The following is a 144179-nucleotide window of genomic DNA, read 5'->3' as shown; positions in this document are numbered from 1 at the left end:
CCTCCCACGCAAGACATGCATGCTGCGTGGAACTAAGATACCGACCCCTGCTCTCTACGGATACAGAGAGGGCGTTTGATGTGCCCACGGGCCCCGAGTACACAAGGCCTCTGCCTCCCACGTAAGACCTGCATGCTGCGTGGAACTAAGAGACCGACCCCTGCTCTATGATCACAGAGAGGGCGTTTGACATGCCCACGGGCCCCGAGCCCACGAGGCCTGGGCCTCCCACGCAAGACCTGCATGCTGCGTGGAACTAAGAGACCGACCCCTGCTCTCTATGGATACAGAGAGGGCGTTTGACGTGCCCAAGGGCCTGAGCACACGAGGCCTGGGCCTCCCACGCAAAACCTGCATGCTGCGTGGAACTAAGAGACCGACCCCTGCTCTCTATGGATACAGAGAGGGCGTTTGACGTGCCCACGGGCCCCGAGCACGCGAGGCCTGGGCCTCCCACGGAAGACCTGCATGCTGCGTGGAACTAAGAGACCGACCCCTGCTCTATGGATACAGAGAGGGCGTTTGACGTGTCCACGGGCCCTGAGCACACGAGGCCTGGGCCTCCCACGCAAGACCTGCATGCTGCGTGGAACTAAGAGACCGACCCCTGCTCTATGGATACAGAGAGGGCGTTTGACGTGCCCACGGGCCCGAGCACACGAGGCCTGGGCCTCCCATGCAAGACCTGCATGCTGCGTGGAACTAAGAGACCGACCCCTGCTCTCTATGGATACAGAGAGGGCATTTGACATGCCCACGGGCCCGAGCACACGAGGCCTGGGCCTCCCACGCAAGACCTGCATGCTCCGTGGAACTAAGAGACTGACCCCTGCTCTCTATGGACACAGAGAGGGCGTTTGACGTGCCCACGGGCCCCGAGCACACGAGGCCTGGGCCTCCCACGGAAGACCTGCATGCTGCGTGGAACTAAGAGACCGACCCCTGCTCTATGGATACAGAGAGGGCGTTTGATGTCTCCACGGGCCCGAGCACACGAGGCCTGGGCCTCCCACGCAAGACCTGCATGCTGCGTGGAACTAAGAGACCGACCCCTGCTCTCTATGGACACAGAGAGGGCGTTTGACGTGCCCACGGGCCCCGAGCACACGAGGCCTGGGCCTCCCATGGAAGACCTGCATGCTGCGTGGAACTAAGAGACCGACCCCTGCTCTATGGATACAGAGAGGGCGTTTGACGTGCCCACGGGCCCCGAGCACACGAGGCCTGGGCCTCCCATGGGAGACCTGCATGCTGCGTGGAACTAAGAGACCGACCCCTGCTCTCTATGGACACAGAGAGGGCGTTTGACGTGCCCACGGGCCCCGAGCACACGAGGCCTGGGCCTCCCACGGAAGACCTGCATGCTGCGTGGAACTAAGAGACCGACCCCTGCTCTCTATGGACACAGAGAGGGAGTTTGACGTGCCCACGGGGCCCGAGCACACGAGGCCTGGGCCTCCCATGGAAGACATGCATGCTGCGTGGAACTAAGAGACCGACCCCTGCTCTATGGATACAGAGAGGGCGTTTGACGTGTCCACGGGCCCCGAGCACACGAGGCCTGGGCCTCCCACGGAAGACCTGCATGCTGCGTGGAACTAAGAGACCGACCCCTGCTCTCCATGGATACAGAGAGTGCGTTTGACGTGCCCACGGGCCCCGAGCACACGAGGCCTGGGCCTCCCATGCAAGACCTGCATGCTGCGTGGAACTAAGAGACCGACCCCTGCTCTATGGATACAGAGAGGGCATTTGACGTGCCCACGGGCCCGAGCACACGAGGCCTGGGACTCCCATGCAAGACCTGCATGCTGCGTGGAACTAAGAGACCGACCCCTGCTCTATGGATACAGAGAGGGCGTTTGACGTGTCCACGGGCCCCGAGCACACGAGGCCTGGGCCTCCCACGGAAGACCTGCATGCTGCGTGAAACTAAGAGACCGACCCCTGCTCTCCATGGATACAGAGAGTGCGTTTGACGTGCCCACGGGCCCCGAGCACACGAGGCCTGGGCCTCCCATGCAAGACCTGCATGCTGCGTGGAACTAAGAGACCGACCCCTGCTCTCTATGGACACAGAGAGGGCGTTTGACGTGTCCACGGGCCCCGAGCACTGGGCCTCCCACGCAAGACCTGCATGCTGCGTGGAACTAAGAGACCGACCCCTGCTCTCCATGGATACAGAGAGGGCGTTTCACGTGCCCACGGGCCCCGAGTACACGAGGCCTGGGGCTCCCACGCAAGACCTGCATGCTGCGTGGAACTAAGAGACCGACCCCTGCTCTCCATGGACACAGAGAGGGCGTTTGACGTTTCCACGGGCCCCGAGCACACGAGGCCTGGGCCTCCCATGCAAGACCTGCATGCTGCGTGGAACTAAGAGACCGACCCCTGCTCTCCATGGACACAGAGAGGGCGTTTGACGTGCCCACGGGCCCGAGCACACGAGGCCTGGGCCTCCCACGCAAGACCTGCATGCTGCGTGGAACTAAGAGACCGACCCCTGCTCTCCATGGACACAGAGAGGGCGTTTGACGTTTCCACGGGCCCCGAGCACACGAGGCCTGGGCCTCCCATGCAAGACCTGCATGCTGCGTGGAACTAAGAGACCGACCCCTGCTCTCTGGATACAGAGAGGGCGTTTGACGTGCCCACGGGCCCGAGCACACGAGGCCTGGGCCTCCCATGGAAGTCCTGCATGCTGCGTGGAACTAAGAGACCGACCCCTGCTCTCCATGGACACAGAGAGGGCGTTTGACGTGTCCACGGACCCCGAGCACACGAGGCCTGGGCCTCCCACGCAAGACCTGCATGCTGCGTGGAACTAAGAGACCGACCCCTGCTCTCCATGGACACAGAGAGGGCATTTGACGTGTCCACGGACCCCGAGCACACGAGGCCTGGGCCTCCCACGCAGGACCTGCATGCTGCGTGGAACTAAGAGACCGACCCCTGCTCTCTATGGACACAGAGAGGGAGTTTGACGTGCCCACGGGGCCCGAGCACACGAGGCCTGGGCCTCCCATGGAAGACCTGCATGCTGCATGGAACTAAGAGACCGACCCCTGCTCTCCATGGATACAGAGAGGGCGTTTCACGTGCCCACGGGCCCCGAGCACACGAGGCCTGGGCCTCCCATGGAAGTCCTGCATGCTGCGTGGAACTAAGAGACCGACCCCTGCTCTCCATGGACACAGAGAGGGCGTTTGACGTGTCCACGGACCCCGAGCACACGAGGCCTGGGCCTCCCACGCAAGACCTGCATGCTGCGTGGAACTAAGAGACCGACCCCTGCTCTATGGATACAGAGAGGGCGTTTGACGTGTCCACGGACCCCGAGCACACGAGGCCTGGGCCTCCCATGCAAGACCTGCATGCTGCGTGGAACTAAGAGACCGACCCCTGCTCTCCATGGACACAGAGAGGGCGTTTGACGTGCCCACGGGCCCGAGCACACGAGGCCTGGGCCTCCCACGCAAGACCTGCATGCTGCGTGGAACTAAGAGACCGACCCCTGCTCTATGGATACAGAGAGGGCGTTTGACGTGCCCACGGGCCCGAGCACACGAGGCCTGGGCCTCCCACGCAAGACCTGCATGCTGCTTGGTGACTCCCACCCCACAGTACACGTTAGAAGCAATAGAATACCATCGCCCTCCGTTGATGCGAGCCGAGGCACGAGGCGGGGTCGCCAGCTCTCATCTCTGCGTGTTGCCCTGTGTATGGAACCCCTGCCTGCAAGCATCCGTAGAATCCGCTCACAACTGAGATAAAGAGGCCGCCACAAACACCCGTCGGTCCTCTGCCGACCATGTCTGGGTCCCAGTGTCCAACTGACGCAGCCCCGGCCCAGCATTGCTGAAGGGGGTGGACATGTTCGGGTGAGTCTCGGCTCTGACGTGAGCATCCAGAAATCACAGATCCTGGTACTCCATATATCACGAGACGCCAGTGATTCTCGGCGGAGGCTCCGAACATTGGGGCACCCCTCCTGCGCATCACCTAAGACTGCATTAGCGCCACTGCTGACAGGACAGTTTCGCAGCACTGTGTCGCTTCATTAACCCTTGGCTCGCAAAAGCTCGAAAACCTGCCCAGTGGGGGGTCTGTCCTGGCTGGGTGGGATTGCACAGATGACGCATCCTGCTAAGGTTCTATGAGAGATGCAGGGTGCACCCCTGTAGCTACACCCACACCCCCCCAGCGTGATCGATAAACCATAGACACTATAGGAGGGTGTGCTTGGGGGGTTAAAAAGCCTTGAACAGCAAAGAAACACGGTTCCCTTTCATTGGCCGAGGTGGAATGGGGGTACCGCAGCTCGTGAACTATTGTCTCTCTGCACAATGTCCTCCCCTTGTGGGATGGGATGTGTCGGTCTTCAGACCACCACTGGTGTCTCCTGTACCAGCACATGCCGGACCCCCACATCAGGAGGCTGTAAGACACGCGGTATCCGACCCCACACAGGAGCGCATCCTCACACAAACCCTCATTTTACAAAGGGTTTCCGTGTCAGCAGACTCGGTCGGACTAATAAAATGACTCCGTTAACCATTTAGTGGAACTACGACTATACTTGGCTACTTTTCAGGCATATCAAAAATAATAAATTAACCTATATATTGGAAATGATTCCTGATCAAGAACATGCATGTCATTTAGCCACTGTATTTGGCGTTGTAGAAACAGCGCATGGGCCGGTGTCCTGGTACCAGATAGGACCGCCATCAAGTGATTCCCATTTCCCATTTTACAATCAGCGTGAGCTAGAGGAGTCGACTCTGACCTCTTGCCGACAGATTTAAGCCCAAAGTTGGACTTCGAATTTAAGACTAGGAAATCCCAACCTCCCGAGACATGTACGCTCAGGGGCTGCGAGGAGCCATCATCGCCGTATTAAGGTTTTTAATTCGTCATATGTGTATTCAAAAACCGTTTCTCTTTTGTGTTAAATATTATGCTTCCTTGCTGTCAGACTCCATAAAAATACTTTTTTGTCTTGCTAAAGATGGCAACATCAGAGTCCATCGAAACGCGTCGACGCGTCATCGAACAGTGCACAACCAGTCAAGTGGCTGAGACTGGGTATCCTATAAAACTGGATGATGCCGGGTATGAGCCTTTACATTTCATTTTAATGATGTGTACGCTACTTATGACGTAGGGTTGCTTGTCTTGTGATATGTTCTCTCTTACCTTATATCACTGTGATGTTTTTTATTGTGTTGTTTGAATCATTTGCTGGATTGGAATATTATCACGTATCTTGATTTTTATGAGTCTTTGCATTCTTTGCCTATTGTTTCTATATGAATAAATGTACTTGTCATGTTTTCACACTTTTGATGCTGGCAGGATTGTCTATCGGATACATATGGTCTCGCTTCTAATGGCTGTTCCTAATATGAGTGACTGACAAAGAGCGGACCAGGTTGACATAAGTGCTGTTTTTTCTCCAAATGATCTCCCTTGGCTGCACGAAGCACAGACCATGGGGAGTTTGTTCGCCGCCACTGACCAGAGCCACACTAGACGGGGGACAGTCCCCCCGAGGGGTCTGATGTCCATAGCATCCCCTCCGGCGGCTGTCATTTGCAACCAGGGGGCCCTCCAGGCCCGGAGGGGACACCCTAGATGGAGTGGAGACCCCACACTGACAGGGGCTTCTACAGGGCTCAGGGGCTCCGATCTTCCGAACTGATACAACTGCATTATAACCACCCCGAGAGAGAGGAGGCGCTATTTACAGCCCCGGCACCGGGTGGCACGCCCCTCCATTAAACTTTGGCATAACTGACTGCTCACAGTATGGGTTTTTATAAAACAAGATGATAAACGCATGCACGCGACATCTATACATTCCTTAGAACAGCAGCCCTTCCCGGGGGGGGGGTGCTCAGCACAAAGGAGGCGGAGGAGGAACTGAGAGCGCCTTGAAGACTGGGCTAGCAAGCTCTATAGAACCCGCACCCCCGCAGCAAGCAGCGCCGGCAAAGAGGCGCTGATACAATAACGGCCGCACTGCGCCCATTCCAGGAACCGTACCATATTTGTGCATCTGCATTACTAGAAAAACAGCCAACAATCGTCGTATGTGGTGGTAATTGTTGGCCGCAGTTTTATTACATAATTACACTTGTACAACTCCCCCCTGACACCCCTTGGAGGCCGGGGTCATAAATCATTGTCACGCATTATTACAGATGTGATGTCACGCATTGTCAGGTGGACATCATAAATCATGGGGCCATAAATCATTATGCATCATAAATCATTCTGCCACAATTGGCCCTTACTTTGTTGTCATGAATCACTCTGCCTGATCCCCATAAATCAGCTGCACTACATCATGGGTCGTAAATCATTGGTCATAAATCATTCTGTCACAAGCCATCATAATTTCGTTGTCATAAATCATTTTGCCTGCACATCATAAACCATGGGTCATAAATCATGGGTCATAAATCACCGTTAGGCCATAAATCATTCTGTCACAATCTGTCCTCATTCCGCTGTCATAAATCATTCTGCATGAGCATCATAAATCTTCAGCCATAAATCATCGGCTGGCCATAAATCACTGGTTTGTCTTTTTGCTCATTTGCAACTCCTAGGGTTGTAAATCACCCTGACAGCTCATAGATTGTTCTTTGTTGTTTACCACGCCCCTTTGCGTGTGGGGGTAGCCTTTTCCCTGGAGTTAGGCCCCCAACTCGCTACCTTGTTAGTCTCTTTTGTGCCCCACCTTCTGGCGGGGGCTGGGCTGCGAGCGCCGTCTCCGTTTGCTACCCGATTTCGTCAGGCGCACTCACCCTGCCGTGCGGCATCCCAAAGTGAGTGGCCCTCCTTCTACACACCGCCCTGTTGGTGTGCTCCCATACAATACCAATACACTTGTTGTTTCCGCCACGCCACCAGGGAGGCTTACGTCTTCCTGCGGCTCCCCCCACATCTGGTCAGCTCCGACGGCAATCTTCCCACAAATGCAATGATGCGCTCTGCTCCGTCTTTGCCGTTAGTGCCCTGGCACGCCTGCATCTTACTTTGATGTCTGACACTACTGTCTCCCCCCGCAATGGGTCATACCTCTCGTGGCTGACGTCGGGTAGGCTCTGATGGCAATCTTCAATCCACACGCCATGGTGCTCTGCTCCTTCCTCGCCTTTTCCCATTTTTGGGGCGGGACGCTTGCGTCCTGTTCGGAGTCTTACAGCGCTGTCTCCTCTCACCATGGGCCAATCATGAAACAAAATTGGGAGACAGTCAGCTACAGTTTGTGGTGGCATGATACAGTCTACATTGCTCACATCCCATCCTCTACTTCACCCCTGCTCCTGGCAGGCTCTTCCGGTAAGCACCTCTACACCATGACCTCTACCTCTCCCAGGCTCCGCTACTACGGTTTCCGGTAACTACTGGATGGGTCGGTTTACGGTACTCTGGATGGGTCGGGGGGGGGGGCCTCCGTGAAATCTCAGAGAGGAGTTTTGTAATCTTTTACTCAGCTGACTTCTGCTGTACCGCAGAAATGTGGAGCACCAATACCAATATGAATGACAATTCGGTAATTCCGTGCACTACCCCTTAATTTCGCACTTGACTGTCTTCATTACTATCCAGCCAATAGGATTGGATCAAATGTGAAGAGCATGTATAATCTTGCTCATGTCCACACAACCATCCGGTAATTCATTGTTGTGTGGTTTTTGCAGCAGGCCTGCTAAACCAAGGCGCTGCGTGCCGTGACTCAAACAAACTGATCTTATTCCCTGGGGGTGAAATCACTAGTTGACATCCCACTTTCTTGTTTTTTTTTTTTTTTTGAACCATGTTATTAACAGCAGGTTGCTTTTTGTCAAGCTCAACTGGTTTACCGCTAAACCTTTCCTTATTCCTACATTTTTTTTTTTCATTTTTTTTGCCTTAAACTTATTATGCGCGCCCAATGAAGTGCAATGTTTTCAAAACATTATCCATTGCACATATTTGAAGTGCATTTGCTTCTTTAATTTACCGGATTCCACTCCACAACACAACTGTGTATTATGTTGTGCTATTTTCGCGTCGGACCTTTTCTTCACATCCAGTCCACTGAACTGTGGGAGGATGAAAATACCAAGTAGGCCCTGCCAGGGGGGCGCAGGGAACATAACCTTCGTATCGCTATGGGTTCCTCAATGCGGTACAATGGGCGACCTTTGCGCAACGTGCCAGGCCACCCTGGGCACTACTTAGCTTGCAGATTGCCCTACCCAAGGCGGCAATCGATAGATCGTGCTCCTCGAACCTAAGACGTGCTAATGCCGCTTATCCAAGGGAAGTCATTTTTTGATAAAAATAAAGCCTGCTTTTTCAACCCCCATCCACTACAAGCCCATTTTCAGAGCGCTTACGGGGGCACCAGTTGCGTTGAAGGCAGACACATTCATTTTATTTATTTATTTATTTATTTTTTTTTTTTGACAAAGTAATTTAATTGAATTTCCACCATAAATACATGGCGATCCTAAAAAAGCTAGGAATGGTATATCAAGTCGCTGCTGGGATTTGAACCCCTGACCATTAAGCGTGTCGCCCAGGTCTTAGGAGCAGGCGTTTAACCAAATCAAGCTAACTGTCCCGGTCCTCCCAATTCAATTAAATAACGCAAACGATATAATAAATCTTTCCCCGCTAGAACATTTGGACCTATACGCCCTTCCTCCATTATTGTGGCCTTTACCTCGATACTTCCACGGGCACGAAACGCAGTTCACCGGAGCACCCAAATACCTTCCACCAGGGCATGTCCGTTTCGTTTTTTTTTTTTTTTTTATCATCACAGGTCACACGGACCTGTTATCTCGACTCCGATTTGGGTTTATGGGCTTTATCCTGGAAAGGCTGTCGAGCCGCCACGCGCCCTCTTTCTCCTTGGTTCTTCCTTCGAAGACAGGATGTGCATCCGGCGCTGGGACTTGAACCTGGGTCCCCCGTTTCAAAGCAGAAACTTGCGCGGGTGTTTTTTAGCTTGCCACTTTGTGCTTGTTTTCATTTTAAATGTAGAGAGTTAAACTTGGTCGCTACTCACAGATGGCTCTATTACTTATGACACATTCGGAACATGTATCGGGCCGGAGCATAATATTTATTATTATTATTATTTTTTTTTTTAAATTGTACTGGTATCAGATGTGTTGGTTGCCCCCCCGACCCTACTCCCGCCGGGATGCGCTGCACCTACCCCCTTCAGCAACCTTGGTTACGGGCCCGCCATGCCTGCGTCCCGGCGCCCGGAATACACTTGATGGGGGGGGGGGGGTGTTGAAGTGAAGGCACAGGCCTGATCACCGAGCAACACGACAGTTGTGCTCAGCTAATTGCAGTAGCAACCATCCGAGCGCACTCATTCACCGCTATACACTAGACTCTGGGCGCATATCTAGCGCTTTGGAGGGCACGCCCTTAGCCACAAAGCGGCTCAAGCCGCCAGTGAAAAACCGGAGATAGAAACTCTTCGCGTTTTTTTTTTTTTTTTTTTGGGCTATTTGTCTAGCGTGACTCGACCGGACGGTGTCGGCGAGCGTTACATAGCACCGTATTTACATTACACATTCCGGCACATTTACATTCCACATTCCGGCACGGGTAGAGTAAGTGATTTGCCGAGGATCGCCAGGTGAGGACGCGACCTCGGGGCTCGAATTCTGCCATCTTAGCAGCGGCAGCGCCGCTGACGGGTCGCACCCTCTCCTCGCTTTCATTCCCCTCCAGTCCTGCTCCTGCTATGCAGTCGGGATGCGCCTACGCGCACGTCTTTGGCACTCATCCCTGCCAGCGGTGGGTAAGGGGCGCTAACGACAGTCCACCACATATTGGTGCTGTCTACGTTTGAGATAAGCACAACAACAGAGTTTACTAAGTAACTATACTTGATAGGATATTCTGGGCAGAGCTATGGAATCCATCACTATTAGAGAGCTTTCCATAAACGCCACTTAAACTATCTGGCAGGCCTTGCTTAACCCATTCATTTTCAGTTGTTGCAGCAAATCTAGCGAATCGCCCAGACTCGGATGTTGAGTGGACGTGGAGCCTCGAACCCTGCTCCTCAGCACCAAAGGCGGCAGCTCTCGTGGTTACGCCATATGGTGTCCCACGCGTAGTTATGTTTGTACTGTCATTGGCAGCACTGGCCGGGGCAATCGATGGTACAGGCCGTAGTGTCCTCCCGGAAAGGGCCCAGACACTTATATTTCTTCTCAAAATTACGCACTGCCTGATGCACGAACAGTAAACACGTGTCAGGCAGACGCAGTGCGAGATAGCGCAAATGCTTCCACATAACAGCCCTCCGCTCGCTGAGCCACCATCCTATAGTAACGCCACATTTGCCTACACTTGCATAGCTCGCACATCGCCATTGCGCCATAGAAAAAAGGCAGGGCAGGACAACTTATTACAACATTGCCATGGTGACCGGCAGAGACGCCGCCACTCCTCGCTCCTCGAGCCCTTACCCTGCCATCGCTTCCGGCGCTGCAAGCCTCGTCATACTGCCTGGGGAGCTGGGGGTTGTGTCCGCGTGTCTCGGCTTCGGTCCATTCCCTCCCGCCCTTCTGTGCCCCGGCAGGGGTGGGGACACTTCGGGCACGTCGTCCTCCGACACCTGGCACCTCCTGTTCTCTCCTGCTGGTTTGGATCCTTCATCGCCTGGGTCATGATGGTGGATACCGCAGCTGCTCCGAGTCGAAATCTTCCATTCGAAAGTCGTTGGCGCCGCTCCCCCAGCTCCCGTGATATGCAAGTGGGCTGCCACAGGGGGGAGCGTCGTCTTATATCTCCCCTTCCTATTGTTCTTGGAAGGGAGAGGGCGGGGGCCTCAGGGCATTCTGCCCTGCGGCGCTTCCCGCTGGTGAGAACCAGTTCCTGTTCCTTATCGGGCTCTGGCGGCCATTATGGCGCCGGCCCTCGAGCCCCCTGCGGGGGCGGCCTCTGCAACACCATCTATATCGGTATCACACCCCGGCCATAGAGAGAGGTGGCGGAGGAGGAACTGAGAGCGCCTTGAAGACTGGGCTAGCAAGCTCTATAGAACCCGCACCCCCGCAGCAAGCAGCGCCGGCAAAGAGGCGCTGATACAACACCCTCTATATCGGTATCACACCCCGGCCATAGAGAGAGGTGGCGGAGGACAGGCACACGGACCCATTTGCTGTGGTGCCGCCCCAAACCACACGAGTACTGGCGAGAGATGGGAGTCAGAGTAAATGTAATGTTGGCCTCGGAGATCCTTCAATCCTCAGCAGATATTCTCTCAGTCCTGCTTAATAAACAAACGCATCTCCTGCGGCCCAGAGGGGGCACAGAGATGTCACTGCCTCCGTGCACCCCCAAATGGGCTAATAGGTCTTTATGGAGGGAGGAAATGGTCCCAGAACACCCTGCATGGCTCAGCAGATTGTCAGAACTTCTGGGTATGGAGACACCCTCGGGCCCTTCAGAGACACAATCCGAAAAGATATGGGGCCGGATCACTTTTTTGTCTCAGGGATTCTGGGAGACCCCTTGCCAAGGTACCCAAGGGGGCTCCGTCTTACGGACTCTCCCTACCCGGCAGATGGGCTGGATCGTACATACACGTGGCGTGACCTTGGCAGTACCACTCGCGCCACACTGAGCGTCACCGCACGTGCCAACGTTTTAGAAGAGGAAAGTGGGAGATTTAAAAAAACATAACTGGGGGACTTTATTCCTCCCTCTGACTTCTGTGGAGGACTGAGTCAGGTTTGTCATGTGTGGGACTTGCAAGAGTGCTGCGGCAAGATTGCATTTCAGAAATGCACATACACGTTTGTTGTCCCTGTCAGGAGCATGGAGAAAGCGCTATAGCAGGCAGTGAGAGTGACACAAGTTGTGTCCTGGCCTGGAGGGGCAGCCTGTCAGCTGAAGCCGCAGAGTACTGCAAGCGGGACTCTCCCGCAGGAACCGGGAGGCGGGAGACTAGCCTTGCAAGCGGTACTCTCCCGCAGGAACCGGGAGGGGAGAGACTAGCCTTGCAAGCGGGACTCTCCCGCAGGAACCGGGGAGGAGGGAGACTAGCCTTGCAAGCGGAACTCTCCCACCTGAACCGGGAGGGGGGAGACTAGCCTTACAAGCGGAACTCTCCCGCCGGAACCGGGAGGCGGGAGACTAGCCTTGCAAGCGGTACTCTCCCACCTGAACCGGGAGTTGGGAGACTAGCCTTACAAGCGGAACTCTCCCGCCTGAACCGGGAGTTGGGAGACTAGCCTTGCAAGCGGTACTCTCCCGCCTGAACCGGGAGTTGGGAGACTAGCCTTGCAAGCGGGACTCTCCCGCAGGAACCGGTAGGCGGGAGACTAGCCTTGCAAGCGGTACTCTCCCGCAGGAACCGGGAGGGGAGAGACTAGCCTTGTAAGCGGGACTCTCCCGCAGGAACCGGGGAGGCGGGAGACTAGCCTTGCAAGCGGGACTCTCCCGCCGGAACCGGGAGGCGGGAGACTAGCCTTACAAATGGAACTCTCCCACCTGAACTGGGAGGGGGGAGACTAGCCTTACAAGCGGAACTCTCCCGCCGGAACCGGGAGGTGGGAGACTAGCCTTGCAAGCGGTACTCTCCCGCCTGAACCGGGAGTTGGGAGACTAGCCTTACAAGCGGAACTCTCCCGCCTGAACCGGGAGGGGGGAGACTAGCCTTGCAAGCGGTACTCTCCCGCCTGAACCGGGAGTTGTGAGACTAGCCTTGCAAGCGGTACTCTCCCGCCTGAACCTGGAGGGGGGAGACTAGCCTTACAAGCGGAACTCTCCCGCAGGAACCGGGAGGGGGGAGACTAGCCTTGCAAGCGGTACTCTCCCGCCTGAACCGGGAGGCGGGAGACTACCCTTACAAGCGGAACTCTCCCGCCTGAACCGGGAGGCGGGAGACTAGCCTTGCAAGCGGTACTCTCCCGCCTGAACCGGGAGGCGGGAGACTTGCCTTACAAGCGGAACTCTCCCGTCTGAACCGGGAGGGGGGAAGACTAGCCTTGCAAGCGGGACTCTCCCGCAGGAACCGGGAGGCGGGAGACTAGCCTTACAAGCGGTACACTCCCGCCTGAACCGGGAGAGGGGAGACTAGCCTTGCAAGCGGCACTCTCCCGCCGGAATCGGGAGGGTTGGCATGGATGCTTCACTCCATCTGAGTGTGCAATATCTCAAAATCTGTATTGGGTATTGGGTATCGGGGAAGATAGGATGGCATTTAAAAGGGGCAGATTTACAAGCCCCTTGCACCACTTTTGCGTCACTTTTAGTATGGAAAGCTGGTGACCTCAAATAAATACATTTCTGGCGCACACCCACACAAAGAGAGCCCCCACAGAAAGAGAGGACCCACTCAAAGAGAGCACCCACTCAAAGAGAGAACCCACTGGAAGAGAGCCCCCACAGAAAGAGAGCACCCACTGGAAGAGAGCACCCACTGAAAGAGAGCACCCACAGAAAGAGAGCACCCATAGAAAGAGAGTACCCACACAAAGAGAGCACCCACACAAAGAGAGCAGCCACACAAAGAGAGCACCCACAGAAAGAGAGCAGCCACTGGAAGAGAGCACCCACTGAAAGAGAACACCCACTGGAAGAGAGCCCCCACAGAAAGAGAGCACCCACTGGAAGAGCGCACCCACTGGAAGAGAGCACCCACAGAAAGAGAGGACCCACTCAAAGAGAGCACCCACTGGAAGAGAGCACCCACTGGAAGAGCGCACCCACTGGAAGAGAGCACCCACAAAAAGAGAGCGCCCACAGAAAGAGAGGACCCACTCAAAGAGAGCACCCACTGAAAGAGCACCCACTGGAAGAGAGCCCCCACAGAAAGAGAGCACCCACTGGAAGAGAGCACCGACTGAAAGAGAGCACACACAGAAAGAGAGCACCCATAGAAAGAGAGTACCCACACAAAGAGAGCACCAACACAAAGAGAGCAGCCACACAAAGAGAGCACCCACAGAAAGAGAGCAGCCACTGGAAGAGAGCACCCACTGAAAGAGAGCACCCACTGGAAGAGAGCCCCCACAGAAAGAGAGCACCCACTGGAAGAGCGCACCCACTGGAAGAGAGCACCCATAGAAAGAGAGGACCCACTCAAAGAGAGCACCCACTGGAAGAGAGCACCCACTGGAAGAGCGCACCCACTGGAAGAGAGCACCCACAGAAAGAGAGCGCCCACAGAAAGAGAGGACCCACTCAAAGAGAGCACCCACTGAAAGAGCACCCACTGAAAGAGAGCCCCCACAGAAAGAGAGCACCCACTGGAAGAGCGCACCGACTGGAAGAGAGCACCCACAGAAAGAGAGGACCCACTGGAAGAGAGCACCCACAGAAAGAGAGGTCCCATAGAAAGAGAGCAGCCACTGGAAGAGAGCACCCACTGCAAGAGAGCACCCACAGAAAGAGAGCACCCACTGACAGAGAGCACCCACAGAAAGAGAGCACCCACAGAAAGAGAGCAGCCACTGGAAGAGAGCAGCCACTGGAAGAGAGCACCCACAGAAAGAGAGCACCCACAGAAAGAGAACACCCACAGAAAGAGAGCACCCATAGAAAGAGAGCACCCACAGAAAGAGAGCACCCACAGGAAGAGAGCACCCACAGAAAGAGAGCAGCCACTGGAAGAGAGCACCCACAGGAAGAGAGCACCCACAGAAAGAGAGCAGCCACTGGAAGAGAACACCCACAGAAAGAGAACACCCACTGGAAGAGAACAACCACAGAAAGAGAGCACCCACAAAAAGAGAGCACCCACAGAAAGAGAGCACCCACAGAAAGAGAGCACCCACAGAAAGAGAGCAGCCACAGAAAGAGAACACCCACAGAAAGAGAGCACCCACTGAAAGAGAACCCCCATAGAAAGAGAGCACCCACACGCAGAGAGCCCCCACAGAAAGAGAGGACCCACAGAAAGAGAGCACCCACTGGAAGAGAGCCCCCACAGAAAGAGAGGACCCACAGAAAGAGAGCAGCCACAGAAAGAGAGCAGCCACAGAAAGAGAACACCCACAGAAAGAGAGCACCCACAGAAAGAGAGCAGCCACAGAAAGAGAGCAGCCACTGGAAGAGAGCCCCCACAGAAAGAGAGGACCCACAGAAAGATAGCACCCACAGAAAGAGAGCAGCCACAGAAAGAGAGCAGCCACTGAAAGAGAGCACCCACTGAAAGAGAGCAGCCACAGAAAGAGAGCACCCACTGAAAGAGAGCAGCCACAGAAAGAGAGCCCCCACAGAAAGAGAGGACCCACAGAAAGAGAGCACCCACTGGAAGAGAGCCCCCACAGAAAGAGAGGACCCACAGAAAGAGAGCACCCACTGAAAGAGAGCAGCCACTGGAGCGACAAAGGTCACAATATTACGCCTGCAAACAGCAAACCAGTCCAGCTTTAATAAATGAAGTGACATTTTTAATCACTACAACTTTTGAAATTTCGAATGTTATGTGTTCTTGTTTTGTGAATTAAAGCCCATATGTCATATATCTGTATTTTTTGGATGTACACTCGTTTCTGTGTTTTTGTGCATTGTTTTGAGGTTCAAATCATAGAAATGAGTGAGGTGGGGTCCCCACGTCCCAGTAGTGATACGCTGAGGGTCCACAGAAGACCACAGGGTGTGACCCGCAGAGTGAAGCATTAGAGATCTCTTTAAATGTATATTCAGGGAAAGGTGAAAGTGGCGAAGGCACACCTGAACTGCACTTCATTTGTTCATGCCTCCTTTCAACTGTGAAAACCCATGCTGGGTGCTTTGGAGTTTCTGAAGCCCCGTGACCTTACAGGCAGTGTTCACCCCCAGGTGGCGGGTGTGGCGCCTTCTTTGGGGCGGACCTGGAGCCCTCTGCCTTGTACTTCCAGGCATATCCAACAACGTTATTCCAACCCCGTGTACCAACCTGGGGTGTGTGGGTGCAGCAAGCCGCAGGCACCAGAAATCAAACCACACCATCTGCCCTGCCACGCTTCCCAGGTTCATGCCAGATGTGCTGCTCCACTCCAGGTTTTATCTTCGAACCGCTTTAGGCCTTCCTAAGTTTCACTCTACTTCTAAAGCACTGAGGCTCTTTACTGGCTGCCTGTGAGAAAGAGGGCTCTGCTCAAGGCCCTATGTATGGCCTACAGGGCTCTTCATAGTCCAGGTCCGGCAGCCCTCATCCACAACTTCCAATGGTACAGCCCTACTCGAGCTCTACGGCCGGCATCCTTAATAAACATCCCTACCCCCAAATTCAACAAGCATTGGAATAGCCAATAGGTCTCGCCTTTGGGACCTTATAAGTGTTTAGCCATGCAACAGTTGCATAACTAAATACTTATAAGGTCCCAAAAGCGAGACCTATTGGCTATGCCAAGCGGCCGCGAAAGTGAAAGTAATCGCAGTAAAGCACGGCGCGCGCGCGCGCGCACATGCACTGTAGCTCTAGGCTGGCCTGGTAGCACTTTTTGGAGCCCTCTCAATAAGTCTCGCCAGATGAGCGCTTGCGCTGGGTCAGGCGAGACCTAAAAACTGGACTGGAGCAGCACATCACGCATGGATCTGGGAAACCTGCCAGCTACCACCATTCAGTAACATTCTGGCACCTCCCAGGATCCAGGGGTCGCCAGGGGCCTTCTGTGAGTGCTCGGGCCCCAAGCAAACTGCCCACCTTCGTTTCCTGGCCTGTGTTTAGGGGCTTGGAGCACATTACCAAACTGAGGCCTTTGTGGAAGGAGGGCAGGGGACTACATACTCCCTTAATTACCTCTGGCAGCTCTTACATCTTCTTCTTCAAGAGGCAGAGGTGAAGTGGGGAGATGTATAAAGGAAGAGAGTGAGTTTAACTAGAGAGTGAAGTGCAGATAGATGGGAGAAAAAAACAAAGTACTGATAAAGAAAAGAGAGGTAGGAAAAGAGAGCTTGTCAGAAAGGAGTAAGATAGTGAGGGAATAGAGGTAGAGGTAACAGAGTTCAAAAGAGAAGGAAGGGGAGGTAGAGAGGCGAGGTGGTGTTCATATGTGAAGTAAATTGAGAGGTTAGGTGGTGTCGAGACAGGGGGAGAATGGGAAGAGGGGTAGAGACCGATGAAATAATGAGAGAAAAGTGAAGTACAAAAGTTAAGACATGAGAGGGAGGTGAGGTAGAAAAACAGTTGAGAGAGAGTGATGTGAAACATAGAGAGACGGTGAGTGAGATAGAGAGACGGATTAAAGAGAGATGTAAGTTTGAGAGAGGAGAAGTCAAAGTAGTGGAGATAACAAGAGGTGGGGAGAGGGGGATGAAAAACGTTCTTTTAAAAGCACTTACCTGTGACGGCCGGCCAGCGCCTCTCCTCCACCCTCTTCTTCCTGTCTCTGATCCCCCAGCAGGATGCAGGAAGCAGCAGGAAGCACGTGGCTCCCAGCCTCCAGATAGCCAATCACTACGCTGCAATGTAGCGATTGCTCGTGGATCGGTGCTCAGCCAGGGAATGGGGCCTTGGGCACTGTCTCCACGCAGGCTGTAATGCAGCCTGCATGCTGAAGATGTGAAGAGCGCATGAACGTTTGGCCGGCCAAAGAGTACAGGCCAAACCGTCATGTGAACACAGGAGTGGGCAAACCACTCCTCCCCTGCTCCTCTGACGTCGGAGCAGCCCCGCCCCAAAAGCGAAGCTGCAGCAGAAGGAAACATAAAATGATAACAACCCGAGTTATCATCATTTCATGTTTCCTTTACTTCACTGCTGCGAAGCGAGGGCTAAGACTGGGCCGGATGGGAAAGCTGAGAAGACAAATTAAAAATGAATATGTTTGGATGGACACTTTACCGGGGCCCCTGGAAGGTTAGGCCCCTGGACCATTGGCCACTTTACCCATAACTTACAATGCCTGAAGCAAAACCAAGGGGGATGATGGACGGAGTGTTGAACAATGCAAGCACTCACCCCCAGTCAACTGATCTCGGTTTAATCCATCATCATTCTTTAGCTCACTCCACCACCCCAGTTCAGACATGTTTCCATGAGGCACAGGGTCAGACTGATTTGCATATGGCCATGTCTGAACTGGGGCGGTGGAGTGAGCTAAAGAATGATGATTGATTAAACCCAGATCAGTTGACTGGGGGTGAATGCTTCATTTGCTCAAACGCTCTGTCCATCATCCCCTCTGGTATCGGTTTGTTCGCCCTAAGCTGGCAGGGTATGCCCAGACGTGGGTCCCTTGCTCACTTTGCCACTGGATTCAAGATAGCCTGGCTGATGAGGGTTATGAACCCGAATCCGGTCCCAGGATGCTTGTTTCCGGTCCAGGGAAGACATGGCTTGGCAGTTAGGGCTGGACTGTTCCCATGAGGCACAGGGTCAGACTGATTTGCATATGGCCATGTCTGAACTGGGGTGGTGGAGTGAGCTAAAGAATGATGATGGATTAAACCCAGATCAGTTGACTGGGGGTGAATGTTTAATTTGCTCAAACGCTCCGTCCATCATCCCCTTTGGTATCGCTTCACAATGCCTGATGGTAACTCTCGCGGTGTCCCTCAGGATTGCAGACGAGCAATGAGCATCTCAAGTGCACAATTCACAGAAGGTGCAACGTCTTTTGTGAAACCAAGAATTGCAATGAAAGTGAGTGTTCGTACCACTTAAAGAGTCACTGCAACCAACAGTGTCAGTGACAGTGCTTAATTTGTAAAACAAATCACTGCCAGGGCCCTCATCAGGAGGACACTACAGCTTGCCCCACCCGTTGCCGCTGCCAGCGCTCCCAATGACAGTGCCAACACAACAACTAACCATTGCACGCTTACAAGTGTAACAATTCATAGTACTCCAGGCCTCCAAAGCTTTAAGAAAGGCTTGGAGGCAGGTATTAGTCAATATAAATGTATATTGAATTAATAAACAACTGTTGTTGTGCTCATACCTAAATTAGGCAGACAGCGCTACCATGTGGCAGACTGCCATAAGCGCTGGAGCTGGCAATTAAGTGCCGGTGCCGAGCACTGGAAACCACCGTATTAAATTAAGCACTGGGAAGTGAAGATGGGAACTGAGGATTTGACCAGTTTGGCGCATGTGCATTTCATTGTAGTAGCTTTTCAGCTTTCCTCTTTAAAGTTGGCTCATGTCAGGTTCCGGCACAAGCACAGGTCTCCGAAGGGGTGGTGGTCTTAGAATAATTATGTCAAAATATCCTCTAATGTAAATATTGTGTCTTAAATGTCTACAAAACAATCAAACATTGTCTTAATTCAAGAAAATCGACTTTCAATGGATCAACATTTTAGTAATCATTTAGAACTAAAAATTTGTGTGAGGCAATAGTTTTGTAGACGATATTCTGACATACATCCCACAGAAGCACACAATGTAGAATATAGCACCTTACATCACATGCGTTTACAACGCATGCAATTACAACAAGGTCGTTACAACGACCACGTTGTTACATCACAGTACATTCCAATGCAAGTCGTTACATTGACTTGCTGTAGGGGGCGCGCTGGACTTAGGAATAGTATCATTTACTATTCCAACTCCAGAAAATTATTCAAGAGAAGGTGTTATCTACAGAAATTGTTCTACATTGCTATGAGCATTGAGCACTCTGAAATGTGCTTGAGGGAAATGAACACCAGTGCAAAGTCGAACGAAGTCCAGTTGGCCACTAAAGGCATAAACGAAATGTAAAATCTGAAACTGAAAACCTAAGAATGCTAATTTTCATAGTGTCAATGCGAGTGACAATGATAATCTTGTGTGTGTTCGATGTGGTAGTAAGTCTCATCTGGGAAATGCAACATTTTGTAATGCTCTCAATTCGGTTTGCTTTAAATGTGGGAAAAAAGGTCACTTTGCAAAGTTGTGCACAGCCTCAACCAGTCAAAAAGCTTGACCTGTTCCAATTGTCAAAGCACTTGACGAAGGTATGCTAGATGACAATGACAATGTTGTATTGATGTTGTCTTCAGAGTGGTGTGAGGAGAACTGTGTGTTTGAACTAGCCACCATTGACAAGGTTATAAAAAAAAGAAATCCGCCTATTTGTATTATATCGCTCAATGAAAAGGATGTCTTGGTCATGGCAGATTTGGGTTTCTCATTCACACTAATAAATGAAGATGAGTTACAACATCTTCCGGAAGTACAGTTACAAGACTCCAGCATAAAAGTTTTTGCATATAGTGGGAAACAAATAGAAGTAGTTGGAAAAATGGATCCTATGTTTCGATTTGATAATTGTATCATCACTACTCAGGTTTATGTTGTAAAGAATGGGTTGAATTTACTGGGGAATTATGACCAAGGGGAACTTGAAATACATTTAGATCCCAATCATCCCGAGATACTAGTGCCCAAGTGTACATTTTTGAAGTCTACTAATGGAATGGTCTACCATGTAAGTGATCAGGGGTGAGTGGATGTATTTCTGCATGTGCTCAGGGATGAAATGAAGAAATTCAGAGTTTTTCAACATTGTACATTGTTGAAACACAATGCTCAACTTAAAGTGCACAAGGTCCACAAGGTTCCACTAAGTTTAAGGAAGGAATTGAAATCAGAACTGGAGAAATTATTTAGTTTTGGAATCATTAAATCTATCAAGGGATCAGAGTGGCTTTCCCCAGTAGTTCCAGCGCGCAAGTCAGATAAGACCATTCAACTGTGTGTTGACTTGCGCGACCTAAACTCAAACAGTTGGGTTGATTGCCAGACTCTCCCTAATATCAATGAAATGTTGGAGACTGTAAAAGGGGCACAAGTGTCTACTTCTCTAGACATGTTAGCTGCCTATTGTCAAATTGAATTATGTTAGGATTCTAGGCATCTGACCTAATTTGTGACGCCTGCGGGGGCTTTCCGTTATGTCTGTATGCCATTCGGCTTAGCATCAGCTGCCTCTGTATTCCAGAGGTTGATGAAGAATTAATATAAGGCATGGGAGGAGTATTATACTTCCAAGGTGACATCCTGATTTATGGGAGAAATGATCACGGACACAATGTGAGACTAAGAAAGGTGCTAGAGGTTATGGGTAACAGTGGTTCTTACACTAAAGAAAAAACAAATGTAAGTTTATTTGCCAAGGGGTGGATAATTTGGGCACTTTTATCTCGGAGAAAGGTATTGAACTAAAGGTCAAAATTGTGGAAGCCATAAGAAATGCTCCTTCACGCAATAACAAAGACCAGCTAAGGTATTTTCTTGGTCTCAGACAGTACTATGGCAATTTTTTTTTTTAAATACTGCAGGTAAAACCATGTTTCCAAAATTTACTGAAAAAAATGTAAAGTATGTGTGGGACACTGAATGTGAAGAAGTTTTTGAATTTGTTAAAACAGAAATTGTGGCTGCCAAACCACTAGAATCTTTCTATACTGGGGATGTAAGTATCATCAATACTGACGCTAGTAATCTAAGCTTAGGAGCAGTCTTAATATAAAGGAAAAGTAATGGCAGCGAGGAAATCGTGGCTTTTGCTTCCAGGGCTTTAAGGGGTTCAGAAGTCACGTACTCTATCATTGAAAAAGGTGCACTTGACTTGTGGTGGGGTACCCATTACTTCAGGAATTTTGTGTGGGGAAATAGGTTCATTCTCAGAACTGATCATAAACCTTTAGTAGATCTATTCAGCACCACAAGTGGTGGGAGAGCCACTCCCCAGATAGCAAAGTGGCAATACAGACTTCAGGAATATCAGTACACTCGTTATGTTGCAGGAAAGAACAATTTTGTGTTAGACTGTTTGTCGAGATTTCCTATAAATTAGGAATATTCTGTTGAATGTTGGTTGATTACCTTGAAATGGTGTGTGCTATGCACCCAGTGGATGCTGTCATGAATAGGGCGCTGTCTGAAGTGGAATGGAAGCGAGTGTTGACGAGGATGGTGACATTCAAACAGTCATGGAGCACTTGCATCAAGGATGGCCAGTTCCAAGTTTTTGCAGGAGAACCTTATTCCATATAAATATATAGACTGGCCTTCGAAGTAAAGTTCTAAACTAAATTCACAAGTGTTATGTTGGAATACGTACAATGAAGCGCAGACTTCGTGAAGACTTCTGGTGGCCTGGTGTGCACAAAGAAGTGGTATATTTTGTCAGGAATTGCTGTCAGTGTGCTCTCAGTGATAAGACACAGGTTACTAGTCTGAGCCACATTACTCCTGTGCCTGTAGATAAGGTGCCTTGGCATCAGGTAGCTTTTGACATTTCTGGACCATTTGGGGTTTTAGGGAGTACTCCCAAATGTGCACTGGTCTTAATAGACTAGTTTTCCAAGTGGACTGGGATTACATTTTTGGAAAACATTAGTTCACATATTGTTAGTGAATTTCTGCAAGAGGTGTTTCTCAGTGAAGGATACCCTGAAGTGATGGCCACCGACAATGGTGCTCATTTGATGGCTAAGGAGATGAAGAATTTGTATCATCTGTGGAGATTAAGCACGATAGAACCTCCCTGTATCACCCTCGGCGCAATGGATTAGTTGAAAGAGTGAACCGTGTCCTGAAAGATCAGTTACAATTGGCGCTGATCAATGAATTGGAGTGGAAATCTGTTCAGAAATCTGCTGTGGGCCATGAGGATCCCCCCCACATAAGCAGAGGAATGTCACCTTTCACATTGAGGGGAAAGTGTCGGGTTTAAAGCTAATTAGAGATTGGATGGGCAGGCAATGCTTCGACTCAAATAAAACTTAATGTGTGGTTGGCATTTGGGAAGCTGTTCAGAGGAAGTATAGCATAGTGAATGATAAGCACCGGACACGTTCTGTCAGGGTGGGTGATTGGGTCAGAGTTAAGAAACCTGGCCATGTACATAATGGTTTGTTGTGTTTTTCTGCCCCGGTTCAAGTCAAGCATGTCAAACACCATGTGATGGTGTTGGATAATGGTAAAGTGTGGAATAAATTGAGTGTGTCAGTTGTGCCGGAATCCGTGTCTGAGTTTGTCTGTGGATGGGTTCTGCATGTGGAAAGTTCTATACAGGTGGGAAGTCCAATATTAAAATGAAAACTTTTCAGTGTCCTCAAGGGGGCAAGACGAAACCTGCGAAGTTCAAGGATTTTGTAATGTAAATTTGTACACAAGTGTTTCCACCTGCATGAGAAGTGCAATTGCACTGTTGCGGTACATGGTAAATGTGGGTCTTATTGTAACGCGTTGAAAGTTTTCACTGTATTTCTTCATTTAATTTTCCTTCCTCAGTTATATTTTACTGTTCAATTGTTTTATGTTACTTACAACAATACAATGTATTGCATTGTATAAGGAAGGGGGAGTGTTGGGTGAGCCTGGTTCTGATGGGGGCACATGGAGTTTTGGAACATTGGGGTGGAATCTTGGGGAAGGATTACAGGGGTCTGAGGGACGGTAGTGGCTGCCTGACTTAGAGGCTAGTGTTTGTGTATCATTGAACCACCTACCTGGCCTCGTCCTTCCAGTCCCACACAGCCAATTTAAAAACATTGAAGCTACGTGAGTTCACAAAAACCTCTGAGTCCATCAGCTTCTGTCTGTGTTTGAGTCGACACAAGCACAAGACAAAGCCTTCCTCCAATAGTAGGGCCGAAGGCACAGTGTCAGGGCCCATCAGATGTGCAGATGGGCCATGGACTTGTCACTTGGGTACACTTGCATGTCCTAGAGTCTATTTTGAGGGTTTGATGGGATGCCATGATCCAGCCCTAAAATGTCTTAGGTAATAGATGTGAAACGCTTTGCTTCATTTGACCATTTGGACCCCCCGTCCACCACATGGCAAGAAGCAGCGCGTGATCAGATGCTCCAGTGTCACCAACATTTATTCCTGAACTAGATCACATTTGTGATTTAGGCCATGAATACACATGTACTTCATTCATGTTCACAATATTTTCATGTGTATTAATATGGAATAAACCCAATCACCATAGGCCATTTCTGGCCTGCCTGTTCATCATGAAGATTTAAAGTCATTAAAAATGTGTTGAACACACAGCAATAAACTCAAACCTACTTTAGACATGAAGGCAGTAAGCTATTAATCCAGCTCCTCTTCCCTCCGCCTACGCAAGGCCTCACTGGCAGGGTTTGGCCTTCTCTCACTCTGGCTTCATATGTCTTTTCTTGGGTCACACTTCAGCACAGAGGTCCTTCTGAGAGTGAAGGCTTGCACACTCTTCCCTGCTGCATGAACAGCCTGATGGCAGTCTTAGCCGCCTTTAGGTTCCCTGCTGTAGGCACCACCTGGAGGGGTCCTTTGGATACATTGGCAAGGTACTGCCCTGATTTAAGGTCTGCATAGGAAAGAGCAGGACGTGTGCAGCCAGTCGAGAGATGGACCAAGGTCTGACTGACAGCAGGAGCTCAGTGAGCTATTGCTCTCACCTATGACTCAGCCTGGTCTGCTTCATACAGTGATGTCACAGTCAAACATTCACCCCCAGTACAGAGATCTCAGTCTATATCCATAGTTTTTTTGCTCAGGACGCCACCCCAGTTTGGACCCAGGAATATGCAAATCACTCTTGAACCTGTTCCCCATGGGAGCAGTCCAGCCTGAACTGTGAAGCCAGGTCCTCCCTGGACCGGAAACAAGCATCCTGGGACAGTTTTTGCGGTATCACCCCTCATCAGCCAGGATAGCTTGATTCCAGTGGCATGGAGAGCACGGGACCCTTGTCTGGGCATACCCATCCCACTCTGGGTGACAAATACAAAAACAACAATTGATGGACAGAATGCAGAACAATGTCACACATTCAACCCCAGTTCAGAGATCTGGTCCTAACTGTGTGTTGCTATTGTCTGAAACATGAGAGGGAAGCTGCGTGTGAGGGTAGCAAATCCATATGAAATGTTGCTCAGATCAAAACCCTGCTGTCCAACATCTGCGCTGCTCATCCTTTGTCTCCAGAACCATGCGCTGCCATCATCACCCTCAGCCGGCAATGGTGGCTGTCCCTTCAAGTTCAGCCTGGCTATCCACTGGTTCTGCTGCATGCGGTGGTGGGGGGATCGATACTTCCCGTGCCAGTTGTAGGAATATTAATGATGCTGGGCCACAGGGGTCAACAGACGAGGCGATATTACTCAGTCACTCAGGAGTCGCCGAGCAATATCGTTATGTACTCTGAAGCAGAAGGGTCGTTTCCCGTGAGCACAGAGAATAAAACAAGCATCGTGTTCACAATATGTATGACTCTGGAACTGAGGGGCATATGCACAAGGAGATTGGGCCACCAGAACATCACTTTTTTTGATGTTCCGGTGGCGCAATGCCCTGAACCATATTTACAAAGCTCCGTTAAGCCTCTTTGAATGGCTGAACGCCGCTTGGTAAATATGCTGCCCTTTCATGCTATGCCTGTTGCTGTGGGCGTTCCACCGCAGCGCCCATAGCTTTTTGATGCTGCCCCAGATTTACAAGGATGTGTAACTCTGAGGCAGCGCCAAAAACGAACGCCATGCAAAAGCATGTTAGATTGGTGCAATAAGGAGAAACACTTTTATGTCTGCTCGTTTTTGCTTTTTCCATGTGTGCTGCATTCTGCTCTCCTCCCCCAAAGGTCAGGGAATCCGCTCTGCGTTTGGGATCTGACAGGAGCCTGTGAAATGGCCTCTGAAGTTCAGATGCAGTGCTATGCAAACGTGGTCGGTATTTGCATCGCTGCAGCTACTGACGTTAAATAGCTGTTACGACCTCACTCTCCTGTGTTATTTTAGTCTAGTTTACTTATTAGCACGCCACGTGTACAAGGTTCAGCGCCAGACATGCACACAGCTGAAAACTGTTAACATACTAAACATGCTTTGCAAAGTCAAACGTCTGTTTGTTGTTGTTTGTAAGGTACCATGCTGCTGTGTGGTGTGCTTGAATGTAGAAACAGACATACACAGAAGGAAATCTATAGCCATGTACACAATCCCCGAGGCACGTGTGTGCACATGTGCACATACAAGCAGAACTCACAAACACACACGCGGAATCTTTCGTGGTCACAGTATCGTGATCAGAACGTCAAGGACTGAAATGTCAACAAGTGAGCATGAATAGATCATATATATGTCTTCAAGGTGCCTATAGGAATGGGTGGGCAGCAGGTAATAGTCATTTTGAATGTATGTTGAATTAATATTTAACCTTTGTTGTGGTCATCTCTAAATGAGTCAGACAGTGCTCCCCTGTGGCTGACTGTCACATGCGCCAGTGTTGACAATCAAGGGGCAGATTTACAAGCCCCTTGCGCCACTTTTGCGTCACTTTTAACATGGGAAAAGTGACGCAAAAGTGGCGCAAGGGGCTTGTAAATCTGCCCCCAAGTGTCACAAGCCCCTTGCGCCACTTTTGCGTCACTTTTAACATGGGAAAAGTGACGCAAAAGTGGCGCAAGGGGCTTCTAAATCAGCCCCCAAGTGTCGGTGCTGAGCACCGGAAACCACCGGCTCAAATTAAGCACTGGCATATGCAAAAGAATTGTCTCAGCCACTGCCAGTTCTAACCACGTCAACTAAATCATTACTATTGTTCTATTTTATGGTAACTTTGACAACATGCAGAAGGAGTGCGCGCTATGAAATGAAATAATGTAAATATAATATACATTGAGGGATAAAATATGGTACCCTCCTGAAAACAAAGTATTTTTTATCTTCTGCAGAACGAAAAATACAGTTGTTCTTTGAATGGGATGTAAAAAAAAACGAATATATCACAAATAAGCACACAGGTTTGCATCATAAACGACTTCACAAATGTAATAATGTATTTAGTTACACAAGTACTCTCTTTCCACGGGTAATATGAAAAGTATTGAACAAGCATATGAAGAACCTTTTAGTACACACCAATGAATATAAAATGATGTCCATCTGAGAAAGACAAGGTCTTTTAGCTGGTCAGAAATATTAACTAATAAACACTCTGATTGGTGTCATGTGACTGCCCTTTACCCCACTGCCACACTCACACAATTCCTGACCGTGGTGCACCATGACTGGGGCAATAAAGTAAATCACCCCCCCCAACTGGTTAGACGGGCCACCATTTGGGTGCATTAAGCTCATAACCCCAATGGCCCCGGTGCCACTGCACCTGCTGCTGTTGACAGTTAAGCATCGATTACTGAACACATAAACCTACCACAAAGAACTCACTTTAATTTGACCGCAAGCCCGTTGAGGCGTGTCTTGCAGAGAGTTCAAACTGTTGTACATTTTGCATAGGATGAAGATTATACTGTAGTCAATATTATCTCCAGTACAGAGACGCAGAGAGGTCTACAGCTGTTGTTGTGTCGTGCCTGTGACGTAACAGGCACGCACCGTGATAGGTGATCGCGACATAGAATAAATAGGGTACGCACGTACGTACGCCAGGTGGGCGACGGATGGCGATCCCATCACATATAAGCTCTGTGTCCTGTGGCCATTATCGTCCTGGTGTATAAAGGTTAGCCCCCCCCCCCCCTGTGTCGGAGCCCCCTCGCTACGCGGGCACTCACCCGACACAACAGCTAGGATGCATTTTGCATAAGCTGTGGCCTAGATAGCCCTTAGACCGCCTGGCGCGGTCCCTGCGTTGTGCGTCCCATGGCGGCCGCACTGAGGGGGGGGGGGGGGGGGGGGGGAGGGGGCGTTATTCGTAGACGCCGCGAGGTACCTGACGCGGTTGTGTGTGGCATGTGTCTTAATACTGTCCAGAGGGGCCGCAATTGTCTCACTCAACACAAAAGTCACCACTTCTTGACAGAGGCGTAGCAAGGTCAGGTAGTAGCCGGTTTTGTCACCCCTCAGTGACATTTTGTCACCCCCCTCAGTGATGACACCTGGGGTGGCCTGCACCCACCGCACCCCCTTCCTACGCCACTGTGCATAAGATGAGCTAGACCGAATGAAACCTACCGCAGACACACACATACTTTGGTGGTATGTACACGCTGTCACTTGAAGAGGGTGCGTGAGCGGTTGGCCGAGACGTTGGCATGGGTTGGCTAAGTTTATTGTTGTTGACAGCGGCAATCCAGGCTAAAAGGGAATGGGTAGGCAGGCGCACGCCTGGATGAGGCAGGGAGTTTAAGGTTCATTAACAAGTTAACTTAATTAGAGGTTAATATTTACATTAGTATTCTGCGGCAGGTTGAAGGTCTCAAGAGAGGACGTTTAGCCCAGGAGGAGGTAGAGCCTTGCAGGTTTAGGTTTGTGGGGGGACGGAGGGACATTTCAGGGGTGGCGGGTAGTTTAACGTAGGTAACTCATTTGTATAGTGAGGTTTAGTTTTATAAGGTTGAAAGGTTCAGGGTCTATTATTTGTGATGTGCACCTGTTTCAATAAAGTGGCCTTTTCACACAAACTCATTGTCGGTGGCCTGGGCTGCCCCTCCTATGACCCAATTTAGGGTTTGACGCCTGTCACTAGATTTTCCTGCCTGGGACTGCATGAAAAACGCGGCAGCCCAGAGCCGGGAAACGCCTCAGCTGCCCTCAAGGCCCGGATATTGACCTTTCATTTTTCAATAACCAGTGCCTGCTTGTTTATTTTTGCTTATTTTTTAAACAAAATTTTTTTCCAGGCTGACCAAGCAGGCGCAACAAGTATGGCGCTGGTACCGCAAACTCTTCAGACTTCAGAGCTATTGCTTTTGCAGCGGTCGCTCTGAAGGCTTGGAGATCCCTCATGGGCAGCTGCGGATCTCTTAGTATGGCAGGCAGCCCTCCACAAGGGGAGCACAGGTGTTAGTCTTTGCGGACTTGGCATGCGGATCTTTAAGTGCAGCAGGCAGCAATGTACCAGGCAAGTACAGGCATTAGTCTCAGTGGGCCTGGCAGACAGGTGCAGATCTCTAAGTGCGGCAGGCATTGCTTTGCCAGGCAAGTACAGGCATTAGTCTCAGTGGGCCTGGCAGACAGGTGTGGATCTCTAAGTGCGGCAGGCATTGCTTTGCCAGGCGAGCACAGGCATTAGTCTCAGTGGACCTCCCAGGCAGGTGCAGATCTCTAAGTATTGCAGGCATTGCTTTGCCAGGCGAGCACAGGCATTAGTCTCAGTGGGCCTGGCAGGCAGGTGTGGATCTCTAAGTATGGCAGGCATTGCTTCGCCAGGCGAGTGTTAGAAAGGGTAGACGGACCGGGAGGGTCGGCCGGGGTCAGGAGGAGAGGTCTCCGGGGAGAGCCGTCTCCAGCGATCGTACAGACAAGTAACTTCCCCCCCCCCACAGACAGATACCACACACGGATAAGGTTCAGTGTTCTTTATAAGCACTTCTTAAGGTACGGTTGAATGGTACAAGGAGGTCTGGACTCAGGGGTCCCCTCGATTCAAGTCTCTCAATGCAGGGTAAGGGGGAGCGGGACAGTCTGTTTACCAGTCAGGTAGTTCGGATGAGATGATGACTAGCTCACAATCCTCGAGCTTGGTGGTTTAGTTGGTACGGGCCGCGGCAGCGCCAGCAGGTCCCGGAAAGATGGTCGGTACACGGTCCGCGGCAGCGCCAGCAGGTCCCGGAAAGATGGTCGATGTACGGTCCGCGGCAGCGCCAGCAGGTCCCGGTGACGATGGTCGTTACAACGGGCCGCGGCAGCGCCAGCAGGTCCCAACGAGGATGGATGTTGCAGAAGGCCGCGGCAGCGCCAGCAGGCAGGACGATGGTTCACAAGAGCGGGCTACGGCAGCGCCAGTAGTCCGTCAAGGCTGAGTTCTCTCGGTGTCTCTCGACTCCAGGATACAACTGCCTTCCTGCTCCGGAGTTGCCCCAGTTATAGGGCAGGCGCCCTTTGATGTCCGGACCCTCGCACTTGGAGGTCGGAGGGCCCGGGATGAAGGTGTCCAGACACCCAGCAGGGGGTGGAGCCAGCGCCTGGGGGAGCTGGGGGCGATCGGCACCTGGCGGGGGAAGAGCTCTTGACACTTCGTCCTCCCATTGACCTGCCAAGTGGTCCGCTCACCTCCTGGGTGGATGGTGGTGCCGGGATGTCGGGGCCGGCCAGGCCCGGGGTTAGGGTTGGGGCGAGGCCACGCGGCCTCGTGGTGCAGGGCCCAAGATGGCGGCTTGAACCGGCCGGGGGAGCCGGTGGGGCTGGGCCCCGTGATGAGTAGAGGTCCGAGGGCAGAAGATCCGTCGGGAGACGGGGTACAGGTGCTTTTCGTGGGTTATGCCTGGTGGGCCGGAGCTCGGGCCCTGTCGTGCGGGGAGGGAGCAAGCCCTTCGTGTGGCCTGTCCAACATGCGTCCCCCCCAGCTGAAGGCGGGGAGAGTCACCCATCTCCTTGGGGACTCTCTTCGTCGAGGCGGAAAAAGCGGGACAGGCCATCCGCGTTGGCGTGGTCTTGGCCTGGTCGGTGCTCCACAGTGAAGTCCATTCCCTGCAGGGAAATGGACCAGCGCAAGAGTTTTGGGTTCTCCCCCCGCATCTGCATCAGCCACTGCAGGGGTCGATGGTCGGTTTGTACCCGGAAGTGGGTACCGAAGAGATAGGGCTGGAGCTTTTTGAGGGCCCACACCACTGCGAAGGCCTCCCTCTCGATGGTGCTCCAGCGCTGTTCTCGGGCCAGGAGACGTCGACTGATGAAGGCCACCGGCTGGTCATGACCTTCGGGGTTTAACTGAGAAAGGACGGCTCCGATGCCGTGGTCGGAGGCGTCGGTCTGTACCACGAATTCCCGACTGTAATCGGGGGCCTGGAGCACAGGGGCGGTGCACAGGGCGGCCTTCAGCTTCTCGAAGGCCGCTTGACAATCGGGGGTCCAGTTAATCCGCTTCGGTTGGTTCTTGGACGTGAGACCCGTGAGGGGCCCCACGATGCTGCCGTAGTCCTTCACGAACCGCCGGTAGTAGCCGGTGAGCCCCAAGAAGGCTCGGACCTCGGTCTGGGTGACGGGGGGCTGCCAGGACTGGATGGCAGCAATCTTAAGTTGTAGCGGGGCCACCAGCCCGCTTCCCACTTGGTGCCCAAGGTAGGTCACAGACCCTTGGCCAATTTGGCACTTGCCGGCCTTAATTGTGAGGCCGGCCCGCTGGAGGGCCTGTAGGACCTCTTGGAGGTGACGGAGGTGGTCGGGCCAGTGGCGGCTGTATACAGCGATATCGTCCAGGTAGGCAGCGCTGAACTCTTCGAGCCCCGCCAAGACCTGGTTCACGAGGCGTTGAAACGTGGCGGGGGCATTCTTCATGCCGAAGGGCATGACCTTGAATTGGTAGTGGCCATCGGGGGTAGAGAAGGCTGACCGTTCCTGAGCCCTGGGTGTGAGGCCGATCTGCCAGTAGCCCGCTGTTAGGTCGAAGATACTGAGGTAGCGGGCGGCCCCCAGCCGGTCGATCAGCTCGTCTGCTCGGGGGATCGGATGAGCGTCGGTCCGGGTGACAGCGTTCAAGCCCCGGTAGTCGACGCAGAATCTCAGTTCAGGTGCGGTGCCGGGGGCAGCGGCTTTGGGAACCAATACAACCGGACTGGCCCAGGGACTGTCCGAGGGCTCGATGACCCCGATTGTGAGCATCTTGGCCACTTCCTCCTGTATGCAGGCCCGTACCCGATCTGGTACGCGGTAGGCCCGGTGTCGGACAGGGGGACTGTCCCCGGTGTCCACGTCGTGCAAACACCAAGGGGTGACCCCGGGGGTGAGGGAGAACAGGGTAGCGAACTGCAGCAGGAGGTTCCGGCAGCCCTGGCGTTGCTCCGAAGTGAGGGCGTCAGAGAGCCGGACCCCGTCCACGGAGCCGTCATTCTCCTGAGTCTTCAGAAGATCCGGGAGGGGTTCGGAGTCTTCCTCTGCCCCACTGTCCGTAGCCATCAGGAGGCTGAGTTCTGAGCGCACAAAGTGTGGTTTCAGTCGGTTGGTGTGGAGGACCCGAAGGGGGTTCCGGGAGGTCCCCAGGTCGATGAGGTAAGTGACGGGGCTTTTGCGCTCGACCACTTTGAAGGGCCCCGTCCACTTATCTTGCAAGGCACATGGTTCGGTGGGGGACATCACCCATACTTGTTGTCCAGGCTCGAACTCAACGGAGGAGGCATTGTGATCATACCACCTCTTCATGTCCTCCTGGCTGGCCTCGAGGTTCGCCTTGGCCATCTCTCTGAAGCGCCGGGTCTGATTGCGTAGGGCCAGGAGGTATTTGAAGACGTCTGGAGGGGTCTTTAGGGGGGCCATCTCCCAACCTTCTTTTACTAGGCTGAGGGGCCCTCGCACAGGGTGCCCGTACAGGAGTTCGAAAGGGCTAAAACCGAGGGACTTCTGGGGAACTTCTCGGTAGGCGAAGAGGAGGCACGGGAGTAGTACATCCCACTGGCGACGGAGGGGCTCTTCCAATCCCCCAATCATCAATCAATCAATCAATCAGTGACATTTATAGAGCGCACTACATACCCGTAGGGTCTCAAGGCGCTGGGGGTGGGGGGGTGCCGCTACTGCTCGAACAGCCATGTCTTCAGCTTCTTCCTGAAGGAGAGGTGGTCTTGGGTCAGGCGCAGGTCGGTCGGGAGGCAGTTCCAGGTCTTGGCGGCCAGGTAGGAGAAGGACCTTCCTCCTGTAGTCGCTCTTCGGATGCGGGGGACGGCGGCGAGGGCGAGGTTGGCTGATCGGAGGTGGCGTTTGGGAGCGTAGAAGTTGACTCGGCTGTTGAGGTAGCTCGGGCCTTGGTCGTGTAGGGCTTTGTGTGCGTGGGTGAGGAGGCGGAAGGTGATTCTTTTGTTGACGGGGAGCCAGTGAAGGTCTCTCAGATGTCCGGACATGTGGCTGGTTCGTGGGATGTCGAGGATGAGTCTGGCTGAGGCGTTCTGGATCCGCTGGAGTCTCTTCTGGAGCTTGGCGGTGGTACCGGCGTAGAGGGCGTTGCCGTAGTCCAGTCGGCTGGTGACGAGGGCCTGGGTGACGGTCCTCCTGGTCTCGGTGGGGATCCACCAGAAGATCTTCCGTAGCATGCGTAGGATGTTGAAGCACGCCGAGGAGACGGCGTTGACTTGCCTGGTCATGGAGAGGGAGGAGTCCAGGATGAAGCCCAGGTTGCGTGCATGGTCTGTCGGTTTGAGTGCGGTGCCCAGGGCGGGAGGCCACCAGGAGTCGTCCCAGGCGGAGGGTGAGGAGCCCAGGATGAGGACCTCCGTCTTGTCCGAGTTCAGCTTCAGGCGGCTGGTCGTCATCCACTCGGCTATGTCCTTCATCCCTTCGTGTAGGTTGGCTCTGGCGGCGGCGGGGTCGTTGGTCAGGGAGAGGATCAGCTGGGTGTCGTCGGCGTAGGAGATTATGTTGAGGTTGTGTTGCCGTGCGATGGCCGCGAGGGGGCTCATGTAGACGTTGAAGAGGGTGGGGCTCAGCGAGGATCCTTGAGGGACGCCGCAGATGACATCGGTGGCCTCTGACTTGTACGGTGGTAGACGGACTCTCTGTGTTCTTCCGTCGAGGAAGGAGATGATCCAATCCAGCGCCTTGTCCTGGATTCCGACGTTGCTGAGGCGCTGTACTAGGGTGCGGTGGCAGACAGTGTCGAATGCTGCGGAGAGGTCTAGGAGGATGAGGGCCGCTGTTTATCCGTTGTCCATCAGGGCTCGAATGTCATCGGTGGCGGCGATGAGGGCGGTCTCGGTGCTGTGATTGGCTCGGAAGCCGGACTGTGAGGGGTCGAGGGATCCATTCGTTTCGAGGAAGGCGGCCATCTGCTTGTTGACGGTCTTCTCGATGACTTTGGCTGGAAACGGGAGGAGCGAGATGGGGCGGTAGTTCTTGAGTTCGGTGGGGTCCGCTGTGGGTTTCTTGAGTAGCGCGCTGAGTTCGGCGTGCTTCCAGCTCTCAGGGAAGGTGGCGGTGTCGAAGGATGTGTTGATGATGTCTCGCAGGTGGGGTGCGATGACAGCGTCAGCCTTGTTGAAGACGTGATGAGGGCAGGGGTCGGTCGGTGATCCGGAGTGGATGGAGTTCATCGTGCGGATGGTGTCTTCGGTGCTGATCGGAGTCCAGGCTTGGAGGGTGGTGGTGAGGGGTGGTTGTTCGGTCTTGGTGTGTGTTGGTTGGTTGCTGAAGCTGTTGTGTATGTCCGCGATCTTGTTGTGGAAGTATGAGGCGAGGGAGTTGCAGAGGTCTTGCGATGGGGTGATGTCGTTGTTTTCTGCGCTGGGGTTGGAGAGCTCTTTCACGATGTTGAAGAGTTCCTTGCAGTTGTGTGCGTTGTTGTCCAGCCGGTCCTTGAAAGCAGTTTTCTTGGCGGCGCGGATCAGCTGGTGGTGTTTCCGGGTGGCCAGCTTGAAGGTGTTCCTGTTGTCTGGTGTGGGATCCCTTCTCCAGACTTTCTTGAGGGCTCGGCAGTTCTTCTTGGAGCTCTTGAGTTCGTCGGTGAACCACGGGGCTTTCTTGCTGCCGGGTCTGCTGGGCGGGGTCCTCAGCGGGGAAAGTTCGTCCGCGCAGTTGCTGATCCACTGTGTGAGGTTGTTGGCGGCCTGGCTGGGGTTCGCTGAGCTGGCAGGGGGGTGCTGGCTCAGGGAGGTGGCGAGCTGGTCTGCTGTGATCTTGTTCCAGCTTCTGCGGGCGGCCTGTTGTTGGTGGTGGTGGGTCGTCGTTCTCTTGAAGGTGAAGTGGACGCAGCTGTGGTCCGTCCATTGAAGCTCTGTGGCGTGGCTGAAGACGATGTCTTTGCAGGATGAGAAGACGGCGTCGAGTGTGTGTCCGGCGAGGTGGGTGGGGGTGGATACCAGCTGCTTGAGTCCAAGATTGGCGAGGTTGTCGAGCAGGGTGCTGGTGTTGCGGTCGTTGTTGTTCTCCATGTGGAAGTTGAGGTCCCCCAGGAGGATGTAGTCAGCGGAGGGGAGGGCATGCGGGCTGACCAAGTCGGCGATGTCCTCGCTGAATTGTGTGCGTGGTCCCGGGGGTCGGTAGATCAGGGTGCCTCTGAGGGTGGTGTTTGGGTCGGTGTGGATCTGGAAGTGCAGGTGTTCGGCGGTGGTCAGGGAGTTGTCGGTGCTGGTCGTGAGACGGATGGTGTTCCTGTGGATGATGGCGATGCCTCCTCCCATCTGGTTGGCGTTGCGGTCCCTCCGGATGATCTTGTAGCCCTCCGGGATGGCGATGGCGATGTCGGGAGCTGAAGAGGCGTTCATCCAGGTCTCCGTGAGGAAGGCAACGTCAGGGGCTGTGGCGTCTAGGAGGTTCCAGAGTTCCACGGCGTGTCTGTGGACGGAGCGGGTGTTGAGCAGGATGCACTTGAGGTGGGTGCTGCTGGTGTTTGGCTTGGCGGCTGCTGGTGCGGGGCAGGTCCGGATGCAGGAGAACTTGCAGGCGTGGCAGCTGAAAGGTCCGTGGGTGAGTCGTGGTGTGGCTTGGTGGCAGTCTGGGAGTCGGCCGGTGTTGAGTGCGATGAGGGTGGCGGCGGAGTACGTCAGGCGGGTAGGTCGGGGTCTTCGTGGGCCAGGGGTCCTGGCGCTGGTCGCGATCCGGTCGCGGACGGGCGCAGACGGGCTTACCTTTGGCGCGCCTTCGGCGCACAATCGGCGCGCCCGCTGCGCGTGACCGCTGCGCGTTCGCACGGTCGCCATATAAGGCGAGGTGGGCGGGGCAGCTGGCAGGCGGGAGCGGGGAGGGATACAGAAGGAAAAAGGGGCGGGGCTAAGCGGCGGTGGCGGGAAGCGGGGAGGGTGAGCGGGGCTCGGCGAGGTAGGCGGGCAGACAGGGAGGAGACAGCGAAACACGGGCACAGTTACCAGAAAATTATAACAAAAACACGGGCACGGTTACAATGAAAAGAAAAAACACAAAGTCACACAGTCAAGGGAATACAATTAGCACCAAAACGATCAGCCGGCAGGCAGGCACGGACCGCGCCTCTCGGAGGAGGGGGCGTGGTCAGCGGCAGCGCGACAGGCAGCGAGGCAGCTAGGCAGGGCAGAGGAGCACACGCAGCAGCTGGTGGCCGTGCGGCGTGGGGGTGTCCCACAAGTGGGTCACACTCACCTGCGTCGCACGGTCGCCATATAAGGCCAAGTGCGCGGGTGGGCGGGGCAGCTGGGAGGCGGGAGCGGGGAGGGATACAGAAGGAAAAAGGGGCGGGGCTAAGCGGCGGTGGCGGGAAGCGGGGAGGGTGAGCGGGGCTCGGCGAGGTAGGCGGGCAGACAGGGAGGAGACAGCGAAACACGGGCACAGTTACCAGAAAATTATAACAAAAACACGGGCACGGTTACAATGAAAAGAAAAAACACAAAGTCACACAGTCAAGGGAATACAATTAGCACCAAAACGATCAGCCGGCAGGCAGGCACGGACCGCGCCTCTCGGAGGAGGGGGCGTGGTCAGCGGCAGCGCGACAGGCAGCGAGGCAGCTAGGCAGGGCAGAGGAGCACACGCAGCAGCTGGTGGCCGTGCGGCGCGGGGGTGTCCCACAAGTGGGTCACACTCACCTGGGTCGCACGGTCGCCATATAAGGCCAAGTGCGCGGGTGGGCGGGGCAGCTGGGAGGCGGGAGCGGGGAGGGATACAGAAGGAAAAAGGGGCGGGGCTAAGCGGCGGTGGCGGGAAGCAGGGAGGGTGAGCGGGGCTCGGCGAGGTAGGCGGGCAGACAGGGAGGAGACAGCGAAACACGGGCACAGTTACCAGAAAATTATAACAAAAACACGGGCACGGTTACAATGAAAAGAAAAAACACAAAGTCACACAGTCAAGGGAATACAATTAGCACCAAAACGATCAGCCGGCAGGCAGGCACGGACCGCGCCTCTCTGAGGAGGGGGCGTGGTCAGCGGCAGCGCGACAGGCAGCGAGGCAGCTAGGCAGGGCAGAGGAGCACATGCAGCAGCTGGTGGCCGTGCGGCGCGGGGGTGTCCCACAAGTGGGTCACACTCACCTGCGTCGCACGGTCGCCATATAAGGCCAAGTGCGCGGGTGGGCGGGGCAGCTGGGAGGCGGGAGCGGGGAGGGATACAGAAGGAAAAAGGGGCGGGGCTAAGCGGCGGTGGCGGGAAGCGGGGAGGGTGAGCGGGGCTCGGCGAGGTAGGCGGGCAGACAGGGAGGAGACAGCGAAACACGGGCACAGTTACCAGAAAATTATAACAAAAACACGGGCACGGTTACAATGAAAAGAAAAAACACAAAGTCACACAGTCAAGGGAATACAATTAGCACCAAAACGATCAGCCGGCAGGCAGGCACGGACCGCGCCTCTCGGAGGAGGGGGCGTGGTCAGCGGCAGCGCGACAGGCAGCGAGGCAGCTAGGCAGGGCAGAGGAGCACACGCAGCAGCTGGTGGCCGTGCGGCGCGGGGGTGTCCCACAAGTGGGTCACCTCATCCCCTTGAGAGTGCGGTTAAAACGCTCCACTAGTCCGTTCCCTTGGGGGTGATAGGGGGTCGTGAATCTGTAGGTGACCCCGCATTGTTGCCAGAGGGACTTCATGTATTTGGATATAAAGTTCGTGCCTCGGTCGCTGACGACTTCTCGGGGGAAGCCTACCCGGGAGAAGATCCCCATTAGGGCCCGGCCAACCACCGGAGCTGTCACGGTCCGTAGGGGCACCGCCTCGGGGTAGCGGGTGGCATGGTCCACCAGTACTAAGATGAACCTGTGTCCTTGTGCCGTGCAGGGGTCCAGAGGCCCCACAATGTCTATCCCCACCCTCTCGAACGGGGTGGTGACCACAGGGAAGGGTTGCAGAGGGGCTTTCAGCTTCCGACCACTCTTCCCGCTGGCTTGGCATGTGGGGCAAGATCGGCAGTGGTTCAGGACGTCGTTCCTCATTTTTGGCCAGAAAAAGTGGGTCACTAGGCGGCTGTACGTTTTGTCCTGGCCCAGGTGTCCAGCCAGGGGGACATCGTGGGCCAGGTTGAGCAGAAAAGTCTCTGAAGCGGAGAGGTACCACCAGTACTCGACCGGCCCCCAGCTCGGCGATTCTTTGCTCGCTGTATAGCAGGTCATTATCCCAGTAGACCCAGTGAGTTCCGGTGGAGTCCCCTGCGTTCTGGGCGCTGGCTTGTTGGCGGAGTCCCTCGAGGGAGGGACAGGTCTTTTGTTCCTGGCGGAACTGTTCTTGGGTGGGCCCCCCGTCTTGACGCCACTGAGCCAGGTCAGGAAGGTCCTGGGGTTGCGCGTCCCCTTCGGTCGTCGGGTCTGGGAGGCTGGCCTCGTCGTTGTCTTCTACTGGGGCGACCGGGGGCGGAGGTGCTGGCCATTCCGGTTCTTCTGATCGGGGGACGGCACGGGCGGCCATGGACCGGGTGGTTATGCAGGCCCAGTCCGGGAGGCCCAGCATCCCCAGGTGCTCTCTTCTCTCAACGGTGGCCCACGGGGAACTCTCGAGGTCATTCCCCAGGAGGCAGTCCACGGGGGCATCGTCCCGGACCGTCACCTTCAACAGGCCGGAGACCCCTCCCCATTCGAATGGGACGCAGGCCATTTGACACATACTCTCAGAGTTGTCTGCCGAGCGGACGGGGCAGAGAATGTTCGGCAGGATCTGCTCGGGCTTCACCAGGTGACAGCGGACGGCCGTCACACTGGCGCCTGTGTCACGCAAGGCCTCGGCTCGCTGTCCATTAATGGTCACCCACTGACCGTATTTCCTGGTGTTAGCGGGTAGGGGAGCCCGTGGGACCATGTCTCTTCCCCCTAAGCACGCCAGGACCATGGCGGCTGGTTCCCACTCTTGCTGGGCCGGCTCATACTCTTCCGGTTCCTCCGATAATCGCTCTTCCCCCAGGGCGGCGGCAGCTACCTGGCGGGGCTTGGGTGTTTGGTTCTGCGGGCAGCTCGGGTCATTGGTGTAGTGGCCGACTCGCTGGCATCGGTGGCACGTGACGTTGGCTCGGAACCCAGGACGCCACGGGGGGTTGCCCCGGCCGGCCGGAGGCGGGGTGCTGGCCACGGGTGTTGCTGGCAAGGCGTCTCTCCCTCGCCCCTGGCCCCCTCCTCCTCCCCGAGGACGGTGCTGGCCTTGGTTGCTTCTGTTCTGTTCGTGTGGCCCCCTCCGGCCCACTCGGGTGCTTTCCCATCGGTCAGCTTCGGCGGCGAGCTGCCGGGGGTCAGTCAGCTTACTGTCGAGGAGGTGCTGCCTGAGCTCGACGAAACAGTTGTTCGACAGGTGCTCCCATACCATAAGGTTAAAGAGTTGTTCGTAGGTGGTGACATGGCTCCCCTTGATCCAACCCTCGAAGGCACGGCTGAAATAGTTCACGTATTCTACCCAAGTTGTACCTGGGATCCGGGTGCAATCTCTGAACCTCTGGCGGTACATCTCGGGTGTGAGGCCGTAGCGGGTGAGGAGGGCAGCCTTCATGTGGTCGTAGGACGACATTTGGTGATCTGGGAGCTGCAGTAGGGCATCGCGACCCTCGTTGACAAACCTCCCCCAAAGTCCGGCTCCCCAATCACTCCGGTCGATCCGGTGGGACGTCATGGCGATCTCGTAGGCTTTAAACCACTGTTGTATGTCGTCTTCTCGGACATACTCGCGGACAACATCCTTGGGGATGTGGACTTTTTTCTCGATTGGCCCCGGGGTGTGTGGTCGCTCAGGCACCCCCAGTTCTTTATTCTGTTTCCGAAGTTCTATCTCCGCTAGTTGGCGCTCGTGCTCGAGCGTTATTTTTTTCTCCTCCAGCTCTCTCTGTCTCTGCTTCTCTTCTCGTTCTTCTCGGAGCCGCATATGCTCGAGGTTGAGTTTCTGTTCAGCTAACTTGAGTTCCCCATCCATCTTGAGTCGTGCCATTTCCAACTCGTGCAATCTGGTTCTTTCTCTTTCTCGGATCTCCTCCTGCGAGAGGCCCGTTCCCCGCTCCTCGGGAGCCGTGGCGTTCCCCTCTGGTGTGATGCTGCTTTGGTCGGAGGGTCCGGCGACCCCAGTTTCTGTCCACGACTCTAGGGCGTGCTTTAGATCATCCTTGGTACTCAGGCCGGTGGTAGCAATGCCAAGTTCTATGCAGAATTGTCTCAGTTCGCGGTGGTTGTATTCTTCTAACTTATCCATTTGGAATTTCTCGGTGGAGCTGCTATCTTTGGCTGACATCGTGTTTTTGTCGTGGGGTGAGCTACTCTCTGTACGATTACGCGTTGATTCGGATCGCGCCGCTGGCCACCAATGTTAGAAAGGGTAGACGGACCGGGAGGGTCGGCCGGGGTCAGGAGGAGAGGTCTCCGGGGAGAGCCGTCTCCAGCGATCGTACAGACAAGTAACTTCCCCCCCCCCACAGACAGATACCACACACGGATAAGGTTCAGTGTTCTTTATAAGCACTTCTTAAGGTACGGTTGAATGGTACAAGGAGGTCTGGACTCAGGGGTCCCCTCGATTCAAGTCTCTCAATGCAGGGTAAGGGGGAGCGGGACAGTCTGTTTACCAGTCAGGTAGTTCGGATGAGATGATGACTAGCTCACAATCCTCGAGCTTGGTGGTTTAGTTGGTACGGGCCGCGGCAGCGCCAGCAGGTCCCGGAAAGATGGTCGGTACACGGTCCGCGGCAGCGCCAGCAGGTCCCGGAAAGATGGTCGATGTACGGTCCGCGGCAGCGCCAGCAGGTCCCGGTGACGATGGTCGTTACAACGGGCCGCGGCAGCGCCAGCAGGTCCCGACGAGGATGGATGTTGCAGAAGGCCGCGGCAGCGCCAGCAGGCAGGACGATGGTTCACAAGAGCGGGCTACGGCAGCGCCAGTAGTCCGTCAAGGCTGAGTTCTCTCGGTGTCTCTCGACTCCAGGATACAACTGCCTTCCTGCTCCGGAGTTGCCCCAGTTATAGGGCAGGCGCCCTTTGATGTCCGGACCCTCGCACTTGGAGGTCGGAGGGCCCGGGATGAAGGTGTCCAGACACCCAGCAGGGGGTGGAGCCAGCGCCTGGGGGAGCTGGGGGCGATCGGCACCTGGCGGGGGAAGAGCTCTTGACACTTCGTCCTCCCATTGACCTGCCAAGTGGTCCGCTCACCTCCTGGGTGGATGGTGGTGCCGGGATGTCGGGGCCGGCCAGGCCCGGGGTTAGGGTCGGGGCGAGGCCACGCGGCCTCGTGGTGCAGGGCCCAAGATGGCGGCTTGAACCGGCCGGGGGAGCCGGTGGGGCTGGGCCCCGTGATGAGTAGAGGTCCGAGGGCAGAAGATCCGTCGGGAGACGGGGTACAGGTGCTTTTCGTGGGTTATGCCTGGTGGGCCGGAGCTCGGGCCCTGTCGTGCGGGGAGGGAGCAAGCCCTTCGTGTGGCCTGTCCAACAGCGAGCACAGGCATTAGTCTCAGTGGGCCTGGCAGGCAAGTGTGGATCTCTAAGTGCGGCAGGCATTGCTTTGCCAGGCGAGCACAGGCATTAGTCTCTGTGGACCTGGCAGGCAGGTGCAGATCTCTGGATGCGGCAGGCATTGCTTTGCCAGGCAAGTACAGGCATTAGTCTCTGTGGACCTGGCAGGCAGGTGTGGATCTCTAAGTGCGGCAGGCATTGCTTTGCCAGGCGAGCACAGGCATTGGTCTGTGGACCTCCCAGGCGGGTGCGGATCTCTAAGTGCGGCAGGCATTGCTTTCCAGGCGAGCACAGGCATTAGTCTCTGTGGACCTCCCAGGCAGGTGCGGATCTCTAAGTGCGGCAGGCATTGCTTTCCAGGCGAGCACAGGCATTAGTCTCTGTGGACCTCCCAGGCAGGTGCAGATCTCTAGGTGCGGCAGGCATTGCTTTGCCAGGCGAGCACAGGCTTTAGTCTCAGTGGGCCTGGCAGGCAGGTGCAGATCTCTAAGTGCGGCAGGCATTGCTTTCCAGGCGAGCACAGGCTTTAGTCTCAGTGGGCCTGGCAGGCAGGTGTGGATCTCTAAGTGCGGCAGGCATTGCTTCGCCAGGCGAGCACAGGCATTAGTCTCAGTGGGCCTGGCAGGCAGGTGCAGATCTCTAAGTGCGGCAGGCAGCACTCCACCAGGCGAGCACAGGCTTTAGTCTCAGTGGGCCTGGCAGGCAGGTGCGGATCTCTAAGTGCGGCAGGCATTGCTTCGCTAGGCAAGTACAGGCATTAGTCTCTGTGGACCTCCCAGGCAGGTGCGGATCTCTAAGTGCGGCAGGCATTGCTTTCCAGGCGAGCACAGGCATTAGTCTCTGTGGACCTCCCAGGCAGGTGCGGATCTCTAAGTGCGGCAGGCAGCACTCCACCAGCCGAGCACAGGCTTTAGTCTCAGTGGGCCTGGCAGGCAGGTGTGGATCTCTAAGTGCGGCAGGCATTGCTTTGCCAGGCGAGCACAGGCTTTAGTCTCTGTGGACCTCCCAGGCAGGTGTAGATCTCGAAGTGCGGCAGACATTGCTTTGCCAGGCAAGTACAGGCATTAGTCTCAGTGGGCCTGGCAGGCAGGTACAGATCTCTAAGTGCGGCAGGCATTGCTTTGCCAGGCGAGCACAGGCTTTAGTCTCTGTGGACCTGGCAGGCAGGTGCAGATCTCTAAGTGCGGCAGGCATTGCTTTGCCAGGCGAGCACAGGCATTAGTCTCAGTGGGCCTGGCAGGCAGGTGTGGATCTCTAAGTATGGCAGGCATTGCTTCGCCAGGCGAGCACAGGCATTAGTCTCAGTGGGCCTGGCAGGCAGGTGTGGATCTCTAAGTGCGGCAGGCATTGCTTTGCCAGGAGAGCACAGGCTTTAGTCTCAGTGGGCCTGGCAGGCAGGTGTGGATCTCTAAGTGCGGCAGGCATTGCTTTCCAGGCGAGCACAGGCTTTAGTCTCAGTGGGCCTGGCAGGCAGGTGCGGATCTCTAAGTGCGGCAGGCATTGCTTTGCCAGGCGCGCACAGGCTTTAGTCTCAGTGGGCCTCCCAGGCAGGTGTGGATCTCTAAGTATGGCAGGCATTGCTTTCCAGGCGAGCACAGGCATTAATCTCTGTGGACCTCCCAGGCAGGTGCAGATCTCTAAGTGCGGCAGGCATTGCTTTGCCAGGCGAGCACAGGCATTAGTCTCTGTGGACCTCCCAGGCAGGTGCGGATCTCTAACTGCGGCAGGCATTGCTTTGCCAGGCAAGAACAGGCTTTAGTCTCTGTGGGCCTGGCAGGCAGGTGCGGATCTCTAAGTGCGGCAGGCATTGCTTTGCCAGGCAAGAACAGGCATTAGTCTCTGTGGACCTCCCAGGCAGGTACAGATCTCTAGGTGTGGCAGGCATTGCTTTGCCAGGCGAGCACAGGCATTAGTCTCTGTGGACCTCCCAGGCAGGTGCGGATCTCTAAGTGCGGCAGTGTTAGAAAAGGTAGACGGACCGGAAGGGTCGGCCGGGGTCAGGAGGAGAGGTCTCCGGGGAGAACCGTCTCCAGCGATCGTACAGACAAGTAACTTCCCCCCCCCCCACAGACAGATACCACACACGGATAAGGTTCAGTGTTCTTTATAAGCACTTCTTAAGGTACGGTTGAATGGTACAAGGAGGTCTGGACTCAGGGGTCCCCTCGATTCGAGTCTCGCAAGGTAGGAAAGGGGGTAGCGGGACAGTCTGTTTACCAGTCAGGTAGTTCGGATGAGATGATGAGCTCACAATCCTTGAGCTTGGTGGTTAGGTGGTACGGGCCGCGGCAGCGCCAGCAGGTCCCGGTGATGATGGTCGTTACAACGGGCCGCGGCAGCGCCAGCAGGTCCCAGGAAGATGGTCGATGTACGGTCCGCGGCAGCGCCAGCAGGTCCCGGTGAAGATGGTTGGTACAACGGGCCGCGGCAGCGCCAGCAGGTCCCAGGAAGATGGTCGATGTACGGTCCGCGGCAGCGCCAGCAGGTCCCGGTGAGGATGGAGATTGCAGAAGGCCGCGGCAGCGCCAGCAGGCAGAACGATGGGTCACAAGAGCGGGCTACGGCAGCGCCAGTAGACCGTCAAGGCTGAGTTCACTCGGTGTCTCTCGACTCCAGGATACAACTGCCTTCCTGCTCCGGAGCTGCCCCAGTTATAGGGCTGGTGCCCTTTGATGTCCGGACCCTCGCACTTGGAGGTCGGAGGGTCCGGGATGAAGGTGTCCAGACACCCAGCAGGGGGTGGAGCCAGTGCCTGGGGGAGCTGGGGGCGATCGGCACCTGGCGGGGGAGAGCCTTTGACACCTCGTCCTCCCATTGACCTGCCAAGTGGTCCGCTCACCTCCTGGGTGGATGGTGGTGCCGGGATGTCGGGGCCGGCCAGGCCCGGGGTTGGGGTCGGGGTGAGGCCACGCGGCCGCGTGGTGCAGGGCCCAAGATGGAGGCTTGACCCGGCCGGGGAAGCCGGTGGGGCTGGACCCCGTGATGAGTAGTGGTCCGAGGGCAGGAGATCCGTCGGGAGACGGGGTACAGGTGCTTGTCGCGGGGGTATGCCTGGTGGGCCGGAGCTCGGGCCCTGTCGTGCGGGGAGGGAGCGAGCCCTCTGTGTGGCCTGTCCAACATGCGTCCCCCCCAGCTGAAGGCGGGGAGAGTCACCCATCTCCTTGGGGACTCTCTTCGTCGAGGCGGAAAAAGCGGGACAGGCCATCCGCGTTGGCGTGGTCTTGGCCTGGTCGGTGCTCCACGGTGAAGTCCATTCCCTGCAGGGAAATGGACCAGCGCAAGAGTTTTGGGTTCTCCCCCCGCATCTGCATCAGCCATTGCAGGGGTCGATGGTCGGTTTGTACCCGGAAGTGGGTACCGAAGAGATAGGGTCGGAGCTTTTTGAGGGCCCACACTACTGCAAATGCCTCCCTCTCGATGGTGCTCCAACGCTGTTCTCGGGCCAGGAGACGTCGACTGATGAAGGCCACCGGCTGGTCATGACCTTCGGGGTTCAACTGAGAGAGGACGGCCCCGATGCCGTGGTCGGAGGCGTCGGTCTGCACCACAAATTCCCGACTGTAATCGGGGGCCTGGAGCACAGGGGCGGTGCACAGGGCGGCCTTCAGCTTCTCGAAGGCCGCTTGACAATCAGGAGTCCAGTTAATCCGCTTCGGTTGGTTCTTGGACGTGAGACCCGTGAGGGGCCCCACGATGCTGCCGTAGTCCTTCACGAACCGCCGGTAGTAGCCGGTGAGCCCCAAGAAGGCTCGGACCTCGGTCTGGGTGACGGGGGGCTGCCAGGACTGGATGGCCGCAATCTTAAGTTGTAGGGGGGCCACCAGCCCGCTCCCCACTTGGTGCCCAAGGTAGGTCACAGACCCTTGGCCAATTTGGCACTTGCCGGCCTTAATGGTGAGGCCGGCCCGCTGGAGGGCTTGTAGGACCTCTTGGAGGTGACGGAGGTGGTCGGACCAGTGGCGGCTGTATACAGCGATATCGTCCAGGTAGGCAGCGCTGAACTCTTCGAGCCCCGCCAAGACCTGGTTCACAAGGCGTTGAAACGTGGCGGGGGCATTCTTCATGCCAAAGGGCATGACCTTGAATTGATAGTGGCCATCGGGGGTAGAGAAGGCTGACCGTTCCTGAGCCCTGGGTGTGAGGCCGATCTGCCAGTAGCCCGCTGTTAGGTCGAAGATACTAAGGTAGCGGGCGGCCCCCAGCCGGTCGATCAGCTCGTCTGCTCGGGGGATGGGATGAGCGTCGGTCCGGGTGACAGCGTTCAAGCCCCGGTAGTCGACGCAGAATCTCAGTTCAGGTGCGGAGCCGGGGGCAGCGGCTTTGGGAACCAATACAACCGGACTGGCCCAGGGACTGTCCGAGGGCTCGATGACCCCGATCGTGAGCATCTTGGCCACTTCCTCTTGTATGCAGGCCCGTACCCGATCTGGTACGCGGTAGGCCCGGTGTTGGACAGGGGGACTGTCCCCGGTGTCTACGTCGTGCAAACACCAAGGGGTGACCCCGGGGGTGAGGGAGAACAGGGCAGCGAACTGCAGCAGGAGGTTCCGGCAGTCCTGGCGTTGCTCCGAAGTGAGGGCGTCAGAGAGCCGGACCCTGTCCACGGAGCCGTCATTCTCCTGAGTCTTCAGAAGATCCGGGAGGGGTTCGGAGTCTTCCTCTGCCCCACTGTCCGTAGCCATCAGGAGGCTGAGTTCTGAGCGCACAAAGTGTGGTTTGAGTCGGTTGGTGTGGAGGACCCGAAGGGGGTTCCGGGAGGTCCCCATGTCGATGAGGTAAGTGACGGGGCTTTTGCGCTCGACCACTTTGAAGGGCCCCGTCCACTTATCTTGCAAGGCACATGGTTCGGTGGGGGACATCACCCATACCTGCTGACCAGGCTCGAATTCAACGGAGGAGGCATTGTGATCATACCACCTCTTCATGTCCTCCTGGCTGGCCTCAAGGTTCGCCTTGGCCATCTCCCTGAAGTGCCGGGTCTGGTTTCGTAGGGCCAGGATGTATTTGAAGACGTCTGGAGGGGTTGTTAGGGGGGCCATCTCCCAACCTTCCTTGACTAGGCTGAGGGGCCCTCGCACAGGGTGCCCGTACAGGAGTTCGAAAGGGCTAAAACCGAGGGACTTCTGGGGAACTTCCCGGTAGGCCAAGAGGAGGCACGGGAGTAGTACATCCCACTGGCGACGGAGGGGCTCTTCCAATCCCCCAATCATCCCCTTGAGAGTGCGGTTAAAACGCTCCACTAGTCCGTTCCCTTGGGGGTGATAGGGGGTCGTGAATCTGTAGGTGACCCCGCATTGTTGCCAGAGGGACTTCATGTATTTGGATATGAAATTTGTGCCTCGGTCGCTGACGACTTCTCGGGGGAAGCCTACCCGGGAGAAGATCCCCATTAGGGCCCGGCCAACCACCGGAGCTGTCACGGTCCGTAGGGGCACCGCCTCGGGGTAGCGGGTGGCATGGTCCACTAGCACTAAGATGAACCTGTGTCCTTGTGCCGTGCGGGGGTCCAGAGGCCCCACAATGTCTATCCCCACCCTCTCGAACGGGGTGGTGACCACAGGGAAGGGTTGCAGAGGGGCTTTCAGCTTCCGACCACTCTTCCCGCTGGCTTGGCATGTGGGGCAAGATCGGCAGTGGTTCAGGACGTCATTCCTCATTTTTGGCCAGAAAAAGTGGGTCACTAGGCGACTGTACGTTTTGTCCTGGCCCAGGTGTCCAGCCAGGGGGACATCGTGGGCTAAGTTGAGCAGAAAGTCTCTGAAGCGGAGAGGTACCACCAGAACTCGACCGGCCCCCAGCTCGGCGATTCTTTGCTCGCTGTAGAGCAGGTCGTTATCCCAGTAGACCCAGTGAGTTCCGGTGGCGTCCCCTGCGTTTTGGGCGCTGGCTTGTTGGCGGAGTCCCTCGAGGGAGGGACAGGTCTTTTGTTCCTGGCGGAACTGTTCTTGGGTGGGCCCCCCTTCTTGACGCCACTGAGCCAGATCCGGAAGGTCCTGGGGTTGCGCGTCCTCTTCGGTCGTCGGGTCCGGGAGGCCGGCCTCGCCGTTGCCCTCTACTGGGGCGACCGGGGGCGGAGGTGCTGGCCATTCGGGTTCTTCTGATCGGGGGGCGGCACGGGCGGCCATGGACCGGGTGGTTATGCAGGCCCAGTCCGGGAGGCCCAGCATCCCCAGGTGCTCTCTTCTCTCGACGGTGGCCCACGGGGAACTCTCGAGATCATTCCCCAGGAGGCAGTCCACGGGGGCATCGTCCCGGACCGTCACTTTCAGCAGGCCGGAGACCCCTCCCCATTCGAATGGGACGCAGGCCATTTTACACATACTCTCAGAGTTGTCTGCCGAGCGGACGGGGCAGAGAATGTTCGGCAGGATCTGCTCGGGCTTCACCAGGTGACAGCGGACGGCCGTCACACTGGCGCCGGTGTCACGTAGGGCCTCGGCCCTCTGTCCATTAATGGTCACCCACTGACCGTATTTCCTGGTGTTGGCGGGTAGGGGAGCCCGCGGGACCATGTCTCTTCCCCCTAAGCACGCCAGGACCATGGCGGCCGGTTCCCACCCTTGCTGGGCCGGCTCATACTCTTCGGGTTCCTCCGATAATCGCTCTTCCCCCAGGGCGGCGGCCGCTACCTGGCGGGGCTTGGGTGTTTGGTTTAGCGGGCAGCTCGGGTCATTGGCGTAGTGGCCTAGTCGCTGGCACCGGTGGCACGTGACGTTGGCTCGGAACCCGGGCCGCAACGGGGGGTTGCCCCGGCCGGCCGGAGGCGGGGTGCTGGCCACGGGTGTTGCTGGCAAGGCGTCTCTCCCTCGACCCTGGCCCCCTCCTCCTCCCCGAGGACGGTGCGGGCCTTGGCTGCTTCTGTTCTGGTCGTGTGGCCCCTTCCGGCCCACTCGGGTGCTTTCCCATCGGTCAGCTTCGGCGGCGAGCTGCCGGGGGTCAGTCAGCTTACTGTCGAGGAGGTGCTGCCTGAGCTCGACGAAACAGTTGTTTGACAGGTGCTCCCATACCATAAGGTTGAAGAGTTGTTCGTAGGTGGTGACCTGACTCCCCTTGATCCAACCCTCGAAGGCACGGCTGAAATAGTTCACGTATTCTACCCAAGTTGTACCTGGGATCCGGGTGCAATCTCTGAACCTCTGGCGGTACATCTCGGGTGTGAGGCCGTAGCGGGTGAGGAGGGCAGCCTTCATGTGGTCGTAGGACGACATTTGGTGATCTGGGAGCTGCAGTAGGGCATCGCGACCCTCGTTGATAAACCTCCCCCAAAGTCCGGCTCCCCAATCACTCCGGTCGATCCGGTGGGAGGTCATGGCGATCTCATAGGCTTTAAACCATTGCTGTATGTCGTCTTCTCGGACATACTCGCGGACAACATCCTTGGGGATATGGACTTTTTTCTCAATTGGCCCCGGGGTGTGTGGTCGCTCAGGCACCCCCAGTTCCTTATTCTGTTTTCGCAGTTCTATCTCCGCTAGTCGGCGCTCGTGCTCGAGCGTTATTTTTTTCTCCTCCAGCTCTCTCTGTCTCTGCTTCTCTTCTCGTTCATCTCGGAGCCGCATGTGCTCGAGGTTGAGTTTCTGTTCAGCTAACTTGAGTTCCCCATCCATCTTGAGTCGTGCCATCTCCAACTCGTGTAATCTGATTCTGTCTCTTTCTCGGATCTCCTCTTGTGAGAGGCCCGTTCCCCGCTCCTCGGGAGCCGTGGCGTTCCCCTCTGGTGTGATGCTGTTTTGGTCTGGTGTGACGCTGCTTTGGTCGGAGGGTCCTGCGACCCCAGTTTCTGTCCATGACTCAAGGGCGCGCTTTAGATCATCCTTGGTACTTAGGCCGGTGGTAGCAATGCCAAGTTCTATGCAAAATTGTCTTAGTTCGCGGTGGTTGTATTCTTCTAATTTCTCCATTTGGAATTTCTCGGTGGGGCTGCTATCTTTGGTCGACATCGTGTTTTTGTCGTGGGGTGAGCTACTCTCTGTACGATTACGCGTTGATTCGGATCGCGCCGCTGGCCACCAACGTTAGAAAAGGTAGACGGACCGGAAGGGTCGGCCGGGGTCAGGAGGAGAGGTCTCCGTGGAGAACCGTCTCCAGCGATCGTACAGACAAGTAACTTCCCCCCCCCCCACAGACAGATACCACACACGGATAAGGTTCAGTGTTCTTTATAAGCACTTCTTAAGGTACGGTTGAATGGTACAAGGAGGTCTGGACTCAGGGGTCCCCTCGATTCGAGTCTCGCAAGGTAGGAAAGGGGGTAGCGGGACAGTCTGTTTACCAGTCAGGTAGTTCGGATGAGATGATGAGCTCACAATCCTCGAGCTTGGTGGTTAGGTGGTACGGGCCGCGGCAGCGCCAGCAGGTCCCGGTGATGATGGTCGTTACAACGGGCCGCGGCAGCGCCAGCAGGTCCCAGGAAGATGGTCGATGTACGGTCCGCGGCAGCGCCAGCAGGTCCCGGTGAAGATGGTTGGTACAACGGGCCGCGGCAGCGCCAGCAGGTCCCAGGAAGATGGTCGATGTACGGTCCGCGGCAGCGCCAGCAGGTCCCGGTGAGGATGGAGATTGCAGAAGGCCGCGGCAGCGCCAGCAGGCAGAACGATGGGTCACAAGAGCGGGCTACGGCAGCGCCAGTAGACCGTCAAGGCTGAGTTCACTCGGTGTCTCTCGACTCCAGGATACAACTGCCTTCCTGCTCCGGAGCTGCCCCAGTTATAGGGCTGGTGCCCTTTGATGTCCGGACCCTCGCACTTGGAGGTCGGAGGGTCCGGGATGAAGGTGTCCAGACACCCAGCAGGGGGTGGAGCCAGTGCCTGGGGGAGCTGGGGGCGATCGGCACCTGGCGGGGGAGAGCCTTTGACACCTCGTCCTCCCATTGACCTGCCAAGTGGTCCGCTCACCTCCTGGGTGGATGGTGGTGCCGGGATGTCGGGGCCGGCCAGGCCCGGGGTTGGGGTCGGGGTGAGGCCACGCGGCCGCGTGGTGCAGGGCCCAAGATGGAGGCTTGACCCGGCCGGGGAAGCCGGTGGGGCTGGACCCCGTGATGAGTAGTGGTCCGAGGGCAGGAGATCCGTCGGGAGACGGGGTACAGGTGCTTGTCTCGGGGGTATGCCTGGTGGGCCGGAGCTCGGGCCCTGTCGTGCGGGGAGGGGGCGAGCCCTCTGTGTGGCCTGTCCAACAGGCAGGCATTGATTTGCCAGGCGAGCACAGGCATTAGTCTCTGTGGACCTCCCAGGCAGGTGCGGATATCTAAGTGCGGCAGGCATTGCTTTGCCAGGCGAGCACAGGCATTAGTCTCAGAGGGCCTGGCAGGCAGGTGCAGATCTCTAAGTGCGGCAGGCACTGCTTTGCGAGGCGAGCACAGGCATTACTCTCTGTGGTCCTCCCAGGCAGGTGGGGATCTCTAAGTATGGCAGGCAGCACTCCACCAGGCGAGCACAGGCATTAGTCTCTGTGGACCTCCCAGGCAGGTGCAGATTTCTAAGTGCGGCAGACATTGCTTTGCCACGCGAGCACAGGCATTAGTCTCAGAGGGCCTGGCAGGCAGGTGCAGATCTCTAGGTGCGGCAGGCATTGCTTTGCCAGGCGAGCACAGGCATTAGTCTCATAGGGCCTGGCAGGCAGGTGCAGATCTCTAGGTGCGGCAGGCATTGCTTTGCCAGGCGAGCACAGGCTTTAGTCTCAGTGGGCCTGGCAGGCAGGTACAGATCTCTAAGTGCGGCAGGCATTGCTTTGCCAGGCGAGCACAGGCATTAGTCTCTGTGGACCTCCCAGGCAGGTGCGGATCTCTAAGTGCGGCAGGCATTGCTTTGCCAGGCGAGCACAGGCATTAGTCTCAGTGGGCCTGGCAGGCAGGTACAGATCTCTAAGTGCGGCAGGCATTGCTTTGCCAGGCGAGCACAGGCATTAGTCTCTGTGGGCCTCCCAGGCAGGTGCGGATCTCTAAGTGCGGCAGGCATTGCTTTGCCAGGCGAGCACAGGCTTTAGTCTCAGTGGGCCGGGCAGGCAGGTGCGGATCTCTAAGTGCGGCAGGCATTGCTTTGCCAGGCGAGCACAGGCTTTAGTCTCAGTGGGCCTGGCAGGCAGGTGCAGATCTCTAAGTGCGGCAGGCATTGCTTTGCCAGGCGAGCACAGGCTTTAGTCTCAGTGGGCCTGGCAGGCAGGTGTGGATCTCTAAGTGCGGCAGGCATTGCTTTGCCAGGCAAGAACAGGCTTTAGTCTCAGTGGGCCTGGCAGGCAGGTGTGGATCTCTAAGTGCGGCAGGCATTGCTTTGCCAGGCGAGCACAGGCATTAGTCTCTGTGGGCCTCCCAGGCAGGTGCGGATCTCTAAGTGCGGCAGACATTGCTTTGCCAGGCGAGCACAGGCATTAGTCTCAGTGGGCCTGGCAGGCAGGTGCGGATCTCTAAGTGCGGCAGGCATTGCTTTGCCAGGCGAGCACAGGCATTAGTCTCAGTGGGCCTGGCAGGCAGGTGTGGATCTCTAAGTGCGGCAGGCATTGCTTTGCCAGGCGAGCACAGGCATTAGTCTCAGTGGGCCTGGCAGGCAGGTGCAGATCTCTAAGTGCGGCAGGCATTGCTTTGCCAGGCGAGCACAGGCTTTAATCTCAGTGGACCTCCCAGGCAGGTGCGGATCTCTAAGTGCGGCAGGCATTGCTTTGCCAGGCGAGCACAGGCATTAGTCTCTGTGGACCTCCCAGGCAGGTGCGGATCTCTAAGTGCGGCAGGCATTGCTTTGCCAGGCGAGCACAGGCATTACTCTCTGTGGACCTCCCAGGCAGGTGCAGATCTCTAAGTGCGGCAGGCATTGCTTTGCCAGGCGAGCACAGGCATTAGTCTCTGTGGACCTCCCAGGCAGGTGCGGATCTCTAAGTGCGGCAGGCATTGCTTTGCCAGGCGAGCACAGGCATTAGTCTCAGTGGGCCTGGCAGGCAGTTGCAGATCTCTAAGTGCGGCAGGCATTGCTTTGCCAGGCGAGCACAGGCATTAGTCTCTGTGGACCTCCCAGGCAGGTGCAGATCTCTAGGTGCGGCAGGCATTGCTTTGCCAGGCGAGCACAGGCATTAGTCTCTGTGGACCTCCCAGGCAGGTGCAGATCTCTAAGTGCGGCAGGCACTGCTTTGCCAGGTGAGCACAGGCATTAGTCTCTGTGGGCCTCCCAGGCAGGTGCGGATCTCTAAGTGCGGCAAGCATTGCTTTGCCAGGCGAGCACAGGCATTAGTCTCAGTGGGCCTGGCAGGCAGGTGTGGATCTCTAAGTGCGGCAGGCATTGCTTTGCCAGGCGAGCACAGGCATTAGTCTCAGTGGGCCTGGCAGGCAGGTGCAGATCTCTAAGTGCGGCAGGCATTGCTTTGCCAGGCGAGCACAGGCATTAGTCTCTGTGGACCTCCCAGGCAGGTGTGGATCTCTAAGTGCGGCAGGCATTGCTTTGCCAGGCAAGAACAGGCTTTAGTCTCAGTGGGCCTGGCAGGCAGGTGTGGATCTCTAAGTGCGGCAGGCAGCACTCCACCAGGCGAGCACAGGCTTTAGTCTCAGTGGGCCTGGCAGGCAGGTGCAGATCTCTAGGTGCGGCAGGCATTGCTTTGCCAGGCGAGCACAGGCATTAGTCTCATTTGGCCTGGCAGGCAGGTGCAGATCTCTAAGTGCGGCAGGCATTGCTTTGCCAGGCGAGCACAGGCTTTAGTCTCAGTGGGCCTGGCAGGCAGGTGCAGATCTCTAAGTGCGGCAGGCATTGCTTTGCCAGGCGAGCACAGGCATTAGTCTCTGTGGACCTCCCAGGCAGGTGCGGATCTCTAAGTGCGGCAGGCATTGCTTTGCCAGGCGAGCACAGGCATTAGTCTCAGTGGGCCTGGCAGGCAGGTGCAGATCTCTAAGTGCGGCAGGCATTGCTTTGCCAGGCGAGCACAGGCATTAGTCTCTGTGGACCTCCCAGGCAGGTGCAGATCTCTAGGTGCGGCAGGCATTGCTTTGCCAGGCGAGCACAGGCATTAGTCTCTGTGGACCTCCCAGGCAGGTTCAGATCTCTAAGTGCGGCAGGCACTGCTTTGCCAGGCGAGCACAGGCATTAGTCTCTGTGGGCCTCCCAGGCAGGTGCGGATCTCTAAGTGCGGCAGGCATTGCTTTGCCAGGCGAGCACAGGCATTAGTCTCAGTGGACCTGGCAGGCAGGTGCAGATCTCTAAGTGCGGCAGGCACTGCTTTGCCAGGCGAGCACAGGCATTAGTCTCAGTGGGCCTCCCAGGCAGGTGCGGATCTCTAAGTGCGGCAGGCATTGATTTGCCAGGCGAGCACAGGCATTAGTCTCAGTGGGCCTAGCAGGCAGGTGCAGATCTCTAAGTGCGGCAGGCAGCACTCCACCAGGCGAGCACAGGCTTTAGTCTCAGTGGGCCTGGCAGGCAGGTGTGGCTCTCTAAGTGCGGCAGGCATTGCTTTGCCAAGCGAGCACAGGCGTTAGTCTCAGTGGGCCTGGCAGGCAGGTGCAGATCTCTAGGTGCGGCAGGCATTGCTTTGCCAGGAGAGCACAGGCTTTAGTCTCAGTGGGCCTGGCAGGCAGGTGCAGATCTCTAGGTGCGGCAGGCATTGCTTTGCCAGGCGAGCACATGCATTAGTCTCTGTGGGCCTCCCAGACAGGTGCGGATCTCTAAGTGCGGCAGGCATTGCTTTGCCAGGCGAGCACAGGCATTAGTCTCTGTGGGCCTCCCAGGCAGGTGCGGATCTCTAAGTGCGGCAGGCATTGCTTTGCCAGGCGAGCACAGGCTTTAGTCTCAGTGGGCCTGGCAGGCAGGTGCAGATCTCTAAGTGCGGCAGGCATTGCTTTGCCAGGCGAGCACAGGCTTTAGTCTCAGTGGGCCTGGCAGGCAGGTGCAGATCTCTAAGTGCGGCAGGCATTGCTTTGCCAGGAGAGCACAGGCTTTAGTCTCAGTGGGCCTGGCAGGCAGGTGTGGATCTCTAAGTATGGCAGGCATTGCTTTGCCAGGCGAGCACAGGCATTAGTCTCTGTGGACCTCCCAGGCAGGTGCGGATCTCTAAGTGCGGCAGGCATTGCTTTCCAGGCGAGCACAGGCATTAGTCTCTGTGGACCTCCCAGGCAGGTGCGGATCTCTAAGTGCGGCAGGCATTGCTTTCCAGGCGAGCACAGGCATTAGTCTCTGTGGACCTCCCAGGCAGGTGCAGATCTCTAAGTGCGGCAGGCATTGCTTTGCCAGGCGAGCACAGGCATTAGTCTCTGTGGACCTCCCAGGCAGGTGCGGATCTCTAAGTGCGGCAGGCATTGCTTTCCAGGCGAGCATAGGCATTAGTCTCTGTGGACCTCCCAGGCAGGTGCAGATCTCTAAGTGCGGCAGGCACTGCTTTGCCAGGCGAGCACAGGCATTAGTCTCAGTGGGCCTGGCAGGCAGGTGCAGATCTCTAAGTATGGCAGGCAGTGTCCACCAGGCGTGCACAGGCTTTAGTCTCAGTGGGCCTAGCAGGCAGGTGTGGATCTCTAAGTATGGCAGGCAGTGTCCACCAGGTGAGCACAGGCATTTGTCTCTGCTGACCTGGCAGGCGGGTGTGGAGTATGGCAGGTGCACACACTGACCATTGTCCTTCAATCTATAGCGCTGGCTTCTTACCATGGTCAGATTCCAGAGTATGTGTCTTCAGAAAAAGTCGTAGGGCTTCAGAAACGTGATGGTCTGAATGATGAAATGCATTTTCAGTCTGTTGGACATGGCCCTTCTTAGGGGCATTTCCCTAAAACCTTTTGCCTTTTGTCCTCCTGTTTTTATTCCAACTCTCTTTTCATGACTTTAGGACTCTGGGCACTTTCCTACTCTACAGCGGGGAAAGTGCACGTCCCCTTCCTACACATGCCAGGATAGGGTGCTTACTTGATTGGTTTAGGTGTTGTACCTGTGAGTGCCTTGTAAAAAGGGACACCACGTCCCCAGGGCGGGTGCTACACTGGCTAATGGGGAACGTGGCACTGATTGTGCCACCCACCGGAATAGCCTCTCAAATATGTCTTATGCTCAGGTTGGTCTCTCTCACTCCATAGAAACCCTGAGGAGGCTTTCACTATCACCAAACCGGGGTAGGTGAGTGGCCAGGTACGCACATCTTTGTGTGCACTGCCCAGGTAGGGATGAACCCCCACGTGAGTTTTCCCTATGGAGGGGGTCGGCCGTCCCCATGGGACACCTCCTGGGTGTGGCTGATTCTCTTGTGGCCTTACAGCCTGGGGCACTTTACCACTGTAAAATCAGTGTGAAAGTGCGCACGCTCTTCCTACACACATTACGAAGTGGTGCTAACCTCAGGTTTCTAAACATAGGTCAGGTCTGCCATTGCAGGTCTGTGTGTGTGTGCGCTCTTGCCTATGGTGGTTGTAAACCACTGTCAAACCTTCTATTGCAGGCCGGTGTGCGCACTCGCACCTATGATGCTTTAAAACCTGTGTGCTGCCTCCCATTGCAACCTGGTGTGCGCATTTGCACCGATGGTGTCCCTAAATACATGTCCAGCCTGCCATTGCAGGCTGGTGTGCGCTGGCCGCCAATGGTGTTTCAAAAGATGTGTTGGGCCTGCCATTGCAGGCTGGTGTGTGCACTTGCACCACTGGTGTTTCTAAATATGTGTCCAGCCTGCCATTGTAGGCTGGTGTGCGCTCTGCACAAGGAGGGTCTCTAAACACGTGTCCAGCCTGCCATTGCAGGCTGGTGTGCCCTGGCCGCCAATGGTGTTTCAAAAGATGTGTTGGACCTACCATTGCAGGCTGGTGTGTGCACTTGCACCACTGGTGTTTCTAAATATGTGTCCAGCCTGCCATTGTAGGCTGGTGTGCGCTCTGCACAAGGAGGGTCTCTAAACACGTGTCCAGCCTGCCATTGCAGGCTGGTGTGCACTTTGCACGAATGGTGTTTCTAAACATCTGTCCAATCTGCCAGTGCAGGTCTGTGTGTGCGCAATTGCGCAACTTATCAAGTTGGCCTCTTTAAATCACTAGTCGTTTTGAGAGGACATTTTACCACCACCAGAGCACCCCGAGGGTACATCTTAAGGGGTGAAGCGAGTGGTAGGTAAAAAGCAGGGCAGGTCCCCATCCAGGTAGTGAGAAATACCTATGTGTGTTTTCACTACCTATGAGGTTTGCTCTTTCCATAAGCTCACATGGGTGAATGGTTAAAAAGACTTCAGGCTGCAATAGTGGATTGCAGTGACCCCCCCTGAGCTTTTCAGAACTGGGCTAGTGCCAGAAGACCCTTGTGGCCCCCTTTGGTGTGACCGACTATTGCCATCAGCCCGTTTCTGCTCCGCACCCTGTGGGTGAAATCCTTGAGTGGCTGCCAAATCCCCTGCTACTTACCCCCACCTGCTTGCCTGGGGCCCAACTAAGAGTGACTTAGGCCACAGACGGAGTGCCTCTAATCAGTGCCTGTAGGTTATTCGGGGCGAGCTGGAGGGTGGAGGGAGGCTTGGGACCACGAGGTCTGAGGTGTGTTATCAATTGACCTGCTGGGTATCACTTGCACCGCATTAGGCTGCTGAGTGCGTTTGTGTGCAAGCGCATTCTGTATGGACTTGCCTGATGTCTGTTGTACCGTGTATCGGTGCAGAAAGAGTGTGTGTGTGGGAGTGACAGTCGGTGAACCACCAGTGATTCACAACACTGACCGGCGGTTTGCCCCAGATGTTGATTGGTTGCCAGAGCATTATGTTTGACATTGGTTTTACCCGTGCGGCCTCGGCTTGCGGTGCTGCTAAAAAGTGGTATAATTCTGTGTATGTACATATTTCTGATATTGTTGTGACCCAGGGTGCACCATCCAACTGTCTTCTATTGAGTCATAATTGCTGGATTGGGTCTGGGGTGGACAATGTGTTGCACTGCATAAGGGTGCCGGGGGGGGGGGTTGTAGAATAGTGTGCATATTAATGATGTCATTTGAACACGGTTGGGTGTAGCACTCTAGTAATAATTTTAAGTGTAATTTTTGCCCAGAAATACATGATTTTCATGTTGTGTTGATTATTATGTGTGTTAAATGCAAACGCTATTTACATACCTCGCATGTTAAGTCTCTTTTATGACGCTCACGGTATTTACTGTGAGTGAGTGCTGTGTCAATGCTGTAGGAGAGTAGGGTCTGCAATCCTATGATCACCCAGATTTTTTGCTTTTGCTTCATTGGTTTACGACTTTCTCCGGCTGTGGGCCTGCCAATCAGACCCACAGCCTAGCTGTTCTCTCTCGAAATTATCACGCATGTACATTAGGTGCATCCACTAATTGGAACTGGGCCGCCTTGTCAGTCCCTGTCTCAGCATACCACAGGTATCCAGGGCATCGGTGTACCCAGGGCCTACCAGGGGCTGAAGCATGTATTATGCCACCCCTGGAATGGCCGCCCAAATCTGACACAACTGGCTGCACGACAGCTGGGGCCACGTGGTGTAATCACCCGTTGCTGTAGGTGTAGTATTCCTACACCTAAACCCTAAAATGGACACATGGATTCCTATCAGTCACTCCTATAGCAGGCCTTAACAATCCTGAAGGCAGAGTGCAGGGAATCATGTGGGACGGTGCTCTGGCGCGAGCTGAGCCCGTCGACGGCTTGCGGAACCAAGTCCTAATAGCCGTTCCATGGTGACGCGGGCCAACTACTTTTAATGCATTATAATCCTTGCGGTTATTTGCTAACTTTGGCATCGCATCACCTATACATGTCGAGTAAGGTGTCATACGAATGGGAATACGAACCCCTCGCCAGTCCTGGTGACGGGGTTAGCATTCCCCCCTTTTAGAGGGACACGACATGGAAGTAACCTTGAACCCCGGTTAAAGTTGACTCAAGCCTCAGCATCACAAAATGGATGCTGCCACCAGACACAAGTCTGACCTCCTGCTGCTGGGAGACCTTCCAGCGAAGGGAGCTTGGACAAAGGGTTTCCTGTCGAGGGCGGTGTTAGCACCATCCCAGACAGGGTTTGTGTATCCCAGGTAGGCAGGGCTGAAAGGAAGGTGATTGCCAGTGGCACCCCGGTGCTCACTGTGCATAGCCCGGCTCCAACCAGTTTCGGGGGCACACCAGCCCCTGAGCTGGCGCGAAGCCGGACAAAGGATAGGGGTGTAACCACCCCCCTCCTGGCTCCACCCATAGGTAGAACCTAGTCACGGGCCAGCCCCTTTTTCTTAGAATAAAGGTAGGAGCGAGTCCCCTTCCCAAATTGGATAATCGGATAATCAGATACTCGGATAACTCCGAATCACGAACTACTTTCCACGAAAGGAACTCTTGACTATTTCTGAAGACTCTCCCTTGTGGCTAAGGAGTAGCCACCCTGCACCAGCAGGCACCATCTAAGCGCTTGCGGTTTGCTGTAAGTCTCTCCTACGGATCAAGACTGCCCAGCTCGACGAGACCCGAGTCCCTGCCATCTCTGACCTTTTACCTCCCTCATCAGCTCAGCTGAGAGTCGTAGGTGTGACGAGACCTGCGGGACCGGCTATCTTCAGAACCTACACGACGCTTATCTAGCACGCCCACCGAGGGACCCTCGAGTGAGTGCACCTAGGGTTTGAGAAGCCCTAACCCTGAGCAGCTCCGGCATCGAAGTCTGCCTCCCCAGCATCTCCGAGATCTGCGTGGGGGCCCTTCCGCTCCTTGCTGTTCACCGCGTTGTCCGACCACTTGCCGACCGGCTTGTGGCCCTCTACACGACGCGCCAAGATTGTTTTCATCACCGGTCTGGTTGCTCCAGACTGGCTCTTGCTCCCCTTCAACAGAGGAGTACCACGGACCCTCCTGGTCCACTCCCGACGCCATCGTGACTTCCCCGCTTGGGTTGCCACTGCCAAGATCCGCTGCCCCTTCCTGGGCTCAGCATCATCGACAGCAGACACCTTCGTGGGACAGCTCGCCCTCCATCCTGGTCGCCGCCGCGCCTCCTGGTCCGAGGAACAGCCGAGTCCGACGTCACCCACTCACCTGGTCGAGGTGACTTCAGCCGGTACCCTCCTGGTACCCACACGATCGCTGGCTAGCGGTTAAGAACTGAGTCCCCTCTGCTTTCAGGTTTCCCTTCATCCCCGATCCAGGCTTGGATCTCGCTGAATATCGACACTGGTCGCCTGCCAGCAACTTCTTCTTTCAGGCTCCTGAGACTACACGAGGACTCCCGACATCTTGCCGAACTTCACGCAGCCGCAGCCGCTGGGCTAGGTAACTTGAGCATTTCAGTGCTCCATCGCAGGTTCGCTCTACAAGTGTCTAGTTCCTTTTTCGTTTAGTCCCACTGATCGGAACACTCCGGAATCAGTACCTCCAGACTCTATCCATTCGCATTTCCCTGTAAGTGTAGATGGTTTCCCGTGCCCCTCGGGCATTTGTGTAAATTGTGCAACCAGTAGTATTTTCCTAAGAGTTTTGTATTGTGCTTAGCTCCCTGACTCATAAAGAGCCAGGGTAGTCTTGTTATAAATAAATATCCTTTTATTTTCATAACAACTTGTGTGGTGTCCTTTCACTTGGTGTTCAAGGGGTATATGTGATGGTAAACAGCTGGCTTAACACGCCCTCTAGAGTTTAGCCTAAAGACTGCTCGTATCCACGCTACTAGGATAGCTGGTCAAAAAGGTTGACTTACAACCAATCATCAATAAGGGTCGTTTGGAATGATACACAGTGATCACTAGAATAGTGAGCACTACATATCAGGCCAACTTCTCACATTGGTGAGCAGCGGTTGGGATTTGAGCTTGCTGTTGTTTTACCACACACGTATCCTAAGAATATCGCAGTGAAAGATCACATAAGTACCCAGGTACATATAACTTAACTTAGAATACTCCGAGTTCTACTGAACCGGCTGTTGTAGTGTAACAGGGCTTAGCACACCCTGACTACAACTCTTAGCAAGGGATCAGTAGGTAAACCCATAGTGTAGGTAGGTGCAACACTTACACCTCACTAGAAAAGCATGTCGGTCCACGGAGAGTCTGCAGGGACTCCCTTAGTGGTCAGTGACCCTCCACAGGTCGTGTCACGATATGCAACTCTTAGCTTCAAGGAGATGCGACAACTGTGTGCCTCCAGGAAGCTAAACCAGGGTTCTAACCCTACCATCGCAATACTGATAGGTCTCTTAGAGGCGTACGATGCTAGGAGGTCCTCTAACCCAGGTCCCCCCAGTGCAGATGGGAACATGCCTCCCTTAGAGGGAACCCTCGGTGACCCCGACCTCGACCTCCACACAGAGGAGGAGGACGAGGACGAGTTATCGGGAGACGAGGCAGACAAAGGTCCAGTGGTAGTCGGCAGGCTTACAAGGACCAACTTAAGCAGGCATGAGAATGGAACTGGGGGAGCCCCGGGCCCACGCTCAAGCAGGCTTAACCTTGGGAACGGACGAGCTAGGTCTCTCTCCAGAGGCTCTGGCAGATCGGTTCATACACATGTCTCTCAGGCACCTTCTCAGAGAGGAATGACTTCCCCTCAGAGGAGGGAGCACGAAGCGAAGATGCGGGAGGTCAATCTGAGGATCGAGCGGGAAGAACTTGCCCTCGCCAAAGAAAGACTTGCCTTAGCCCGAGAGCAGAAATTAAGTGGGTTAGATCCCACTGGTGGCAGCATTCTCAATAGAGAGAAAGACAGGGGTATAGACACTAGACACCTGAGTAAAATAGTGCCCCCCTTTAAACAAGGGGACGACATCCACAAGTGGATAACTGCCTTGGAGAGGGCCTGCACTGTCCAGTGCGTCCCCCCAAGTCAGTGGGCAGCTATACTGTGGCTTTCCTTTGAAGGTAAAGGAAGGGACAAGCTCCTCACTACAAGAGCTGAGGATGCTAACAACTACCAAGTCCTGAAGAACACACTGATTGATGGGTTCGGCTTAACCACGGAACAGTACCGGGTGCTGTTCCGGGACACCCAGAAAATTCAGTCTCAGGATTGGGCTGACTTTGTCGATTGTGCCACTAAGGCTTTGGAAGGCTGGTTGCTGGGTAGCAAGGTTACTGATTACACAGGATTGTACAATCTTATCATGCGAGAACAGATTTTAAACAACTGTCAGAACCAATTGTTGCATCAGCACCTTGTCGACTCGGATCTGACCTCTCCCCAAGAATTGGGAAAGAAGGCAGACAGATGGGTCAGAACAAGGGTCAAGCAGAACCAGAATCAGAACCAGGGTGGTCAGAAGAAAGCAGACCAAAAGGGTAACAAGAACGAACAAAATGACCAGAAGTCTTCGACAGGTCCCCAACAAACCAAAGAGGGTGGGGGTCAGGCTTCACAGAAGAAGAAGACTCAAGAAGGCCAGTCAAAAAGGTGGTGCCAATACTGTAAAAGTAAGACTCACTGGTTTAGTGAGTGCACCAAGAAAGGAGGGCAAACTCCTACCACTGCAGCCCCTAAGGCACCTGCGCCCCCTAGTACAGTCAGCAGTGGTAGTGCGCCTCCCAAGGCATTAGTTGGGTTAACCTTGGGAACCGAGGGGAGTGACGACTTAGTCGGCACGCTCACTCAGGCCGTCCTTGTCTGTACAGGGGATATGGATATGACCCCTGATGCCAGTCCCAATACTTTGGGCAAATACAGACAGACACCTTTGATCAATGGAAAAGTGGCTCAGGCCTACAGGGACACTTGTGCCAGTGTCACCATGGTGACGCCTAACTTTGTGGACCCTGGACAGATCATGCTAGGTACCAGTTACCTAGTGACCAATGCCAGCAACGTCACTACCAATCACAGTATGGCAGTTGTTGATTTCTCCTGGGGAGGGGTAAGTGGCCCGAAAAAGGTTGTGGTTAGTTCAGACCTCCCCGTAGAATGTCTGTTGGGCAATGATTTGGAAACGTCACAATGGTCAGAAGTGGAGCAGAGGACTCACATGGAAATGTTAGGTTTGCCAGCACATGTCCTTGCTGTGACCAGGTCACAGGCCAAAAGATGCCCCACTGAACAGGTGCTGGATCCTGGAAGAACGGACCAGACACCTTCCAAGAAAAGGAGCAGTAAGGGTAAGGCTTCGCCTTCCCCCTTGCCCCAGGTCGTGGATCAAGTCTCCGAGGAGGCTGACCTTAAAGAACTGAGGGAAACTGAGCCGCAAGAGCTTGAACCTGGTCAGGTTGAGTTTCTGGGCTCAGGGGGACCCTCCAGGGAAGACCTGGGGAAGGCACAGTTAGACTGCCCCTCACTTGAACCCCTCAGACAGCAGGCCGCTGCTGAGGCTGCAGGGAACGCCACAGGTACCCACAAAGTGTACTGGGACGATGGACTCCTGTACTCTGAGGCAAGAGACCCCAAACCTGGTGCGACCAGGAGGCTGGTCATCCCCTTGTCTCTGAGAGGTTTCCTTCTCACCTTGGCCCACGAGATTCCCCTTGCAGGTCACTTAGGCCAGAATAAGACTTGGGACAGAATTGTTCCACACTTTCACTGGCCCCACATGTCCGAAGATACGAAGGAGTTTTGCCGCTCCTGTGTCACTTGCCAAGCCAGTGGTAAGTCAGGTGGCACAACAAAGGCCCCCCTCATACCACTACCCGTGGTGGGGGTACCCTTTGAACGAGTGGGGATCGACATTGTCGGACCAATGGAACCCCAGACAGCATCAGGGCACAAGTTTATACTGGTGGTGGTGGACCACGCCACCAGGTATCCTGAAGCTATTCCCCTTAGGACCACTACAGCACCTGTGGTGGCACGGGCCCTACTTGGAGTGTTCTCCAGAGTGGGCTTCCCTAAGGAGGTCGTCTCAGACAGAGGTGCAAACTTCATGTCGGGATATCTGACTGCTATGTGGAAGGAATGTGGTGTCAACTACAAGTTCACCACACCCTATCACCCACAATGCAATGGGCTGGTTGAGAGATTCAACCGGACCCTAAAAGGGATGATTCACGGACTACCTGAAAAGCTTCGGCGGAGATGGGATGTCCTGATACCCTGCCTCTTGTTCGCCTACAGAGAGGTCCCGCAGAAGGGGGTTGGCTACAGCCCTTTTGAGCTTCTGTTCGGACATCCTGTAAGGGGACCCCTTTGTTTGGTAAAGGAAGGATGGGAGAGACCTCTCAGAAAGCCGGCATCAAACATTGTGGACTATGTGCTCGGTCTCCGCTCGCGGATGGCGGAGTACATGGAGAAGGCGTCTAAAAACCTTGAGGCGAGCCAAGAATTACAGAAAGCTTGGCACGACCAAAAGGCTGTCCTAACTGTGTATCAACCTGGACAGAAGGTGTGGGTGCTGGAGCCAGTGGCCCCGGCAGCACTCAAAGACAAATGGTCTGGGCCCCACACGATCATTGAGCAAAAGGGAGAGGTCACCTACCTGGTAGACCTGGGAACTCCCCGGAGCCCCCACAGGGTGCTCCATGTAAACAGGCTCAAGGCATATGTCGACAGGGAGGGCATGGGCTTGCTCATGGCCACAGATGAGGGACAGGAAGAGGAGAGTGACCCTCTCCCGGACCTGCTCTCTCAGAACCCTGACGATGGGTCAGTAGATGGTGTTGTCTTTTGTGGCAGCCTCTCTGGACATCAACAAAAGGATTGCAAACAGGTTCTTCAATCCTTTCGACATATGTTCTCTCTGACACCCAGTCAGACCAATTGGTGTACCCATGAGGTCGACACTGGGGACAGTCTACCCGTGAAGAGTAAAATCTATCGGCAACCTGATCACGTCAGAGACTGCATCAAGACGGAGGTGCAGAAAATGTTGGAGCTGGGAGTCATTGAACCCTCGGACAGCCCCTGGGCTAGTCCCGTAGTGCTCGTGCCAAAACCTCACACCCAGGGCGGTAAGAAAGAGATGAGGTTTTGCGTGGACTACAGAGGCCTCAATGCAGTCACTAAGACTGACGCCCACCCGATACCGAGAGCAGACGAACTTATCGACCGGTTGGCCTCGGCCAACTACTTAAGTACGTTTGACCTGACAGCTGGGTATTGGCAAATCAGGTTAGCTGAGGAGGCCAAGCCCAAAACAGCATTTTCTACCCCGGGTGGGCATTATCAGTTCGTGGTAATGCCCTTTGGTTTGAAAAATGCACCTGCCACCTTCCAAAGGCTGGTGAATCGAGTTCTCACTGGGTTGGACGACTTCTGTGCGGCGTATCTGGACGATATCGCTGTCTTTAGCTCCACCTGGGAGGATCACCTGGTCCACCTGAGGAAAGTGTTAGAGGCCCTGCAGAAGGCAGGCCTCACTATCAAGGCCACCAAGTGCCAGATAGGGCAGACACAGGTTGTATACCTGGGCCACCTTGTAGGTGGAGGCCAGGTTCAACCATTGGAGAGCAAAATACAGGCCATCCAGGACTGGGCTCCTCCAACCACCCAGACTCAGGTTCGAGCTTTCTTGGGCCTGACTGGTTATTACCGGAAATTTGTCAGAAATTATGGATCCATTGTGACCCCGCTAAACGACCTGACAAGTAAAAAGATGCCAAAAAAAGTTCAGTGGACAGCAAGCTGTCAGAAGGCATTCGATGACCTCAAGCAGGCCATGTGCACAGCACCTATCCTAAAGAGTCCAGACTACTCCAAACCATTCATTGTCCAAACAGACGCTTCGGAGCTGGGTGTGGGAGCTGTTCTATCGCAACTGAATTTTGATGGTCATGACCAGCCCATAGCTTTTATTAGCAGGAGGCTGACCCCCAGAGAGAAGAATTGGTCAGCTATTGAGAGGGAGGCCTTTGCTGTGGTTTGGGCCCTGAAGAAGTTGAGGCCATACTTGTTTGGCACTCACTTCAAGATTCAGACCGACCATAAGCCCCTCTTGTGGCTAAATCAAATGAAGGGTGAAAACCCCAAACTACTTAGGTGGTCCATTTCCCTACAGGGGATGGACTTCACAGTGGAGCATAGACCTGGCACTGATCATGGCAATGCAGATGGGCTCTCCAGGTATTTCCACTTAGAGCAAGAAGACTCACCTGGTCAAGGTTAGCTTATTGTCCCAAAGTTTGGGGGGGGGTCATGTAGGAGAGTAGGGTCTGCAATCCTATGATCACCCAGATTTTTTGCTTTTGCTTCATTGGTTTACGACTTTCTCCGGCTGTGGGCCTGCCAATCAGACCCACAGCCTAGCTGTTCTCTCTCGAAATTATCACGCATGTACATTAGGTGCATCCACTAATTGGAACTGGGCCGCCTTGTCAGTCCCTGTCTCAGCATACCACAGGTATCCAGGGCATCGGTGTACCCAGGGCCTACCAGGGGCTGAAGCATGTATTATGCCACCCCTGGAATGGCCGCCCAAATCTGACACAACTGGCTGCACGACAGCTGGGGCCACGTGGTGTAATCACCCGTTGCTGTAGGTGTAGTATTCCTACACCTAAACCCTAAAATGGACACATGGATTCCTATCAGTCACTCCTATAGCAGGCCTTAACAATCCTGAAGGCAGAGTGCAGGGAATCATGTGGGACGGTGCTCTGGCGCGAGCTGAGCCCGTCGACGGCTTGCGGAACCAAGTCCTAATAGCCGTTCCATGGTGACGCGGGCCAACTACTTTTAATGCATTATAATCCTTGCGGTTATTTGCTAACTTTGGCATCGCATCACCTATACATGTCGAGTAAGGTGTCATACGAATGGGAATACGAACCCCTCGCCAGTCCTGGTGACGGGGTTAGCATTCCCCCCTTTTAGAGGGACACGACATGGAAGTAACCTTGAACCCCGGTTAAAGTTGACTCAAGCCTCAGCATCACAAAATGGATGCTGCCACCAGACACAAGTCTGACCTCCTGCTGCTGGGAGACCTTCCAGCGAAGGGAGCTTGGACAAAGGGTTTCCTGTCGAGGGCGGTGTTAGCACCATCCCAGACAGGGTTTGTGTATCCCAGGTAGGCAGGGCTGAAAGGAAGGTGATTGCCAGTGGCACCCCGGTGCTCACTGTGCATAGCCCGGCTCCAACCAGTTTCGGGGGCACACCAGCCCCTGAGCTGGCGCGAAGCCGGACAAAGGATAGGGGTGTAACCACCCCCCTCCTGGCTCCACCCATAGGTAGAACCTAGTCACGGGCCAGCCCCTTTTTCTTAGAATAAAGGTAGGAGCGAGTCCCCTTCCCAAATTGGATAATCGGATAATCAGATACTCGGATAACTCCGAATCACGAACTACTTTCCACGAAAGGAACTCTTGACTATTTCTGAAGACTCTCCCTTGTGGCTAAGGAGTAGCCACCCTGCACCAGCAGGCACCATCTAAGCGCTTGCGGTTTGCTGTAAGTCTCTCCTACGGATCAAGACTGCCCAGCTCGACGAGACCCGAGTCCCTGCCATCTCTGACCTTTTACCTCCCTCATCAGCTCAGCTGAGAGTCGTAGGTGTGACGAGACCTGCGGGACCGGCTATCTTCAGAACCTACACGACGCTTATCTAGCACGCCCACCGAGGGACCCTCGAGTGAGTGCACCTAGGGTTTGAGAAGCCCTAACCCTGAGCAGCTCCGGCATCGAAGTCTGCCTCCCCAGCATCTCCGAGATCTGCGTGGGGGCCCTTCCGCTCCTTGCTGTTCACCGCGTTGTCCGACCACTTGCCGACCGGCTTGTGGCCCTCTACACGACGCGCCAAGATTGTTTTCATCACCGGTCTGGTTGCTCCAGACTGGCTCTTGCTCCCCTTCAACAGAGGAGTACCACGGACCCTCCTGGTCCACTCCCGACGCCATCGTGACTTCCCCGCTTGGGTTGCCACTGCCAAGATCCGCTGCCCCTTCCTGGGCTCAGCATCATCGACAGCAGACACCTTCGTGGGACAGCTCGCCCTCCATCCTGGTCGCCGCCGCGCCTCCTGGTCCGAGGAACAGCCGAGTCCGACGTCACCCACTCACCTGGTCGAGGTGACTTCAGCCGGTACCCTCCTGGTACCCACACGATCGCTGGCTAGCGGTTAAGAACTGAGTCCCCTCTGCTTTCAGGTTTCCCTTCATCCCCGATCCAGGCTTGGATCTCGCTGAATATCGACACTGGTCGCCTGCCAGCAACTTCTTCTTTCAGGCTCCTGAGACTACACGAGGACTCCCGACATCTTGCCGAACTTCACGCAGCCGCAGCCGCTGGGCTAGGTAACTTGAGCATTTCAGTGCTCCATCGCAGGTTCGCTCTACAAGTGTCTAGTTCCTTTTTCGTTTAGTCCCACTGATCGGAACACTCCGGAATCAGTACCTCCAGACTCTATCCATTCGCATTTCCCTGTAAGTGTAGATGGTTTCCCGTGCCCCTCGGGCATTTGTGTAAATTGTGCAACCAGTAGTATTTTCCTAAGAGTTTTGTATTGTGCTTAGCTCCCTGACTCATAAAGAGCCAGGGTAGTCTTGTTATAAATAAATATCCTTTTATTTTCATAACAACTTGTGTGGTGTCCTTTCACTTGGTGTTCAAGGGGTATATGTGATGGTAAACAGCTGGCTTAACACGCCCTCTAGAGTTTAGCCTAAAGACTGCTCGTATCCACGCTACTAGGATAGCTGGTCAAAAAGGTTGACTTACAACCAATCATCAATAAGGGTCGTTTGGAATGATACACAGTGATCACTAGAATAGTGAGCACTACATATCAGGCCAACTTCTCACAAATGCTTTACACATTGCCTCAGTGTAAGGCTGACTGCTCTGTGCCAAGCTACCCAATGGTAAAGCACAGTGTAGTGATTCAGTCACAATAACAAGGCAGGAGACATTCCTTGTTTAAGTTTTGGAGTTATTGACCACAGTGTCCGCAGTCCGGCAGCAACTGACTCAAGAACCAAACTGGAACTCAAATCCCACAACACATTCCACATTCCAGAGAGACAGTTCTGGAACGTGTAAGTAAAGACATCACCACAATATCTCCCTTCCTTACACATGGTACAGAAACGAGCAATAAAAACACATTAGTATGAAAACAAGGAACAATAAATAACAACAGAATTAAATGATGAGCAAATACAACAGAATGCTAAGATAGGCACATTGGCAGCAAATGAAACGGAATAAATCCACAAGGAATATCCAGAAGGCAACCTACTGACGTAAAAAGTTCATCACGGAACCTGATGGGCTTGGTAACAGTGCGAGCACTACTCCTCTGTCTAGGAAACGAGAAGAAGACTTGACATGAACCTTAGCATCAGAGGAGACCGCAGGTTCTACAGGTGTGGACAAGACATTTCTCGAATTCACCTTCACAACCCTGCTCCTGTTCCATCATTCATCCTCTTCCATACGGTCAGCATTCCTGGTGACAACTTCCACTCTTACAGGTGCTCTGAACTTTTGCAACATGAGTGGGATCTTTCACATATACCCAATCGCCAACGCAAGGTCTGACCTAATAGGTCGCACCCTGTGCACTGCATTGTACTGATTTTTTATTTGAGCTTGATACCTCTCAAATCTAGGTCTCACAATGTTATCTACACCAACCATTCGCTCACATTTAGCTTGACACCCCCTCAAACATGCAGGGCATAACCTAGAAGCAGGCACACGCCCTTGCATGATTTCAAAAGGAGACAAACCAGAGACTGCGTTGGGACAAGTAATGTGTGACCACAACATGTCTTCCACAGCTTGGCACAATTCAACCTTGTTCTGCACATCCCACTGTATGCATTCAACCAGGGTGCGGTTCATTTTTTTCACAAGATCCGTTTGCTTGGGGGTGATACCGAGCAATGCGTTTGTGCCTTATGGTATTGCTTTCCAGAACAACTTTCATTTCCCTTGACACAAACTGGACTCTGTTGTCGGAGATAATCTCTTTTGGGTACGTTTTTAGAAATTTGACAACAGCGGAAGTGTTGGGTTCCTCCACAAACTTCACCTCCTACCATTTGCTATAGTAATCAACACCTACAATGGCAAATTTGAATTTTCGTGTCAATATACAGAAAGGACCGCTGAAATCAATAGATAGTTTTGACCACACACACTCAGGCAAACTGACAAGTTGAAGAGGAACGGCACAGTGTTTAGACCTTTATCACTGGTGGCGCACATAACACGAGCACGCACGCTGGCTATAATAGCAGCATCCATTCCGGGTCGCTGATCTTCCTCTTGGTGATAGTCTGACCTAAATGGCCCTCATGACCACAGAGAATAATACGATCTCTCAGAACAACTGGGGGTACAAACTTGTCACCCCATACCAGAATCCCTTTTTTTCCGATGGAAAGTTCATTGGCAACATTGAAATAAGCCTGTAAACCATAAGGCAAAGCTTTTTTCTAGGGCCAGCCCCCCATAACATATTTCCTGACACATCCCAGTTCTTCATCCCTCGCACTCTCATTAATCCACTCCTGTTCTGTGAAAGAAGAGTCATGACAAACATAAATACTGGCGATCAAACACTCTTTGTCATCCATATTTACTGGATAGCCTGGAATGCTAATAGGAGACCCAGATAGGTAGCCCGCCCTTGTATTTTTCCCACCTGGGATGTATTCAACACTGAAGTTGTACTGCAAAAGTTTTGAACTTAATCTAGCCAACCTTGGTGTATGATCTTTAATGGCAGTACCCTCAAGAATGCTGACTAATGGTTTATGGTCAGTCCTGAGGGTAAACGTTCTCCCCCAAATGAAACATTTGAAGCGTTCTACCGCCCAACAAAAACTTAAAAGTTCTTTTTCAATGACAGAAAATACTTTTTCGTTTACTCTCAATGATCTGGAAGCAAATGCATCGTTACGACTGCATCACTGCACGAAGGTTATACAGTGTGTAGGTTATACAGTGTGTAGGTTATACAGTGTGTGTAATCACAAGCCCCTGACAGGAGTGGCAGGTTCTGCCTGGCTGGGGTACTGCCTCCGCCAACCGGAAAGTGCCAGTTCCAACACGGTTACTATATGAAGTTGCCAAGAAGCTAAGGCCTTTCTCTCAACTTCACAAAAGCTCAGCAGCTCTACCTCATTGCAATCCCTCTGCAGATGTCATGCGTGTGTTCCTTTGATGTAGAAAGAGAGATGGTGGTGTATATGCAAATATTCCTTGGGATGAGGAGGCTTGGGTGTCAGGTAGAGCATCACAGATTTGCATCTTGTCTCCACCCCTCCGCTTCAAGTAGAAGCCAAGGGAAATGTATTATTCGAATGCTGTCCACTGCGGTGTGTCAGTCACTTAATGAAGAAGAAAGATCTTTGGGGTTCAGCTCCCCAGTGCTACGGAAAAATTCATCTCCTAGGACATCGGCTCCAAGCAAACATTAGAATTGTGGCTGCTGTTTAATCATGCAATCTGTAAGTGTCATAGTGTGCTTGGCCGTCTTATCAATGGAGATCACTATTGGTACCGCGGCCAATGGCTTCCTCATAATTGTGAACATCATGGACTCCTTTAAGACACCGTCCTTCTGCCCATCCAGCATCATCCTGGGCAGTCTGGGCTTGACACGCTTCGGCCTCCAGTGCATAGTGATGATCCATTATGTCCTACAGTTCTTATTTCCTTGGACTTTGATGCAGGAGCAGTTTTACAAGCCTATATCGGTTATCTGGATGTTTTTCAACTCCTCAAGCCTCTGGTGTGCCTCCTGGCTCTGCGTTTATTACTGTGTCAAGATCGCCAACTTCACCAACGTGGCCTTCTCCTTCCTGAAGATCAGGTTCTCCAAGCTGCTGCCCGTCCTGCTCCTGGGATCCCTGCTGGTGTCAATACCCTTTAGCCTTCCTTTCATGATGGACATCAATGTGACATTTGGCAACGGGTCCTCGACTTTCTCACAAAATAACATTGCACCTGCATTTACTTCCAATGTTAATTACTTATCTGCACCCTGGGGTCCTCAATGCCTTTTTCCCTCTTCCGGCTAGCGGGCGCCCTCCTAATCAGCTCTCTTAGGTGCCACGCCCTGCGGATGAAAGGCAGTGATATGTGTGGATTTAGAAATCCTTCGATAAAGGCGCATTGCAGAGCAGTGGCAGTCATAATCATCTTTTTCCTCTTCTACGCCTCCTTTGTAACCAGCGTCAATGTCTCCTACAGAATGATGGCTGGCAACGCTGCCTTTGTGCAGCGGTGATCGGCGCCTACCCGACCCTGCATTCACTGTTCCTCATCCTGAGCAATCCTAAGTTGAGAGAAGGCGGCCTGCGGGCTCTGCTTTGGGCTACCAGAATCTCATGCCCAGGAGAGATCCAGGTGTCCTCCATCACCCCTTAGAACTTCTAGTGTCATGCCAGACTGGAGAAGTGACCAGGGGCATTGATCTCCTTGATATTCGGGATTTTCACAGACCAAAGCAAATACCTTTCCCCTTCTTCTACGATATTGGCTGAGCCATGGATCTCTGGTTCACTTTGGCTTTCACCCTGAGGAAGGCTCTGCAGGTTCACCTCACAGCCCTGCTCAATACTCCCCCTTACACTTTCCTCCGTGATCTCCCATGTGTCACCTCAGCTCACGGGTAGAATTCAGTTTTTTCCTCTTATCTTGCCTCCCGTATTATATTGGCAGACCAATTTCTCAGATGTTTGCAATTGACCAAAAAAAACTATATTGACCAATGTAGTTCAATAAAGGTGTTTACCAGCTCTCCTACAATTTCTACACTTAGTTAATCAATATCAATTTTGACAGAGAAACGTCCAATTTCACTTGAAAGTCTCAATCTGACAACCAACACATATGAAATATCTCTTGTTCTCAATTTTTATTCACCCTTAAACCACACGTCTGCAGTCTCCTTTCCTTTATTCTGTTCTGTGGGCTTCTTAGAACTATCAATGATCTACTCAACCATGGCTTTCCTTTTACCTTTCAATTTATTGTAAGGCTGAAAATGCAGATAAAATACCGTCCATGAGGCGCTGAGCTCATACAGTTGCCATAACAGACCATTTGCGCTTCTAGGCCTGGGTGGGACTGGTTTCAATGGACTTCAGATCATAGTTTCATCTATGTTTATTGTCAACCCATTTCAAAGACTGACGGCAAGTATATGTATGCTGTGTATGTTTTTCCCTCTCATAGGATAGCATTATCGCGTTCGAGACTCATACCTCAAAAAACGTTATTTGACTAGTTTACAGTTTTCTTGCAAAATCAATAACTCCAAAAGTACTTACCTGATTCCAATTATCGTGATGTCTCAATTCATATAAAATCTGTGTTATTTTTAAAAATTAGTCTCAAATTTCTTCTTGAGTGTGTGAACCATTTATTGACTATGTGTGGGCAACAAATGGTTAACACTCCCCTCTGATAAATCTAAGCTGCTCGACCTCACTACCACGAATAGAGCCTTGGGATTATTAAAGTAAGCCCTGTAAGCCAATAAGGGTTGTCTGGATGCTGTGCCCCTACATCGGCACTACTACATAAAAAGCCAGCTTCCTACAATGAGGATGCCAAAATATGGGAGTGACAGTGAGAGACACCTTTACCAATGTTCTCCTCTTGTTAAGTTGGCCCCACCCATGGGGAGCTGAGCTCAGAAAGAACATTTATATGCAGTCACTCAGTAGACACCAGAGGACCTCGATGCTGTGTCTTGTTTCTAATCTGCGTCAGGCCTTAAAGGAGCCAATGGGTGAAAACCCAACTGGCCGTCATTAAAGCATCATTCTAGCATGGCTGCAGTTGGTGATTGCTGGAGGTTCGTGACTGGGTAAAGAGAACTGGTTCACTAAATGGTCCTTAAAAGGAGCGGCTATGTGAGTGAAAAGGCTCTTTAAACCTCACTCAAACCTTAGCAGCAGCAGCCATGCTTCCAGTTCCCCCACAGAGGCCCATGGCTAGTAATTGTAATTGTATTTATATAGCACTTACTACCCCTGACAAGGCATTGAAGTGCTTTTCGACGAGTAGCAAGCTACTCCAAAACTCAAAGGATTAGTGGTTGATTAGTATTCGGAAATATAAGCTGTCAATTTTAAGCAGTGGGCATGTGAGTCTGTTAGTTTGTTTGAGTACCATAAAGATGGGATAGAGAGGGGAAGAGTCTGGTAAGTGGTTTTTGGGAGATCATAGTAGTACATTTCGGTTTGGGATGAGTCGAAGGAGGAATTCAGGAGAGAAGAGTCTAGGAAGTGTCATTTGGGGGATCTTCGTAGTAAAATGAGGTATGGGGGTGAATCAAGGAGGGAAAGAGGAGGGATGTATCTAGAAAGGGTTATTTGGTAGATCATAATAGTAGAATGAGATTTGGGATAAGTCAGAGAGTGGAGGTAGAGGATATATTGAGAGCTTTTTTGCTACAGAGCGACAAAGCCACAAAGCGCTTCATGGCAGAGCACCCACCTATCTGAAATCTCGCCTGTCCCTTTACAAACCAGGGAGGGTGCTTAGATCTGCTGATTCCATATATCTGGTTCAGCCACGCTGTAGACTGACCACTGTGGGTGGGCGTGCTTTCTCACATACTTTGCCAGCTATGTGGAATAAACTACCGCTGAAACTCCGCAATGAAAAGAAACTAATGCCCTTCCGCAAGCAATTAAAAACTGTGCTTTTCCAGCAAGCGTGGGGTGGCCGCTAAATTTTAATCTGATGCATCTTTTTATTGTATAGCTGATCCTAACAAAGCGCTTAGAGACCCCTGGGTTATAGTGCGCTATACAAGTCACAAGAAATAAATAAATAAATAAATACAGTAGGAGTAAAGTAATAAATATATAGGGACGCCTACACCCAGTGGGGGGCTTAGTTTTTTTGTGAGGGACAGCAATTACCACCTACCCTTGCGCCAGCGGAGGTGCCGGTGAGAGAGGTGCCACGCCTATTGCCCCCGAGCTCATAAGCGCCTGTTCTCCTGCAGTGCAGGATGCACCCGAGCTGTGCCTGGGCAAAGCCCGGACCATGGGCAAGCCCATCCACGCCCTTCAGAACCCAGAATAGGCTGAGTGGTGCCACCCCTCTAACGTTTTGCTTAAGGTACTGGCTTTTATTTTGTCCCCTTGGTGGTTAAAGCGTTGGAACTTATCTCCTGTCTAAGGACCCGTCTCTACTGGCTAATTGGAAGGGCTTACCACTTTATTTTAGCTCTATTGGCATTTGAATTGCTGTTGTTTAAGTGGGAAGGGCTGGATTCTATCTGACTTTGGTATTTAAGGATAGCAAGGCCCTTAGGGCCTTGGATTGATATTTTCACCTTTTTGTTGTAGATGCAGGTAAGTGCTTCCATCACTGTGGTGAGGGGCATTGCGATATCCTTTATACAGTGGAAACAGTATTAAAGAATGGCAGGAGATAACTGTGTGATGGATAGGATTGACAATCTGTTGGTAGAATGCAATTCAATTCCTACTCCTACTGTGCCTTTGGCCCCTATTTTATCGCTAACGCTTCCCCGCTCACTTACAAATAACATTTATAATCTCATCCGGCAAATGTTTGACAAAGCAAATGCAAGGGTTCGCGTTGTGCGTTAAACCGAAGTGCAAATTCCCCGAAGTCTTCTTCTCAAACCCTGGTTCCTGGGCTCAGCTGTCTGAGCAGGCGAGCCCAGCGACTGAGTGTCAATATCGCTGCTCTACTCTATATATTGATGAATTGCCTGACAGGGGGAGAGGTATGGATATGAAGTTTGCTGATCAACAAGGTGTCCAGAAGGTGTTGGAAAGTCCAGTGGACTCTAATTGTGGATTAAGGGAGAAAGTGAGAAAGGGAGAACGTTTCTGTTGTTGAAGGCCTGGAGAAAAAAATCAGTGAAGTACGAGGTCAGAATGCTGCTACATATGATGGGGGGGCTCTGGGAGGGGTGGGTGGGGACCTAAGAGAAAGACCGAGAAGGGAACCCTTGACCTTAGGTCCAAGAGTAGCTCATCTTTTAACCCAACATGAGCATTTACCTCCAAACCCCTCTAATCTGTTGATGCCTTTGCAAAAACCAATCCAAGCATTTGGGGGGTGGGGGGGATCAAAACAGAAAACCCATGAGGGGATACCCGAGGATTGATGCCACCAAGGGGTTGGATTGGTGGATTGGGGGATCTGGTCAGAGATTGAATGTTCTGTGAGATCTTATCTGCGTTGCCCTTACACTTCCTGAACTAGGGTGGTGGTTCACAAAGGGGTCTATACTGGAACGCCTTTGAATCAGAATCATGCTGAAGTTTACTTAAATCATGACCCAAAGTTGGCAGACGGTGTAAAAGAAGACCAGGACTCCCTAATAAACAAGGTTTTATACTGGTCGCGGGAGGTGACGCGTTGCTATTCAATCATCAGGAGTGATATATCTGGAGCTGAGAGGATCGCATCCACAGGGGACCTCTTTGAGGATTGTTTTATTAGATAAAGATCTGGCGGAGGCTCTAATGGCTAGTGATGCGCGTTCAATCTGCAAAGCTAACACCAAATCCTGATTGAGTACGCGCGTTCAATCTGCAAAGCTAACACCAAATCCTGATTGAGTAGGCGCGTTCAATCTGCAAAGCTAACACCAAATCCTGATTGAGTACGCGCATTCAATCTGCAAAGCTAACACCAAATCCTGATTGAGTACAGATTTCAAGCTGAAGTAGAAGATAAACTTGTATAAGGTGTTGTCCTGGATGAACAGAGAATTCCTGGCCAAAGGGAGGTCAATGAATCCAACTGACTGAGATTAAGAAGTAGATCCAGAATCCATCCGGGGAGGAGGAACTGGGAGGGGGAACTGAAGGACTTTGTGTATGGGGTTCCCACTCTGTCTCTGGTTCCTCATAGTGAAGGATGGCGTAACTCGACTGAAAGTAGGAATGCTGAAACCTCATTAAGGAGTGAAGAACGGAAAACCAATTTGGGGTATAAAGAAGGGGCTATTAGTAGTAGTGAGCTGGGTGGATCTGTCAGTGTATGTGATTTTAAGAATCCTACTGCAGTCACACCCAATCAGATTAAAATACTGTCCTGGAATGTGGCAGAAATTAGTACAATACTGTCTGTATCAGACTGAGTTTATAGAAACTCATGATATGTGCCTGTCTCAGGAGATTCGATGCTCTGCCCATATTTGTAGGAATGGGTTTCCATCTTTCTGCTTGAATGTGGTCCAGCCAGGTAGGGGAAGACCTTCTTAGTAATCTGGGTTACGGTTTTGCTGCAATGCTCAATCAGCCCTATCCCTATTGACAGTCCAGATGTATTGGCGATCAGTTTGGCGTTCCGTCAGGCATCCCCTTAAAATTATTGAATGTATATACTCGGGTCAAAGCTGCAATGCTGAGTCTACAGTGATAAATGTGCCAGTGAATACTCTGTGAGCTATCTGGAAAAAGTTACTTAATAGTGGCTGGAGACTTTAACTCAACTATTGAACCAATGGTGGTAACTCCCCTAGATTTCACATCGGAGCATGATAGCCACTGGATCCCGCACGTAGAACTTCCCTCGGTGAAATGGTCCTCTGGAGCAGCTCAAGTGTTGGAGATGACCTTTAAGTTTGATTCAGGAGCATCTAATGGGAGGACGTCTTCACACAGGGAAGGTAAGATCCCTTTTAACAGACCGGGCTATTCAAGCAGAATTGATTTTTTTAAAAATTGGTTTAAGCCTCTGGCCATTTCTGATGGATATGGTTGCACTGGAGCAGGTGGACAGCGATCGCAACGCTCTGAGTTTGGCCCTAGCGGGTATCATGGTGGTGAGACCTCTGATCAGTGGCAGAATGGATACTGGGATCTTTTGTATACTAACAACGGTAAAGCCATTTGGTGGGATTAGGTGGTGAAGCATCCTGCTGTTTAGAACATGCTCTCAGGAAGGTCAAGGTGGAAGTCGAAAAATGAAATGCCCTACCTATGTCAACGAAGGATAACCGTGTTGCGTGATGATCTTGAAGTACTTTTAGCCCAAGATAAAAGGGTTGACCATAAATTCACAAAGGAGGTGGCTCGGTATAACCAAGCATGCTGGGCAGCAAACGCAGATTTATTAGCAGCAGTCACATCTAAATATAGGACTGATTTGGTGAGGTGTAGAATCCTACAGGAGGGAACTAGCTAAAGCCAAAAGAGATTGGGAGACTACCTTATGGGAAAACCTGCAGATAATAAATAATTTTTTGGAAACTAGGCTCAGTATGTGCCAATGGAATTGAAAGAGACTTGGAATACTTTGCCCAATCGCAAGATTGGGTTGCCCACTCCCACAATATCTATACAAGCAGCAAAGACTCGAGACAGGATGGTAAAGATTTCTTGCTAGTTTCTGGCTTGGGTAATCAGAGTAGACTAGAATTTAATTTTAGGGAAACTTGGTGGTGATTATATCTTGCCTTGGGTCCAAAGCTCCTAGACCCGATAACATCCCAAATGACCTCTATGTGGCTCCCACGGACGTGTGGGGCCCCTATATAAATCCTTTATCTAGTGCAATCCCGTTAGGTATGGAGATTCCATCATCCTGGAAAATGGCAGAGGTTATACCAATACAGAAGGGACAACGCAGCAACCCAGGCAAGTATTGGCCTATTAGCCTGAGTGATGCTTTGCAAAAGATTTTACGTAATCAAGTGCTGGCCCATCCTCAAGATTCAATCCAAGACAATGATATGTTATCAGACTCTCAGGCGGGCTTTAGAAGGGATGTTAGTACTTCTGATCAGGTCTTCCAGTTTGATTGTGTCTTTTAGAAGATGCCAGTAATTAACAGGGGTAAATTATATGTTGCCTTTGTTGATTTGCGTGCCGCCTTCAACTGGGTCCCACGGGGCAAACTGTGGAGGGTCCTGGAGGTGGTGGGCATTTCTGCAAAATCTATTGGACATTTTAGTGCTGCTACATTCAGAAAATGATGCCTGAATCGGGTGGGGGAAAAATGGTCATCTTACGGACCCAGTTAGGATTAAACACAGAGTTAGGCAGGGTTGCCTTCTTGCTCCTACCCTCTTTTCCTTGTACAGCAATGGGGTAGCGAACTGTTTGTGCAAGGATGTGTGCGTCTCACCACAAATGGGTGGCCAGATGGTGCCCGCTTTACTTTTTGCAGCCGACACCTTACTGCTTTTGAGATCCCCCAGGGTTACAACAGTTGCTAAAATAATTCAAATGCTTTCTGTGCTGAGCGGGGCTAGGGCCGAATAGCTGAAAGACACAATTTATGATAGTCAGCCCTGAAAGCAAAAAAATCATAGGAGTAATACGTATGTGGGCAAGGATTCAATCGACCAGGTGTCAATCTTTGACTAGCTCAGGGTAAGATTAACGCCAAATTTAAATTGGGCTCTGCAACTCCAAAAAACGCAATTATTACTAACGCACCATACAGCGATTATAGTAAAGATTCATAGAAGAACTGTATCTAAGAGGGTCGCACCGGCCAGAGAGGTATATCATGTAAAGGCCTTAGGGGCAGCTCTCTATGGTTCAGAAATCTGGTGGTTTGTGAACACCACAATTATGCCAATGGCTGAAAATACGTTTCTTAGATGTCTTGTGGGACCCCCAGTGCGTACCCCAATGACTCTGGTGAGTTTTAACCTGGCAATAAGGGGAATACCTCAGATAATCAAGTATAGACTTTTGATCTCCTGGTATTGATTGTAAACCTCAACAGCTCTAGAATCATATCGAATGGGATTAAGAGATCCTACGGCTCCTGCATGTGTCCGCACAATCCCATGGCTGAACTCTGTTAAATCACTGTTCAGGAAACAGACTGGAGAAATGCTGGTTATCCCCAGGAGAAATTAATTGAGTGTCTAAAGCAGGTTTTTAAGCATTACATAGGGATTTTGTGGCTGTTCAAACTGTATGGAATTTATAGAATTTAAACCATGCCACGGTATGGGTTTACAACAGATTAAATTACTCTGATTGTTACACCAAAATTGAGTGGATCCAGCAAATTAAAAAAAAAATTGCCATAGGTCTAATGGAACTATGGGAAAATCCTCTTTCTCTCCCCATCCTCTCAGCAGAACAGTTGAAGAAACCCCACTGGTCCTCGGTTATGGAATGTGGCCTGTAGGAAGCAACAAGCTCTTCATTGACGGGGAGGTTTTTTTATTTTAAATGCCGCAGCCTCATTGAACCCTATCAGGATATTATTACTCTCCCACTAGATACAAAACTCTATTTCCAATCCAGGGTTGGCACACTCCCACTAAAACCATTTACTCCCAAGGGGGCCACAAAGGAGGGTGTTTTATGCCCCATCTGCAAATGCTTTCCAGAAACAATACCACATGTTTTGTTTGCTTGCCCAGGATATGTTAACCTTCTTCAAAAATAGATCAAACCACCTTGAAGGACGAGACGAGAGGGCGCTGCTGACGCATTAGAGCCACGCCTCCTTAGCGCTTTCCGGCCTTGCTGGGGCTGTCTTTCTTCCTCCTCCTCCGAGCTCACGGAGGGATCGGCGCCGGAGCTTCGTTCTCGGAGAAGGCGTCGGAAAGCGCACAGCACACAAGAGTGTAATGGTGTAAAGTTTGCGGACCCCGAGGACCTGCTGTCGCTGCCTGTAAGCCCTACCTGCTTGCCACTTGCTCCTTAAGCCCCGTAGTCCTCCCGCTGCCGCACTACCATCGGACCGGCAGCCGAGGGGAGGACTACTACTCCCAGGGGGCTTAGCGGCGCGCACATCGCATTACGCGCTCTGAGGCGCCATAAATCCAGTCTGACATCGGTGGAGCGGGTGTGACTGTCTGCGGACCCCGAGGGTGGAGCGGGTGTGACTGTTTGCGGACCCCGAGGACCCGCTGTTGCTGCCTGTAAGTCCTACCTGCTTGCCACTTGCTCCTAAAGCCCCGTAGTCCTCCCGCTGCCGCACTACCATCGGACCGGCAGCCGAGGGGAGGACTACTACTCCCAGGGGGCTTAGCGGCGCGCACGTCGCATTACGCGCCCGGAGGCGCCATAAATCCAGTCTGACATCCACGTCGCGGGAGCGCCCGGGGCTAAGCCCGGGCAAAGGGCGGGCCCTCTGTGGCCCCCAGTGGCTGAGGTAGGCTGGGCTGGGCCCTGTTACTTTCATTGTCCTTGTCGCTATTCATATTATATACGTCTGGCAGTTAGAGGAAGGAACATTCTGTGAAATTATTAAGTCGCTTCCTTGCTATCTACTACCGGTTAGTTACTGCTGCATCTCCAGAACCATATTTATTCTCCTATGAACCTTGTACTATTTTGTGACTTTTTCTTCTGGAGGTAAATTACTTGTATAACAACGATTTGTGGGAAAAGTCTGCAGAAGATGTCTAAAAAACTCCGTTCAGGAAGGTTAGTGGGAGGAAAACCTGGTGCTAAAATAGATACCATCCGCACAAGAAATAAATCTGTGAATAATCCCCCGTTGAAGGGTCAATGCCAACTCTTTGAGCTATGGGACATTCCTATGGATAAGAAGTCTAATTCTGCTGTAAAGGAAGCTCTCCGCTCCGCAGTTCAGGAGGATCTTACTCAAGCTGTTACAAACTCTTTGTCCTCATCCTTGCTGACCGCGCCACCGCAAACAGCAGCAGTGGTGAATGCCTGCCCTGTACATCCTGAAGGGGAGGGGGAGAGTAATCTCGGAGTTCTTGTATCTGAAGGAAAACTAGAGAATCAACCACCTATGCCTCAAGCTGTTACTTTGAATGACAGGTTAGGTGGGGATTCCTCACCGTTATCCATTGATCTTGAACTTTGCGGCCGCTATGTAAATACAGCTAATTTGGAGACTCTGGATCCTAGTAAGCCTTCTGGGGGTGCTACTCCCTCTGGGCTAATGTTATATAGTAGTACCCCTTCGTTAAACGGACAGGACATGTCTGATCTGTTAAATGTTTCCAGGAGCTCGGGTCTCAATCTTTCTGGTATTTGTCGTCCAGCTGAAGCTAGTGATAAACCGATATCAGAATCCATGATTGCTTTGGAACAATTATTAGCCTCCATTCTATTTCTCCTGGGGAAATTTGTAGGCAGCTCGGATTGTATCCTGGAATCAGTTACCCAAATACTGAAGACATTGTTACAAAAATCACCAGATACGAGGAGTGTTTCCCCCTCCAAGGCTGAACCCAGTTCTCCAAAGGGGAAAATAAATGTGCCCATAGTGGATACTGGCATAAAGGCTGCAGCAATAGTTCATGAAATTCATACTACAGTTCAGCCTTTAACTGCAGTGCCCAATTGTGTTAAGAACTCTGTTCTAGAGATTGAGGAAGAAAACAAATCTATTTCCGGTTCTAAAGTGGTTCAAGATTTATTCCCAATCTTCATGTCTGAAAATAAAAAAGAACTTTCTGAAGATAAACAAGAGGTAAAGGTAAAAAACGGTAAACATAGAAATAATAAAGGGAATAAAAGGAAACCAATCCGAAAATACAGGAAGAAAAGACAACGACGGATAATCTTCCAAAACTCTCTAGTTGCATCGGAGAACGAAGAAATAGACTTGGATCCAACTTCTACGTCTTTAAAGGTAGAAAGTGAAGTTTGCCCACCAATGTCTTTGGAAGTTTTGCCGCAAATGGAGGGCCCTCTTCCGAGTTCCTCTCCATCGACTGCGACAAGAGCCCCAATCCTATATAAACTTGGGCCCCTTAACCCTTTGGCCTCTTCTTTCTCTCCTGCCCCAGAGATTGGAGACCGCTCTCTTCCTGCGCGCCATCCAAAAAACTCAAAGGCTCATGTGGACACTTTTGTGTTAGACTTTTTACCTTTATTCGATGCAGATATACCCCTAAACAGAGCATGGCTACTTAAGCGTTTTAGCCAGATTGAAAGTCTTCACCCTATTCAATCTAGGGACATTGAGCTAGTCTCTTTGTCGGATGGAGACAGGGTTTTGAGTATAAGGGTTAAATTTTATTCACCTATCATTGTAAATTTGATATTACAGCAAGCTGAGAATTTTCAACGCACAGGTATTGATGTTCTCCCTATTTTTAACCTTGGTAATACCAACCCTTCCCTTGGGATGGCACTAAAGGGCGATAAACAAAATGGGGTAGCCTACCCTCTTAGAGACCTGAAGATTTGGGTCTCTAAGGGGAAACGTTCGGTCTCTCAGGTAAAGCCACTCCCTTTGCCTCAGAATTCCTCCTTCATAGAGGATAATAATCGGTGGAATTGGCTGCACAGTGCTTTATCTACTAAGACCACAGATAACCCCAAATTGTTTCACCATCTTTAACACCCCATTGAAAATTATTTCTTGGAATGCGGCAGGGATTCATAGTAGCCCAGAGAAATTTGACCTTTTATTCTCTTTAGGAGCAAATGTGATTTGTATACAGGAAACCTGGTGTATTAATATGCTGGACGTTTCGAAGGATTTCTATGTTTTGGAAGTGCCAGCTGCCCCTTCCAAGAAAGGTCACGCTAGGGGGGGAATCGCTTGTTTATTATCTAATAAATTGCAGTGGAGATTTTCCCATTACACCGACCCAAGTACATTTTTTCACGCTATAACAATAGCAAATCTGTTTTGTAATTTTAAAAAGTCACCCATTGTTATTCTTAATGTGTATATTCCTCCAGAAGAGCGTTTTAATCTCATATTGAAGCAGGTATTTCGATATATTGATCAAATTAAAAATGTTCCATCCCCTCCGGAAATCATTCTCGTAGGAGATCTGAACTGCAAAATTTCCAATGCTAGTCTGAAACTTTTTAGAAATAAATCTAAAGAAGAGGCGCATTTTGTTCCCCAACCCCTCTTCCCAGATAAGTTAGTGACTAACAAAAGAGGGAAGATTCTGCTAAAAGAACTAGCGGCCGTTGAGGGACTTATATTAAATGGGAGATTCCCGTCCGATGTGCCTGCCAAATTTACACATAAGTCTCCTTTTGGGTCTTCTATCTTGGATTATGCAATCTCGGATTATGGCTTGTTTCCGTGTATTCAGGATTTTAAGATTATTCCTACATCTCTGAGCGACCATAGTGTAATGCTCATAACTATTTCTTTAAATCCCATGCCCACTGCGCCATGGTCCCTTAACGGCAGTGACGCTGCTTTCCACGCTTCCACGGGAAGGTGCTTTTGGAATCCTTCTGCCATTAATGGGGTCCAGGATATATTATGTGAAACTTTAATAGAATTAAATGAGTGGCGTGGTCTAGAAATAGTTAATTTTGAAAAACTCATGCGAAACATTATTTTACATGTAAAAAAGACTTCCCGCCCTAGAAAAGGGGTAGTGGTGCCTAGTATACTACGTATCCTGAACAAGGAAATAAATAAACTAGTCCGTGAGCAATATCTAGATAGAGTTATGGAACGAGAAAAAGATATTTCTAGACTAAAAAGAAAGAGATGCAGACTAAAGGCGAAAATAAAAAAGGAGAAGGAAGATACAGTTTGGATCAACTTGAGGGAATCAGTTGTTCATGGTAGGATTAGAGAATTTTGGGCAATAATTGGGAAGGGATGTGGTACTAGAATAAGCCCTTGCCCCATCCCTATAGCTGAAGAGGTATGGATCACTTATATTCGGGACCTCTATGCAGGGAATGGTATTACAGGTGAAGATATTGTCCTAGATGCAACGCCCGAAGGACTCATTAATTATCCCACAGAGGAAGCAATTGAGATGGCTATAAAAAATATGCGTGCCTCTGGGGCAATGGGTCCTGACGAACTCCCTATGACATCCCTGAAGCAGGATCCTTTAAGGTGGAGTAAAATCCTGTATCCATTGTTTAAAGCCTGTTTCTTGTCTAAAACGGTACCTGCCTCCTGGAGGGGAAGTATCTTGGTCCCTATTTTTAAGAAGGGAACCAGGGATAGCCCCAGCAATTATCGTTTGATAGCCCTCCTCGACTCTATCGGAAAGGTCTTTGCGAAATGTCTTTTAAATTTCCTCTCCGACTGGGTCGAGGAGAATAATATCTTGCCTCTTGAACAAACTGGCTTCCGTAGGGGGCATGGTACTTTAGATAACCTCACCGCTCTCCATGTGGTTACTGATAAATACGTGCAGGTGAGAGGGGGGGTGGTGTATACGGCTTTTATTGATTTCTCCACAGCGTTCGATAAAGTAGATCGTAGAACGCTGTGGAGAAAATTGGCAGCTCTTGGTGTTCCAGCTTATCTATTGGAGCTTGTTCGGACTCTCCATACAGAGACTTGGTGTAGTGTCTTGCAAGGGGGCGAAAGGGGGCTCTCCCACCAAATTTCGTCCTTGAATGGCCTTAAACAAGGCTGTTTATTGGCTCCCCTTTTGTTCTCCTTATATACTGTAGACCTACCCGCCGCCTTGTCTGCCAGTGAGGGTATTGCTCCGGTGATGGGGGGGACCCCAATATCCTGCTTGATGTATGCCGATGACGTCCTTATTCTAGACTTGACTCCTAAAGGACTTACAAATCGGCTACATGCCCTTCATGTTTTTGCTGCTGCCCATTGCATGAAGATTAATATATCTAAAAGTAAAGTTATGTGCATAGCCGGTAAGAAGAAGTGCCGATCTGTAAATTTTGGATGGTATATCGGCGGCCAAAAACTGGAGGTTGTTAACTCCTATACCTTCCTGGGGAAAATTATCACGGCTAACTTGAGTGAGAGGCCCCATATTGAGCATAGTTCACGCAAAGCCCTCGCCCATGGCAAAGGTTTAAACTCCCTCTATCAGGCTACGGGGAAAAGGCACTTTTCGTGTTTACTGGAGGTGTACAGGTCTAAAATCCCCGCAACGATACTGTATGGTATAGAACTTATAGAGGTGAAATATTGGGACTTTTGCCATAAGATTGAGGGGAAACTCTTAAGATCCCTATCTTCTCTAAATACTGCGTGCTCTTTGGCTGCTTGTAGGCTCGATTTCGGTCTCAGGAGCAGTTGGGTACAGGGACTATGTGCCCTAGTAAAATGGGTGGCCTGCCTGGCTAGAGCTGAACTAGGGACGATGAGAGCTCTCCTCAGAAGTGAATTACTGGGTAATTTTAAAGAGTTTTCACAACTTGTAAGGAATTTTAGAAAAGCCGTAACCCTTCTAAAATTAGATGAAAACTCCTTGTTTTTGTATTCTCCCTTACAGTTAAAACTCGTATTAAAACAGGCCTCGTGGGAACTATGTTTTCAGTCTGATAAGAAGTTAATCTGTGAAAAAAGGGATGTAGACCTTCTCCTTAATTCTTATGTGATGAAGTTGGCCCAACCCTATGTCACATGGAACTTGCCGCATGGTATTCGTAGATTCTGGTTTCTTTTACGTTACGACCTAGTACCTTTAAATCTACTTTTATCCAAATGGTACGGTTCTTCTCCTATGTGCAATTTATGTAAATTGAGTACCCAGGATTGTATGCATGTTTTATTGACCTGCCCTGCGCTCCGTATATTGCGTCTCAGATGGTTAAAACCTATTTGTATCCGTCTGGGCATTTCCACTTTGAACGGCTTTCTCCAAGCACTTTATTGGCCTCCTAATGAAATGTTCTGTTTCTATATTTTTAACTTTTTTAAAGGTTTTTTAGCTATTTATTAACATGCCTCTGGAGATGTTTGACATTGCTTCCTGCTGTAGATCTGTCATTGTATGTTATTTTTGTACTTAAATATGTTTCTTAAATGTCATAATCTTGATATGTACTTATTTTCTGCTTTTATCTTTGTAAACTTCTATGTGGCCCTCTTTTGAGAGCCAAAACATAATAAATAAAATTGAATTGAAATTGAATTGATCAAACCACCTTGTAAACATCTGGGGGCGCAAAGTAGCTGCGAAGCTCTTCAGATTGAAGTCAGATCCCCGCCCATTGGATGCTTCTTCTTAAGCTAAGGTTCTCGGTCGCATGTGGATACAAAGTCTAGGTCCCTCATCTTGTAGCAAGCTTGGGTCCACTACTGACCCTGATTGTAACTTCCTACACCCCAGTCATCACAGTGAGCAGAGACATTGTATGTAAGCTACTTCAACACTTCGCGAAACTTAGCGTCCGCCTCTTGCCCTGCAGTGTTGTCCAATGTTCCCTCTACTCTGGAATGAAATGGATGAATTTGCTGTAATTATCTTTTTTTAATATGTTTTAATACATCTAACTTTTTATGACTTATCGGCTCTATTGCAAACTAGTGCTCGTATTGCACAATCATATGTATTGATTTTTATTGTTGATCTTATAACGACACATCTGGTATTTGTGTAATCACTTCATATTTCTGTATGCTATGATGCCCTGGCTCTCATAGAATGATGTACGAATGTGTTTTAAAACTTGTTTTTTTCATAGCTGTATTTATGTAATTCAGGTTTTATGCTTTTATGGCCTTAAGCAGAAATAAAGCTATTTAAAACGTTAAAGATGAAATTACACCCCCTTGCATGTAAATTGTATATACAATTCAGATACAAATCCCTTCCCACAAAAAGGTTCTGCAACAGACGGACAGAAGCAGCACAGGGGGGTGATCTTTTTCCTGCCTGCGTAGAGGCATCAGATTCACTCATGTCTGACCTATGGGTACCAAAGAGCAAAGTGGACAGTTTCCCTAAGTAGGAAACTGCTTACTAGTCTATGGAGGCTTCTAGAATTCTCACTACAGATACGATTGGTGGTGTATGCTGTTGCGAAATTCCTGATGGCAGCTTGGATTTGGCGTAGTAAATGCACACATGTTAGTGAGTAGTTGTCGTAATCTACGTCATGAAGGTGGTCCAAATTGCCTTAGGGTAAGCACTGGACTTTGGAATACTATAATTTATTCTGTGCAACAGTAGGAAAAATGTTGGACTTAAAGTCCAAAATCAGTCAAACTGTTCCTTAAGGCAAGTCGTTGTAATGACTTGCGTAGTAAAGGAATGTGTTGTAAAGACAACAATTCTGGTTCAGACTGCATTGTTAAGGCATAGCATTCCATTTGCTGGGCGGTGGATGGGGGTGCTGCGACCATGCTGGTACTTCTTGACCTGCCAGCGGTGTTTGATACGGTGTCCCATTCCATCTTGCTTGATCGTCTTAAGCAAATTGGCATACGTGGGACGGCGCTGGACTGGATCACGTCTTACCTTCATGGCCAGGACCAACCGGTCTTTCTCCACCCTTTCTCCTCCACTGCTAAACCTCTAAGATGGGGGGTGCCTCAGGGCTCGGCCCTTAGCCCACTTCTTTTTAATATCTATCTGGCACAGTTGGCGGAACTCATCGCTAGCACGGGATCAAGGTGATATCCTAAGCGGATGACACCCAACTGATGTTTTCCTTCAGTGAAGGGTCGGCATCTGTCTTTGACTTTCAGCGAGTGCCTTAAAAGCATTTACATCTGGATAAGTGGCAATTTTTTAAAGCTCAATGCTGACAAGATGGAGGTTTTGTTTTTTAACCAAGCAGTCTCGCCCCCTGCGGCCTTGTGATGGCCGGTACAACTGGGAACAGCTCCTGTACCTAAGGACTCAGTCAAGAATCTTGGAGTCCGTTGGGATAATGACTTATCCCTTTCCGCCCATATCCAGCATGTATCTGCGGTCTGCTTTGGTAAGATGAAAATAATTAGAAAACTCATCGACTTTCTGCCAGAGTCAGCTCGTAAAACTGTAGTGCATGCGTTAGTCACCTCCCATCTCGACTTCGCCAACGGACTCTATCTGGGTCTGCCCAGCGGCTTGTTTTGTAGGCTGCAGATAATGCAAAAAGCAGCAGCTAGGCTGGTCCGCACGGCCCTTCTCCGCCACCATATCTCCCCCCACCTTAGACAACTCCATTGACTCCCTGTGGCCAAGAGAGTTGAATTCAAGGCCCTCACATTTGCTTTTCGCGCCTACCAGGGAAGAGGCCCCAATTATCTGAGGAAGAGACTTCGCTCTTAAAGCAAGGCAGATCACTGAGGTCCAATCTGAAACGCTACCTCTTCATCCCCCGCTTTGCTGAAGCGAGAATGGGGAGCAGAACTTTAGAGGTGGGAACCTCCAAATGCTGGAATTACCTGCCCCTCCAACTACGTATGATGCACTCTGAACAGGAGTTTAGAAAGGCCTTGAAGACCTTGCTGTTCAGCCGTAGAGACTAGATCTCTGCTAGCATGGCTACGTTGTTATCCACTTTAGCGCCGGGACACCTCAGTCAAGGTAGCTGCGCGCTCTATAAATGTCTTTATTATTATTATTATCTGAGCCATGGTGTAAAGGCTGTTTCCCAGATACAAGAAGTATTTAGGAGCTTGTTGTGGTCTATTAAGGTGAAACAACCAAGAAGGTTTAGAGAATAATGAAAACCGCTTACTCTGGGAAGGTGGAATTAAAGGTGTGTGTGAGGCACATTGTAGGGGGTGGGAGGACAGGTGTAACTGTGGAGCATAAAAGAGGTGAGGGGACAGGCATGAGCCAGGAGCGTCAGAAGGGTGAGGGGACAGGTGTGACTGAGGGACTCAGGGGACAGGCATGAGTGAGGAACGTCGAAGGGGGTGAGGTGACAGGCGTGACTGAGAAGTGTTAGAGGGGTGAGAGGACATGCATGAGTGAGGAGTGTTGAAGGGGGTGAGGGGACAGGCGGGACTGGGGAGGGTCAGAGGGCAGAGGGGACAGGCATGAGTGAGAAGTTAGGAGGTGAGGGGACAGACATGACAGAATGTCAATGGGATGAGGGGACAGGCATGAGTGAGGAGATCGGAGGGGCAAGAATGGGTGAGGAGCATTGAAGTGGTGATGGGACAGGCGTGACAGAGCAGTGTCAGGGGTGAAGGGCATGCATGAGTGAAGAGCATTGAAGGGGGTGAGGGTACAGGCGTGACTGAGGAGTGTCAGAAGGGTGAGGGGGCAGGCATGAGTGAGAAGTGTCAGGGGTTGAGGGGACATGCATGAGTGAGGAGTGGCAGAGGGGTGGGGGGACAGGAGTGACTGAGAAGTGTCAGAGGGGTGGGGGGACAGGCGTGACTGAGGAGCGTCAGAAGGGTGTCAGAAGGGTGAGGGGACAGGGGAGCATGAGTAGAGTTTTAGGGGTAGAGAATTGTGATGAAAAGCAGCAAACCCATTGAAAAATTGAATTAGTCCACAGTGAGATGGTGGCTTTGGTAATTAACAGAAATATTGACAATTCCACCCATAAAATAGATTTTTTTTAACATATAGACAGTTCTAATTTAACATGCGTTTTGGTTCAAACTTGTAGGAATACACCTATTATTGGGGGCACGAGTTATAGTTAGCTCAGCTAACTATAACAGCTGAATTTCTCTGGTGTTGTATGAGTACAATGTCAACCTAGCTATAACATACCTGAAACCTATGGTTTTTTTAGTGAATATCTAAGTTTTTTTAAAATGCTAATTCCTAACTATAAAGTCCCTGAAACCTGTGTTTTTTTCAGTGAAATTTGAATTTAAAAAAAATGCTAATTACTTCTTGATAACATCCCTGAAACCTCTATTTTTAGTGTGATAATATATATATATAATAAATATTTTTAAATGTATTACATTTTTTTCAATGACAATTTTTTTCATTTAAAATATATACTTTTTAAAATATATATACACATATATATATATAATATGTGTATATATATATGTTTTTTAAAAAATATAAACACGAGTCACGTACCGGACGCGAATCACTGTACATTGCCAAGCTTTAGTTCCGGATCCACGTATGGAACGCTGCTCGAGCGTAATTTTTCACATATATATTTTTCATATTATAGACAATAATAATATTAAGTTCAAGTTTAGAGGTTTGTTAAGATAGTTACTAAACTTGTATATTAATAAATGAAACTTATTAAAACGTTTTTTTTAATAGTAATTTCAGGAGTCGTGGTACGCCCGCGTAGATCACAACTTCCGGATTCGCATATGGGACGGGAATCTAATTTTTTTTTTAAACAATATTATATATTAATTTAGCTTTATTTAATTTTTTGAAATAAAGAGATACAGTTATGTGTAATTAAAATACTATCAGATAGTGCTAAATATTGTTGAAATGTAAAATTGAAAGAAGTTGCGGCATCGGGACGGGTACACGGTGGTGGGGGGTCAAGCACCACATGTGACACAAAAAAAAGAAATGTCATTAATTAAAGATCCTGTCATCCTTAAGTTTGCTAGATCCCACCCTCCTTCTTCTCATTTTGGGTGTGATTGGCAACAGCCATGCTTTTTCAGGAGCTAGACAATTTTGGAGTGTTTTTTTGTGTTTCGTAGATTCTTCTACAAAATTTCAAAATGGCAACTGCACAGGATCTGCAGGAGGAGGAGGAGGAGGAGACATTGTTGAAAGAGGAAGAGGAGCCAAGGCGCAGAAAGAAGGAGAATGTGGATGGCAATTTTTTGCAATATCAGAAGGAGAAAAGAAAGTAAATGCAAGAAAGGTGACATGCAACATCTGTAAAAACGTGCTGTCTCGCGGTTCTGAGAGGAAGTATTCAAGTGGCACATCCTCAATGTATGAACATCTAAGAACCATGCGCCAAAACAGACTTGCAAGGGTGAACTTGCAAGACAGAAAGAAGGAAATTATGCTGCGCGCCCTTTCACTCCAACAGTTGGCGACAGGTTGCAGTCCATCCCACCCACTCTTCAGTATTTCTCGAAAGCAGGACTTTTTTGCCCAGAGTGCATTACAGTTTTAAGCATTGGGGAACAGGTTGTCCAAACAATACCGGACACAATTAACAATCACCATTTTTAATCCCACCACCCCATTTACTCACACTGTTATGTGCTTGTTTTTTTGTTTACATTTTTTTGAAAACATCTTAAAAACACAAAAAAACACAAAAGTGTTAAAAAAATATATCAAATAGTTTTAAAAAAAAGAAGAAGAGAATGGTTCTTACAGAACCAACTATTCTGGTTAAAAAAAGAAAAGCTATGTGTAGTATGAATACATGAGTCAATGGATAGTGTCTGTGTGATTGCATGAGTATGTACGTAGAGTCTAACTGAATGGATGAGTGCAAGGGTATTGCATGAGTGAATGGTTGAGTGCAAGAGTACCACCTGGGTGATTGCATGAGTACATGGGTAGTATTTGGGTAATTGCATGAGTGCAGGGGTAGTGCTTGGATGATTGAATAAGTGCATGTGAAGTACCTGAGTGAAAGTATGAGTGCAAGGCTAATGCTTGGGTCATTGGATGAGTGCATTGGTAGTGCCTGAGGGAATGGATGAGTGAATGGATAGTGCCTGAGTGAATGGCTGAGTGCAAGAGTAGTGTCTGAGTGATTGCATAAGTGCATGGACAGTGCCTGGGTGATTGCATAAGTGAAGGAGTACTGTCTGTGTGATTGGATGAGTGCATGGGTAGTGCAGAGTGATTTTATGATTTCAAGGGTAATGACTGGGTGCTAAGATCAGTGCATGCATACTGCCTGAGTAAAAGGATGACTGCAAGAGTAATTCCTGGGTCATTGGATGAGTGTGTGGGTAGTGCATGAGTCATTGCATGAGTGCATGGGTAGTCCTTGAGGGAATGGCTGAGTGCAAGAGTGGTCCTGAGTGATTGCATGACTGAATGGGTAGTGTCAAAGTAATTGCATGAGTGCATGGGCAGTGCCTGGGTGATTGTGTAAGTGGAGGAGTAGTGCCTTGGTGATTTGATGAGTGTATGGGTAGAACCTGAGTGGAAGGATGGGTGCAAGGGTAATGCCTGGATTATTGGATGAGTGCATACGTAATGCCTTACTGAAAGGATGAGTGCATGGATAGTGCCTGAGTTCAAAGGTAATAACTGGGCGCTTAGATCAGTGCGTGGGTAGTGCCTGAGTAAAAGAATGACTGCAAGAGGAATCCCTGGGTTATTGGATGACTGCATGGGTGGTGCCTGAGTGAATAGATGAGTGCATGTGTAGTGCCTGAATGAATGGTTGAGTGCAAGAGTAGTGACTGAATGATTGAATAAGAACATGGGTAGTGTCTCACTGATTGAATTGCTGTAGGGGTAGTGCTTGGGTGATTCGTAGAGTGCATGGGAAGTACCTGAGTGAAAGTATGAGTGCAAGGCTAATACCTGGGCCATTGTATGAGTGCATGGGTTGTCCTTGAGGAAATGGATGAGTACATGGGTAGTGCCTGAGTGAATGGTTGAGTGCAGAAGTAGTGCCTAAGTGATTGCATGGGTAGTGCCTGGGTGATTGTATGAATGCAGGGGTAGTGCCTAGGTGATTCAATGAGTGCATGAGATGTACCTGGGTGAAAGTATGAGTGCAAGGCCAATTACAATGCCTGGATCATTGGATGCGTGCATGGGTAGTCTTTGAGGGAATGGATGAGTGCATGGGTAGTGCCTGTGTGAATGCTTGAGTGCAAGAGTAGTGCCTAAATGATTGCAAAAGTACATAGGTAGTGCCTGGGTGATTGAATGAGTGCAGGGGTAGTGCATGGGTTATTGCATTAGTGCATGGGAAGTACTTGAGTAAAAGTATGAGTGCAAGGCTAATGCTTCAGCAATTGGATGAGTGCATGGGTAGTCCTTGAGGGAATGGATGAGTGCATTGGTAGTGCCTTTGTGAATGCTTGAGTACAAGAGTAGTGACTGAGTGATTGCATGACTGTATGGGTAGTGCCTAAGTGATTGCATGACTGCATAGGTAGTGCCTGGGTGATTGCATAAGTGGAAGGGTAGTGCCTGGGTGATTCGATGAGTGTATTGGTAGGTTCTGATTGGAAGGATGCTTGCAAGGGCAATGCCTGGGTCATTGGATGAGTGCATCCATATTGCCTGACTGAATGGATGAGTGCATAGATAGTGCCTGAGTGAATGGTTGAGTGCAAGAGTAGTGCCTGAGTGATTAGATGAGTGCATGGGCATTGCCTGGGTGATTACAGAAGTGCAGGAGTACCGCCTGGGTGATTGGAAGAGTGCATGGGTAGTGCTTGAGTGAATAGATAAGTGCATGCGTAGTGCCTGAGTGAATCATTGAGTGCAAGAGTAGTGTCTGAATGATTGCATAAGTACATGGGTAGTGCCTCGCTGACGGAATGACTGTAGCGGTAGTGCTTGGGTGATTCTATGAGTACATGAAAAGTACCTGAGAGAACGTCGGAGTGCAAGGCTAATGCCTGTGCCATTGGATGAGTGCATGGGTTATCCTTGAGAAAATGGATGAGTGCATGGGTAGTGCCTGTGTGAATGCTTGAGTGCAAGAGTAGTGCCTGAATGATTGTATGAGTGCATGGGCAGTGCCTGGGCAATTACATAAGTACAGGGGTACTGCCTGGGTGATAGGATGATTGCCTGTGTGAAAGAAAGAATGCAAGGGTAATGCCAGTGTTATCCTATTAGTGCAAGACTTGTGCTTCAGAGAATGGATGAGTGCATGGGTAGTGTCTACGTGAAAGGATGAGCAATACAATGATAATTTTCTAGTAGTCCAAAGGATCAACATTATTTATATTAGAAAAAAAATTAACATACAAATAAATTCTAAATATTTGTTCACGTTATCATGCATATTATATTATGTATTCTTACCTTTTAAGTAATTTAGATACATTACTCAGTAGAAGTATTTTAAAGTAGTATTAACCAAAACAGCATTAAAACTCTTTTCAAAGTTCAACAGTACCCACTATAAAGAAGAAGAAAACTGTTATTTAATAATAATATATTAGAGAAATTATAATATTATATTTTTAAGAACACAACAAAAATGTAGAATTACATTGCATTTTCAGTTTCCCTTTTTTGCTGTTTTCAAATTCCACTTAACTTCACCATACACAATGATTTCAATGTAGTGTCATCATTGAACAGTGGGGAAAAAAACAATCAAATTGATTGTAGTTAAAATAAAAATCAGCATAGAGCATACTTTGCAATATGTGCAGGTATGTGTTTTTTCTATCTACACTTAGTTAAGTACTGCCTTCATCTACATTAACTTTATTCTTTTTCTCAAATACATTTGCCAAAATATAGATTCTCATTATCATCTGGTACAATATAGACAACAAATATAGTAACTATTTGCTTAAAAACTTTAAACACAATTTTTCAAATGCAATATCAATTAACGCAAATTATAATCCAAACACTAATTATAAATCCTAGTAGTTTGCACTCCTCTCTACTTTCTGTTCACATCTTCCCAATAGGCCGAATGATGTACTCAGAACTTTGGCTTCAAAAATAATAAATATGAATTTGGTAATTGATAAGGCAATCTAGGTTTGAATTCCAAGTGGGCTTCATTGCAATGTGACCATCCATTATTACACTTTAAATACACAGTATAGTGTCCAGATGTTGTAGTAGGTCCATCATGGAAAATAATAGCCACTGCTATAAAAGTTCTTCCTGAAATAGATATTTGACTTGCATTTAATATAAATTTTCGTTTCCAATTTTGTTCCATATGCTCTACAATGCTGTAGTATTAAAATGAAATATTTTCCAAATCTTACTATATATTATGTAGACAATATCTCTGATCTACAATGGGAACATCTCATATCCTGATTGGCAGTTTTTATCAATTTGTTAAAAGGTACTGATTTCTAGTCTGGTATCGTCAAGTATATGAATCGTTCTGTGTCTATTTCACATTTATGATCCCATCTGTAACTTAGTCCAAAGAAGTTTTCAATCTGCATTCCTTCATGTTCTAATACTCCAAGCATAAGCATTAGAAATTCTTGTGCATCTTGTTGTATATTAAGAGTAAATGTCAAAGAACCAGTGCATATATCTAAAAGATGCTGAATACCAGAAGCAGTATGAATTTTACTTCTGTCAATAACCAACTGTTGAAATACATGATGTAGTAAAGAAAAAAATCTTTTTTCAAGATTTACCATGATTTCATGATGGAAATCTAAAACACAACATTCAAAATCACATTAGCATAACAGTTGATACCTGAACTATTTTCCAACTGGTATCCTACAATGTCACCAACAGTTTCCATTTTCTTTTTCTTTATGCCTTCAAGTTTCTCTTCATTTCTTTTCTTTTTTTGAACCTCAATTGCATCTTTGAAATGTGTCTGTTTTGGACACACTATTCGTTCCTCATATATGGGATATTCACCTAAATCAGGAGTATAAAGTCTTCTTAAACGATTGTACTCTCTTACACAATTTGCATCAGCGCTAACCTTTTTGTCATCAAAATCTATCAAATACAAACTGGACAATGTTCTTACTCGATACAATGTAACGTATGCCATTCCCTCTCTAAACACCATACTTCCAATATTTACAAATACACTGTCAATATTTCTTGAGATTTATGAATAGTTACTGCATATGCTAAAGACAGAGAAAACTGTTGTCTACGAACATACAAATCTTTTATAAGCACAAAACGTACAACACAACGCTCAATCAGCCTCACCTCTTTAATCTGATCAAATTTTATAGTCAATAATTCTATTCCATCTCTGTTTAGAAATTTTACAAAATCAACAACTTTTCCCATTGCTCCATTTACTAAACCTTATTCCGCATTCAAATTATGCCGTAGAATTACACAACAGTTTATACATACATGTAAAGTCTTTTCTAAGGCCTGCAGTTTTAGATACAGACTTTTCCAAAGAATTCCAATTTAGCCTATAGTTTCTCTGTAAAAAGAAGAGTCACTCCCTGGTGTTCAATTTTATCAATATCTTCAATTTCCACTATTTGTTGTTTTTCCAATTTGAGAAGTTGTTTTTAAATATAGAACACTCTTGCAGTGTAGGCGTTAGGTAAATTATAGACTGCTTGTCTCCAAGCATTTTGTACATTACTTCAGCTGCTGTGTTTCCAGTTGTAAACAAGTTCCTCAGTAGATGACTTTATAATGCTTGTTTACCATGTTTTGTTAAGACACCAATTCTTATGTCTTGAAAAATATTTCCATAATCTTCATCACTTGCTTGTCGCATATTCTTAACAAGTTCCTTATATTCAAAATGTAACCAAATGTTTACATTTCCAATACTTCCCAATACTTACCAATACTTCCCAAAGATTTCCTAGTGTCTTCATGATTCATATTTGTGTTTTAAAAACAGGTTGCCCTTTTATAGGAGGAAGTTTTAGTAGATCTCCGAATACAATTAAATGTTTTCCTCCAAACAGAACATCGTAATCTGTTTTTTAAATCTGTTGCATTCTTAAATGTACAAATGCAAGCATTAAGTTAAGGACCATGCTCACCTAATCAATGATGATTAAAAGTTTCATTTTCTTCATAACAAGCTTCTCCAGATAGCTTCTGGTATTACAATTTATTATCATGCTCAACTGGTAGCTTCAGTAATCGATGTAAAGTAATCCCCTTAATGTTGTGTGCTGCTAATCCAGTTGGAGCTGTTACAGCACAAGATAAATGTGATTCTGTAGTTTTGTGTAGATAACTGGCCAAAACTTTAAGAATCGTTTTCCTGTTCCAGCTTGACCGTTGATGTATATTAGAATCGATTTAAATGATGAACATTGGCATTATTTTTTTGTGTGCAGCAAACCATGTTGTATCTGTTGTTTGACTTGTAGATATATTTCATTCTGTTCCATATTTAGTTGTTTTTCTAACTTTTTCAACAGAATAATATCCTGTTGTGCTTGTTGCATTGCAATTTCTACCTCATTCATGGCTATTACTGCTTCATTTTCAATAATTGGTTGTCTCAGTGGATCTTGACTGAGTGGACCAGAACTTTGACTATCTTGAGAATGTTCTCTAGCTATTTCTGCTGCAATAGTACTTTCTTATACAATCTCATCATTTAACATTTATAGATCTGTAGGAACAATTGTGCACTGAATACTATCTTTACTTGCATTAATAGAATCTTCATAGCAGTCAAAATCTCCAAATAATTCAGTTTCACTACGCCAAGTATTGAGGAGTTGCAAAGGTGCTAAATAGAAAAATTCCCTCTTATCTGGACTTTCACAACTGAGTTTTCTGTGGTTAGAAGATTTCCTTTGGCATGCTTTACCAAACATATGTCACATCCAATTACTGCATATTTTTCTTCTTTTATATTTTCTGTAACTTTTGTTTTAAAGCTGTAATGTTGAAGTATTTCATAGAGAGATAGGTTTTCGAGATGTGTACTCTTTTTGGGATAGTATGTATCCAACATATTAGTTTTAACAATATCTGTACTTTCTGGTTCATTCTTTGCTAAGTTTTCGATTTCTTGTAGGGATTTCAATATTCTATTTCGTGTGACGGCAGGACCTGGACTTATCCAAATGATTCCTTTTGACTTTGAATATAAACTGGCTGAACTCAAGTGATCCAAACATTTATAGGATCCAGTCTCTCGATGAGAAAGCATTTTCAAGCTTCTTCCCACATTTCTTTCATCTCTGTCATTTTAGATTTGGTAATATTTGATGTAACATAGCGAGCTACAGCAATTAAATTATCTTCAACATACTGGATATCCATGTTTGCATTCCACATTTTCAAAAGGACTGGACTGTAGTCATTAATGTACTTTGAAGCTTCCGTTCTTTTTAAGTTGTATGTGTTATTGGGAGATTTCCGAGTTATTGTATGCCTTACTGCTGACAAAAAACTATTTACTCCTCCTTTAGAAATTATAGGACATGGGAATCCAAAACAACATTTTGTATAACATTTTCCTTTACATTTGTATTTTCGTCTGCAGTATTTCCCACATCGATGACTTTGAAAACTGTAAAACTGTTGCGGGCCCCCAGGGTTTTGGGGTTGGGGGTGCACATGGGGGGTACCTATGGTACCCCCAAGCATTTGCATGCACATGGTGACAGGCACCACGCTGTGCCTGTCACATTGTGCATTCAAATGCACAACATGCATTTTTTACCTTGCAGCTGGTGCTGCTTGCAGCACCGCCCGCTGCAATGTAAAAAAAGTGGAATGCGCCCGCCCGTGTGGCGGGCGCATCCTAATGCCAATGGCGGGACCGCTGCACCTATGGCAGGCGGTCCCTTTCTGCCCGCCATCGCAATAGACCCCTACGTTTCTTAACATGCATTCAAGTTCTCCATGACGACGATACCAATACTCATTGGTACCACGTTGGTACACCATCAAATTAATTAACTGAGATTCTAAATTTTCATCTCTTTGTTCAACTTTGTCCATGAACTCTTTTGCAGAAACATGTTGAAAATGAAGTCCTGTTTTTAATATGTGATTCACTGCATGTGAAAGTGCAGACAAATCGCTTTCAAAGATAAGGTGAAATATATATGGAATGCACTGCTGAAATCTTGCATCTTCACAAAATATTCTTGTTGATTGGTATTCTGAAGCTGGAATCTCTACATCTCGTTCATCAAATCGTCCACCTTCTCCAGTGGGGAATAGCTGGGGGAAACAACAAACGTCTAAACTTTTTTCCCATACACTCATGGGACTTCCCTTTGATCACTTTCATTTGAAATAACTGAATACTGTTTCCAATTAATTCTTTTGAATGCCCGAGGATGTGTTCATAAATCAGTTCAGTTCTGCACTTGTCCACTTTTTCAATTTGTCCAGCTGAAGGTAAGTAGGCAACACTTCCTTTCAGACCTTTTGTAAATCTGTTGATTCCAGCTTACCTGTTTTGGGCTCCATACGAACTATGGCCTGAAATGGGTGTACAGATTGACTAAGAATAGACTCATATGTATTTAAATCAGTCAGTTCTTGAGGAATAGGTACCAACTCTAAGTTGTTTGTACTGCTCTAGCTGGCATTTTGTTTTCTTCTTATTTATTGTAACAATATTTACAAATAACTTGGTCAGCACCCAATTCAAACTGATCTTCTACCAACAAATAAAAAACAAATTGCTGCCATTTATCATTTTTTTCTTTATTACTTTTTTAAATATAAATCAACATTCCTAGTTTGACTTCTATAGTGAATACGACGACAACAAATACTAAAAAAGTTTGGTTTTTGTAGATGAAACTGTCTTATACTCTGTAATTTCTTCTGTAAACTCATCAATACTAATCTCTTTCTCCTGTTCTTCAACACGTACACTTATCAAACTCTCAGTTTCTCGACATTTGTCTTCTGATCCCAAAAAACGAAACGGTATATCATCACAAACCTCCTTTAAATCTGACACAGAACCATGCAAAAGAGCTGTGTTCATTTCACTCAAACATAATGCAGGAGTTTTTACATAGTACAGTCTCCTTACCAACTTCCGCATTTCAGAGTGGTGTACAGCTAACATTCTTAAATGATGAAAAGTACTTTGGCAGACTTTTCTTGAAAGACAAGCTAGAGAATGACCTTGCAAATTAGTATATTTTCCGATTTTACATGGATCTAGTCCTTGTAACATCTTAATCTTCTGTTAAATACTTTTTTTTTGCATGTTGTCGTAAAACAATTCGTAATATGTCAATAGACTCCTGTCGAATACTGCAAATACTGCTAAAATCCCACTTAAATGTAGGAGCTTGTGTACGCCTCCCTTGAATTGCTTCAGCTATCACTTCTTCTACATTCCTAGGAACAATTTTTCATCTCATAGCAGCTACCACTAGTATCAACTGCATGTAGTAATGTGTTCTGTTGAAAATAGCTTTCTTCATTAAAGAAAGGCTCTTTACTAGAAATGTGCTTCCATTCACCAGTGAATATTTTACAAAAGTTACTTCTATTAACCAGTCTTTTTGTTTTCTTTTCTCCTTCATAAACAGATTTGTTTTATTCAATGTTTTCGTTTCAATATTAATATAAATAATTTTCTTTTTATTTCAAAAGCTTCATCTACTACACTTTCAATCTGTTGCTTTTTCTTATGAGCTGCTGATCTTCTTTAATATTTTTTTACAATCTTTCAATACATTTTGTAGTACAGTCACTTCCTTATGTCTTTATGTTCTTTATGTTCTTTCAGACTTCTTTCAACATGCATTCTTTTCCCATAACATGATTTTCTTTCATCTTCTCCTTTTTTCCTTTCCTCCTGATTTCTTGTAGAAATTTTCTTTTTTTTTTCAATATTTTCATATTGCTTTACATTCTGTAAAAGTCTTTTAACAAACTCTTTAGTTCTCTTACCAAAACTCTTTTTCTTCAGTGTAACATTTTGCACTTCATCTAATTTCCTCTTCTCTCTTTCTTTTAAACAGTACTTTTTTTGCTTGTCTTCCCTTTTAGGATTTTTTTCTTTTAGGGTTTTTTCCCATTCTCAATGTTTTTTACCAAGAAATGTAAATATCTGAAAAACAAAGATACGTTCCAATAGTTTGTTAAACAATTTTATACTTTAGAAATAATTATATATTAATATTCATAACAATAAATAAAGAAATGTTTTCAATTACATTGCAAATATCTCCATAACACTTAAATATTAACAATGTTGTACTTTACACAATAGCAAACCTGTCACAAGAACACACACCTTTAAACAGTAACATGGTTCAGATTGCTGTTTTTCAATTTGGCTAGTCCCAAGATTCTCAGCAATTGGTGGAAACTGAAGCTTTAACAGAAAAGTGGGGTTTGAGGTATGTTGACAAAAGAATTAGAGATTAGGCGACTTGCTGTGAGTTTGTGGAAATGTACACTTGAAGTAGGCCGTATAAGTTTATATATCTGCGTGAAATTAGAAATGTAGCCTGTCAAAGTTATAACTCTGCGTGCTCTTGTGAGTGAGGTATGTGTCTACATCTATTGTGGTACTTAAAAAGAGGAGGAACAGGGGCTGTTTATGACAGGTCCAGCATACATAGCCCAGATACAATCGAATAAATAAGAAAGTATGCTGTTCCTAGAGAGAATTATTGGTGAGTAAAGAGATAAACGTGTCCCCGAGGTCAGGAGGAGAGTCCTCCTTTAGGAAAAAGACCCTCACACACCCGGCAGACTAGCTGTCATATGTCGTCAGCATGTGGCCCAGATGTTAAGTGTCATCATCGGGTCTGCTCCGAATCGGGGCGGCGCTGCAATCCCCGATCGGCGACCCCAGTGGCGCCTTTTAGTGGAGATCTTTATTCCATAGTTGCCGGTGGGTGAATGCAGGTGAGGGCCTTCAAGTGAGAAAGTGTGTGGTGAAGGGAGTGTATTAAAAATAAGTAGTGGGGAACCTGAATAGTGTTTATTAAATGACGGGGGTCCCACTCTTATTATAAAAACAATAGAGTGCGTAATATTACAGTTAGATTGACTGTATTACGCTGTGGTCATAGATGGTCAACATGTTTCTTGCTACAATGCCCTTAAGTCGGCGTGGATCAAGGGTAGGTGGATAGGCGTCCTGTACTACGGACTTCTGACACTGTACTATCCGGTGTCTGCCTCCAGCGCCAGCTCGTTGGATCTCGCAGCCCTGCAGTTAAGGGCATTGTACCTAACCTGCACTAGTCACCACTTATTAGGGTGATGTATGTGTGGTAAGTGCCACAGAAGCCACTACCACTACCAATAAGTGTGTGAATCACCTGGTCCTGAAGAATTGCGGTTACTTTACTTAAGCAAGAAACATGTTGACCATCTATGACCACAGCGTAATACAGTCAATCTAACAGTAATATTACGCACTCTATTGTTTTTATAATAAGAGTGGGACCCCCGTCATTTAATAAACACTATTCAGGTTCCCCACTACTTATTTTTAATACACTCCCTTCACCACACACTTTCTCACTTGAAGGCCCTCACCTGCATTCACCCACCGGCAACTATGGAATAAAGATCTCCACTAAAAGGCGCCACTGGGGTCGCCGATCGGGGATTGCAGCGCCGCCCCGATTCGGAGCAGACCCGATGATGACACTTAACATCTGGGCCACATGCTGACGACATATGACAGCTAGTCTGCCGGGTGTGTGAGGGTCTTTTTCCTAAAGGAGGACTCTCCTCCTGACCTCGGGGACACATTTATCTCTTTACTCACCAATAATTCTCTCTAGGAACAGCATACTTTCTTATTTATTCATCTACATCTATTGTCTCATGTATTATTCATCTGAAAATGGTAGCTTGAAAACCTGGTTGGTTTGGCTACTGGTGGACAAATCTCTCAGTTCTCCTCTATTATTCGGTCGCACAGCCTCTGATGCGTTCTGTATATAGGTGTTATGGAGCCTCTCATATAGCCTATTCAACACTCAGGTGCCATGTTTTATGAGCTTAGAGGAATACATACAACTTTTTTTACACAAATTTAGAGACCATACGCTAGATTTGTGCGGTATACTTCAAGTGTATCATTCCACAGACTCATACAAAGTACCTTAATCACTAATCCCTCTGCCAACATGTGTTAAACCTCACTTTTGTGCTGCAGCTTCACCATTATTTTACTGCTCAAGGTGTTGGGCCTACCCAAATATAAAGCACCAACCTTTCGCATGTGTCTGTTGTAAGTCTCACCATATTCCTGCAAGCATGCATGCATGTGTCTGTACCTTTTACTAGTGGTTTCATATATAAAAGAAACATACAAATAGTTCTATACCTGTGTTTTATACGTCTAGCATTCTCAGATGCATAACACATATGAGAATGCTTGTGCAAGTATAGACATACCTCAGTCACAACACCATGCAGACCTTAAAACTTGACAGACTGCACTTCATATTTCAGACTCCTAGATTTATGTGGCATACTTCAAGTGTACCTTTCCACAGAGTTATATAAAGTAGCCTAATCAGTAATCCCTCTGCCAATATGCCTTAAACCTCACTTTTATGCTGCAGCTTCATCATTCTCCAACTAGTGAGAGTGTTCGGCCTAGCCAAATATAAAGCAGCAACCCTTTGTATGTGTCTGTTGTACGTCTCACCATATTCCTGCAAGCATGCATGCATGTGTCTGTACCTTTTACTAGTGGTATCATATATAAAAGAAACATACAAATAGATGTATACCTGTGTTTTATACGTCTAGCATCCTCAGATGCATAACACGTATGAGAATACATGTGCACGTAGAGACATACCTTAGTCACAAAACCATCCAGACTTTAAAACTTGACAAGACTGCATTTCACATTTCAAACAGACACGTAAAATTATGCGGCATATTTCAAGTGTACCTTTCCACAGACTCATACGTAGTAGCCTAATAACTAATCCTTCTGCCAACATTTCTTAAACCTCACTTTTGTGCTTCAGCTTCACTATTCAGCGACTACTCAGGGTGTTGGACTTAGCCAAATATAGAGCAGCAATCCTTCGCATGTGTCTGTTGTACCTTTCACTATATTCTTGAAAGCATGCATGCATGTGTCTGTACCTTTTGCTAGTGGCATCATATTTAAATGAAACATGAAAATAGATGTATATCTGTGTTTTATGCATCTAGCATCTTCAAATGCATAACATGTGTGGAAATACATGTACAATTAGACACATACCTCAGTCACAAGACCATGTAGTCCTTTAAATTTGACAAGCTGCCCTTCCCATTTCAAGCAGACACCTGAATTTATGCAGCATACTTCCAGTGTACCTTTCCACAGACTCATATGAAGTAGCCTTATCACTAATCCCTCTGCCAACATGTCTAGAACCTCACTTTTGTGCTGCAGTTTCACTATTCATAGACTTCTCAGAATGTTGGGCCTGGCCGAATATAAAGCGTCAACCCTTTGCATTTGTCTGTTTTAACTTTTACCATATTCCTGAAAGCATTCATGCATGTGTCTGTACCTTTTGCTATTAGAGTCATAAAAGAAACATGCAAATAGATGTATACCTGTGTTGTATAGGTCTAGCATCTTCAGATGCATAACACGTGAAAATACATGTACAAGTAGAGACATACCTCAATCACAAGACCATGACGTCCTTTAAACTTGACAGACTGCACTTCCCATTTCAAGCAGACGCCTAAAATTGTGCTATGTACTTCAAGTGTACCTTTCCGCAGACTTATATGAACTACCATAATCACTAATCCATCTACCAAAGTACACATATTAGTATGCACAACCTATTTCAATCGTCATTTCATTGCAATAAAACAAACTACAATACACAATTGTACATTTTGTAACATTTCAAACATCACACTTCTCTAATAATTTCCAAACTTTCAAAATAATGCTTTTCAAAGTTAAAAATATCATTACACAGAGTGAAGCACTACTACAGAATACATAACACGCCGTACAAATTTGAAACTCACCTTTCACATAGTATTGCAGCATTTGAAATATCAGAAACTCATAAAAGATTTTCTTTTTCACAGAATAAATGTAATGTACCACTCTCAATAAGGTAAACCCATTAATGGAAAACTTTCCCTCTATTTGTGCACACAAATAAATGTAAGTAACAAATCAAAGTGCTTCCTTCATTATTTGAAACTGTGAAACACATGTCTATTGGTTAGACTTATTAACCCTTTCTAAGTATCTTCTAAAAGTACCATAACTGGTTCTGTAATTTACTGGAGTCGCGACTCCACTGCAGTGCTGCAGTGTAGCATCGCGATGGATCTGCGAACCCTTTTACGGGAGTTCAAAAATCTATTTACAATAATACAAGTATTATTTTTTAACAACACACTACTTCTAAACATACTACTGATTTGGAACAAACTTAATTTAGTAACATATCACTTATATATAAGTTATCATTTCACATTTTAAAACCACAGTTAAGTTTCAACCCTTCCCCCATTCTGTTTAATCCTAGTTTCCATAGTATCACTTTCTGCAACATTCATCTGTACCAGAAGGTCGCATGTTCACCACATGTCCAAATTCAGCACACAAGCTTACAAATAGCAGGAATGGTTGACTTTTGCAAAATATTACCTTATCCTATCTACCGTACCTTTCAAACATATTTTAATAACCAATTGGAAACATGCTTCTTCAGGAAAGTAACATGCATCCTATTTTTGAGTGCACAATGTTGATGAACAGCCAATCAGTTATCGGTTTTCTCAAAAGCAGCATGTACTCCACGATTCTAGATACCTCTCATTCTACCAACTGACTACTTCAGCTACGGCTATCTTTTTATTCCTTCCAGACATCGCTTCAAGATGCTTACAGTATGGATTGTAGGGCACAGCTATGCTTTCTGGTGCAAAAGGTAGCCTTAACACAGAGGTATTGACAAAGAGCTGGGTTTGCAAAATATGGATATTAAATAGATTGCACAGAGAGGATTAAAGTGGCACCAATTGATCCCTTTGGTTAAAACCTTTTTGCATCTCTAAACCCCCGGCCTCATGATTGTGCCCTGTGGTGGCAATGACCTAGGCACATTGACTGGAGTAGGGCTGGAAATCCTAATTAAGTACACCTTTGCAGAATTGATGTTTCTTTTGCCTCAAGCTGTCTTTGTATACTCTAATATATGCCAAAGACAGAAATGGAAGTGGTCAAATCAATTCTGTCCACAGATTGAGAAGGCTAGGAAGAATTTCAATAAAGCTGTTTCTGCTTACCTCGGAGACCATAGGATGTGCTCCATCTATAGCAACAATCTATGTATTAATATGCATGACATCTACTGAACTGATGGAGTTCATCTCACAGATGAAAGAAACAGAGTGTTTCTCAACAACCTTAAGCTCTGCGTCCACACTTACATGCAGCTTCAACAAAGTCATAATGAAAAAAAGAGCTCTTTTTAGAGTCACCCTATAACCCAAAAGTGATTTTTTTTAGCATACTTACTCTTTTTAAATATTTTCCGGATTCGCAAACCCATCGCAAATCCACAAAACAAAAGCACAAATTCAATAAACTACAACATAATTCACTTTTCAAGTTTAATTTTTCATTATAATTTTTTTAAATTATAATAACTCCATCAAATTTAATGTGATTATTAACTTCAATCTCACTAACTCTTTAAAAAAAAGCTCACAAATGCAACACTACCTACTCAATTATATACTATTAATTTATTTATTTGAGGTGGATCCGCAAAGCCACTGCGCCGTTACACGGGGGTGGCCGCGCTGGGAGCCTTGATGGGGTTGCGACTCCAAAAACAAGAGAAAAAAAAAATAATGAATGCCCCCCAGTTCCATTACCCTATGTCGGCCCCAGGGACCCTATCCCCGGGACCCAGCCATTTTTGATAAAAGAAAGCCGATTGGCCCCCTACCTCCCGGGCCATTTTTTCGCCCCAGGACCCCATACTCTGGGGCCTGCCAGCCTTTGATGTATATAATTTTGGAGGGGGGGCTGCATGCCCCCCTCCTAAACCCAATTTTGGTCCTATACCCTGGGGCCCGGCCTTATTTTTTTTTGACAATTTAAAACGGGAGGGTGGCCCCGCAAAACATAATTAAGGATTGCCCCCATATATATATATATATATATATATATATATATATATATATATATATATATATATTCACTGAAAAAACCATAGGTTTCACACATGTTATAGTTAGCGGAAATTTTACTGATAAAAAACCAATGAAATTGCCCCGTTATAGTTAGTGCTGGCAACTATAACTCACGCGACCGCAATCCTCTGCTGATGCTAATACTGTATTTAGACACTTATTTGCCCATGTCTTCTTCCATACATTTTTAGCTATACATATATTACAAATTTTTTTTTTTATAAAGACACATATGTCATCAGCAGAAGATTGCGGTCGCGTGAGTTATAGTTGCCAGCACTAACTATAACGGGGCAATTTCATTGGTTTTTTATCAGTAAAATTTCCGCTAACTATAACATGTGTGAAACCTATGGTTTTTTCAGTGAATTTGCAAGGTTTTTTAAATGCTAATTCCTAACTATAACGTGTGTGAAACCTATGGTTTTTTCAGTGAATTTGCAAGGTTTTTTAAATGCTAATCCCTAACTATATCGTTTTTGTAACCTTTGGTTTTTTTAGAGAATTTGTATGGTTTTTTATATGCTAAGTTATGTATTTTTAATTAAAGATATTTTTTTTTATTTAAATAAATTTACTTTATATTCATTTATATATTATCTGTATTTTTTAATAAATTATTTTTTTTAAAAATTCAGTTTGGATATTTTTTTTTATTTAATTTTTTATGTCCACTTTTTTTTTTTTTATAAATTCTTGGGGTGCGCGCTCTGAGCGCGCACCTAGTACTATTTTATGAATTCCGGCGTACGGTATTTACGTACGCAAATATACTTAATGGTGCGCGCTGGGAGCGCGCACCCAGTACGTATGCGTACGTACGTAGGCATGCGTCCTACGCCCTCGACGCGGTTTACTTCCGCATACGCTAAAATTATGCGCAATAACGGTCGCGTATACGCGTGTTCAACGTATGCGCGCTAGGTACGCGTATATGACGTATGCACCTTCGCGTTTACGCGTTCGTGCATACGTCATCGCGGGGTGCGCGCAAGGAGCTTGCGCAGTGCGCGCACCTCGGGTTTATACATAATAAAACAGTATTTCTTATTGGTTATCATTACTTTCAGTTTCTAATTGTATCAATACCACACCCAATCCCCTCATGGCAAGTCATGTGATCAAGAATCTTCACTTTTGATTGGTTTGAAGTACTTTCTGTTCCAGATTCTTCCCAAACCACTCCTACTCCCCTCATTATTAGTTCTGATTCCTTTGGAGAAGGAGCTATTCTGTTGTTGAGAGACAATGGCTGAACAGCAACCTACTTCAGACAGTGAGCAGGACACTCTTGAGAGGCAGAGGAACAGGAAGCAGAAAGACAGCTTTATATGGCAGTTTTTCACTTTTCCAGAGAATGAGAAAAAGGTAAATGCACCGAAAGTTACATGTGTACTTTGTAAAAAAGTCTTATCTCGTGGGAATCCTAACAAGAAATATTCTTTTAGCATTCACACTATGTTGAGACATGTTTACAAAATGCATCCAGTATCTTATCGTCGAGCTTCTGGAGAAAACCCTCCACCTGCTCAGCCGACGACATCTGCAGCAGCTCAACCGAGCACATCTTCGGCAGCTCAGGCGAGCACTTCAGCTGCGATGGTGCCTTCACCTGTTTCTTTACCTCTTGTTGGTCCACCTTGTTTGGCGAGGTTGTCTACACGGTGCACTGATTGCGGTTCTCTTATTTCTGTGGGGGAGACCAGTCTTGATCTCCTTCAGAGAAAATTTGATGCGCATACGTGCACTAGGCCATAGATGTTTTTTCTTTTTTTGCGTTTTTCTCTTCCTGTTTCCCTCCATTAACTCAAGGGCTCTTTTAAGAGCCACTTATAAACTTAATCAAACAAATTTTTTGTGAAATTTTTTTGTGAAATTTTTTTGAGGTGCGCGCACCCTGCGCGCACCCATGTTTTTAAAAATTTTTTTTTTTTGAGAGACTACAATTAAAAATTGAAAATGTGATTGTACAGAAGTACAAACCTCAAAACCCCACTCGCTTTAATTCCTTTTTTTTTTTTTTTTTTTTTCGGGTGCGCGCTGGGTGCGCGCACTCGGCGATATTTTTTTACAAAATATTAACCTTTTTTTTTTCCCTACAAGGTCCTACTTTAACCCCCTTACAATGCCTACTGGGTCTATTTCTACCCACTCTGCCCCCTTTTCAAGTTCTCCCCCTTTCTTTATCACCCCCTCTTTATGGGATTGACAAAATGGCGGCCGCCGCTTCCTGATTTCCACCGATTCGAATGTTTACTAAGATCTAACAACCAATCAGAATTGCGCTCGCGCACGGCGAGGTGCGCGCACCCAGCGCGCACTCTGCGCGCTTATAGATATATATATTGATTTAAAGGCTATTTTCTCAGAATCTACTGAACAGATTTACACCAGACCTACAAAAGGCACTTTCTTGACCTGGGGACTACCTCTCTGCCAAATTTCTAGTAATTCTGTTCAGCCGTTCGGGCTGTAGCCCTGTCTAAAGGTCATATGGAAAAATGCATGGGAAAAACGCGTTTTGGGACCCCCCTTTTATCTCAGCCCCCGCTTGACGAATCCCCCCGAGACTTTCAGGGTAGGAGCGGAGCGTAGCGCCCCACCTATTTTGAGAAATTCGCGAGGATTCGTCGACCGGCGCCAAAGTTATTCAAAATAGAATGTTGAGGTTTTCCTATGGAAACGTGGTCCTAACTATAACTACCTACTGGCGACCGCCAGTAGGTAATATATATATATATATATATATATCATATGTACAGATTTATCCCTGATAGATTTGCCAATACACAGGCTGTGAAAGTGGCAACCTCCACCACAAGGCAGTCCACAGAGCACATTATCAGATTCATTACAATCCCAGTGTTAGACACCAGGTTACATTCCGTTGTCTACATATTCTCAAATGGGTGCATTCAACTGCTTAGATAGACCACATGGTGGAATGATGAATCTGATCGAGACATTGTACAAATAACTTTATTAACACACAGGTTTTTCTCACTCTTTCACTTTTTCACGTGACCACTAGAAAGACAGACGCACACGGCAATTGAGCCAACGGGCAGAGTAAGGACAGTACATATGGTATTAACAGTCAGCAATACACGGTGAGGTATATATTTGCGATAATATAACATATGTCTTACTGCCTCATGGATGTGGAACAACAATTTCTGTCCATAGACTATGCTTACATCAACTGTGTCAACTAGCACGATCTTTTTGTACACGAACAATCGGTTACCATAATGTATTTGTAAATGAACATGTGTACGCAGTTATAACATGTATTGCTTATGATTCTAATGTGGCCACCATGGTTCTCGGCTCCAGGAGCCGCTTTGCATAGCAAGTCCTCTGTCTATTACCATGAATTGCGTGGTGGTTCACGTATTGTATATATGGGTGACTTTGAAATTTACTTCCATCATGTTTTCCTGATTCATCACTACTGCTGGATTTTGAGAGTGCATTATTTTTGCTTTGGTGATAAGGACTATAACTTGGAGGCAATGAAACAGCTCAAGGACAAGGACTGCTACTGCAGGATAGCGCCAATGGTTATAGTAGGCATAAAGGAAAAATATCATAAAACCTTATATGAATGGAAAAGTGCGAATTTAATCACCAAATCAGAATTCGATTATCTGAAAATAGACTATCCAGTAACACCGCAACTGTATCTAATTCCCAAGATTCACAAAAACACAATCAACCCACCTGGTAGGCCAATCATTGCAGCAATTGGGAGTTTATTTGAAATCACTTCTCGGTTTATCGACTTCTTTTTACAACCACTGGTCTTTGAATTACCATCTCACATTAAAGACACTGGCGATTTCCTAAGCAAGATATTCGATGTCAATTGGAAGGAGGACTATGTTTTGATGACCCTTGATGTCAACTCGTTATATACGAGCATCAGACATAAGGATGGCCTTAATGCTTTGAAGCACTATTTAAACACTAGACCAATACACATGCAAGAACATTCCCTTATGCTGCTATGTATGGCAGAATGGTGCCTGGAAAACAATGTGTTTATTTTTGATAAATTGTTTTATAAACAACTACAGGGCACTGCCATGGGTACTTGCTTCGCCCCCAGCTATGCTAATTTGCATATGGGCTGGTGGGAGGAGCAAGTACTCATGAAGGGACACAAAACTGCCATGACTGAAAATGTGAACATCTATGTACGTCACATCGATGATATATTCATACTGTGGCAGGGAACTGAGGAAAGTGCCAAAGTCTTTGCAAATGAATTGAACAACAACAGTCTTAACTTATCATTTACTAGTCACACCAGCAAAAACTGCATTCAGTTTCTTGACATTGAAGTATATATTGAAAACAACTGCCTACAGACCAGAACATATAGGAAAGACACCGCAGGGAATGCCATCCTTCACGCAGATAGTTTTCATCATAACAGCGTTAAGGAAAGTATCCCTTATGCAGAATGTCTCAGAATGAGACGCAACTGCAGTACGGAAGAGGGTCTCAAGAAATCTACTAACGAATTGTTTAGTAGACTACAGAGCAGAGGATACAAAGCAGAAACCCTGGATAAAGCCAGAAACAGAAGTGAGCTGCGAACAAGGGAAGATCTTTTGTTCAAGAAACAAGAACATAGTGCAAGTAAAGAGACTGGCATCCCGAGATTGATCACAGGATTTATTGCATACCACACTACCATTAAAAAAATCCTGCACAAACATTGGCAGACAGTCCGCAATGACCCGGTTTTGGGACTTAAATGCCCTAAAACCCCGGCCATTAGCTTCAGAAGAGCTAAATCTATGCGCCAGGAATTGGTACGCAATTCACCTTCTGTAGCGAAAAGTCAAACTTGGCTACAATCACCCAAAGGCTTCATTAGGTGTAGTAGATGCAAAGCCTGCAGACACGGCACCAACACCAAGTCTGTTACAATGCCTTTCAGACATTCACCATACCTTATCCGTGGCAGCTTTAATTGCAAAACGGACTTTGCCGTGTACGTGTTACAATGCACATGCCCGAAAATGTATGTTGGCAGCACGATCCACCAGGTTCACGTTCGCATTTTGCAACACCTGAGAGCAATTGCGAATGATGACCAAACATACCCAGTGGCACGTCATATCAACTCGTGCCACGGAAGCAAGACCCAGGACCTCTCCTATTTTGTGATCGATAGTGTCCCTAAAAATCCTAGGGGAGGTAACAGGCAACTGGCATTACGGAGATTGGAATCAAGATATATCATTCTCCTTAATTCCAAAATCCCACATGGGATGAATGCCGATGAAGCGCTTAATGTCCATCTCTGACTCTTTATTTGAGGAGATTGGCCACTCAGTCTAAACCCTTTCCTCGTAGCATGTGTGTTCCAATTCTGACATTATGTTATCCCACTGCACATTTACCTGGAATACCGCCCCACTTTACATGTGTTTATATTCCAAGTTATTCTTTGTTCAGGTACAGTAGGAGGGTACAATGCAATACATTTTCTTTTTCCGGCCAGCCATTACAGATCGTATAAGTTTCCTTTTGCCCACTTGGGCGGGAGATCTGCTTATGTTTGTGTTTATATTTCCCCTCCTTAATTAGGCACTATTGCTTAGCATTAGGGGATCAGTATGGTGACACACAACCTAACTTTTCCTTTTTAATTCTACAGATAGAGGCACTTGCCATCTATGCTGGTCCCATCATTTGGGTGTAAGGAAATAGAGTGGCAGTCTACAGTCTCTTTACTTTGTACTATGATTTCTATTCCTCTCTTGTAATATGAGATTGTACATACTAGCGGAGATTTTTTTCGAATTTTTTTTTGAAGCTTATTATTAGGCCAGTGGAGTTTACAATTATTGTTATTTGATGATTGCATACCACACACCCCCCTCTGTACGTTAATACATTCACCTTGGCATAGAGCACATTACATGGGTTACACTGAGTCTGGTTGTCCCATCTCTATCCCAGCGGTATTCCTAATCACTTATGTTTTCTAATTTTAATATGACTTTCTAACTCAATTTTCATTTTAGGAATTTATTCGCCTTATGTTGCTAGCTATTATTGTTTAGCTATTGATGTATGTTTTCGCATTTTTTCACATACAATTTTATTTTTGTAAAGTCACGGTGAAAACTTCTATGTCTATGACATTGTTGGTTGCCATAGCAACCAAAGGTAAATGGTGGAGGTATTTGTATGGCTGACACTGCCAGAACATTTCATGCAGTGAGCAAGGCAGTTTTACCGCCGAAACGCGTCTGACCTGGGTTTGAAATAAATCGCCATCTGTGCCAAAATACTTCACGGTGTTGGTGCCTGTTTGTGGAAAGACGATCAGGTTGTTATTATATATATATATATATATATATATATATATATATATATATATATATATATATATATATTATCTACTGGCGGTCGGCAGTAGATAGTTATAGTTACAACCTAGTTTCCATAGGAAATCTCAAAATTCTATTTTGAATAACTTTGGCGCCGGTTAACGAATCCTCGCGAAATTTTCAAAACAAATGGGGCGCTCAATTCAGCTCCTACCCTGAAAGTCTCGGGGTGATTCGTCAAGCGGGGGCCGAGAAAAAGGGGGTCCCAAAACGCGTTTTCCCCATGCATTTTTCCATAGGACCTTTAGTCGCAGCTACAGCCCGAACGGCTGAACAGAATTACGTGAAATTTGGCAGAGAGGTAGCCATACGGTCAAGGAAGTGCCTTTTGCAGGTCTGGTGTAAATCTGTTCAGTATTTCCTGAGAAAATAGCATTTAAAAGCATATCAATATCTATACGCGCGCAACATTCTATTTGGAATAACTTTGGCGTCGGTTGACGAATCCTTGCGAAGTTTTTAAAATAGGTGGGGCGCTCCGCTCCTACCCTGAAAGTCTTGGGGGGATTCGTCAAGCGGGGGCTGAGAAAAAAAGGGGGTCCCAAAACGCGTTTTCCCCCATGCAATTTTCCATAGGGACCTTTAGTCCAAGGTACAGCCCGAACGGCTGAACAGAATTACTTAAAATTTGGCAGAGAGGTAGTCCTCAGCTCAGGGATGTGCCTTTTGCATATATGGAGTCAATCTGTTCAGTAGTTCCTGAGAAAATTGCAGTTAAAAGCACATACATATCTATAGCCGCGCACCGTCACACCAGCAAAAACTGCATTCAGTTTCTTGACATTGAAGTATATATTGAAAACAACTGCCTACAGACCAGAACATATAGGAAAGACACCGCAGGGAATGCCATCCTTCACGCAGGTAGTTTTCATCATAACAGCGTTAAGGAAGGTATCCCTTATGCAGAATGTCTCAGAATGAGACGCAACTGCAGTACGGAAGAGGGTCTCAAGAAATCTACTAACGAATTGTTTAGTAGACTACAGAGCAGAGGATACAAAGCAGAAACCCTGGATAAAGCCAGAAACAGAAGTGAGCTGCGAACAAGGGAAGATCTTTTGTTCAAGAAACAAGAACATAGTGCAGGTAAAGAGGCTGGCATCCCGAGATTGATCACAGGATTTAATGCATACCACACTACACTTAGAAAAATCCTGCACAAACATTGGCAGACAGTCCGCAATGACCCGGTTTTGGGACTTAAATGCCCTAAAACCCCGGCCATTAGCTTCAGAAGAGCTAAATCTATGCGCCAGGAATTGGTACGCAATTCACCTTCTGTAGCGAAAAGTCAAACTTGGCTACAATCACCCAAAGGCTTCATTAGGTGTAGTAGATGCAAAGCCTGCAGACACGGCACCAACACCAAGTCTGTTACAATGCCTTTCAGACATTCACCATACCTTATCCGTGGCAGCTTTAATTGCAAAACGGACTTTGCCGTGTACGTGTTACAATGCACATGCCCGAAAATGTATGTTGGCAGCACGATCCACCAGGTTCACGTTCGCATTTTGCAACACCTGAGAGCAATTGCGAATGATGACCAAACATACCCTGGTGTAAATCTGTTCAGTATTTCCTGAGAAAATAGCATTTAAAAGCATATCAATATCTATACGCGCGCAACATTCTATTTGGAATAACTTTGGCGCCGGTTGACGAATCCTTGCGAAGTTTTTAAAATAGGTGGGGCGCTCCGCTCCGCTCCTACCCTGAAAGTCTCGGGGGGATTCGTCAAGCGGGGGCTGAGAAAAAAGGGGGGTCCCAAAACGCGTTTTCCCCCATGCAATTTTCCATAGGGACCTTTAGTCCAAGGTACAGCCCAAACAGCTGAACAGAATTACTTGAAATTTGGCAGAGAGGTAGTCCTCAGGGATGTGCCTTTTGCATATATGGAGTCAATCTGTTCAGTAGTTCCTGAGAAAATTGCAGTTAAAAGCACATACATATCTATAGCCGCGCACCGTGCATGCACCGTGCGAGCACCCTAATGTGCGCGAACGTAATTCTGATTGGTGGTTACATGTTAGTCAACGTTCGAATCGGTCGAAATCAGGAAGTGTCGGCCGCCATTTTGTTTGTTTTCAGTGCGAGAGTGAAAAAGGAAGGTGGCGAACGTGAAAAGGGGGCAGGGTAGAGCGTTCCTGACCCCCTAGCCTTTGTCAGGGGGTCCCTGAAGGACCCCAAAGGAATAAAAAAACATTTTAATTTTTTTTTAAAAAAATCGCGGGGGTGAGCGCACCGTGCGCGCACGGTGAAACCCCCTCCCCCAAAAAAAATGTTTTGACATTTTTTTAATACGTAGTTTATTGTAAAATAAATATATAAAAAAATAATAATACATACATAACTTAGCATTTAAAAAACCGTACAAATTCACTGAAAAAACCATAGGTTTCACACACGTTATAGTTAGGTATTAGCATTTAAAAAACCTTGCAAATTCACTTAAAAAACCATAGGTTTCACACATGTTATAGTTAGGTGGATATTTCACTCGTAAAAAACCAATGAAATTCCCCCGTTATAGTTACTTCAGATAACTATAACTCGCGCGACCGCCACTCTATCACAAGGATGATGTCATCAGTGATGTCAAGAGTGATGCCACTGACCATGTCATGAGTGATGTAATATGTGACGTCATCAGCTGTGGATTGCGGGCGCGCGAGTTATAGTTATCTGAAGTAACTATAACGGGGGAATTTCATTGATTTTTTATGAGTGAAATATCCACCTAACTATAACATGTGTGAAACCTATGGTTTTTTAAGTGAATATATATATATATATATATATATTACCTACTGGCGGTCGCCAGTAGGTAGTTATAGTTAGGGCCTAGTTACTAGAGGAAAATGGCAACATTCTATTCGCAATAACTTGGGCGCTGATTGATGAATCTTCGTGAAATTTTCAAAACTAATTTTTTGTTGAGATCAGCTCCTATGTTGAAAGTTTGGGGGTGATTCGTGAAGGGGGGAAGAGAAAAAAGGGGGTCCCAAAACGTGTTTTTTCAATGTTAATTTCGATAGGAAACTTTAGACAAGGCTACAGGTCGAACGGGTGAACGGCATTACCCCAAATTTGGAAGGGAGAAGGGTCTTGGTCTAGAAAGCACGCATTTGTTTATTTGGTGTAAATACATTCAGTGACTTTTGAGAAATATCGAAATTTACAGATATCGATATTTGGGAATTCTGCCATCTGATTGGCTGAGGCGTTATGAGCACGAGCTTACTTAGGGCGAGAAAGCAAAAGACACACAATTGATGGACGGAATGCAGAACAAATCAAAACATTCTCCCCCAGTCAAGAGATCTGGGTTAAATCCATAATTCTTTTGCTCACCATGCCACCCCAGTTTAGACCTGGCCATATGCAAGTCATTCTTGACCCTGTGCCTCATGGGAATAGTCCAGCCCGAACTGCCAAGCCAGGTCCTCCCTGGACTGGAAACAAGCATCCTAGGACCGGTTTAGGGGGTTTCACCCCTCTTCAGCCAGGGTAGCTTGATTCCAGTGGCATGGAGAGCACGGGACCCACGCCTGGGCATACCCTTCCCATTGGGGGTGACAAATGCAAAAACAACAGTTGATGGACAGAATGCAGAACAATGTCCTACTTTCACCCCAGTACAGAGATCTGGGACTAAATTCATCGTTTTTTTGCTCACCATGCCGTTCCAGTTTGAACCCAGCCATATACAAATCAGTCTTGACCCTGTGCCTCATGGGAACAATCCAGCCCAAACTGCAAAGCCACGTCCTCCATGGACTGGAAACAAGCATCCTAGGACCGGTTTAGGGGGTTTCACCCCTCTTCATCCAGGATAGCTTGATTCCAGTGGCAAGGAGAGCACGGGAGCCACTTCTGGGCATACCCTTCCCACTCGGGTGACAAATGCAAAAACAACAGTTGTTGGACAGAAGGCACAGGGTCAAGACTGATTTGCAGAGTACTGCTAGTACGGCTGAGTTGCGGTTCGTAGGACGCTATTGTTGTATGTTTTCGCTCACAATTGTATTTTAAAAATATTTTAAATCCACTTACCTGTTGTCACCTGGAGCTGCCCTGCACCCCGGTCCGTCGCGGCAAGTGCCGATCGAACGGAGGGTGGACCTCGGGCTTGACTCCTCCCCCTCCCCCCACCACTTCCGGGGCACTGGGGTCAAAAACACTGGCTTGGCGAACGCGCAGCGGATGCAGCAGAGTACTGCTAGTACGGCTGAGTTGCGGTTCGTAGGACGCTATTGTTGTATGTTTTCGCTCACAATTGTATTTTAAAAATATTTTAAATCCACTTACCTGTTGTCACCTGGAGCTGCCCTGCACCCCGGTCCGTCGCGGCAAGTGCCGATCGAACGGAGGGTGGACCTCGGGCTTGACTCCTCCCCCTCCCCCCACCACTTCCGGGGCACTGGGGTCAAAAACACTGGCTTGGCGAACGCGCAGCGGATGCAGCAGAGTACTGCTAGTACGGCTGAGTTGCGGTTCGTAGGACGCTATTGTTGTATGTTTTCGCTCACAATTGTATTTTAAAAATATTTTAAATCCACTTACCTGTTGTCACCTGGAGCTGCCCTGCACCCCGGTCCGTCGCGGCAAGTGCCGATCGAACGGAGGGTGTACCTCGGGCTTAACTCCTCCCCCTCCCCCCACCACTTCCGGGGCACTGGGGTCAAAAACACTGGCTTGGCGAACGCGCGCAGCGGGCGCGCCGGCAGCGCGCCGGCGGCGCGCCAACGGCAAGCCCGTCTGCGCCCGTCCGCGCCCAACCGGGACCAGGGGCCACAATCCCTGGCCCCCACATATCCCAGGTCAGGACATACAGTTCATTAGACATCTACAACATTGGGGCTAGGGCGGCTGTCCACTGCGCACACATCTATGCACCAGCCGACCTTCCCCCCCATTGCCTTGGATGTAAACACTCCTTTTATAACACCACAGTACTACCCACGACGCAGGAATACCATATGTATTTATTAAATTGTAGATCACTCCCGAGACATAGTACACAAATCGCTCTACTACTTGAGGAGCGCAAGCCGGACGCCGTCTTTTTGACAGAAACCTGGCTCACCCCCCATTCAGAGCCACACATCATCTCTGCCTTACCCCCTGGTTTTCAAATCCATAGACTGGACCGGACAGAGGGTAGAGGAGGAGGTCTGGCTATTATTCTGAAAGACCAGTACCAGTGCCGCATTACGACCGAAACCATCCCTGAATGCGAGAGCCTAGCTTTTAGCATCGAATTTACTGCTAACAGCTCCTTCTCTGGCACTCTAATATACCGTCCCCCAGAGCCGGCTAAACTGTTCCATAACTCTCTTCCCGACATCATAGCTAAACGAGCCATGGCTTTAGCTAATTATACTATGCTGGGAGATCTCAATTTTCATTTTAATTCTTCCATAGACCATATTGCTAGGGAACTAACTGACGATCTGGCAGCCCTGCAGCTAATTCAGCGGGTCACAGCCCCTACCCATGAAAAAGGCAACTTACTCGACCCAATTTTTAGCAACTGTTGCCAATTGATGGTGGGTCACCCCATCTCCCTCCCCTGGTCCGATCACTTTTTAATCCCGCTGACCTGGGTCACCAGCAAACCCTCCACGCCTGCCCCCCAAGTAAAAGCTATGAGGAACTGGCCTAAACTTCCTGTGGAAGTGTGGTGCAGGAACTTAGAATCCACCCGCCCATCCCTCCATACAGACCCCAACTTGGCGAACAAGGATTATGAGGGCTGGATTACAAACTCACTGGAGACTATTCTTCCCTGTCGGAAAGTCACATCAAAAAGACTGCAGAAATCAGCACCCTGGTTCTCAGACACCCTAAGGGAACAAAAACGCCTATGTAGGAAACGAGAGCGAGCATGGCGTCTAGATTCCCTACCGGAGAAAAAGTTGCAATATAGGGAAGCAATCAAGGCCTATAGAGACGGGGTAAGGGAGGCCCTGGCTGCCTATTTTGCAGACAAAATCATGGAAGCCAAGTCCAAACCTAGGGAAATTTTTCACCTGGTTAAAAAATGCACCAGATTAAATACACCTACACCTCTGCCAAAAACGCAAGATCAGTGCAATGAGCTAGCGGAATTTTTCCACGATAAAGTTTCTCGGATTTATTCCTCTTTCTCGACAGCAACCTCAAATTCTGGAGGTGCGGAGGAAGCACCCCCGACAAATCCCATCCTCCCAGGCCAACCAACTTTAGAACATTTCCCACCTCTAGACCTCGACACCCTGAACATGCTGGCTCGGCAAGTCAAATCCGGCTCTCCACGCGATCCAGCTCCACCGGAGATTATGTTGCGGACAAGTCTAACCACTTTTCCCGTAATTCTGGAACTATTAAATTCCTCGATCTCATCTTGTATTATGCCCACCGTTTTGGAAAAGAGCCATGGTACGGGCACTGTTAAAAAAACCAAATCTTGACCCAGAAGACCACGCCAATTATCGCCCCATTTCATTGCTCCCTCGGGCAAGTAAGATCCTGGAAAAATACATAAACACCCAGCTGATTCAGTTCCTAGAGAACAACCTACTACTAGATAGGACTCAGACAGGCTTCAGACCCAGGCACGGAACCGAGACTGCGCTGCTGGCAGTCACTGAAGAGTCACGGAGGATACTGGATCAAGGAGGATCAGTGGCAGTGATCCTCCTTGACCTAAGTGCTGCCTTTGATACGGTCAGGTATACCACCTTACTGAACCGTCTCCTTGACATCGGGGTAACAGGCAATGCACTGAGGTGGTTTGACTCTTTTTTGACTGACAGATCGTTCCAGATCTTTGACGGGGACACAGTGTCAGTCAGCAAATCACTGAGCTGTGGGGTTCCGCAGGGTTCCTCCTTGAGCCCTGCGTTGTTCAACATATACATGAAACCGCTCGCTGGGATCGTCGAACCGCATGGTATTAAGATCATATCATATGCGGACAATACCCAGCTAGTGGTTTCATTGACGCAGGAGCACATCAGGCAAAATTCGTCAGGCTTGATGAAATGTCTGGAAGAGGTTAAAGGTTGGATGACAGCCTCCTCCTTAAAACTCAATGGAGACAAGACTGAGCTCATGCTCTTGGGCCCAGCATCACCAGTACCATTTACCTCCTTATGGCCCTCATGTCTGGGAACGTAAAGAGCCTGGGAATTTGGTAGACAAAAATCTTACATTTACTCACCAGGCCACCAAGTTATCTGCCACATGTTTCGGCCTGCTCAGAACACTCAGAAAAGTTCTGCCTCTTTTACCAATGGAGGCCAAACAGGTGGCAGTACAAGGCCTGACACAGTCCAGGTTGGATTTCAATAACGCACTCTACGTGGGAGCCCCAGAACTGACTCTACGGAAGTTACAGGTTGTGCAGAACTGCGCAGCCCGTACCCTGCTTAACATTCCACGTACGCAGTCAGCCAGACCTGGACTAAAAAGTCTACACTGGCTGCCGGTGAAGCAGCGAGTGGCTTTTAAGGCACTATGTATTTCACATCATGCCTTCTGGAAAACAGGTCCAGCAATAAATGACAATCTAGTCACCCGCTATCACCCAAGCAGGAATCTACGCTCCACCGAAGCCTTTTTGGCCGTGGTTCCAAAAGTTAATAGAGCTAGAACTGGAGGCAGAATGTTCACTCTGAATGCCTCAAAACTGTGGAATTCACTCCCTCTTCAACTCAGATGCAACCCCAACTTGCAATCTTTCCGCAAACAATTAAAGACCCTTCTGTTTGCTAGGTCCAACCTGTCCTAAACTTCTGCCGTACCTCCCAACTCTGTCTACATCCTCAGCGCTTGGACGCCCGTGGGGCAGCAATCGCGCTTTACAAATCGATATACAAATACATATACAAATACATATGGCTGGGTTCAAACTGGAACAGCATGGTGAGCAAAAAAACGATGGATTTAGGCCCAGATCTCTGTACTGGGGTGAATGTATGACATTGTTCTGCATTCTGTCTATTAACTGTTGTTTTTGCAGTAGTCAAATCGAAGCTCCTGCATCAGTGAATTGCACATTATATGTTACAGTTCTATGTGACCTACAGAATAGCTATTAGACATGAATAAATACATTGTATAATGAAAATAAAGGTAGTTTACGATTACCACACTGCGACAACCAGTTCCTAAACAAAGTCGTCTTTTTACATTTTTATCGTGAGGTTCTGACCAGAGGCTGACTTTAAGTAAAATTGTGTGAAAGGGCTTTGTGAATAACAGGCAGGCAGAGAGATGAGTGCACAAAGAATAGACGTGGTTTCTAAATGGGTGTCGGGTTTAGGTAAATTTTGGAAGTAAATAGCGTATTTGCATAGGCCATACATCACCGATTCCTGGTTAGACTGGAGACGTAAGGGGGAATAATGAGGATAGAGTTCAAATGTCTGAGTATACTTAGAAAGTTATAATATCAAAGTAGTAGGATTGAAGTGTTTTATAATAAATTTAAAGGAAAACGTCAAAAAAATGGAAAAAAATCCATTCAAGAATAATGTGAGTTTCTTACAAGTCTTGGAGATTCCAGTCCAGAAGTGCTTCAGCTGCTTGAGATGCGTAATGTTCCAAGAGGCTATTGTTGCCATCGTGTGAGAAAAGCAAATCCAATTCATATTCTCCAAGGGACAGTAATGTTCCTCGAATGTTGGAGCGGTAATTTGAATGGGCAGGCAATCTGCGATGTTGTGAAAGGTCGCACATTGCAGGAGATCTTTCGCAGTTGCGCAGAAATCCCATTGCGCTGCGATTCCTTTTTGCATTGCATTCGCCATTGCTCCGCTGCCAGAACAATCATGTTCATGGTTTTCAAGATACTCCATTAGCTGCTGGATATCTAGAGCGATTGTTGAGATGTTGGCAAGGCATACATCCATTTGCCAGTCGAATGGGCAAGTTTTGCAATCAAACGATGGTTGTACGCATATTGCATAAGTGTAGATAAATGTTATGTTGTAGCTAGCTCCGATAATAGATAGTGACAGGCAGCCGAATTTGTTTTCAGTTTTTTTACAGTATTGATGTAACTTGGCGTAGAGGCATATTCTGTCGGACATAGTTGTTACCATAGAGAGCGTAGCCATTTCTAGAAGTAGAATTGGTAGTAGGATGGCCGCAAAGAGGGTGATAATTATGGGCACTGTTTCTGTTATTCCAGAGATGATCGAAAAAATGTCTGAATGTAGTCTGGTATTAAAAGAAGAACAGTTTGAAAGCGTGTTAGAAGGCTGTAGGAGACCGTGTTAAAAAAGTGTGCCAGACCTTGAGTGTGACATGTGTTGAAAATTGTGTAACAATTCACAAAGTGTAATGGGAGGTTCATATTTAAAAGGGAGTGTATTGTACTTGAAGTTTGTGGTATCTGCAGTCGATAACTTTCTTTTGCAGAAGTGAGGGACACTTCCATTGTGAACAAAAGCGCTTTCAGTTTGGTTTGTTTAATGAAATCTGTTTTCAAAGTAGGGATTGAAGGCCAAGTTGACGTTTGGGAGTTTGTGTGGGTGGAAATAGACATAGCCACAGGAAGTTACTTGGTTTGAAACAGTAAGGACATACGGTATGCCTGCTCACATTCCGTAGGAGTGCATGTTATTGAGAAGCAGATAACTACGGTTAGAAAGCTGTGTGAATGTTGGTCTGATTGTGGGAGTTGGCATCCTTTTAAGAAAGGACGCAAGATTGGGGGGTGTAAGCTTAGAAGCGCCGTGTAGTTGGACATTCTTGGATAGTAATGAATGACTGCCATTGTGGTCCCACTGTTCACCTGTGAGAAAAACTTCTGTATGCTCTTTAAAACAGTGATATGTAAATGGGAGGAACTACTGCTCGTGAATAAACGCGCTACTTCATATAAACACATACAACATGACAAACAACATGTACACCTAGCAGACACAACGACACTACGTACTGTGGGAACCGTGGCTAGCCATGTACACAAACCGAACATGGCATGGCACCCCTGCCACACAATGCAGAATGCGGGGCGAGATGGGAGCAAAGTATGTGCGAAGGTGGCAAGTAATTCTCGATTATGAAAGTATACAATGCAAAGTCTTGAGGGGATGTGCCAGACAGAGTTGAGTATGCAGAGCACAGACATGTACATGTCAACATACACTGATGGTCTATTGAGTGAAGTGGACAGTGGACGCAACCATGATAGTACAGTCAGTAGGGAAGATTACGGAATGGTAGCACGTACGTGCCTCCCCCCCCCCAAATGTTTAGGGAAGTGGGCTGGCTCGCCGTACGAAAGGCTAGCGTGGAGTATGAATAAAAGGCACGTTACTTTTGGTGTGGTTCTCTTCCGGATTGGCGAACGTGTGTGCCAGGTCTGCGCAGCTTACACCGCCACGAGGCTGACGCTGTGAGCGAAGGTGTGTGATTGAATGATGCTCTCAGCCTGCTGGTACTCAGAAACCGTCATGGCGGCCATGATGCATATATGCCCCACAGTTCAACTTTCGACACCGCTGTATGTGAAAGAGGGCTGACCACGTGCTGGCGGAAGGTCCTGGGCCGAGGTCTGCGAGCTTGGAAGGCTCCTGAGATTAACGCTGGCTACCGCGACACAGGCCCCAGACCCCAGCCTGAGGCCCAGGAGCGTGGAGTGCTCTGTATAATTGTAACACAGTAGTCCGACAGGTACCGACAGTGGAATGGTGTTTTGATACCATAGTGGACGATGTTAGAAATGTATCTGAGAGTGGAGATGAAGGTACTCCCTTTGACCATCTGCAACCAACTCTGGGTCCCAACAGTGTAACGGTGTCTTGATCCCATAATGGACGATGTCCGATATTATCTGCTGCTGAGTTTTCAGAGAACTCCCTCCGTTGAGGTGCATCACACTCTGTGCTTCCGTAGCTAACTGCTGTACAGGATTATTGGCCTTTGTTGACTGTAGTTGCTGGACTATAGCGTGGTACAGCAGGTCCGAACAATGAAAAAGGGTCTTGATTCTATGATTGAGGATATCAGATTTTAAAGTCTGTGATGATTTCGGTGTACCCCCTCCGATCAGGTGCAATCAACTCTAGGTCCGAACAGTGGAACGGTGTCTTGATCCCACAATGGACGATGTTAGAACTGCATCTGAGAGTAGAGATGAAGATACTCCCTTTGACCAGGTGGAACCAACTCTAGGTTGCAACAGTGTAACGTTGTCTTGAATCCACAATGGAAGATGTCGATATTAAATTCTGCTTAATTTTTACAGAACTCCTTCCGTTGAGGTGGATTAGACTCTGTGCTTCTGTAGTTAACTGCTGCACATGATTATTAGGCATGGTTTATTGCGGTTGCTGGAGTACACAGCGGTACAGCATGTTCGAACAGTGAAACGAGGCCTTAATTCTATGATGGAGGATGTCAGATGTTCAAGTGTGTGATGATTTTTGTGTATAGCTTCTGATGATGCGCAACCAACTCTAGGTACCAACAGTAGAATGGTGCCTTGATCACACAATGGACGATGTCCGATATTACCTGCTGCTGGTTTTCTACTGAACTCCGTCTATTGAGGTGCATCAGATTCTATGCTTCTGTAGTTAGGTGCTGCACATGGTTATTGGGCTTAGTGGACTGGTATTGCTGCAATACACCGCGGTAGAGCAGGTCCAAACAGTGAAATGGGGTCTTGATTCTATGATTGAGGATGTTAGAAGTTACAGTTTGTGATGATTTCTGTGTACCCCCTCCAATGAGGTGCAAGTAACACTAGGTCCCAACAGTGGAATGGTGTGTTGATCCCACAATGGATGATGTTAGAACTGTATCTGAGAGTTGAGATGGAAGTATTCCCTTCTACCAGCTGCAACCAACTCTAGGTTCCAAAAGTAGAATGGTGTGTTGACTCCACAATGGATGATATTAGAACTGCATTTGAGAGTGGAGATGAGGGTACTCTCTTCGATCAGGTTCATCCAACTTTAGGTCCCAACTGTGGAACGGTGTCTTGATCCCACAATGGATGATGTCCGATATTACCTGCTGCTTGCTTTTTTCAGAAGTTCGTGTGTTGAGGTGCATCACAGTCTGTGATTCCATAGCTAACTGCTGCACATGATTATTGGGCTTGGTTGACAGTAGTCGGTGGAGTATACTGTGGTACAGCAGGTGCAAACAGTGAAATGGGGTCTTGATTCTATGATTGAGGATGTCATAAGTTAAAGTCTGTGATGATTTTTGTGTACCCCCTCTGATCAGGTGCAACCAACTCTGTGCTTCCGAATCCAACGGTATGTGGCTGTGAATTGTGAATGACCACTGGATTTGGTGTAAACTGCAGTTCGCAGGGTTCACAATTTAGATTGCGTGGTGATTGTTTAATTACAGAATCCAATATTTAAGTAATTAGAACGTCTATTGAAACATACACAATATTGTTTTAGTATACTTGCTTCAAGAAGTTTTTTTATACCAGTTATAGGTTTAGTGAAATGACCAAATTTATCTTGGAAGTCCAAAGGAACAGTGAATAGTGTAGACTGTGGAGAGATGAAATCCCAATTCGAATTGTTGTGATTTATTCATTGTAGAGTTCTCTGTAATTTAAGTTGTTCTATTTTGTAAAGAGGGAGTGAGAAAAAGTATTGATGGTTGTGTGTGTGAGTACTGCTTTTAATTAACAATGCAGACAGTAGTGTTCACAATTCAGATTGAGTTGCTATTGTAGATGATGCAGTCCAGTAACAGAAGAGATTTCTGTAGTGTGCTCTGTCTGCACCACTCATACGCATCATTGCAGGCTCCGCACACGTTTTCTTTGCTTTGTGTATTGCAAACTGTAGAGCTCAAGTCAATGCCACGTGACTGTGGGCCCTTGCTGAATGCTCTCTCTGGCCTATACTGCAGACTTCTGTGTCCACATTTGACATTGAGTCGGTATTGTAGATAATGCAGTCCTGTAGGAAAAGATATTGCTCCAGTGCGCTCTGTCTGCACCACTCATAAGCATCATTGCAGGCTCTGCATACTTTTTTTTTTGTTTGTGTATTGCAAACTGTGGGGCCAAGTGAATGCCATGTGGCTGTGGGCCCTTGTGACCGCTCACTCTGGATTATACTGCAGACAGCAGTGTTCACAATTGAGATTGAGTCGCTATTATAGATGAGGTAGTCCTGTAGGAAAAGACATTGCTCCAGTGTGTACTGTCTGCACCATGCATATGTATCATTGCAGGCTTTGCACACTCTTTTTTGTTGCTTCACTGACGACAAACTGGGTAGGTGAAGTCACTTGACGTATCTGTGGGTCATTTGTGACCGCTCTCTATGGCCTACACTGCAGACAGCAGTGTTCATAATTCAGATTGAGTCGGTATTGCAGATGATGCAGTGTTGATGGCAACAGATATTGCTCCTAGTACGGGCTGTCTACAGCACGCATTATCGGTGGCTGTGCACATGCTGAATGGTTTTGATGTGGTTATGTGAGTGCACTAGAACTGATGGAGCGTTTATGATATCATCTTTTTGTGTATTATTTCAGATCTATTGATCGTGTGTCAGTATACCACAAGTTGTTGTTCTTTTACGATGGAATTATTTCTGTATTATTTCACATCTACTGTCCTAACCTTACTGCAGCATAAATTATTGATTCTAATAATATTGAATCTCTGTGTGTGATCCAATGATTACTGTTGCAGTTGATGCTAGCAGCTGAAGGCTTGTTTAGACTTACCGCACACACATCCAGCACAGACGTCACTGGATATGTCACCATGGTAATAAAAAGGAGTCGAGCGTATGTGCCCGTATCCACTTCAACTATCTATCTGTGTACGTGTGTTCATTATCTATGCATGATACTGTCTCTGGGCCGTACTATATTATGTTGTGTTGTGGACAGCGTATGCAACCATGTTACCTGTGGTATTGGAGAACATTTCGGTAATGTAACTTTTAGGTGTATGGGTATCATAGGTGGAAGGCTACTTTACAGAGCATGAATATTGATGAAAATGATGGTTGCATGCTGTGTGTACTGTAAGATATGTGTATATTTCAAAACGTTTTGAACAAAGCTCTCTAAGCAGAAGAGGTGTGTCTCATGAAATGCAGTACAGATATTGACTAAAATGGGTGGCGTTTTCGAACTGTTACAATGGGAAATGTTATGAACTAATGAAATGCTTTTTTTTATGGTTACATGGCAATCGCGCAGCCAGTGCGCAATGAGATCACACCCAATGTGATTTTGAGAAAATATATTTATTATAATATAAGTTTATTAGAGTTTGAAATATATAACTGTTTAAAATATTTTTAATTATCGTTTGCTCTCATATACACTTTAGAGTTTTTTAGATATAGTTTTTAGACAAAAAATGAGGGAATGACGTATGCTGCGCGACATCGTACATCTATGACATAACACAGGGCATGGCAGCATGCACTCCATGCACTCGTCGCATACGCAACACGCAGCGGCCACGACCCTATGCGTACATAACATAACGCGCGGCTTGGTAGTGCGTACCCGTCGCATACCAAAGTAGCAGCTGGCACGGCCTCATATGTACATGTTGTTACGCGGGACGCTGTGCCACAAACCCATCGGATACAAAATGCGCATCATTTAAATGTGGTGGATAGGATTTGCGTGTTGATCGAGCTTGGTAGACTACCGCTACGGGACTGTAGTTTTCTCAAAAAAAAAAAGATATACATATTTTGTGGGGAAGATATAAAAGATTACATCATTTGTAAAGTTTAAAAAAAGGATGATAGAGTTGCAAAATATTTTTAAAAAATTTGGAAAAATATAGGTTTTATAAATATTAAAATATGAAATTAACATTTAAAAAACCTTAGAAATTCACTAAAAAAAACATAGGTTTTACAGACGTTATAGTTAGGAATTAGCATTTAAAAAACCTTAGAAATTCACTGAAAAAACCATAGGTTTCAGGGACATTATAGTTAGTTGGAAATTTGACTCATATATAACCAGAGAAATTCGCCTGTTATAGTCAGTTGAGCTAACTATAAATCGCGCGCCTGCAATGCACTGCTGATGACGTCACATATTACATCACTCATGACATGGTCAGTGACATCACTCATGATATCACTGATGACATCTCAAATAACATCACTGATGACATCATCCACGTGATAGTCTGACATACCTCTTCACACAGTAATATAACCTTTGATAGACGCACTCTAAAATACAGACTACCATTTTGAAAAGAATAAACACACCAATACCAGATACTAGATATCCATCCATATATATATATTTTACCCATGGTAAATGGGACGGAAGAAATAAAGTATTGTCCCAGGACCAGATTAAAATATTACAACTAGGTCCTACCTTTTGTCCAACATCAGGCTATAACTACACAGAGACTCGAATAGATCTTTTCAAATATATTAGAAAATTAAAGCTACAAAAGATCTTTTTACTTCATCCAGAAAAAAGACCCCCAAGATCTGAAATAGACTAACAAAGTGGTGATGATACAGTAACTGATCTCTTAGTAGGTCATGATCTTCAAGCTTTATTAGCATTACAGACCATGGACACATCCCTACAGGAAGGAGAAACTAACGTTGATGACTACTTAGAAGGGGCAGGGATAAGACAAACAAGTGGACATAGTAATTTTAAAAGAAAATCAAGAACAATTCCACAAACCTCCTTCGATGCAATTGAAGTTTTTAATGAAGCAGTCATTACGAATTTAAAAAATCTAGCCAAGCTAAATTCTCCTCACAATCGGGATTGCAGTCTCTCAAGAAAACAATGGGAAGCAATGAAATCCCTGAAAGAAGATACCAGCATAGAAATTAAACCCTGAGATAAGGGGGGCAACATGGTCATCTTTAATAAAGAACATTATCAGAAAGAGGCCATGAGGCAATTGGAAGATAAGGTGTGCTATATCCCAATACAGCGGAAGGAATACGTAAAATGTATTGATGGATATCATCAACAACTTAAAGACTGGCGGGACGATGGAATGTTAGGGAAAGATGAGTATCTATTTTTATATTGCGAAACACTTACTTTACCTACCTTTTACCATCTGCCCAAAATACACAAAGAATCAAAAAGTCCACCAGGCAGGCCAATAGTTGCCTCTATTGGCAGCCTTGTAGAAAATACGGCAGTGTATATTAATTCCTTTTTAGCACCCCTAGTCAGGGATCTTGCTTCCTATGTTCGGGATACTCAGGATTTTTTTAGACAAATTGAAGGGATCACGTGGGACAAAGATATGCTTCTCATTACTTTGGACATAACAAGTTTATATACGTGTATCAAACATGGAGATTAACTCAAGGTTGTGGAATGGTTTCTTAATAAGAAACAATTGAAATTTCGTAGACACAACAAGATGCTCCTTGACACGATTACCTTTTGTTTGAACAATAACATCTTTATTTTTGCAGGTCAACTTTACCAACAACAAGGCGGTACTGCGAGGGGCACGTGCTTCGCCCCCAGCTATGCGAATTTATTCGTGGGTTGGTGGGAAAAGCACGTGGCCTCGGGGGAGAGTAATGACTTGTGGATGGATAAAATAACTTTGTGGGCAAGGTATATAGATGACCTCTTTGTTGTTTGGCATGACAGCCGCTCCTCGGCTGAGGAGTACTTTGCCTCGCTGAACAACGGTGAAATAAATCTGAAATTTAGAAGTAACAGCAGTGATATATCAGTGACCTTGATCTGGAAGTATATATTGAAAATAACACCTTGTTAACCCGAGTGCATAGAAAACCAAGAGCGGGCAATGCGGTTTTACATGCAGGCAGCCATCACCCGTTGAGCCTAATAAAAACATACATTTCGGAGAGCTATTGCGTCTTAAATGCAATTGCACCACGATGCAGAGCTACAATAAAGCAAAGGAGGAAGAGCTGCACCGGTTCAGTGAGAGAGGTTATACTAAGGCAGATTTACTGCAGACAGAAAACAGGGTAGAGAAAATCAACAGAGTAGACTTACTGGTAGCAAAGGGACCGAGGAAATCTATACAAGATGGCCCAGCAAGAATGATAACAAGCTACAATGAAAAATCCAACAGTATCCTTCAGATTTTTAGAAACCAAAACTTCCAGAACGCCCACTAATAACATACAAACGATGTTCCTCAGTGGGGGACCATCTGATCTACAGCCACTTTGAAGTTACCCGTAAAATTCAAAATCGCAAGGCCTGCAAATTTAGTGGTAAAGTCACCACCTATCAGGGCAGACCAGGGGATCCTAGGCCTGTCTGTACGATTAAAAGATTCCTGAATTGTAATTCAGAATTTACGGTGTATTGTTTGACATCCCATGCCAAAAACGTTATATCGGTAGCACCATCCACCCGACTAAGAAACGCATCCTTGAGCACATGCGTGCTATTGCTAACAAGGATTCAATTTACCCTGTTGCTCGTCATTTTGAAAAATACAATCAGAGCAACAGGGATCTCCTCCAATTTTACTGTATAGATCAGAAAGAAAAACAAGAGGAGGAGATAGGGTCATAAACTTCGGTCCTTAGAGTCTAAATATATCATAGATCTTCAGATCAAAGCTCCAATAGGATTGAATAATGATGAGGAGATGTGGGCACATCTAGAGTAAATGAGGAAGATAATGAATTATTTCTAAACAAACTTTGTGGTTGGGATATTTTACTCTAGATGCTGCAAAAATCACTCCCCCCAACAAAAGACTTGACACTTGAAAATGCCCATTCAGGGCACAATTATGTCTGCAATTAGATGACACCGACATTCTGTATATATTAACAAATCTATTAATTGTTTATAAGTTTATTATTCTGAAATTATGAGAAATACTGATTTTGTAATGAATTATAAAACAATTCATTAATTTAAATACATGAATTTACTTGTTATTTGTGCACATGGACTTAATCCCAGATGAAGGTTTTTTTAGCATCATTCTCAATAATTTTAGAAATGCTAAATGTTTGTCTTTAAGTGTACATAGGATAAGAATTGTCATAATTGCTACAAAAATGTTTTTAATCAAGCACAGCACAAAGCACTTTATGTTATAGCACTTAATGTAAATAATACGTTTTAAGATGACTGCTATGTAACTTATGTAACTTTACAACAAATGTTGCATAAGTCCTATCTCTATGTTTAGGAATAACACGTGATGTATGGCAATTTTAAATACTCACGTAAAACACTATGGAAACTGACACTGAGGAAGCCGAAAGGTGAAACGCGTCTGTCAGGGGGGGGTCTGCATAATAAAATCATCAGCATATAATTGACACGAGTGTTCTTTCCGTTTTTTGGTTTATATATATCACTGCTCCTGGTTGCCCAACATGTAAGAAGCACTTGTGCAGCAGTGCTAAGGTGCATGCCCTTTAATAGGTATGGACTACGACCGGCATACATATTTCTTTCACAGCCGTCCCGCTTCTATCGCCTGACTCGTTTCAAAGTTCAATGACTCCTTCCTCAGAGGCTTAGCGGTTGGGAAAAGTGCTCATTCTGGTCCTGCCCTCTCATTAAGTATCCTTAATTGCATGCCCCTGGATGGGCTGCTCTGTTGAGTACTGTGCAAAGTCTTATGGGAGTTGTAGTGTCAGAAAAATGTAATCCGCTTATGGATGCACATATTTTGCTGCTGGATACTTTCAAAACCCTTGGATGGGCCTCTGTGTGCAGGCATGTCCTTAATCCTGCCCCACTGCACCACGATGATGGCTCGGCAAATGTCAAAGCTCCGTGGCCCCCTAGCTTAACGGGGTGGTGCTTCTTCGCGGCAGGGCTGCCACGTAAAGATCACTGCTCCTAGTTGCCCAACATGTAAGAAGCACTCGTGCAGCAGCGCTAAGGTACATGCCCTTTATTAGGTATGGACAAATACAGGCATACAGATTTCTTTCACAGCCGTCCCGCTTCTATCGCCTGACGCGTTTCAAAGTTCAATGACTCCTTCGTCAGGGGCTTAGCGGTTGGAAAAAGTGCTCATTCTGGTCCCGCCCTCTCATTAAGTATCCTTAATTGCACGCCCCTGGAACTACAGGCCCCAGAATGAACAGCTTCATATGAGCGTCCCATAAAGGGTGTGTATATTGAACGTGGACTTTGACCGGACTACCGCACTTCCTTCTGTCAATGCCTCTGAAAAAGAAGTGTAAACTTTGAAACGCGTCAGGCTAAGTGTGATGAAAGGCTGCTAAAGGAATCTGCTGGAGGGACTGCATCCATACCTAATAAAGGTCTTTGACTTACCTGCTGTTGCCCGAGTGCTGCATGTCCTGTGGGTGACTTTGAGCTTGAATATATATATATTCAATGAAAAAACCAAAGGTTTCACACACGTTATAGTTAGCTGGACATTTTACTCGTAAAAAACCATTGAAATTCCCCCGTTATAGTTAGTTAAGCTAACTATAACTCGCGCGCCCGCAATGCACTGCTGATGACGTCACATATTACATCACTCATGACATGGTCAGTGACATCACTCATGACATCACTGATGACATCTCAAATGACATCACTGATGACATCACTGATGACATCATCCCGTGAATGTGTGTTTTTCTGAAAATTAAATATGTTTTATATATGTATATCTCAAGGTCGATGGAAGAATAAATGGGTATATAAGTGTCTAAATGGATGATTTGTTTTTGAAAAATTGATTGTGTAACTGACTGATTAAGTGTATCATAGTGAATACATGGCTTAGTGAGTAATGTTTAAATATGTAAATATCTGTATCAGTCTCTCACTTTGTGTATAAGTGGCTGCATGGGTTGGTGAGTAGCTACTTGAGTGTCTATATAGGTTATTAGTTGGTTTTTTGAGTATCAGTATAAGTGTCTGATGTCTGTATGGTTCGATGGGGGGTATTACGTAGTGCATAGGTGCATGAATGAGTGACTCACTGTTTGTATGTGTTGAAGATAGTATGTGTGCAGGACTGCATGGGTGGATGAGTGTGTGCATGGGTGTGTTAGTGAGTGAATGACTGTCTCTACAGTGTCTTTATGAGTAACTACATATGTTTTTAACTAGTATATGTGACTATTGGTGTATATAAGTGAGTATATGTGAGAATGAGAGATTGAAAGAGTTCCTGTGTGACCCCATACATAAGACCTCTTATGTATGGGATTATTTTACTTTTCCTGAAGGCCAGCTAAAGGTAAATGCACCCTTAGTGACTTGCAAGCTGTGTAAGCGTGTACTTTCAAGAGGTAATCCTGACAGGAAGTATTCCTTTGGGAATCATACCATGATGAGGCACCTCAGGGATGTACACAGAAGGACACATGCTCGACTTTTTGGAGGTAACCCTTCAGAAAGTCAACCAAGCACATCCACAGCAGCTCAGCCTGGACCATCATCTGCAGGGCTGACTCCTTCTTCTGCAGGTCAGGTGAGCCCTTCATCTGTGGGGGGAGCATCTCCTTTTGCTGGCCCTCTGGAAATTAACCCTCGATTTCGGAGGGTTGATATTCGATGTGCCTCTTGTCATGATCTAATTTGTCATAGGGAGACCATGTGAATAAGTATGTGTTTCTATAAGTGATTGTTTAAAAGACTAAGTATGTGCAAGTTTCCGTAGAAGTAAGTGTGGTGGTGTGTGTATTACTGTATATGCAAGTAAATGGATGTTTGATTCTTTATTAGCATGAGTGACTATGTGTGTGAGTAACTCTACGGATGAGTGGCATTGTGTAACAGGATGTATAGGTGTATGAGTACATATGATGAGTGAGTACATGTATGAGTGACTGTATAGGACTGTTGGTGAATGAGTGGATGTGTATGTGGATCTTAGAATTACTGAAGAGGTTGTTGTAACTGGTATTGGTATGTCAATTGTTTTGAAAAGTTTAGTCTCTATTTATGAATGTGTGTATCAAAGGTTATATTAGGGTGAGAGGAGGTCTGCCACTCTATCACAAGGATGATGTCATCAGTGATGTCATGAGTGATGTCATTTGAGATGTCATCAGTGATGTCATGAGTGATGTCACTGACCATGTCATGAGTGATGTAATATGTGACGTCATCAGCAGTGCATTGCGGGCGCACGAGTTATAGTTAGCTTAACTAACTATAACGGGGGAATTTCAATGGTTTTTTACGAGTAAAATGTCCAGCTAACTATAACGTGTGTGAAACCTTTGGTTTTTTCATTGAATTTCTAAGGTTTTTTAAATGCTAATTCCTAACTATAACGTGTGTGAAACCTATGGTTTTTTCATTGAATTAGCAAGGTTTTTTAAATGCTAATTCCTAACTAAAACGTGTGTGAAACCTATGGTTTTTTCATTGAATTAGCAAGGTTTTTTAAATGCTAATTCCTAACTATAACGTGTGTGAAACCCATGGTTTTTTCAGTGAATTTGCAAGGTTTTTTAAATGCTAATTTTTTTTTTTCTTCTATTTTTTTAAACATATTTTTAATTTAATGTTCTAACCTTTTATAAAGACTATGATTAAATTTTTAAAATTCTTTAATATGTTTTTTTAAATATATTTCATAAAATAAACATGTTATAATTTTTTCCAGTACATTTTTTCCTTTTTTTTAGTACGCGTACCGTAAGCTTACGGTAAGCGTACGGTTTACGCAACGCCCGTAATTTATCTACGCTGTTTGCGTATAGTTACGCAATTTGCGTAGCCGCGCGTACTCCGCGTGGGACGCGTACGCGTGTACGCTACACGCGCACGTTACGCGGAAGTGTCGGGTAGTGACTGTTATGCGCATGCGCGCAAGCGCGTGTCTTTTTTACGCGCATGCGCACTTTTGCCGTAAGCGTACCGTAAGCGTACCGTAAGCGCACGGTAGGTCATGTGATCATGAAACACAACTTTTGATTGGTTGAAACTACTTTCAGTTCTAGAACTCTCCTACACCACACCCATTCCCCTCATTTCTGCTTGTGATCCCTTAGGAGAAGGAGCTGGGTTGTCTTTGTGATACGATGGCAGAACAGCAGAGCTCTTCTGAGAGTGAGGCTAGCACTAGCAGCACTACCTTGAGGCAGAGAGCAAGGAAACAAAAGACCTCTTATGTATGGGATTATTTTACTTTTCCTGAAGGCCAGCTAAAGGTAAATGCACCCTTAGTGACTTGCAAGCTGTGTAAGCGTGTACTTTCAAGAGGTAATCCTGACAGGAAGTATTCCTTTGGGAATCATACCATGATGAGGCACCTCCGGGATGTACACAGAAGGACACATGCTCGACTTTTTGGAGGTAACCCTTCAGAAAGTCAACCAAGCACATCCACAGCAGCTCAGCCTGGACCATCATCTGCAGGGCTGACTCCTTCTTCTGCAGGTCAGGTGAGGCCTTCATCTGTGGGGGGAGCATCTCCTTTTGCTGGCCCTCTGGAAATTAACCCTCGATTTCGGAGGGTTGATATTCGATGTGCCTCTTGTCATGATCTAATTTGTCATAGGGAGACCAGTGTTTCCCTAGTGAACCTCAAAATAGATCAGCACACTTGTCACAGAGACTAATTTTCCCATTCTTTCTTTCCTCTCTCCCTGCATGAACACAACGGCTCTTTTAAGAGCCAACCTTATCTTTCATCTTTTTTTTATAGATGTTTTTAAAAACTTTTTTTTTTTTTTTTTACCATACGCGTACGGTGCGCGTAATTTTTTTTTTTTTTTTTTAAAAACACTAAAAATCAATAATCACATTACAAGGACTTTGAAACACTACAATTATTATTATTGACTTACCATACCCACTCAAAAAAATATTTATTCATTTGTTTTTTTTTTAAAAAATTGCTTTAAAAATGGTTCTAGTTTTCGAAAATTTTCTATATCAATCTGAAAAAAAAGAAAAAAGTATTAATATTTTTTAAACATTTTAAAATACAATAAATCTCTGCCTGTAATTCCTATTTGCACACAGAGTCATGTTTTCACATTAGTCACAAAACGAAATTTCTTTGCCAATTTAAATGCACACTTACTGCTCTTTTTTTTTGGCAAGTGAAAATCACTTTTACAGACTGACACATTATGAATCCACTTTTTAAATTTTTTTAAAAAGCCCATGTCCAAACTGCTTTTTCAGACCACCACCATGTGTATCCTCGGTGACTGCCTACACTCCAGCAAGGGCAACCAGCCTTAGTGATGCTGAATGTATTTGCATTACTGACTGCAACCTCAAACCCTTAAAGTATTCCCTATTTTTACCAGTACACCTTAATTTATCATGAAAAAATAGTCCATATTATTTTACATGTTCCTCACATTTAAATTTCTCCCAAAACAGAAAATATTAAACACAACTTCTACAAAAGGAATTCCAATTCTATTATTCATTTCTTAATTTACCATATACATCCCCTCTCAAACTCATAACTCACCTTTAAAATTAGTTAGTTGTGAAAGAAATGTGGCACTCAAACAGCAGATTATCAGAGCCAGGATCTCTGTTCTCTACACCTCTCTCCTCTCAGCAGAACCAGAAAATGGCAAAGTTTCCCTCTATTTTTCCACACATATACATGTAAGTTTCAAATCTCAGTGCTTCCCCCTTTTTTTCAAATGTAATCACACATTTCTATTGGTTGAAAACCAACCCTTTTCCAAAAGTACCCTGCCCCCAACTTGACTTCTGCCTAGTACCCTTCCCCCAACTTGACTTCTGCCTGCTACCATAGCAACAGCTCATGGAACACTGCTGTGTGGAGTTAGGTCAGAAGTTCGCCACACAATGTTTCAATTCCACAGAGCAAGAGTGCTTGACTTTTCAAACCTAACAGCAAATCCATAGTACTGTTCTTTGGTAACACATTTTTTTGTACCAATACAAAACATGCTTCTATTAATTTACACATACAGCCTAGTTTTTATTCTAGAATGGTATGAAACAGCCAATCAGTTCTTTTTGTTTTGAAAAAAATATGTATGCCTCCATTTCCTAACTGTCTTTCTTTTCATATTGCCATTCTACTGAAAGACACCTCCTGAGTGCATCCAGTTCTCCTTTGAAGATGTTCACAGTGTGGATTGTAGGGCACAGCTATGTCTTCTGGAGTGAAAAGTTTGCAGAGAAAACAGGTATGGTGAGAGACCTTGCTTTGCCAAATGTAGACATTAAATGGATTGGTCAGAGAGGGTTAAAGTGGCACCAATTGATGCCATTGGTGAAATCCTTCATGCAAATCCAACACCCTGACCTCATAATAGTGCACTGTGGTGGCAATGACCTAGGCACTTTGACTGGGGTAGGTCTGGAAATGCTTATGAAGGACACCTTTGCACAACTGTTTTCACTTTTCCCTAAAACTGCCTTTGTGTTTTCCAACATATGCCAAAGGCAAAAATGGAACTGGTCCAATCATTTCTGTCCGCAAATTGACAAAGCAAGAAAGCACGTCAACAAATCTGTTTCTGCTTTCCTCCGTGACTATGGTATGGGTGCCATTTACCACAACAACTTGCGTTATGACATGCAAGACATTTATAGAGGAGATGGTGTGCACTTCAATGATGAAGGGAACAGAGTCTTCCTCTTGAACCTTAGACTCTGCATCGGTACTTACTTGTAGGTACCACTTAAAAAATCACTTCATAAACACAACGGCTCTTTTTAGAGCCCCCTAATATCTAAACTCTTAAATCTGCATTTCATTTCTTTTTTAATTTTTTTTTTCTTCCGTACGCTTACCGTAAGCTTACCGTACGCGTACCCCGTGATTTTTTTAAAAATCAATAAATGTTTTCTTTGTACTTTTCTGTCCTTCTTTGACCCCCTCACAAATGTAAGGGGGTCTGTAACTCTCCTCCTTGCCCCCTTTTCTTGTTTTCACTCTTTTTTTTCTGAGTGAAACACACAAAATGGCGGCCGCCGCTTCCTGGTTTCGGCCGATTCGAATGTTTACTAAGATCTAACAGCCAATCAGAATCGCGCTCGCGCACGCCACCGTACGCGTACGGTAAGCTTACGGTAAGCGTACCGTAAGCTGGCTCAGATATATATATTGATTTAAATGCTATTTTCTCAGGACCTACTGAACAGATTTACACCAAACCTACAAAAGGCACTTCCTTGACCTAGGGACTACCTCTCTGCCAAATTTCTAGTAATTCTGTTCAGCCGTTCGGGCTGTAGCCCTGTCTAAAGGTCCTATGGAAAAATGCATGGGAAAAACGCGTTTTGGGACCCCCCTTTTATCTCAGCCCCCGCTTCACGAATCCCCCCGAGACTTTCAGGGTAGGAGCGGAGCGGAGCGCCCCACCTATTTTGAGAAATTCGCGAGGATTCGTCGACCGGCGCCAAAGTTATTCAAAATAGAATGTTGCGGATTTCCTATGGAAAAGGGGTCCTAACTATAACTACCTACTGGCAACCGCCAGTAGGTAATATATATATATATATATATATATATATATATATATATATATATATATATATATATATATATATATAATCTACTGGCGGTATATATATATATATTATCTACTGATCTACTGGCGGTCACCAGTAGATAGTTATGGACCTATTTTCCATAGGAAATCCGCAACATTGTATTTGGAATAACGTTGGCGTCGGTTGACGAATCCTCGTGAAATTTTCCAAATTTTTGGCCAGCTCCGCTCTGCTCCTACCCTAAACGTTTTGCGGTGATCCGTCAAGCGGGGGCCGAGAAAAAGGGGTGTCCCAAAACGCGTTTTCCCCATGCAATTTCCCATAGGATCTGTTGTCGCAGCTACAGCCCGAACCGCTGAACGGAATGACACGAAATTTAGCAAAGAGGTAGTCCTCAGTTCGGACTCGTGCCTTTTGCACATATGGTGTGAATCTGTTCAGTAGTTCCTGAGAAAATTAGGGTAAAAAAGTTAGTGATATCTATGATCCGCGGACCCTACCCGCACCGTAAGCGCACCCTCCCCGAACCGAGCGCGCACCCTCCCGATCGCGCGCTGAATGCTAATTGGTTGGCGAGTATCTCTCTACATTCGAAACCAGGAACTGTTGGCAGCCATTTTCTGCCTCGGTAGAAGCGAGGCTGAAGATGCAAGGGGAATAAGTGTGTAAAACATATAAAGGGGGCAGAGTGGAAATACTCTGACCCTCTAGAGGTGCTTAGGGGGTCCCAGAAGGACCCCCTGGGTCCCCCCTTTTAAAAAAAAAAAACCTGCGAAATGCGGCAATGGTGCGCGCATCCTATCGCGTTGGATGCACGGATCCTCTCGCGGTGGGTTCGCGGACCCAAGGGAAAAAAAATGAAATTGTTGGGAGATAAAGATTAAGCTTAAGTGTTTTGTTCTTGAGTGGCTCTAAAAAGAGCCGTTGTGTTCATTGAGAGTTTTTGGTTCTTATAAGTAAGTACCTATACAGAGTCTAAAGTTGTTGAGGAAGACTCTGTTTCCTTCATCAGTAAAGTGTACTCCATCTCTCCTATACATCTCTTGCATATGAAAGCGCCGATTGTTATTGTAAATGGACCCCATTCTGTAGTCTCGGAGAAAAGCAGAAACAGATTTATTCACATGTTTCCTAGCTTTCTCAATCTGTGGACAAAAATGATCAGACCAGTTCCATTTCTGCCTTTGGCATATGTTAGAGTACACAAAGGCAGTTTTAGGGAAAAGTGAAATCAGTTGTGCAAAGGTGTCCTTCATAAGCATTTCCAGACCTACCCCAGTCAAAGTGCCTAGGTCATTGCCACCACAGTGCACTATTATGAGGTCAGGGTGTTGGATTTGCATGAAGGATTTCACCAATGGCATCAATTGGTGCCACTTTAACCCTCTCTGTCCAATCCATTTAATGTCTACATTTGGCAAACCTAGGTCTTTGTGAATGCCTTTGTTTTCTGCATACCTTTGGCTCCAGAAAATGTAGCTGTGTCCCACAATCCACACTGTAAGCATCTTGTAAGGAGGTCTGGATGCACTCAGATGTTCTCTATAAATGAAATGGCAGTTTGAAAAGTAAGATGTTTCTAAAATGGTGGCTAAGATGCAATTTTGAAAAAAGACAAGACATCATTGGTTGTTTAGCAACCTTCTACACTGACAGGTAGGGTGCATGTTTCTGTTTTTTAAACGCATGATTCTTATTGGTTAACAAAAAGTGCGTGAAAGGAACATTATATGTGATAAGCTGATATGTTGAGAAGTCAAGCACACTTGCTGGTTTGATTAGCAACATTGTGTGTGCTGAATTTGTGACCTGTGTGCTCAGTACAGTGTTCCATGACCTGTTTCTATGGTAACGGGCAGAAGGCAGATTGGGGGAAGGGTTGAAGTTTATGTCATTTGGAAAGGGTTGAAATGTTTAACCAATAGAAATGTGTGTTTGCTTTTGAATTTATGTGGGAAGGAATGTGATTTGATGTTTACATGTATATGTGTGGAAAATGAGAGGGAAAATTTGCCATTCTTTGGTTCTGCTGACAGGTGCACAGTGCAGAGATTCTGTATAAGAAAATCTGGTGTGTGACTGATATCTGGTGTGTGACTGATATACTTCTTAATCTACAAAACATCTTGAAAGGTGAGTTATTTAATTGTGAGGGGATGTATGTAGACTATTTTTATTTTAATCAGACTAATGTATTTCTTCTGCTAAAGTGTAAGGAGTACTTTTTTTCTCTACAATCTTATTGACAGTGTGTGTGCATGTAGAAACCATTTTGTGATAAGGATTTGTTTTTTTCATGTGTTTGTAGACAGACAACTATGCAGTTTTTCTATTTTGGTAGAATTAGAAACCAGTCATTGTTTATGAATTTGTGAAATGAGTTATGTTTCTGCAGTAAAATATAGTACTCCTTGTAGATGAAGAAATGTGTTTTGGTATAGTGCAAGGGATAGTGTTGTTTGTCTAGAATCACACAGAGAGCCTGTGTGCATTTGGGAACCACTGTGAGAGAAGCCTTTAGTAATATCTTGTATTTGCTGACAGATAACTCTTTTAAAACCTGTCATGTTGTCAAGTTTTAGTAGCATGAGAAGCCAGTGTTTGCTTATGCGTTGATTAAATGAGTCAGGCAATGATACAAAAGTGCACTTTTGAAATATGCACATTGTGTGCAGTTCTCTTACCACTTCCATAGTAGTAAATAGGTTTGGTAAACTCATAGGAATAGTGGTTGTTGTCTAGAATCACACTGTGAGTCTGTGTGCATTAGGGAACCAATGTGAGAGAAGCATATGGTAACATTGTTTATTTGCTGACAGATAACTATTTTAAATCCTGTCATGCTGTCAAGTTTTAGTAGCATTAGAAGCCAGTCATTGCTTATGCGTTGGTTAAATGAGTCAGGCATTGACACTAAAGTGTAGTTGTGAAATATGTAGATTGTGTGCAGTTCCCTTACCTCTTCCACTGTAGTGAATGAGTTTTGGTAAACTCCTAGGGATAGTGGAGCTTGTCTAGAATCACACTGTGAGTCGGTGTGCATTTGGGAACCACTGTGAGAGAAGCGTTTGGTAACATTGTGTATTTGCTGACAGATAACTGTTTTAAAACATGTCATGTTGTCAAGTTTTAGTAGCATTAGAAGCCAGTCTTTGCTTATGCGTTGATTAAATTAGTAAGGCATTGACATTAAAGTGCAGTCGTGAAATATGTAGATTGTGTGCAGTTCCTTTACCACTACCACTGTAGTGAATGAGTTTTGGTAAAGTCCTAGGGATAGTGGTGCTTGTCTAGAATCACACTGTGAGTCTGTTTGCATTTGGGAACCACTGTGAGAGAAGCATTTGGTAACATTGTGTATTTGCTGACAGATAACTGTTTTAAAACCTGTCATGTTGTCAAGTTTTGGTAGCATTAGAAGCCAGTCTTTGCTTATGTGTTGATTAAATGAGTCAGGCATTGACACTAAAGTGCAGTCGTGAAATATGAAGATTGTGTGCAGTTCCCTTACCTCTTCCACTGTAGTCAATGAGTTTTGGTAAACTCCTAGGGATAGTGGTGCTTGTCTAGAATCACACTGTGAGTCTGAGTACATTTGGGAACCACTGTGAGAGAAGCATTTGGTAACATCGTGTATTTGCTGACAGATAACTGTTTTAAAACATGTCATGTTCTCAAGTTTTAGTAGCATTAGAAGACAGTTATGGCTTATGCTTCCATTAAATGAGTTAGGTATTGACAGTAAAGTGTAGTCGTGAAATATGTAGATTGTGTGCAGTTCCCTTACCACTTCCAGTGTAGTGAATGAGTTTTGGTAAACTCCTAGGGATAGTGGTGCTTGTCTAGAATCACACTGTGAGTCTGTGTGCATTTGGGAACCACTGTGAGAGAAGCGTTTGGTAACATTGTGTATTTGCTGACAGATAACTGTTTTAAAAGCTGTCATGTTGTCAAGTTTTAGTAGCATTAGAAGCCAGTCTTTGCTTATGCGTTGATTACATTAGTCAGGCATTGACATTAAAGTGCAGTCGTGAAATATGTAGATTGTGTGCAGTTCCTTTACCTCTTCCACTGTAGTGAATGAGTTTTGGTAAAGTCCTAGGGATAGTGGTGCTTGTCTAGAATCACACTGTGAGTGTGTGTATATTTGGGAACCACTGTGAGAGAAGCGTTTGGTAACATCGTGTATTTGCTGACAGATAACTGTTTTAAAACATGTCATGTTCTCAAGTTTTAGGAGTATTAGAAGCCAGTCTTTGCTTATGTGTTGATTAAATGAGTCAAGCATTGACACTAAAGTGCAGTCGTGAAATATGTAGATTGTGTGCAGTTCCCTTATCTCTTCCACTGTAGTGAATGAGTTTTGGTAAACTGCTAGGGATAGTGGTGCTTGTCTAGAATCACACTGTGAGTCTGTGTACATTTGGGAACCACTGTGATAGAAGCGTTTGGTAACATCGTGTATTTGCTGACAGATAACTGTTTTAAAACATGTCATGTTCTCAAGTTTTAGTAGTATTAGAAGACAGTTATGGCTTATGCTTTCATTAAATGAGTCATGTATTGACAGTAAAGTGTAGTCGTGAAATATGTAGATTGTGTGCAGTTCCCTTACCACTTCCAGTGTAGTGAATGAGTTTTGGTAAACTCCTAGGGATAGTGGTGCTTGTCTAGAATCACACTGTGAGTCTGTGTGCATTTGGGAACCACTGTGAGAGAAGCGTTTGGTAACATCGTGTATTTGCGGACAGATAATTGTTTTAAAAGCTGTCATGTTGCCAATTTTTAGTAGCATTAGAAGTCAGTCTTTGCTTATGTGTTGATTAAATGAGTCAGGCATTGACACTAAAGTGCAGTCGTGAAATATGTAGATTGTGTGCAGTTCCCTTACCTCTTCCACTGTAGTCAATGAGTTTTGGTAAACTCCTAGGGATAGTGGTGCTTGTCTAGAATCACACTGTGAGTCTGTGTACATTTGGGAACCACTGTGAGAGAAGCGTTTGGTAACATTGTGTATTTGCTGACAGATAACTGTTTTAAAACATGTCATGTTGTGAAGTTTTAGTAGCATTATGTGGTAAATATTTCGTTACCGGTACTATTTTTATGCGGTAAAGTCTATTAAGAATAACTCAGTAAATATAAGAGGCAGAATCCGTGGTATTAGAGGTTTTAAAAGGCTTTATTCCTATACAAAGGAATACAATTCGAATTGTAGGCATTCTATTCCATCACCACGAAAGTTCAGGAAGGAAGGGCATACATTATTGACAGATAGGCAGTTTTATAGAAAATACATTACAGTGAAACAGATGCAAGAGGCGTAACAGCTGATAGTGTAGATAAAAGGTGCATACGTAACTAATAGAGGCGGTACATGGGCGTAATTTAATAAACGTCATCATACATGATGTCACAAATGGGTGGATCCATAAGAGAATCCTGCAATGTCAGCAGAAATAGTTGGCAGAGATGCGCGCGCAGCCGCATGACGTGTGATTGACGTGCAACTAGAGGGTGAAGGGGACTTGACATTTAGCTCTACATGTGGAGACAGAAGTCTGGGGGTCGTGTCAACCTAATCCCAAATCATATCTAATGTCCTATGTTTAAAGAACTGTGTTATCCAAAAAGAGAGGTCTCTTAGGATAGAATCTATTCTATACTGACTATACTGACTGTTAGTGCATGTACAAGCGTCTAAGTGTCTACACTAGATGCGAGGGGGTAGGAGTATTCCATGGCAACGGGGCTATGAATTACTTGCATGAGGGCAGCGAGGCCTGGCCCTTTGCACGGTAGCTGGAGGAATGTTTACCTAAACTACTAGACAGGAATGCATCGGATGAGGAGCGGAGGAGATAATCTTGAAGGTGAAATACAGTTTTTGGCAGGCGACTGGCTGGATCAGGCACCGTTAGCCGCGCAGGGAGTAGGACAAAGTTCATGGATACAGATGCAGGCTCAGACTGGAGCTTTCAGAGGCAGAAGGCAGAAAAAGGCTTGATGACAGAATTCGGGCCTACTCGCCTGAATCTGTAAAATGTGGAAAGTGAACCACATAAAGTCGGTGGCCTTTCATACTTAGGAATGGAATATCTGACCCATTCATGGTGGATCTGAAAGAGGACATGTTGACGGTGGACTCACATATATTTGCGTCTTCAAAAC

This window comes from Triturus cristatus, chromosome 7, assembly GCF_964204655.1.
Source record: "Triturus cristatus chromosome 7, aTriCri1.1, whole genome shotgun sequence".
NCBI classification, from domain to species: domain Eukaryota; kingdom Metazoa; phylum Chordata; class Amphibia; order Caudata; family Salamandridae; genus Triturus; species Triturus cristatus.
The sequence above is the reverse complement of the archived record's forward strand: the minus strand, read 5'-3'. Positions refer to the sequence as shown.